Source organism: Perca fluviatilis, chromosome 6 (genome assembly GCF_010015445.1).
Source record: "Perca fluviatilis chromosome 6, GENO_Pfluv_1.0, whole genome shotgun sequence".
Lineage (NCBI taxonomy): Eukaryota > Metazoa > Chordata > Actinopteri > Perciformes > Percidae > Perca > Perca fluviatilis.
In genome coordinates, this window is record NC_053117.1 from 24,117,875 (window position 1) to 24,262,053 (window position 144,179).

General features: G+C 40.7%; 6 protein-coding genes across 12 annotated transcripts; 5 read left to right on the plus strand and 1 right to left on the minus strand.

Annotated features, from left to right (window-relative positions):
- Nucleotides 1-8,988: 8,988 nt before the first annotated feature.
- Nucleotides 8,989-44,596, plus strand: ghra (growth hormone receptor a). The gene is made up of 10 exons (XM_039803518.1): nucleotides 8,989-9,501; nucleotides 18,791-18,912; nucleotides 30,241-30,370; nucleotides 30,526-30,692; nucleotides 34,277-34,455; nucleotides 35,183-35,336; nucleotides 35,528-35,615; nucleotides 35,848-35,917; nucleotides 38,979-39,187; nucleotides 39,301-44,596. Exons 2-10 carry the CDS (start codon nucleotides 18,795-18,797, stop codon nucleotides 40,064-40,066), a joined length of 1,881 nt encoding a protein of 626 aa, XP_039659452.1. The 5' UTR covers nucleotides 8,989-9,501; nucleotides 18,791-18,794; the 3' UTR covers nucleotides 40,067-44,596.
- A 3,621-nt stretch (nucleotides 44,597-48,217) lies between these two features.
- Nucleotides 48,218-51,821, minus strand: LOC120560666 (selenoprotein P). 4 transcript variants are annotated; one of them, XM_039803386.1, is made up of 5 exons: nucleotides 51,712-51,821; nucleotides 50,848-51,078; nucleotides 50,454-50,666; nucleotides 50,207-50,324; nucleotides 49,419-50,042 (listed from the first exon to the last, which is right to left on the minus strand). In XM_039803386.1, the coding sequence occupies exons 2-5, from the start codon at nucleotides 51,048-51,050 to the stop codon at nucleotides 49,419-49,421; spliced, it is 1,158 nt and encodes a 385-aa protein (XP_039659320.1). In that variant the 5' UTR covers nucleotides 51,051-51,078; nucleotides 51,712-51,821. The 4 variants fall into 4 exon arrangements, with proteins under 4 accessions (XP_039659323.1, XP_039659320.1, XP_039659322.1 ...); XM_039803388.1 differs by having other exon boundaries at nucleotides 50,848-51,081; nucleotides 51,712-51,794; XM_039803389.1 differs by lacking the exon at nucleotides 51,712-51,821 and having other exon boundaries at nucleotides 48,218-50,042; nucleotides 50,848-51,050.
- A 4,745-nt stretch (nucleotides 51,822-56,566) lies between these two features.
- On the plus strand, nucleotides 56,567-63,937 carry znf131 (zinc finger protein 131). 3 transcript variants are annotated; one of them, XM_039802875.1, is made up of 9 exons: nucleotides 56,567-56,697; nucleotides 57,720-57,867; nucleotides 57,961-58,062; nucleotides 58,364-58,508; nucleotides 59,867-59,975; nucleotides 60,129-60,320; nucleotides 60,462-60,837; nucleotides 60,959-61,089; nucleotides 62,861-63,937. In XM_039802875.1, exons 2-9 carry the CDS (start codon nucleotides 57,738-57,740, stop codon nucleotides 63,377-63,379), a joined length of 1,704 nt encoding a protein of 567 aa, XP_039658809.1. In that variant the 5' UTR covers nucleotides 56,567-56,697; nucleotides 57,720-57,737; the 3' UTR covers nucleotides 63,380-63,937. The 3 variants fall into 3 exon arrangements, with proteins under 3 accessions (XP_039658809.1, XP_039658807.1, XP_039658808.1); XM_039802873.1 differs by lacking the exon at nucleotides 56,567-56,697 and adding an exon at nucleotides 56,807-56,936; XM_039802874.1 differs by lacking the exon at nucleotides 56,567-56,697 and adding an exon at nucleotides 56,807-56,936 and having other exon boundaries at nucleotides 60,129-60,293.
- A 105-nt stretch (nucleotides 63,938-64,042) lies between these two features.
- nim1ka (NIM1 serine/threonine protein kinase a) lies at nucleotides 64,043-85,110 on the plus strand. Of its 2 annotated transcripts, none has more exons than XM_039802877.1 (7): nucleotides 64,043-64,984; nucleotides 76,172-76,706; nucleotides 76,991-77,461; nucleotides 77,657-77,769; nucleotides 79,380-79,501; nucleotides 79,655-79,801; nucleotides 83,221-85,110. In XM_039802877.1, exons 3-7 carry the CDS (start codon nucleotides 77,151-77,153, stop codon nucleotides 83,977-83,979), a joined length of 1,452 nt encoding a protein of 483 aa, XP_039658811.1. In that variant the 5' UTR covers nucleotides 64,043-64,984; nucleotides 76,172-76,706; nucleotides 76,991-77,150; the 3' UTR covers nucleotides 83,980-85,110. The 2 variants fall into 2 exon arrangements, with proteins under 2 accessions (XP_039658811.1, XP_039658810.1); XM_039802876.1 differs by having other exon boundaries at nucleotides 77,093-77,461.
- A 537-nt stretch (nucleotides 85,111-85,647) lies between these two features.
- Nucleotides 85,648-92,568, plus strand: creb3l3l (cAMP responsive element binding protein 3-like 3 like). Its single transcript, XM_039802878.1, has 10 exons — nucleotides 85,648-85,781; nucleotides 87,871-88,011; nucleotides 88,167-88,560; nucleotides 88,801-88,922; nucleotides 89,109-89,201; nucleotides 89,642-89,748; nucleotides 90,243-90,311; nucleotides 90,425-90,509; nucleotides 90,627-90,720; nucleotides 90,876-92,568. The coding sequence occupies exons 2-10, from the start codon at nucleotides 87,871-87,873 to the stop codon at nucleotides 91,265-91,267; spliced, it is 1,497 nt and encodes a 498-aa protein (XP_039658812.1). The 5' UTR covers nucleotides 85,648-85,781; the 3' UTR covers nucleotides 91,268-92,568.
- A 2,798-nt stretch (nucleotides 92,569-95,366) lies between these two features.
- Nucleotides 95,367-97,215, plus strand: gadd45ga (growth arrest and DNA-damage-inducible, gamma a). The gene is made up of 4 exons (XM_039804577.1): nucleotides 95,367-95,688; nucleotides 95,800-95,901; nucleotides 96,016-96,226; nucleotides 96,406-97,215. The coding sequence occupies exons 1-4, from the start codon at nucleotides 95,465-95,467 to the stop codon at nucleotides 96,517-96,519; spliced, it is 651 nt and encodes a 216-aa protein (XP_039660511.1). The 5' UTR covers nucleotides 95,367-95,464; the 3' UTR covers nucleotides 96,520-97,215.
- The last annotated feature ends 46,964 nt before the right edge of the window (nucleotides 97,216-144,179 follow it).

Consider the following 144,179-nt stretch of genomic DNA (forward strand, 5'->3'; position numbering starts at 1 on the left):
ACAATATATTCTGTAATATTTAAATGGAGGCACAAACCCACCTGTAGACACTTGGTTAGTCATTCTAGCTTCACATTGATTCAAAATAATTCAGTAACAATCTTTAAGTCTACTTTTGCATGTGCTACTCTTACAGATCACATCTCTCACTGAATGGTTTAAGTTGCGTTTTTCCACTGAAAATTACCACCCATTTCATATTCCGTGTCCCTGGCGGCAGTGTTCAAATGCCCTAATGGCAGCATGATAGATAATGATAATGTGCCTCACTGGTGCTCTTTTGTTCTAGTCCCCTAGGTAACCACAAATCTTTGGTAAAAGTATTTTCCCCCCAGCAGCCCTTCCATCAGAAGGGTTATTTTGTCTCAAGAATCATTTTCATAGACAGATTTAGAATAGGACCATCATTGGTGCAATTTAGATGCATTAAGCCAAGCTGAATACTGGTGAAGCAGAGATAGATTTTTTTTTCTTTTTTTTCTCACTTCTATTTGAACGCAGTCTAAAGAAGCTAGAACTAGCAATGGAGTTAATGTTCACAGCCAGGATGTGTTGGATTCACTGCTGGAACTTGCTTGGTTAGGATATTTTCAGGGTCTGTTTATTTAGACTGCAGACTGTGGACCATGAGCACACATCCCCATATAATGGAGGCTTGGGTTTGGTGGGGGAGGGTCCCAGGCCATGTTTTGGAAGGCTGAATGAGTACCAGACCTCCAGCTGCCTCTTGTCTTCCACAATCAAAAGGGGCCTCTGGGATATGATGTCACAAAGAAGAAACCCTTATTTACTGACCCAAGGCAGTTTACAGCAGTCTTCAACAGTATGTGGACAGTTAAAGCATACCATGCATGTAAGAGGTGTATATAGATACCAGGATGCAGCTAAAAATTAAAATACTATTAAAATTACTGTGTATATAAAAGGGAAAATAAGTCTGGGACGGGGAATGAAAAGGCTCTTCTTATGTGCTTAAGCACAGCTGAAGCTTGGTGTAATTCCAAGGGTTTGAGAGGTGTACTTGTCTGTGTGAAACAGAGTTTAATGCAGTTCAGTTTATAGTGTTCTTTATAAAGCCTGATGCAAATAATCAGCAGTATTGCACAGCCAGTATGTTTACTTATGTATTATATGAAGAATGTTTCCTCCAGGAATATTCCTACATATTCCTGGAGGTTTCCCGTGCTCAATAAAGCTTACAATTCCTTGCTGTTGGATATGTATAGTATTTCATTTTATTTCAGCAATGGCCTTAATTAAGTTGGTTTACAACCAGCTTACTGTATGTAATAATTTCTACCGTTGCCTTGCTTATAATATTACGCTTTTGTAGGAGTATCTGTGCTTTCTGAGGCTGTAGTTTTTGGTGGTGTAGAATTGTGTATTGATCAAGCATCATTAATGCTTTGTTAGTGCAAAGATATTGCAGAAGTAGAACAGATACAATAATGTGAGGAAACATACACAGATACAAAGTGAAGTACAAAGTAACTGCTATAAATCTAATGACGATTCATTGCTGTGTCAATAATTGTTTGACTTGAAAGAATGAACTTGGCTCTAAACACTCCACACAGGGTTCAATACAGTAATCTCAGCAACCAACTCTGCCTCACTGTCTTTCTCGGACTACTTCTGCTTTTTACATCATCCTCTCCATCTTCCCCTATCCCTCTTCTTCACCTTAGTCTCATGCCACTCTTGTCACTCTCTCCTCCTTTCATTAGAGTTAAGTCCCTGATTTGTATTCTACGATAACAGCCAAGATTAAAGTAGGCATTGAAAAATAAAACATTATTTGCATGGTGCATTCACTGATTAGGCTAAGTGTCCCTCTTAATTGTGTTGTTTTGCACATGGTGGGGCTCTCATGCTGATACTCTGTGGATTTTACTCATCCCATGCAATGTTACCAATTCACTTCAATTTCCTCCCCACTTCACTGAGTGCGTCCTACCTACCTCCTGCTGCCATATATATATATATATATATATATATATATATATATATATATATATATATATATATATATATATATATATACTGCCATAACAGTCATAAATGCCATAGATAGTATATATATATATATATATATATATATATATATATATATATATATATATATATATATATATATATATATATATGGCAGGTTATGGACTCGTAATACTGGATTAGGGTTCAGAAGTGTTAATAGCGATTGTGTGTGTGTGTGTGTGTGTGTGTGTGTGTGTGTGTGTGTGTGTGTGTGTGTTTTCCCCCTGTAGCCATATCCTCTCTTTTATCCTAATCCAATAGGCAGAAGGGTGCTGATGACAAAGTTGTGAATGGCCACACTTGCAATGGGAAACTGCACTAAATGCATTACAAGTGACTTGAAGGGGATGACACAAAGGGCACACTTTCATTATGTGGAAAATAAAAACAGACAGCCAAACACGAACAGATCCTACATGGCTATTAAAAGGCATTCTATTGCAAAAAGAAAAACAATTACGTGAATATGGCTGTGACTTATGTTGCCTGAAGCAACGATGCTCAGTTAGGCAGATCAGAGTCTGAAAACCAAACAATCAATCAATCAATCAAACTTGATTCAGTTAGTCACGTGAAACAACCATTACAATTTTTATTTTTAATTTAATGTTCAAATTTGATTTAAAAATAACTGTTTGACTAATGTTTGCTTAAAGCTACAGTACCAAGCTGTTTTTTTAGGGCCCGAGCGCCGACAGCGGCGAAGGCCCTATTGAAACTGAAGGAATTATTGTTTCTTTCTTTCTATTCTTTTCCCGTCAAATGAATTGGCTTTTTGAGGGGCTTAACATATTCAAAACTCACCAAAATTTACGTATTTTACCCCCTAGAAAGTTACAAAAATTGAGCCCCTGCAGTGCGTTTAACGTAGACTCACGAAAATTGGTAGACATATGTAACATGTAAAGATGTACAAAAAACTTCATTAGAGCCATACCCTAAACCCAACAGGAAGTCCGCCATTTTGATTTCAAAGTTCGAAATTAGTGCGATTTTGGCCATTTCCACATGTCGTACTTTAACGAACTCCTCCTAGAGATTTCATCCGATCAACTTCAAACTCGGTCTGTGCCATCTTAAGAAGTTAAAGATGAAAAGTTGTTAAAAGAAAAACTTTTCGTGCGTTGTCCAACTGGCTCGAAACTTTTCAGGATTCATAAGAGTCCAACCCTGAGGACAAATAAAGGCCGATATTTACTTAAAGTCATAGCGCCCCTAGTGGCAACAGGAAGTAGGCCTAAAAGTCAAGGTGCTATACTTTAACGAACTCCTCCTAGAGATTTCATTCGATGGACTTCAAACTTGGTCTGTACCATCCCAACACCTTAAAGATGAAAAGTTATTAAAAGAAAAACTTTTCGTCAGACGGTGTGGGCGTGGCATGGCGGCCATTTTGAGTGTTTAGCGATAAACAAAGAAGTTGTTGTAACTTGAATGTACGTTGTCGTATCTGCCCGAAATTTCTCACGATTGACAAGGGTCCAGGCCTGAGGACACCTACAGGCCAAAATTGACTTTTGGTCATAGCGCCCCCCCTGGCCACAGGAAATGCACCTTATATGACAAACATCATCCAATTTACATGAAACTTAGAATGTGTGGTTTACATGTGATACTGAGCCGCCCCCTATAATATGACCACGCCCACATACTCAGGCCACGCCCCCTTTCATAACATTTGAACCGTTTAGGGTAGAGTCTTGTGTGAGGTGTCATTGAACTCAGCAGAGACTTCGTTTTTAATTGGTCATGGTTTGACCCGCCCCCTATGCTTAAGCCCCGTCCACTTTCATAAAATTTGAACTTTTTAAGGTATACCCTTGTGTGAGGTATCATTGAACTCAGCATAAACTTCTTTCTTCATTGGTGATGGTTTGACCCGCCCCCTATGCTTAAGCCCCGCCCCTTTCTTAAAATTTGAATGAACCGTATGACGTAGAGTCTTGTGTGAGGTATCGTTGAACTCGGCGGGGAGTTCCCTTTTCATTGGTGACAATTTGCGGCGTCTGAGTGCTGCGCAAATGTACGGTCGCAAGGAGCGGAGTCCGCCGGTAACCCCGGCGCACGCCGAGGCGCGAGGGCCCGTCCATCGCTGCTCGCAGCTTTAATTTAAAAATGAAACTACATATTACCTGTTTTTTAAGATTTATATCTACAGTAGGAACCCATGGGCTTAGGGCTGAGAGCCACAGACAGGCTGGGGAAGTTGGAAAGTATTTAGGGAAAGAAGAAAACGCATTGTTGGTTCTGGTCTTTTTATATTAGAAAAATATAGAATATCACCAGCCTTATCCTTTAACATGGGACATGGATGAATATGGATTACAGCAGACTGACAAGGCTCTGTGTCACTTAAAATGAAAGCACTGAATGTGTCATAAACAGATGCGGTGAAGGTCATTTTCTAACGGTTCTTTGCAAGACAGAGATTGTGATCTGATTATTGAAATAGTCAGTGGTCGTAAGCCCTAATGACAACACCTGTGACAGATAACAGATGACATTAAAAAGCACTTTGATAGCTGCTGCAACAGACAACACCAGTGTTCACTACACATCCCACAGAGGGCTAGGGTAACTTGGGGGATGGGAGGGTGAGGCCATGGAGGGCAAATCCAGCCCTACAGTGCAGTGTCTGTTTGCCAAATGCATTTGTTCTGTTGTCACATTCAATACAGCAGAAGTCCACATGATCACTCAGAGCAGACAATCACAGGAATGAGTATTTCAAAGGAACTAATTGAATGGACTCCCCCACTGTCTTCCAATCAGGGCTCTCTGTCCCACGTCTGACCAATGCATGGACATGTTCAGAGGTCATTTAATACATACAAATAGTTTGCCAGTGTTGTTTTCATAAAGTCATAGAGTGCCCCAAGCCTGGTGAAAGGTTATCTAATTACAGTAATCCTAATATTGCTTGGATTTACCTTTGTTTAAACATTGACTAAAGTCTTTGTGCATAGGTGGAGAGGAACATACAGCCCCTCCAAGCCTCATCTGTCTCTCTGTCAGTATGTCCTCTCTTTGTTTCTATTTATAGCTGACCATGTTGATTCCAGTTTATCTTGCTTTCTTTCTACCCTACTATCCACTTAGGTCATGAACTGGGGTGTATTGGACACTACAGGCTACTTGTTTATTAGTTTAGAGGGTTAACTCCATTTTATTGGCTGAAACATGATATAACTTCCTAATGTGTAAGTGTATACTGTAGAGTTACATGTAAAGTGAGGTAAGTTATAGCAGGATGCTGTCATGCAAATTATTATTTTTTATTACTTCAATTGATGTTGTTTACACTGATAGTAATATATATATATGCCTTGATGGATGTTTACTTTGTGATGATCATCGATTAGAAGTCAAAACCTGTAAAGAAAAACTATGATAAGGTCCACGCAGTGAAATACATGCATACAATTTAGCAGCAGCAACAGCTGGGTGCATGGGTGGGTTTTTCTCTCACGTGTCGGGGCGGGCCATCCATACTATGGCTCTTGGGTCCGGGGTGGGGGTGTATATTCATAGACAGCTGAAATTGTGGGCGAGCCTCTCATGGAGTCACTTCTTGTGGAGCCTTCACATGAGCACAAACAGGCTATAGTTTACTTTCTCCTGCGCTGGCACAGCGCTAAAACAAAATGTGGAGATAGAGCTTCCTATGCGAGAATAGTAGTTTACAGACAGACAGATGCAGCCATTCCTAACAAGCTGCTTGTTGTTCTCAGCATCAGCGCGGGGATTAATATATTGGTCTCTTTATTAAGTGAAGTTGCACCCTATAGGCCTAAGCTAAAACCACGTATTTATTTGTGTTTTGTTCATCTTTCCACTTTCATTGTACAATCCTAAACCAGCTGATATGTGATCACACGCTCACACATTTTATTTTGATTATGGTATTAATGCCAGTCAGACAGAATAATTACTGCATAATTACTCCGGTGATTATATTTACAGCCATCTAAAGGCAGCAGGTGCCTATTCCATCTGCTGTCTCTAATTGGAGTGATGTTGCACACTCAACCCACAGCTACACACGGCAGATCCGTGGGTTAAAGGTCCAACATGTATGTGGCCGGGTTGGCTCAGTGGGTAGAGCAGGCGCACATATACTTGAAGATTTATGCCTCAGGGTTCGAATCCGACCTGTGACGATTTCCTGCATGTCTTCCATCTCTCTCTCTCCCCTTTCTCACCTAGCTGTCCTATCAAAATAAAGGCGGAAAAGCCCAAAAAATAATAATAAAAAAAAGGTCCAACATGTAATACTGATAGCTAGCATTCAAAATGTTTACCACAGTCCAAATTCAAAATACTGGAGAGAGCCTTCTCCCCCGGCCCCTCATCCCCAGCGTCGAAGTTTACGGGGGTTGCTAGGTTGTGAACGCTAAACCCAACATCCTACAATGTCAATGTAAGCTAGATGCTAGTCTCGCACTGCCAGACTCCACAGCGCAGCGGAGTTGCTAGATGATGTTTACGGTTATAAAAGCCTCTCGAGGAACTCTGTACCCGGATGACAGTCATCTTTTATCGGTTAAAGGTCCCATGGCATGAAAATTTCACTTTATGAGGTTTTTTAACATTAATATGAGTTCCCCCAGCCTGTCTATGGTCCCCCAGTGGCTAGAAATGGTGATAGGTGTAAACCGAGCCCTGGGTATCCTGCTCTGCCTTTGAGAAAATGATAGCTCAGATGAGCCGTTTTGGAATCTGCTTGTTATGAGGTCATAACAAGCAAGGTTACCTCCCCTTTCTCTGCTTTGCCCACCCAGAGAATTTGGCCAACCCATGAGAGAGAGACATCATGGCTTTCAAACGAGAAAAGTGGGAGTTGGTCAAGGCCACACCCCCACCATCCACCTTGCCACTCCCACTCTCCTCCTCAATAGCTTCAGACACAGAAATGGCACATACTAAGGAAAGCTCATTGTAGGACTGGCTCTAGTGGCTGTAGTTCTGCACCAAAGCTGAATTTCGGGAAAGAGACTTCAGATACAGTATTAGGGGACCACTAAGGTCTATATAAAAGCATCCAAAGAGCACCATGTCATGGGACCGGACATGGCGAGTGGAATGAGGTGACTGGAGGCCCTCAAAATCTGACGAAATTCTTTTAAACTGACCTTTGTTGAGCTGAAATGAAGACAGATTCAGCAACTGCATGGCCTATTTCTCGCTTAAAATGTTTTCAGAAAGATGTTTCAGTTAACTATTTTAGTACAATATGAGATCATATTCTGAACGAGCCGCCATAACAGTGCTTTGAATTTCCGGAGAAAACAAACCCATGTGACGCGTTCGTCCAATCAGCTGCCGGTTTTCATTTTTTGGGCAACAATACAGATTAGCTAGGTAGGTAATACATCTGATTTCATATACTGCTTTAGTAAAAATTATATTTTTTAGAGGCTCTGGCTCTCACCTGAGACCATTGTCGACGCATATGCAGGACGCAAAAAACGATAATTACTGTTGCACTAGTCTGGACATCTTACCGTGGCCATGTTGCAATAAAGGTTACCTAAATGTCATGTATATAAATTTGCTGTCAGCTTACTAATTGATTGCGCGTTTTGTGTAGATTTGGACTTTCATGTTTTATTCCACTTTGTTTAAAGGGTGAAGTTCACCTTGTTCACGTGTTTGAAGCTGACTGGTGAATGTGACGCGTGTAGTATAGGCCTTGCTGGATACACCGTGACTCTGTTTGTGGATCTACTGATCGCTGTGGATTACTTTTTTTCATGTCTACTTTTGTTTCATGGATTACGGCAAAATACTGATCTTTTTTCTTAACGTGTCTTAACGTTTTATGGTGTGATTGCGCTTGGTTTCTGCGTTTGGAGAGGCATCTCAAAACACTTTAGGTCCGTGCTGCGATTGGATTTCATGAGGGCGAAATGTTAAATTGTTACATTGTAATTTCAAATCTGCTTTAAAAAATAAACATTTGTTTATTTAGCATGTTTGTTTTGTCCATATGTGCTCGTGCTGTGTTCCCAGGTCTCAGCTTTTTTTTGTTGCCCCCTCTGACTCGAATGTCAAACTCCGCCTACGCGAGGGTCGGCCGTCTGGTTGGTGTGTAACGGCTATTACTGTCACTAACCCCCACCCCCTCCCCCAACCATCTTGTCGGTGATTGGCTGGAACGTGGTTTGTTGTATTTTGGTGCACAGCCTGTGCCTCTAGTGTTTGTTTGACGTTTACGACCCCGGTGTTGTCTCCCGAGGCTGGGCAGTTGACAACAACATACAGGACAAAATAAAAACTTTAAAAGGAGAAAATATAGCATGTTTCCTTAGTATCTGATGACATATTGTGGTCATTTTTTGATTAAATACAGTAAATGCATTACATATTGCACCTTTAAATGTTGTGCAACCAGCACCAGACTGAAAACTGGTCAGTATAGGTTAATTAGCTCTTCTCCAAAGTTTCTATTATAAACCATGCAATAGAAAAAAGGCGTAGGCTATGTGGAGACTTTTCATCTTCACACAGTTCCATAAAAAGTTGTGCAGCCTACCGTAGCATAGGCCTACCATGTCGCAATATGAAGATTAAACAGGCAAATAAATCATGCCCTCAGTGTCCTAGCGCATAGAAAAGCAACCCACTATCTACTTAGTAGGTAAGATGTTAAAATCAAATGCTCTGCTCAGAGAAACTAGACCTACTGACTAGGTGCTGAGATGACAGACCGGACAGACATCTAGTATCTCCTGAAACATGACACCAATAATAACATGTTGAAATAGCCTACTACAAAACATGTTGTTTTCTTTTTGTACTTTGACCCAATAAATAATGGAACATTTGTTGGGTTCCAAACGATTGGATCTGTAAAAACCTAGCCTAATCTTAATTAGGTAGCCTACTCAAAACACTCCCAAGTTAATAGGCGCTAATTATAAGAATAGCTTCTCCAAGTCAAGTCCAGGCAGAGATACCTAATGATTTTTTTATGCGTTTTTGTCCTCAAAAAAGGAAATAAATAAATGATAAATAAACTGGGATTTGCTTCTTCGTTTAAACGTTGGCTCTTACCAGAATACGTACAGTTAGGTAAGCTCCTTTGCCTACTAGAGGGTTTTATTTTGGAAGTTTGATTCCGGCAGTCTTTCCCTCAGGCTCTCCTCTCTGTGGTCATAATGGAGTAGATTGGATTGTTGGCGGATGAGGGCGCTTCACCGCCATTTGAAACACTGAGCTACGTCGCGTGTGTATCTGTAACGGAGCAGCAGATAAGACAAAAATCCTTAGTACGAAGGCTACACAGACATTGGGTAATGGTAAAATCCGTGATCGGAGAGATCTAACTGGGCCGAGCAGGCTGAAGTGAAGAAGCAGGACTTTTCGTGGCTGTTGGTGCTCACGCTGGCCATCCGATGACCAAGTTCTGAAAAGTCGATCTGCGCTGTCTTTGCAGTTTTTCAGCTCTAGACTACGAAATAAGTAAGTGAGTTAAAAAAAAAAAGCATGCACTAGGCTACGTCTTTTTTGCGTTCATACATATCTCCAGAACTCCGTATGTTAGGCAGCTTACTCGGGAAACTTGATGAAAATGCATGACTTTTTTTTATTTATTTATTTTATACATTTTACGCTGCTCATTGCAAAATCTTTTTGACCAATTATAGACATCTATAATGCTGAGTCTACTGGTTGATGTAATGCGCAGTTCTAATAAAAGATTATATCAGAAACTTGAGGTTGTCTAAAATTCCGCTGCAACTACTCATGAAGTGACAGCCATGGCTCGTCTTGACAGATGTAGCCTAAACAGCATAGGCTACTTGTAAACATCAAATCCAGAGGGAGAAATGGAAACTTCTGATTGATTGATTTAGAAAATGAGATAGAAATGCTGGCTCATTGTAAAAGGGATTCAACTTTAAAATGATAGTGTACAGCTGAACCCTGAAATATGTTGATCTATGCAAAGATGGAAATCAGTTAGGCCCATAATCTCTTCAATGACCATGATATGCCTCTTTATATTAGATGTTTGACACAAGGAGTAAAACTATAATGGTTTTCTGTAGAGATGAGCAATTTTTATTTTGAACTATTTCAATCTGTTAATCAACAAATGAAAAGTGTGTAATGATAAGTTGACAGAGTCCATTATGCCTTTTAAACGGCTTATATAGCATATCTTCTTATCTCATCAACTGTCCAAAACCTAAATGAATTCAATTTACATTAATAAGAAACAGAGTGAAACATTTACCAAAAGTGTGGATTCATTCATGACATTCATTCAGTGAAAATGATTGCCATCCAACAACAGTTTTGTTGTTGTTTTTATCTATGTGTTGCATTTTGTTCTTACAGCATAACTATTACATTTTTAAAGCTTCTCATGTTAGCAGTATGCCTGCTCTTCATCAGTGATTGGCTGACTGTTACTGACCACAGGAGAACACCTTTGCTCCTCTGCTGGTTTAATTAGAAAGCACACCACACTGTGAGGAGGTGCAATGTGCAAACTTAGCCACTATTTAAAAAAAAAAAGCCTACACACACTCTGCCTCTCAGATAATAAAAAATACTTTTTAATCTTCATCCGTCACATTGTCTGGCTATCTGCATTTTGAGCGATTCAGGATTTGTTTAAAATGTTGGTTTGTTTTGCCCTGCCAAATTCAAAAAATGTATCTACAACCTCTGACACTGTAATATTATGCACATCACAAACTCCTTTTTTAATACTGCATAGTTTAATAATGTTCACTTAAATATACAGTAGCTGAGACATATTTAAAATAATTTATTGTTGCAGTCTCATGGACATGCATAATGACAGCCATTATAGCATCTACCAGGTAGCTGATGTACGAGATGTTTTAATAAACGAGGCGAGGAGTCTTAAGAGACGTTAGTTCCATCAGTTTCTATCTCAGTGTTGGCTACACTCCCACATACAACATTAAGTACTGCTATTATGTTGTATACCCTTTGACAGCTCAACAGCACTCAGGAAACCATTAGATTTTACACACATCCATGTGCACTTTGTCTGGTGTGTGTGTGTGTGTGTGTGTGTGTGTGTGTGTGTGTGTGTGTGTGTGTGTGTGTGTGTGTGTGTGTGTGTGTGTGTGTGTGTGTGTGTGTGTGTGTGTGTGTGTGTGTGTGTGTGTGTGTGTGTGTGTGTGAGTGAGAGACACAGAGGGGGAAACAGAAGAATTTAGTGCAAATTAGAAAGGTACATGCTGCCCAGTTATACTTCGTCCTCCAAAACAAGTGGGTTGATAGAGACTTTTCTTTATTCTTTTATGTGGAATTGAACTCTACAACTGTAAGAACTGAATGGGTATTTCATTAAAATCAAAAATGAAAGTGCAGATTACTTCACTCGTGTCAATTCTGATTAGTTTGAATTTATTCTCTGAAATGAAAATTGTGGCAACCATTTATTTTACAAATGTCAAGCAGCAGCAACATATGACGAAGTTAGATTTAGCGAGCAACAAATTGTAAGGTTAAAGGTGCATTTATTGTCATTTCTAAGCATACACAGATAAACAAAACTTTGCATTTAACCCATCCTATAGGCATACATAGGAGCAGTGGGCACCAACTCCAGTTCTTTTTGCCAGTTCCTTTTTAACTTGACAGCTCTTAGATTTAATATCTAAGAGCAAGACAAACTGTTGCATGCCCATGCGTGCACACCCACAGCGTGGAATGCTGCAAAGCAGACATTTTCCACACAGATCAATGTCAGATCAGTTGCAGCACACATTTTCTGTTTCTGCTGGACTCAGTCTCTTGCTTGCACTCTTTACCTTTCTTGTTCTCGCTCCGATACACACACTTGATTTTATACGCATACGCATGCATGCCGCTCTCACACACACACACACACACACACACACACACACACACACACACACACACACACACACACACACACACACACACACACACACACACACACACACACACACAGTAGTAGGGTTTGCAGATGTGTGTTCTGATCTGCTTCCAGTACAGGCTCTCTTCTTGCCAGTGTGCTGACTCTGAGTTTTCCACTCTCTCTTATGAAATAAGAGTAGGAGACATTAGAGCCATCTAGTAGCCAAATCTAAATGCCTGAGAGCACACACAGACACACATGCACACAGGCTAAAATGCATCCTGTGTCTGCACATATATACCTTCTCTCCACAAACACACATATACACACACTCTCGCCACAGGTTGATGAATTTATGTAAATACATCCAACAGTTAAAGTCCTATTAGAAGCAGCTGGATGAGCTGCATTTTTCGGGGCCCCGCCTCTCGTCAGTGTGGACTCCTCACCAGTGTCTGGTCTAACATGCAGGCTCATTTTGAAGTCTGTGGTATGTTTACTTTAATTTTGTTTATTTTAAGGAAAGAGATTAGTGGTGAAGGGGAAAGTCGAGGGCAGAAAATCTATTTGCATGATTCTTGTGTAATTATTGAGAGACCCAACAGTGGACCTTGGACAACTTTGTGTACGTGTACTCACAAGCATGATTATTTTGAAATTAATGAATTGAAGTATTATTATTTTTGCCACAATATTTATGGAATATAAAGTGGTTGTCATACAGCCCTGAAGTTAAACCTTACTTGTTGAGATGGAATGATTAAAGGTGCTCCAAGAGATTAATTTAGGTGCCAGTTGCTTGGAAGTCTATGGATATACAGTAAATGGAAGACCTTTCTTCATACTGTTAAGTTAAAAAGACATTTTATCCTATAGTTTTTATTAACGTTTTTATTTTTTTGACAGGTTGTCTGGTTTCCAAAGCTTAAATCAGCCAATGGTTGGTTGATGTATCCCTTGGTGCAACGTAGTACTATCCTTCTAAATTGATGACCATACATTTCACATTTCTCTCGCGATTGTGTACTTTTATCTTAGACAGCCCAAAGCGCACAGTGTATAAGAGCCTTTACTCAAGGTCAATGCAATGGCTTTTTTAGAATCCTTTTTGAGTGTCTGACTCCCTCTGAGGAGGTTTGTCCATGTTGTTTTTACCTACAGTGACATGTTACTACTCACCTCTGCCAGCACTCTCTGACTGCCCTACAATTAATTTCCTGTGGACTGAAGCACTTGACTCTACTCAGTCAATCACCACGACTGTCTGATATTACTGGAATGTTGACATAGAAATAGAAAGAGTAAAGGCTGATGTTATTTATCCTAACCCTATTCCACACGCAAACTCCCCTGTGCGCACCTGTTTCATGCGTGTATCTCTCACAGATTGAGGTTGACAACTTGACAACCAACTTGAAAACCATTTAACAACATGGCATCATGACTTTGCGTAAATATATACGCCACTTTCATAAAGCCAAATGGCGTGTTATTTTACGCCATTTTCAGCTATCCACGTGTATGATACACGCTGGAAACAGCTGATGTAAACAGACCCACCACGTGGCCTCGCCACGTTGCGCGTTATCGCGAGAACGCAACGTACTATCGCGAGAACAACGTCACACGCCTGGCCAGAAAAAAAAAAATGGTTGAGTTTAGGAAAAGAACACAGGGAAAGGCTTTAGTAACAAAACAGTGACAAAAACACGGAAAATAACGACTAAAACATGATTAAGACAACAACAAATGGTTGGGTTTAGGAAAGAAACATTGGGTAGGGCTTATTAAAAACAAAAAATTAAAAACAAAAGATGGCAAAAAACGGCCGAAAAATCACCCCAGCGAGGCGCGAACCCAGCTCTCCCAGGTGAAAGTCCTGTGTTTTACCCATCCGCCCCCATTCCTTTATACCACTCACTACGGCGGAAATGGACTCGCAATATAGGCCAATGGTGGCCGATTTGCGTTGATATACACGCAAAAATGCGATTATGCGTCTTCATAACACGCAAAAACGGAATACAAATTGGCGTGTCATACATACGCCAATTCATGAGATCAGTCTGCATTTAAGGGCAACCTAATTGTTTTATGTGTACATTTATGTTTGTGCATGGATGTATGTTTTGTATAATCATGTTAATGAATGTATAATGTCAGTGTTTCCATGCCTACTTCACACCTAAAAGTAAATCCACACACTCCAGATGATAAATCAAGGATGTTAAGTCAATAGCCATGGTGGTAAATGACTATATGTGTTAATCTCAACTATTTCAATTTACCTAGAAGCTCAGTAGGAATAAGGAAAGAAAACACTGATTTACAAATGGTAAATAGCCATGATTGTTTAAAAATAAAATAAAAAAATTGTTCCTTTTTGTACATCCATGTTTACGTGCTAGCACTCTTCGTCACTGCCATGTGTTTGCGCATTGCTACGCTTCCTGGAAGATGGCAGGACTGTGGCCTGTGTGCGTGCTTGAATGTTTGTTTTTAGAGCCATACTTATCATTAGATAATTATTTCTGAAATATTGGGCTGAAGATACAGCTAGCTGGCTAACCTTAGCTTACAGTTAGCTTGTTGGTTGCCTCTACCTTGCATTGCCTTTGGCTAGTAGAAAGCTATCCTTAGTTATACACCTTTGCTTTGTAGCCTACTGTTACATCATGTATTTATAACATAGATTGTCATAAGTTACATAAGTTAATATAATGGATCACATTAGCTGGTGAATTAATTTGGCAAGCTAGCCAACAAACATATCCACTAAGATAGCATTTCGCCAGCAATAACGTTAGCAAGCAAGTAAGGTAAAGTTAGCCAGCTAGCTGTAACTTAGCTATGTGGCATGGACTTGGTGTTGTTCGCTTTGTAATGTTAGCAGATAAAGTAATTTGCAAAAGGCATTCTAGCTAATTTACTAGCCAGGTCATCCCTGGGAGTCTGGATGAATTAGCCGACCTTATCCACTCTGACAGTATTTTACTACGCTAGCTAGCAATTCGCAAGCAACCTAACGTTAGCTAACACAAGCCAGCTAAAACCATATATTTCCACTGCTTTGCATGGTTTTTGGCTTACCTGTCCATTAGGAAGAAAACAAGCTCGGGATTGGTTTTGATCCCCAAAACCAAACAAAGGCCCCTCAATTAATCAAATGGCCTACCGATGTTGACCTAATTAGCTTTCCCCTGATGTTGGTCACATTCCTGTTTGGCCTGACAGGACTAACTAGATGCATAATCACGTCACTGTTTTGGCCACTGCCCAGGATGCTCGCTCGTGCCTATGGAGTGCGCAAGCAACAGGATGCTGACTGCAGTTCACTTAAATGCCACTGGTGTCATTAATAACAAAGATTTTCTGAAAATTCCTCATAGTACCTACCTTTTAAGCTGTTAATGATTTTTAGCCTTAAAAAATACATCGGAAAGCATCAGAGCACACTTTTGATTATTGCTTCTTCATAAGTCAGATTTTTTTCGTTAAACTAAACTTGCAACTTGCAAACTTGCAACATCGCTGTGTGTGTGTGTGTGTGTGTGTGTGTGTGTGTGTGTGTGTGTGTGTGTGTGTGTGTGTGTGTGTGTGTGTGTGTGTGTGTGTGTGTGTGTGTGTGTGTGTGTGTGTGTGTGTGTGTGTGTGTGTGTGTGTGTGTGTGTGTGTGTGTGTGTGCTTTTCTTCTTCAGCTATAGAAGGGACTAACACAGAGATGATGTGACCTCTCACCCCCTAACCTTTCATTTTCTTTGGCTACACCATCACCCCATCTACTCCTAACCTCCTCCTCCCTCTCTTGACAGCTCTTTTTTTAACAAACACAGATGATCAATAGAGATGTGAGGAAAGATGGGAGAGGCATGGTGCTGGCAGTGGGGTGCCAAGTCAAGATGTGCTTGTGTGTGTGTGTTAGTATGTGTGGTGTGTTCATGTTGCATGCATGTGAATGTGTGTGTGTTTTAGGGCAGAGGTAGTGGGAGGAAGGTTGACCACAGAGGCCTTAAATGTTTACCAAGGGACCCCAGGAGGCCTGTGCTGAGCCTCCCTCTTTTCTGATTGGCCTAGGTGGCCTTCCTGTGAGTCTAAGAGCCTGTAATTGGCTGAAAGAAGGAGAGGAAGAGGGGAGAAACGTGCATGAGATGGACATGAAGCACCAGCCTTGCCAATGCTTTGAGAGATGCGTTCACATGAGAGGGTGGGGGGGAGACCAATGGCAGGATTAACATGAGTGTAGGGGCTGTTTGGCCCTCTTTATAGTACTTTGCTTACTTGACTGATTAAAGAAAAGAAAAGACAATGTGGAAAAAAAACTCATAAAGTAATAAATAAAGCTGGTTTGAAAGTTCACTGTGACAACAATGCTTTAGCTTTTGATGAGGGGAGAAAAATTTATGTTTTTTATCATGATTTTAGAATGACGTATCATCAAAACTGAAGGGAGAGGGAGGGTCTGAAAGGATCTGAAGAAAAACTTGGCCAAGAAAGAAAATTAGCAATATTTGATTGTAAATGGAGCATTTTAGTCAGGCCAGATGAGCCCGCTCTGCCATGAATTCTTGCATTGTATAACTTGGCCCCTGCCACTTGGAATGCTCACACACACACACACACACACACACACACACACACACACACACTTATTGTTACATTGTGAGTATACTCACAAGTGCAAACTACAAGTAACAAAATAGAATTTTGCTAAGATGTTGAGATTCCTGTCTGTTACTTAGTTTTTGCTGTAGTTGCATGTTATAGAGACTTTTTACTCTAAATATATTTTGGAGTAAATTAATGGATGGTGTCCTTACTCTTAATAGGTGCCAGTATATGTGCTGTTATACACTCGTATGACTTGATATAACACTCATCTGAACTTTGCTCATGCATTTCTTTTGCCACTAGGTCTTGCAGTCCTCTATCTAAACTTGTTAGTTATAGAAAATGTGCCTGAGGTTGCCATATTGTTGCTCAGTTGTATATAAGAAGTAAAAATGTTAAAGAATGTGAAAGAATCTTTTGGCTTGCTATTTGGCATAGCAAACTGTGTTTGATATGCTGTATAGCTCACTGTTCTATGGCTTTAAGATCCACTGTCATCAGACTACAACAGAACTGAGGAAAATACTTGCAGTGTTGCCCTGAGAAACATAGCCTCCACGTTTGGGGTTGCTGGCTGCCCAGCAAAGTTGTGGAGACACAGCTGTAAATAGCCAAGGGTGCGGACAGAAAGTTTGGCCTATATTTAGAGGTTGGACTTGACTGGTAGAACTTGTCTACCAACACCAACTTATTGGCCAGGAAGAGTTTGTCACTGTTTTTCTACATCACATGCTATATACGGTTAAAAAAAAATATATACAGTATATCATTTTAGTTGTGGCCTGAATGAGAGAGGCAGTCACCACATTTCTGTGTTAAAGGTTTTGTTGGGAAATTCAAGTCTAGTTTTTAGAGGGGGAGTCAAGCTCAGTGGAAATGTTAGTGTTGGTGTGGTTCAAATTTTTGTCAAGAAGTCTTTCTAGATTTGTATGTATTTTGCCACAAGATGCGATGATTGGAAAAAAAACCAAAAGTCACGGCTACTACTGCTTGTTAACATGGTATTGATTTGGTTTGGGTTTTAAAACTCTTAAAGCTGCTATAATCAATGTTTTTGTATTAACATTGGATGCAATGACTGTGTGTAATGTGAAAAGTGTCCAGTGTTGAATTTACTGGGAGTTTTATGTAGACAAGACAGTGTCTTTTAAGTTTTAATGTCACACTTGCAAGCAGGAAACAGTCAACCTTCGATCATGTCTCAGGGTGAGTGTGCAAAGAAATGTATTGTACAGGTAGTTTATATTCAATGTTTCAAAACGCCTTCCTTTAGGGGAAACTGTAGCTCATTGTTTCTCAATCAAGACAACCTGCAGCTACTATTTTTGCTATGATACATTGAGACACACAAGCTCCGTCCTTGGTAGTTAAGGGTCTATGCTTGCCAACACACTAACAATCCGTTCATAGAAGGATAGTTATGTATTGTATGTTATGAAAATAGTGCTTTTCCGTTACAGACGGCAAACATTTTATTTTCCCACAACAATGGACAAAAAGATCTTTGAATGGGGTTCGGCGGCCAGTTCAGGGTGATTGCGACGTTCACGTAATATAGTAAACAAGCCAAGTTAGCCCTCGGAGCTAATGCGTGCCTAACTATGCTTATGGCACATCAGAAATGTGCAACAAATGTTTTTGCCGACACTAGATAGCAAACGAAAGCCAGAGACTATATTGTATTAAGTTTCTGTGAGTTGTACATTTTCAACTTCTAAGAATAAGCAGAAGATAACAGTATCTCAGATCCTCGCTTCCTCCCCTGATATTTCATGAACTATTAGTTGGCATTGAAGGGGTTACATAAGTGTGACTTTTTGCTTATGTTTCAAATTAGTCTTCCTGCCGTCATTTCTAAACCTACAGTAGATGTATGTCTGTCTGAAATAATGGCTTATGACAAATAATATGAAATGAGTATAACTTGTTTTATTAGAAATGTCAAATAAACAGTAAAGTAAAGTTTTTAGACAAACAGATGAACAACACAGAAAACATCCTTTACACGTTTAACTTAGAAATGCTGCAGTAGCAACCTGGCATGATAACTAATTATGCTCTGTGTTAGGTTTCACATACACCAGCTGAAAATAAATGGCATCCAGAATTTGTCCTCACAGGGCAGAGAGAAAGAAAGGGAGAAAAAGAACGAGCGAGACAGAGAGTAGTGAGGGAAGGAGGGTTTTTCACATGGGCATGTCATCATGGAGTTCAACTGATAATTATAATCAGTGTCTCTGTTCTTCTCTCATTCTCCCCTCTGTCTCTCCCCAGCATCATGGCTGTCTTGTCCTCTTCCTCCAATATCCTGCTCCTTCTCCTAATTTCTTTCCTGGATTGGCTGTGGACTCCAGCATCTGCATTTCTCATGGGTCGAGACCACATGACGTCATCAGGTAGGTTAATGGTGTTTCTGCTGCTAGGTGTCAAGACTAATAAGCAGAAAAAATAAATCAATCTTCAGTTTATTAAGCTCTTTACGTGCAGCTCATCAAACATGAACAAATGTGATTTAGGTTTTGCAGGCAGGATGCTGTTGACACTTGTTATCATGTGTTATGTCAGACATCAGTTGCAGAATGCTGTGTTTGCTCAGACACATGTGGAAAGGTTCACCATTGAGCAAACGCTGCTCTTTCCTGGTTTGGTTTGTCAAACAGGCTAGTGATCAATAGAGCGAGGGTAAATATAAGGTCAGAGCTTTTCTATCAAAGTCCAGGGACAGGACGACGCAGGATGTTCAGCCAGCTAATCCAGCTGTCACTGAACCATTTGAAATAATTGGTTGAAGGAATGCTGCGGCTGAGAAAACCCGGCCAAACTTAAATTTTGATTTACCACTTGAAATCCCTAAAGCAATAAGTGGCCAGAATAGCTGTCTTTTGTCGCATAATTTCCAAAATTGATGCTCAGAATCCCAATCACAAAATTGACTGAGAGTAATAACCTTGGGATATTTTGGCATCTTCCTCTAATGGTTGAAGCCACTGCGGCTGGAATTAGGTGAAAGTGTGCAGTCCTGCAACCTTAGTCAAATAAATCTTGTTTATCTACCTATGCTAGAACAGCACATGATTTAGAGAAATGATCACAGCCAAAATACAACTCCCAAGAGTGGATCAATTCTGATGTTGACTTTGTCAAAATGTGTCTGTCTGGCTGGCTGGTTGGTTCGGCTGTGTCTGCATTTCTGTTTTTTTTTAATAAGGGATCAAATATTACTTTTTATGGAAACCTTTATTATTCATGGGCCTGGTTTGCATAAACGTATATGTGAATCAACTTTTATTAAAAAAACTGAATACTGAACTTGTGTGAACCCTGGCTATGTGTATATCTTACAAATCGAAAGGGTGGAAAATAAGGATATACTTTATATGAACGACATTCAGAGCCAGGATTGCCTGCATTGGCTCTCACTAGAGTTTGATTGATATTCAAAGTCTGGGTCGGGATTGCCCAATATGGTCAGCACACAGCTCTCATCTCTGATATCACAAGCAAACATGGAGGTGGTTGAGCAGAAATGGCGACGGCTAGCAGTGCGATCCACGCTAATGGTCCTAACAGTGCTAACAATGGCAAAAGTGCTGAGCTAACTAGTGTTTAAGGGGGTTAGCTCACACGACCTCGGGAGATTTCCTTACTATTCTTTTTTTACATTTTTTTTATTGTCTTGGAACTTGGCTAAGCTTTGTTCAGATCCAGTTAAAGGAACATTCAGTTTGCTTGCAGTTCATGGTACCGCAAACATTTAGCAACACAAAAAAGTCATCCTTGAATATAAATTTTGGCATGCTGTCTTTCCAGTATATTCTTAGGTGCGTCGGCTCATTGCCATTAAGAAGCGAGCCAGACAGCATTAGACAGAGACCTGAGAAATCTCCACCCTTCTTCTCTCTTTTTTAGGGGGCTTTCTCGGTGAGAAAATTCTGCCATTATTAATGCTATGTGTTGACTGATGAATGTTGTAGTCTCACACTCAGATTTAAAGGGGATTTTTTGCGTGGGCTGTTGTGGGATGATCAGGCAATATAGAAATCAAAGCTTCACCAGCTATTAGTTGCTTAAGTCGAGTTTTCAGGGAAAATAAACGACTCAGTGGACCGATGTGTCACTGAAGTTTTAGAACATTGGTTAATTTATCATGTGCTGTGTGAACATATTGTTCTTTCTGCTCCTTGCAGTTGCTAGTGCTGTTCCAAGCAAACATAATGCGGGTGCCAGTGCTGGTACTAAAGCAGCCAACATGTTTCACAGATTTTCGTTGTAAATCAACTCCTCTTCTTTTCTATTAGAGAGCTTGTGAAAGTCATATCTGCGTGAACACAATGTAAACATTCCCATTTAGATTAAGCGATCATGGTTTAAGGCCATGTTGGCATTCTGACTAGAAATGAATGACTATAATTGGTTTTTGGATGTGTATCATAAATTCTTGGGTATTGCTATGCCTTTCAGCCATTGGGTTGGAAAAACCGCTTGTGTTAGGGAGAGGAAGCAGTCTGGATGCGGTAAGTGGTTTTGTTGAGTGAGAATACCACCTCAGAATCACAGACAGTCCCACAGACGTGATGATGTGAAAACTACAGTGTATCTATATATCTATATAATTTTATCAACTGAGGGCAGCCAGTTATATCGTAGTTATGTTAAAGAAATATTTGGATAATAATCACATATAGAAGGTAGATTTCAACGCTGGTTACATCTTAAGATGCCATGTTATATTACAGTAAAAGCATTAAAAGATGGGTCTGTCTGCACTGTGCTGTGAATTAATTAGTGATATCACAGAGTTTTGAGCTCAACATCTTTGCCCTTGGGCCTTTTGGCTTTGTACAGTATTTGTTCACAGATGTCTTTTTATCTGTGGGTTTACATTACCTTTCCGATAAACTCTTAGACACACCGCTGATAGCCAGGTGGGGTTTTGACTGGTCCACCTCCTTCAATTGTTAAAACGGTCTCCAGTGCCTTTTCCTCAACAACCGTTAAATCATCTGTAAACACAAAGCAGCCACTGATAGTGTGAGCAAACACACACAGCACACATGTGACTTTCTCAAGCTTACCATTGCATAAACTCCAATCCTGACACCTGCTTTCTACACATAAAACCATCTATATTTGACCTTTTACCACTCTTTCTCTCAGACACATACAAGGTTATAGAAATCATTCAATCTTGTAGGTGAGTAACCCTAAACATTGTGCTTTTGGGGTGGTTTAAAACCATTTAGTTGTTTCACTTGGGGACCTACAGTAATACAGCCTTTCTGAAATTCTGAGGGTTATACTGTTTCTGCAGCATTTTTATGTGTTGTAGAGCCAGCCACATTACAAGCCAAGAGTAGACGTTTGGAGATGCTCCCTATGTATTTAAAGGCTTACCAAAGTAATTATAGCTAGTGCACGTCGTTTGTCTCGATCTGTACTTACACACACTTTCTTTTTCTTCCCCTCAACCTTTCCTGAGCGTGTGTCTGTCTGTGACTTGGGAGGATTTGCTCCTCAGGACCATAGATTGATCGGCTTTGTTTCTGGCCACAGAGGTGGTAACCAGTGGTAAAAGTTCAGAGGTTTGGTCTGCCTGTAAACACAATCTACAGTTACATCTGCTTCAAAGACAAGCAATGGGTATGTTTGCTCAGAGCAGCAAAGTTGGGGCCTCATTTGGGATATGGTGTCTGAAGTTACACACAAAGAGAATACATAAGGGGTGAAATGCTACAAAATTGAAGGATAGCTGCAAAGAAGCAGATCCAACAGCAATATTCTGCATGTAGGAGACATATTCTGAGTTTAACAAAAGTGAGTTTTAAGGCAAAGGTTTATTAGCAGCAGGGCAGACTGAGGAGTACCATATCAAAGGTTATAGAGAGCCAAAGTGAAAATGTGTGATACTGTTATTCATTTAATTTCTATTTCGATGGATAACGTATTATTATAAATTAAATATTAAAACTTAAAGGTGCCCTGCCACACAAAACCGTTTTTAGTTGCATTTTTTGAAATATGTTAGGTCCACATGTGTTTGTGTTATGTCGTGAATGTGAAAATGAACTGCTACCTCCTATGTCAGCTCTAGCCACTGATAAGAAATAAGCCGAGAAATCAGGCCAATTACAAAAGCTGGTCAGTCTGACATCATCTTGCCTGAGCTGATTACTATTCATGAGCTCGCCCAGTTGCGCTGGGTAAAGGATGCTGATAGCCAGGCTCTCATTGGCTAGCTGTTAACGAATCAGAGTCAAGCAGCTTAGCTCGTTGAATATTAATGAGAACTGGCAGAAATTGTCTTCTTGCAGGCTTTCTATACCATGCTAGAATGGCTTGAAACAAGGTAACCAAGGCATTTTTTCCACAAGAAATGTTACAGAGTCCATGGTAGAACATTACCACAAAGTAATGAAATACGTGTGGCAGGGCACCTTTAACTTAAAATCACAAACTCTTTAAATTCTAATAGCAAGTACTACTGTCACACTTTTTTAGAATATGAAAACTAAACCTTGGGAACAAATTTAACTCTTTCAGAAAGACCAAAGAAATGAAAGAAACCCTTGATGGGTGATTAAAATGAGTGATATAAGCGAGCAGCGGCTGAAACCCTAGCAGCAGCTGAAACCCTAGCAGAATTGAATAAGCTAGAAAGAAAAGACATGGAGAGAAAGGTGAGAAGAGAAAATGTGTGCACTTATTATATGCAGGTGTCCATGCTGCAAGCCAGACACCCCTGCTCATCTATATTTACTCTCACTTGGATGCGATTTTATGTCATGACATTGCTACGCCTATTCTCTGGGCTATAATGGTAATAAAGGAGATTAACATCATTAGTTCAAGCTAATAAATTGCTGGGACAAGAAATAGCTGACTGGGTCACTGCATGGTTAAACACATCAGATTGTTTCTGTTAGACTTAAATGCTATGAACACTGATGGGAATCATGATCCGTAGAACCGAGTCCCAAACTTTTAAGAGGGAAGAAGGTCCTTGAAGAAAGTCATTGGTCCTGTTGTGCAACTGGGAGGAAAGGCAGAACGTGTTCAAGGAATCAGACAATGGCACTTTGATATTCTTTGTCTGTTTTTGTTTTGAAGGTGTAAGTTCAGTGTGTGTGTGTGTGTGTGTGTGTGTGTGTGTGTGTGTGTGTGTGTGTGTGTGTGTGTGTGTGTGTGTGTGTGTGTGTGTGTGTGTGTGTGTGTGTGTGTGTGTGTGTGTGTGTGTGTGTGTGTGTGTGTGTGTGTGTGTGTGTGTGTGTGTGTGTGTGTGTGTAACTGTGTGTGCATGTTGGCAGTTATTTATATCACCTGTTTACATTCTCTTGTTGTATCTTGTTGCAGCCTCTCACCTTTCTCCCCCTCTCTTCTTGCCTACTTCTCACCCTTTCTGGCTCTTTTGAATGCCACATGGCCTCCTGACTTAACATTTAACCTTGTCATTTTACTTTCCTCCAGAAAATGAAATGCATAATGTATAAATATGGAGTCAGTATGAGTGCATTTGTGAAATAAAGGAAATTCCGGATTTGATCCCTCTCCTCTTTCAATCTTTTCTTCTCGTCTGCTCATTCATTCTTTTTGTCATCATCCAAAACACATTCCCTGTGGAAGACAAACAAAGCCATCTGCTGCACACAAATTAACACATCTACTGGTGTGTTTTGCAGAAAGTGCATGCATATATGTGTATGGGCTATGGTTCAAGAATATAATGTAGGACTCGGCATGTGCAGACTGACAGGCACTTTTAGCCTCAGAACAGTGTCAGTGTGTGCTGCCAATTTTCCCATCTGGTTAACAGAAACACACACACACACACTCACAGACGGATTGATGGTGCTACAGGAAGCCTTGTGGATCATCTGGCATGGGTGTTGTGATGGCAGGCAGAAGTCGCTGCTGATCAGTACCAAATCAATACCAAATCAATTTACTTAACTGTTCAAAAGCTGTGCCTGCCTATTCTGGAGACATACAGTAAAGCAAGTGAATATTGACTGTTAAAAAAATAGCATCTCTAAATCAGAATCCAGTTTATTGCCAAGTAGGTTTTCACATACAAGGACTTTGCTTTGGTGTATTGGTGCATATACAAGAAATATAAATATAGTCTGGGAAAAAATAAGAACTTGTGTCAATGGGGGTCCCGGGACTTGTTGATGGGGGCAGCTACAGATGTGAAGTTTTGGTTCTGATGGACCACAGCCTCCTGCGAGAAGGGAATGTGTTTCAAATAGGTTGTGTACGGTGGCCGGGTTAGCTCAGGCACACATATATATTTATATTTATTCCTCGACGCAGAAGGTCCAGGGTTCAAGTCCAACCTGTGACAATTTCCTGCATGTCTTCCCCCTCTCTCTCCCCTTTCATATCTAGCTATCCTATCCATTAAAGGTGGAAATGCCCAAAAAAAAATCTTAAAAAGAAAAAACATTGTTTGTGTATGGAATGAGAGGGGTTGGTCACAATCTTTCCTGCCCGCCTCAGGGTCCTGGAGGAGTACAGGGACTGCCCTTGTCCTTGGCTGTGGCAGCAGCGTAACATGGTGATGGAGGAGGAGAGGATGGACTCAATGATGGCGGTGTAGAAGTGTACCATCATTATCTTTGGCAGGTGACCTTCTTCAGCTGCCGCAGAAAGTGCATCCTCTGCTGTGCTTTTTTAATGTTCTACTCTGGCAGAGCTGGGATGATGGCATTAAGCACAGAGCTGAAGTCCAAAAACAGGATCCTGGTGTAGGTTCCTGAGGATTCCAGGTGCTATAAATATACAATGCACAATGTTTGTGCTGAAATAACATACAATTTGCACTTTATGTAATAGCTTTACCCTAAACATTTTTTACATGTTACTCTTCCTGTTAGGGTTGAGACTTGCAGCAGCAATTCAGGGCTGAGTGTCTTGTAATTGTGTTTATGCTGTCAGTCGAGGGTAGAGTAGTTGTGAGTGCACGGACCAGGGACAACAGGTTCTACTGTTCAGCAGCCATGTGTGTGTTCTCTTCAAGCATAGGGCAATTCAAATCAATTATGTGCTAATACCACAATGAAGAGTCACTCAGTGTCCATGTATTTAGTGTTTATGTGTCTTGTCTATTTGTGTTTTCTGTGCTATTTTTGAGAGTATAGTAGCAGATAAACAACACTCCCTATAACCCACTCACAAACAGTACAATGCAGTCCCAAAGTAATAGATGACTAAGTAAATTTATTTAGTGTTTTAACTCTCTAAAAACCATACCATTTGTGAGCGTTTTTTGCTCCTGTCACATTATTTGCTCATCAGCTGTGATGGCTGTTGAAGATGGAGGTTTTATTTTCATGAAGATTCAGAAAATTGTGTGTCATCCAACATTTGGTGTCCTGAAGTATGTCTGTCAATGTGCAACAGCTTGGTTGCTAAATATTAGTGAGGCATGCATTTAAATTTAATTTGCATAGCACTTTAAACTGATTTTGGATATGTCAGTAGCATATATAAAGAGAACAAATTTGAGCCCTGAGGGACACCAGACAGAATGATAGCTGGGATAGATAATTAATCACCTCCAGAGACATTTCTTGAGCATAACCAGTATTAGAAAAACTGCAACGTATCAACAGTATCCTACAATAAAAACTAGATTTTCACGTCTCATGTCCAAAGCTGTTTAAAATGAATGGGACTTTTTTCTCAGATTTTAATTTCGAAACATGTTTTTATCAAAGGAAATATTTAATCTACTACTTTGTTTATATATTATATAATCTACAGCTATATATAGTTTAAAATGCCAAATTTTATTCTCAATGACATTTCTGTTTTGCAGCCAAAGATCTCATGGTGTTACGACATAATCTACACATTCACTCTCTGACATCTATTTGCCTCTCTCTCTTCCTCCACCTCCTTACCTCGTGTCTTCTCTCTCCTTTTAACAGCTTTTTTGAAGCGTTATTAACCTCAACACTAGCTTAAATCTGCAAATGAGCTGTTGAATGTGGTAATTCATAGCGTCATAGCCTCATTTCCGCCCTGCTCCTCATGACCGTCGAGCATTTCACAGTGCGTTAACTGATGAAGCCTGGTTGCACCTTTCTCACCGCCATTTTTATTGCGGTTTGCCAGCTGGCACAAGGGGCGGCAGAAGAGTGCTTTATTTAGGCTTTTTAATGGATTTTAAACCTTAATGGCCAAAGCTGACATTGAGGTAGATATGTGGTTTCCTAGCTCCTCTGTATGGACTGACGAAGACAGGACGTAAAGCTAAAAGCGGTTTATCAGTCTTGGCTGCGCACACAGCCCACAAGGGCTGACAAATACATATGGACAGCCAAAATAAGCGCACACACAGATACAAACGCTAGGAATGTAACAATACACTCAACTCACGATTCGATACAATTCATGATTTTAAGTTCACAATACGATTTTCTCACGATTTGAATGAGCACCAGACAAATGACTGAAAAATATTCCTTTTATATAAACTGTGCAAAACAACAGATGTTTCTTCTTATCATGAGTGCAACTGAAATTGTAGTTTATATTTAATAAATCTAATTAAATAAAAGAAGTATAATTAGATTTTTAAAACAAATCCCACATCAAAATAACTACAGTAAATAAATAGAAAAAGAATGTATTCAAATAAATAAACTAAGAACACGTAGTGACATCTAAAGTCAAACAAGTAAAATCAAAAACAGATTACGCCCTAAGCCATTTAAAAAAAAAAAACAGATTTAAATAATTAGGTTTCTTTTTCCAGCCGAAGGCTTTCAACTGATCATTTAATGGCACCTGGCAGGTCAGCCCGGTCTCATGGAAGTTCGTGTAAATGTGACGTTATTTGAATCTATTGATACGTTTTCACGGAGACGTTTTTGTCGTTTTTTACGTGGTGGACAACACGAAAATGTGAAGTAATGTATTTCAATGGGAAGCATATTTCATGGCCACAGCACGAAATTGTAGGGAGTAATATAAAAAGCCGAAACAACACAGGACTTTCACCCGGGCGAGCGGGGATCGCGTCCCATTTGCGGCGCTTTGTTTCCTGGGGATGGCGTCCCTGCGTGTGGCGTTTTGTCCTGCGTGTTACTGTGGCGCGTCTCCCGGCGTTTAAGGCGCCCTTTCCCCGGCGTTTAAGGCGCCCTTTCTCCGGCGTTTAAGGCGCCCTTTCCCCGGCGTTTAAGGCGCCCTTTCTCCGGCGTTTAAGGCGCCCTTTCTCCGGCGTTTAAGGCGCCCTTTCCCCGGCGTTTAAGGCGCCCTTTCTCCGGCGTTTAAGGCGCCCTTTCCCCGGCGTTTAAGGCGCCCTTTCCCCGGCGTTTAAGGCGCCCTTTCTCCGGCGTTTAAGGCGCCCTTTCCCCGTAAGTTTTTTCCTAAACCCAACCTCTGCCATCCCATTATTGTGGGGTGTCCCCAGCGGGCCGCCTCGCGGGCCGTCCCGAGAAAATAATGTGACATTTACACATAAAAAATAACGTGACAGTTACACGTAAAAAATAACGTGACAGTTACACGTAAAAAATAACGTGACAGTTACACGTAAAAAACGAGAAAAACGTCTCCGTGAACACGTATCAATAGATTAAGAATAACGTGTACATTTACACGAACTGCCGTGAGACCGGGTTGGGTAGGTACAGGTATTTACAGGGTTTAGCTTCCCATCACTGAACTGGTTATATTTGTATGTGTAGAAATGGGGAGTAAGGCCCTGCAACATAATTACCAGCCTATGCTTGGCAGGTAATCAGCATGTACTGTAGCTGTCAAGACATTGCCCTGTGGCTTGTGGGCTGTTACAACTAGTTCCAGTTTCTACAGTTTTTTTTACAGCAATGTACAGGTTTAAGCCCTATTATATCAGAGTAGAAGAGGAAGAGAGGAAGTATGACAGTCAGCAAATGAGTGAGAAAGAGAGACACTTAATACTTAGAATAAGGTGAGACTTGAGTCTCTCTAGGTGTTGCTGCACAAGCTTTCACCTCAGACATACTTCAGATTTGACTACCATCCACAGCCATGTTAAAAAAATGCAAACATAGCTCTACCTTTTGACCTTTGCCAGCAGAGCCCCAATTTTTATGGAGAGGTTAACTTGTTGTAGTTTGAAGCCCTTCTTTGCATCAAGTGTTGGCAGAAAGCTCTTTGATGGTGGCAGCTGGAATTTGTTGGGTGGGGGAGGGAGGCCGTCAGGCCTAGTTGAAATAGCAAAGCTCTGGGAACAACGACAGTGTGTAGAAGATGAAGGGAGGGAAGGTGGGAAAGGAGAAGGGAGGGTAAAGAGCAAGAGGCACAACGGTGCAGGAATGCAATGAATTATGAAGTTATACTGGCATCAAATATAAAGTAATCAAAGTAATCGTGCATATTCTGTATGAATAAATGATGAGTATTTGCAGTCTGGCCTGCCTGTGAATGGGCTTGTTTGTTAGGGTGTTCTGTTGTGGTGTCTGTGATTAATGTTAACTAGGGATGCATGCTGGCAGGTTGTGGGTCTGTGTGCAAATGTTGTATGCATGCACTTGCAGATAGCATAGTATTTCATATTTTTATGTAAGATTGAGCAGCATTTATTGAGTCTATGTGGAGATGATTTTTGCTGTTTTTTATAAACTCAAAAAACTATCCGATGATAGTGCCCTGCTGCATTTGCACAGCTATTGCTTCAGTATGTGTTTATTTCCGTGCCTAGTGTTGTGAAGTGAAGCATGTTTATGTTCTGGGTCTGGTGTGTGATTTATGCTGCAGCCAGCGCCAGAGGCGAGCGGGTAGAGCCGAAATCAATGATACCTTCAGTTGCTTATTTATGATTGCACCAAACCCTGTGACTCTCAGCTGGATGAGAAAGTGGCCTCCAACCAGAGAGGGAGGCTGCGGGGGATTGGTGATGAGGAGTGACAGGGTGCCGACGGAGAGGTGGAAAGGGCTAAGACAGGGTCTCAGGGTGGGGCAGAGGAGGGATGGTATGAATATGGATAAAGGTTATAAAGGCACAGGGACTGAAATTCCATGCAATGTAACTCTGTCTTTCAACAAGTTGTTTTCCTACTCACAGATTTACAGAGAGCAGAAATCAATTTAAAAACAAGATAATATGCAGACTGCAAGTTAGCCTTATCTCCCACCAGCCTAAATGTTGTCCCCACTGGACATTGCATTACACATTACATGGCTTTCATCAGGTTTGTGTATTTTTTCTCATGGCAGCTGACTGCTACAGATCTCATAACCTCCATCACTGAAAAAATGTGATGCTAATGCAGGAAGTGCTAAGCATTGTCCCTGTCAAATAAATAAATACATACATACATAAATGTAAGTGTATGTTAAGGAATAAGGTATGAAATAGGTATTTGCCTGTGTGTGTTTGTAAAATACTTCAAATATCATGTTGTCACAGACGCACACTCGAGACATTGCACAATGTCCGAAGATCATTTTATTGACAATAAAAAAATCTGTCAGTCCTTGAAGCATGGGTGGTAAAGTTGAGGTGTGTTATTATATTACAGTGTTATCATTTAGATTAAATTGTATACTGTGAAAAAAGTGACTGCTGTCATGGTTTTAAGCAGGTGTTGGGTTTTTTCAGTATTGTTACATTGATAACTTTAAAACCCCATGAGGTTGACAGACGTCAATAAAGGTGATTGATTAGCCAATCTGAGTTCTTCTGTTTGTTCTGATCCTTAATTGTCTATGTCTTTTAACTCACTGTCTTTCAGCTCCCGTTGAACCTCACATCACAGAGTGCATATCGAGGAACCAGGAGACATTCCGATGTTGGTGGAGTCCAGGGAGCTTCCACAACCTGTCCTCCCCTGGAGCACTCAGAGTTTTCTACCTTAAGAAAGTGTGAGTGCGATAGACACAGTTCCTTCTTTGCCAGGAGAAGTTCAAGTACTTTTTTTTTTCACATGGAGCACTTTATCTATCTTTGTGTGCATATGCGAGCAACATTTTAAATAGCTTTTTATTGTCTTTCTTTTCTCATTGTTTCCTTCATTCAGCTTGCCCACCAGTGAATGGATGGAGTGTCCAGAGTACATTTATTCAAATAGGGAGTGCTTCTTTGATGTAAACCACACATCCGTTTGGGTCCCCTACTGCCTGCAGCTCCGCAGCCAAAACCGCACCTTTTTCAATGAGGATGACTGTTTCACTGTGGAGAATATCGGTTAGTAACAAACATTTGTGCATATATCCAGATTGTTGCAATATGTCCAATGAATTAGGGGAGTTTTACATTGCATTTCCAGCATCGTGAAACATGTTCTAGCACAATTTCTTTCCTTCACATGTAGAAGTAGCTGTACTGATAATTAAAGTAAATTAGTGAAACAGAGACAATCATATACAGTACTGTGGGACAGCAGAAAATGGCGGCTGCTAGTATGATAGATCACCTGCACAGACAGCTTCTAAGAAATGGTACTTGCTTCTGCATATCGATTAAACCAGCAAATGTCACATTCCTGTCAATATCAAAGCGTGTCAGATACAATGGGCTAGATTTACTAACACTAGCGCAGTTTGCGCTGCGTCCGTTTATGCGAGTTTGGTAATAGCGCACGCTATGCTTCCACATTTTGTGTAGTATTTATCAACCCTGACACCCATCAGGCAATCAGCGTCTTTCTCCGCCCACTAGACCGTAAATTGCGCTGTAGCAAAGCGGTACATGTGCTATGATACGGCTGAGTGCAGACTGCGATATTCCCACTGCTGATGCTATGACTGTTTGAAATGATCCTGATGCCAATATTTGTAATGTAGCGAGGAGTTTAACAACTGCTGGAATGGGATGTGAACGCTGAGTGGGAGATTCAATTTCATCTTTGATTTCTTCCAGTAACTCTAATATTGCATGGCTGCTTGATCTGTAACGCTAAATGATGTTGTGTTCACTGACAAAGTGTGATTCTTGTGTTAAAAATATTTTCAGCCTCGCCTATGTCTTCGTCTTGCTCAAATTACTGTTGCCATTTCACCAGCGGCATAAAGGTCTACGAGGAAACTCGATTGCGGCTGGTTTAGACCTGCTTTTAAGAGGCGGAGAATTTCCCCCGCAGAATAGAGGCGCGCTCTTACTGACAGTCTTTATAAATACCACGGAATATATAATTAGGTGCACTTTGCGCTTATCCTCCCACCTTTTGGGTGGAACTCCCACTTTCCCCACGACCCTCCCACGAACGCATGTTGAAAGCGCAACTTGTCTCTTCTCGCTCATGTGGCAGACAATCTGCGATTTTACCCAAGTGCGCCCTGTTTGTAAATAGCCCGCATCGGTTACGTCCGTCTTTGCGACCAATTAGCGCCTGGAAACAGGCGCAAACGGCTTGATAAATCTAGCCCAATGTGTTTACACAGAATTTTTTTTTATGTCTGGTGGTCTTTATCTAACCAGTGCTGTACAAGATGCTGATATATGACAATATCATGTGATAATACAGTATATGTTTGCTGATATAGAAACCTTATTATCTCTACTCATGTGTGTAAAATGATTATTGTCATATTTTTATAGATAACATTTGGATATTGTCTTCCACTGAACCCACAGTAGGGTGTAGAGTACAGAAGCTGGTGATGGTTGGTCTGTCCATGCACACAGCTACCAGTTGGATTTCCAGGAGATTTGCTAAAAATATTCATAGTCCCCAGATGATCATTATTAATGTTTTTGGTGACCACCCCTGACCAGTGCCACCATCAGCCTGAATATTCTACTTGTAGGAGCCATATGAGTGGTTTTCCTCCAAGCCACAGGGGGCATGATATTGCCTTGTGTTGCCAAGGCCTAGACTGGCTTGGGTATTTAAGTTCCTGTATTGATACAAACACGTGTTGTTAATTGTAGAAGAAGAGCAAACAGTTTTTTAACTGTGCTCAGCTTACGTTGTTTATGGACCTTTTATATGACTTCTTGTTTATTGTAAATGAACGCTGTGGACGCAGAAAATAAACGCCACAAAAGCAAACTATTGGAAAGGACTGGATATCGTTTGTCTGAGTACACGTTAGGAACAAAAATCGCAATTAGCAACCAGTAGCGGCAAGTATAGGACTTAGTCACTACACTACTTGTACCCAAGAAATATCAATTTGCAATGGGCAACTTTCCATTGAAAATACTAAGTTGATCATGGTCCTGGAAGGAGTAACCTTTTCCATTGTTAACACTGACTTTTCCTCCTTCCTTCCTTCCTTCCTTCCTTCCTTCCTTCCTTGCGCAACCCTCAGGCTAAAATGTGAACCATTTACACAAAATGGGCCCTATTTTAACGATCTGAAACGCAAGTATCAAACGTGAAACGCAAGTAGCTTTGTGGGCGGATCTCGGGCGCTGTTGCTATTATACCGGCGGGATAAATGACTCTTGCGCCCGACGCAAATCTAAAATGGGTTGGTCTGAAGTAGCTAGGTGTGGTTTGGGCGTAACGTGCAATGAACCAATCAGAGCGTCATCTCACATTCCCTTTTTAGAGCAGGCGCGCTTGTTCCGTGGCGGATTTGCCTGGCGCACGCCAGTGGAAGCTGTCCGAGATGCGGCAAAGTAATAAATGCCCGTGTTGACCGGGTGGCGATGTTGCTGCGGCCTCTCGGGCGCATCTCTGTCAAGTCTGGAGGGGATTGCTGCAGCCATGGAGCGTGGGCCTCCAAATGCACCACCTGCACCTGTTGTGCCCCTTCCTCCTCCCCCCACTCCATCTCCATCCACCTGCTCCACCAGGAGCGCATTGCGCATTGCCACTCCCGGACCAGATTCCGCCGGAGTGTCCAATCCCATCGTAGTTCAACATCACGTCTCATTAAGTCCTCTAATATTTCCTCATTTATGTCATCAACACATCCATGATTCATGGAAATGTTGTGTAAAACACAACAAGCCACAAAGAATGCTGTGACTTTTTGAGGACTGTACTGTAAAGTGCCTCCTGATCTATCAAAACACCTGAAGCGCATTTTCAGTAATATTTTTCTTTGTAATTATGTATGGTTTGCAAAAAATTGCTGCCTCCGTGTAGATAAGAGAAGCAAAGTGTATGCGCGTTGTGCACACGCTACATTATGGCCAAGCATGCGCCCCTAAAATAGCATCTGAATAACGCGCTACTGACTTTAGACTAGCGCCACTGACTTTAGACTAGGTTTTTCCTGGTCAGTGGCGGAATTGTTTTCTGAAACTGCAAAATAGCACCAGGGAACGTTTGCGCCGGAACACGCCTCCTCTTTTTGCTGAACCGCCCCTGGGGGCGCAAATACATTCCCTAATTTACCGACGTGTGTCTGTGGAGGGAAAAGTCCGCTGTGAGTCAGGTGCAAAATAGGAATGAGACATGCGTCGGTGTACAAAGGCAATTGCGCTGAGTGCAAGATAGGGCCAAAAATCTTGTAATCTAACAGGCTAATTGCCATGAAATTTGGGGACACAATCTTTGGTGACCTTGTTTCACCCTCAAGCCAATCTTTACATGTTTAGCCCCACAACTGGTAAAGCTAACATGAGCATATTCGTAAACATGTTCATTTAATTGAACACTGTATTGTAGTACTATGGAGTATATTGAACGTATTTGATTTAATGTTAGTTTTTGTTTTATCAATTTTAAACCACTGATTTTTTTTGCAGTACCTCCGCAAGTTCATATACACATTCGAAACCATCCATTAATTTGCCATGTTCACAAACATGATATGAATTATTCTAAATGTTTTCATTCTGCTCAAACTGAACCTTGGCCTTTTTCCTGGCAGTACGTCCTGACCCACCAGTGTCTTCAAACTGGACCCTGCTGGAAATAAGTCCCTCTGGGCTAAGTTATGATGTCATGGTCAACTGGGAGCCCCCACCCTCTGCAGACGTTGAGACGGGCTGGATGCGCATTGAGTATGAGATCCAGTACAGAGCGAGAAATACCACAAACTGGGAAGCAGTAAGTCTACACTTTACTTGCTCATAAATTCTCTCTCTTCCTCTTTTGCTTTTATGCACACACACAGTTGCATGCCAAGACACATGTAAACACACACCTTAAAACTTTACAAAAGACCTCTGTGCACATGCACAAGCTGACACAAATGCAAACACTAATGCACCCTCTTTAAAGTAAATTGTAGGTAGGTCATACAGGCACAGTGTCTTGTTTCTTCTCCCCCTCACCCCGCCTCCTGCACTCCTTTGGCTAAAATGCAGTGTAGCTTTGTTGGCAAGGCAGTGGAAGCAAAAGCAAGGCCCTCTGGGAAAACACAGCCTCTCTGAAGGAAGTGAAGGGAGGGATCTGTAGGTCAGAGGCCATGGGACCTTGCACAGGCTCATATTCATTACAGCTGGGCCAGCCCGTCTGACAAATGCAGCCTTGGAAACAGTTTTAAAGTCCTCCATCATAACAGTATGTCCTCTGTCTAATGTATGTATCAGTAATGCCTCAACAATTGGACCTTTGGAGAGGTCCCTGTTATATTGACCAGAAATAAACATAGACCTCTTGATACCATGATTAGCTTCTGCCAGCTTCAGTTGTAGCAGTGTCTGTCAGGATTAACATAAGCTGAATCCTTTTCTGATTAACTGAAACACAGCAAAATCACTTACTTTAGTTTATTTTAAATTCCTTCTGTTTTTTTAATCTCTCTCTCTTTCTACGTATTTCTGTATTTTAGTTGGAGATTCAGCCGCACACACAGCAGACAATCTACGGTTTGCACATAGGAGAAGAGTACGAAGTGCACATCCGCTGCAGGATGCAGGCCTTCACTAAGTTTGGAGATTTCAGCGACTCCATCTTCATTCAAGTGACTGATATTTCCAGCAAAGGTAAGATCAGCAATCAATCATTCGGTTAAATGCAATAAATACATAAATATGGCCCACTGCATTGTTCATGTCAGAGAGACAAGGTGCAAATCCTTGAACCACCAGGAATAATGTAGTTATGATGATGATGATGACGACGATAACGACGATGATGATGATGATGATGATGGGTTCTGTTTCGTGTCTTGTAGAGTCTACTTTCCCACTCACACTGGTTCTTTTCGGGATTGTGGGCATCCTCATACTTATCATGCTTATTGTTGTCTTTCAGCAGCACAGGTAGGAACAGACTCTCTCACTCTTTCATGCATGTGCATAAATAGTGTCCAAAACACATTCAACCTCTACTGCATTAACGGCAGCCGTAACAATGGGGGAAATGCTGAAAAAACAGCAGAAGATTGTGAAGCGCAGCTCTCAGTCTGGCATGCTCACACACACAATACAAATACTGAAAAGGTGTGAACAGATGATCTTCATTGTGTCCACCTTCTTCTCCCTGCCATTGCAGATTGATGTTGATTCTTTTGCCACCGGTTCCTGCACCCAAAATTAAAGGCATTGATCCAGAGCTGTTAAAGGTACATTTATGTCTGTGTTGTTATTATGCCTTGTCTGTGATTTTTCTCATGTGAACATACATACTAGAATACCTTTATGTTAGCATACCTGGTCTTAGCTTGTCACAGATGTGTTGTTATCGGTGTCTATGTCGGCCATGCAAAACATTGCAGTACTAAAGATACTTGGCCCTATTTTAAAGATCTGAAACGCAAAACACAAGTAGCTTTGTGGGCGGATCTCGGGCGCTGTTGCTATTATACCGGCGGGATAAATGAGTCTTGCGCCCGATGCAAATCTAAAATGGGTTGGTCTGAAGTAGCTAGGTGTGGTTTGAGCGTAACGTGAAAATAACCAATCAGAGCGTCATCTCACATTCCCTTTAAGAGCAGGCGCGCTTGTTCCATGGTGGATTGCTATTATGATGGCGGATTTGCCTGGCGGATTTGCCTGGCGCACGCCAGCGGGAGCTGTCCAGGATGCGGCAAAGTAATAAATGCCCGTCTTGTCCGGGTGGCGATGTTGCTGCGGCATCTCGGGCGCATCTCCTCAAGTCTGGAGAGGATTGCTGCAGCCATGGAGCGTGGGCCTCCAAACGCACCACCTGCTCCTGTTGTGCCCCTTCCTCCTCCCACCCACTCCATCTCCGTCCACCCGCTCCATCAGGAGCACATCGCGCATTGCCACTCCCGTACCCTCAGGTGTCCAATCCCACCGTAGTTCAGCATCGCGTCTCCTTAAGTCCTCTAATATTTCCTCATTTATGTCATTAACACATCCATGATTCATGGAAATGTTGTGTAAAACCCAACAAGCCACAAAGAATGCTGCAACTTTTTGAGGACTATACTGTAAAGTGCCTCCTGACCTATCCAAACACCTGAAGCGCATTTTCAGTAATATTTTTCCTTGTAATTATGTATGGTTTGCAAAATGGGAACTGCTGCGTCCGTGTAGATGACGGAAGCAAGGTGTATGCGCGTTGTGCGCACGCTACATTATGGCCAAGCATGCGCCCCTAAAATAGCATCTGAATAACGCGCCACTGACTTTAGACCAGGTTTTTCCTGGTCAGTGGCGGAATTGTTTTCTGAAACTGCAAAATAGAATCAGGGAACATTTGCGCCTGAACACGCTTCCTATTTTCGCTGAACTGCCCCCGGGAGCGCAAATTCATTCCCTAATTTACCGACGTGCGTCTGTGGAGGGAAAAGTCTGCTGTGCGTCAGGTGCAAAATAGGAATGATACATGCGTCGGTGTACAAAGTCAACAGCGCTAGGTGCAAGATAGGGCCCACTGTGTGTTTGTGGTAATTTAAAACATTGCCTCCATTACATAGTTTATCCTCCAGAGAGCACTGACAAATGTATATTTCAACTGTAAAATATTCCACTTTGGACACAATGTTATGTATTTATTTAACAAAACAAATATTGGCTTATATATAGTAAAAAAAAATTAAACTATCATAAATCCAATACCTGCCTTACTCCAATACATATATAATGCATTCTAGGCGCAAAGAGTAAAATATTCTGCAAATGCAGCAGTGCAAAATTGTTTTAAACATCAATAATATACAGCAGCCAACAAATGGAATTGTGTGTTAATTCAGTAAATTCATTATATAAAGTGTTGTGTAACCACTGTTGTATAAATATTAGTGCTGTCAAACGATTAAAATATTTAATCGTGATTAATCGCATTAATGTCATAGTTAACTCGCAATTAATCGCAATTAATCGCACATTTTTATCTATTCTAAATGTCCCTTGATTTCTTTTTGTCCTTTCTCATTTTAATGCTCTTATCAACATGGAAAAGTGGATCAGCTTGCTTTGTGCAAATGTTTTTTTCATTGAAAACATTTTAGTGTTCAATTTCACACTAACATTCTCACTTGGACCCATTTAGCTATGGCTGCAGTAAGTTTGTTATTAGTTGTGGTATCCATGTGCTTCTGTCTGAAGTCATCCATTGTCGCCTGGCTTTGACGAGGGGGCGGAGAATTCGCATCAGCTGTGTGCTTGGCCATCAAGTGGTATTTCAGACTGGACGTGCTGCAATGATAGCTCAGTTCAAAACAACAGAACACACAGATCACTTTGGTCTTGTCAATGGAACCATTTGGCAACTTTTTAAAAGTTGACTTTCCATTCAGAATCTTATTGGCATCCATTTCGGCGTCTCATGCTTGCCATCCACTCAAAACGTAACGTTAGCCTACTACTCTTTGGCCGGCTCGCAAGCCCAAACAAGTGTGGCCTGTTGTTTTGTTTCCGGTCTAGCTAGATCCGGTGTGGTGTTGTAGTTTTTCTAACGTTACTAGTTGTTGCAACAGCTTGTGAAAAAAAACTACAAAGTTTGCTAGGCCAAAAGAACGTTAATCTTGCGATAAAAAAATGTACGCCGTTAAAATGGGTTTGCGTTAACGCCGTTAATAACGCGTTTAACTGACAGCACTAATATATATATATATATATATATATATATATATATATATATATATATATTTCCATTGTATTTTTGATTTAAAAACAGACACTGTTGGGCATCCATTTGGCTCAGTTAGCTGAGGCCCATTAGGCCACGGAATCATCACATCACCCACGTCTATCTGCCAATTTACGGCATGTTTATCATCTTTTTCAATGATCAAATAAAAGCAATAATGTCCATAAATAATTTGAAAGCAAACAGGCACTCTTGTTTTGTGTAAGTAAACAAGGACAGGAGCACCACTAAGGGATAATGTGATATGACAAGAGTCTTGGTTCAGCATTGTCTGTGGATGTATTATTGCCAGATGATGTGGGATGCATTTAACAGGCAGCCTGTTTACTCTTTACAAAACAACCTTACCCCTTGACCTGAGGGGAAAAAAAGTACTGATAGGGATGAATACAATAATAATGCTGGTATTTCATGCTCAGACAAATGTGAAACACAAAGTATGTTGGGTTTGCAGCTGCCACTTTATGTACACGCTTACATGTCACAATTCTTTGCAGAGAATAGAAAAAGTAGGACTTTTATCATGATTGCCACATACACTTACATGCAAATTTGTGCACATGCAGAAGGGGAAGCTGGACGAGCTGAATTTCATCCTGAGTGGTGGAGGTATGGGTGGCCTACCCACTTATGCACAAGAATACTACGAAAGCGAACCATGGGTGGAATTCATAGAGGTGGTTGCTGAGGATGCAGATACTGGAGAGAAGGACAACCAGGGCTCAGACACCCAGAGGCTCCTATCTCAACGCATCAGCCACCACATGGACATAAGGTAATCCAATGTCGTACCGCACAGATTCTCATATAAATGCTGTTTTCATTCTGCCAGATGGCTCCACAAATATGAATGTTATCTCTGTTTCTACCTTTTTCGCTCTGTCCCAGCTTTCCTGATGATGACTCAGGCCGGGCCAGCTGTTATAACCCAGATCTGCCTGACCAAGACACCCTAATGCTGATGGCCACCCTGCTGCCAGGCCAACCGGAGGACAGAGAAGCCTCCTTCAGTGTTGTAGAAAGAGCCCCAGCCCCAGAAAGAGGCGAGAGGCCCCTGATCCAAACTCAAACTGGAGGGCCCCAGACTTGGGTCAACACAGACTTCTATGCGCAAGTCAGCAATGTGATGCCCTCCGGTGGCGTGGTACTGTCTCCTGGCCAGCAACTCAGAATCCAGGAGAGCACCTTAGCCACAGAGGAGAAAACACAGAAGGAAAAAAAGCATAAATGGAGTGAAGACACTGAGGACAATAAGCAGAAGGAGCTGCAGTTTCAGCTGCTGGTAGTGGATCCAGAAGGAAGCGGCTACACCACAGAGAGCAACGCCCGGCAGATCAGTACTCCCCCTAGCTCCCCCATGCCTGGCGAGGGTTATCAAACCATACACCCTCAGCCAGTGGATACCAAACCTGCAGCCACAGCAGAGGATAATCAATCACCTTACATTCTTCCTGACTCTCCCCAATCCCAGTTATTTGCCCCTGTTGCAGACTACACAGTGGTACAGGAAGTGGACAGTCAACACAGTCTGCTTCTCAACCCGCCCCCCCGCCAGTCTCCCCCTCCCTGCCTGCCACAGCACCCACTCAAGGCCATACCTGCTATGCCTGTGGGGTACATCACCCCAGACCTGCTGGGGAACCTCTCACCCTAAAATGACAATGCCATCAGGCCTTTTAAGGGCCATGAAGTCCCTAGCAGTCACAAAAGTCTGTTTCTCTGCTGGAAACCAAATAACTTGCAGCACACAGTGTGGATTAGAGTGTACAGGCATTTGTTTTCAGAGGATGCTGAAAAGGGAGAGTTGAAAAGCTACCAAGGTGTATTCTTGACTCTTTTACATCTGCTACATCACTTAATTTGATGCAAAGGCAGCCAGAAATAAACACCACAAACCTGCTCAATTTGTTGACATCCATGCATAAGACACACACAGATAGTAGGCTGTGACTGTGATTGTAGTGAGTCAGAAAGCATTAGCTTACTGCTTAACTGTGTTAGATCACATTACATATCTGGCTAATTGTGTTTAGAGCAATGGAATTGTAGAAGTCTTAATGTTAAAGAGAGATGTCAGTGTATGATTGATCGGGAGAAGCACATTCTAGTCATGTTTTTCACACCACACCAAGAAGAAGCTGTCATTAATACCTCTTGCTGGCAGAGATGTTTTGCCGCTCAATTGTGGCTTATTTTGTATTCTTATATTTGTTATCACATCGTGTCATCTTATTAGTACTTTAAGGAAAATCCACCCTAAAATGCAGTCGAAAACACTACTATGCAATTATACCTTGCATTCCTGGCTTCATTTTATGTAATGGTATGCTGTTGACATTACCATGAATATGTGGCCAAACGTATATTATATGATGTCAAGATATTTTTATCTATCTACAGCCACAATAGAGTTTAATAGAAGAAATACTTTCAACAACTGAAAAGAATATACAGTACAAATGCGCACACACATACATAAGTCACTGGGGCAAAACTATATATAGGCATTCTGGGAAATGAAGGAAATCACTAACTGAAGTAAAAGTAGAGGTGACAAATAAAAGGGAAATCAAACCATTTCATCTAATTCCTGGAATGCACTGGATATTACAGACTGATACTACAATTTGCAGCATAGAATCATTTATTCCATTTTATTCTGATGTGCATACTGACATGTTGCTTACAGTGCTGAACAGCCATTCTTGTGGTAAGAGGAATAATTTATTCAGATTCATTCAGAGCTGGGAGCCGCCCAGTACTAACAGTGCTTTAGTATACTGAGCACCACCAAGTGCCTTGCTCAAGGGCACACTGATATAGTTATTTCGCAGAAGGGAAGGGACACAGATATACACCTAGCAGTTATTGAATTTCGTCCTGCGACAGCAGCCAAGTCTCACCTTTACAACCAACACTCACTCATAATCATATAAACTAAACCTTAATGAGCAAGCTTTCTACTTAGGAGTTGTATTCTTCTCATGTTGCATCGTTATTGCAGGGACAGCAACTGGAACAAGTTGAAAGACTGTGAAAGTATTTAAAAGCTGTAATTAGCTAACATTTTATAGTTACTTAAGTACACGTTATCAACCTGTGCCTATGATAATGTTATTGGCTTGCCATTTCTGTGCTAAGGTGTGCTTACGTAATTATGATCTGTGCATTTATGTATTGCTATGTACAGGCAAGTGCTGCTATGTATAGGTGAATTGTTGTAAAGCCTCTCTTTTCACAGATCCATGACTAAAAACCTGCACATGCACGAACACAGTAACATGCATGCATAAACACACATCAAAAACATTTGCCTTAATTGATATTTAATTTTGCCTTCCTGACGTAGTCATAAATAATGAGCTGAAAATTGTCTAAGAAAATAGTTGCAAGGGTAAGAATTTCCTGACGTCACTAAACTGTAACTTGCACATTTCGGATCATGCTCATAAAGCTGACCACAATGTCCAAACCAAAAATGTTGTTCAGGGCTAGTGCTGAAAGACTTTAAATTTCAAGTGGCGTTTTGATAGAGCGACAGATACATACAAAGATGTGAGTATTTTTGGTCAGGCATACTAGGTAATATGTGGGTAATTAGTCATGGATTCCTAGTTACTTTGCCCCAATACTTTTCTTAGAATAACCACATTTAGAACAAAACCTTGGACAGAATCTGTTGCTTAATTATTTATTTAGTCAGATTAGCTTGTGGTGTAAGCTTGTCCTTGGTTCATTGACCGTATACGCTTTTTTATAATGGCTTGTGTGAGCTTGTGTGAGAGGGTAGCAGAGGAAACCTGTTGCCAGGTTGTTAGGCTCCTCATATGTTTTCATCCTATGAATTCTATCATGAAGACTTTTATAATATGCCAATAACAAACACAGCAGCATTGCATATTGTATACAATAAGCTGTCTAAGCTTAGGCTAATTAAGTTGTGCGATATATGTATGGTTTTGTGATGCAACACAATTAATTTTCATTACAGCGTGTCTATAGTTGAGTCTGAAGTATTATTATTGTGTAACATCAAGGCAGCCTCCAAATGAGCACAACACAGCAAAACATACTTCACCGTGCAAAGGAAACACATCCTGCCTTTGAATTATGTTGCTGTGGAATCCTCCTTAAGATAAGCAGGCTAAGCAGATAGAATATGTCTTTTGTATTAGACAATCCAATAAAGAAGAGAGACAAAGTAAGAGCCATAAAATTAAAATTTTTAAAACTGTGAATATGATAGATATGTGCCATTTTTCTCTTTCTGTCTCTCAGAGCTCAGTGTCCTGTTGTTGCCTAGTGCTGATGACACCAGCAATGCAATGCTGTTGCAGAAATGTCTTAATATATTTGCTAATGCTGTAAAATTACAAGTATATATATTTTTATGTCAATAATGTTGCTAATCACAATATGTTGCTGCTCGGTACATGTATATTTCCTGCATTTAGCCTTACTGTAGTGGGAATGGGTCATCCAAGAGAGTGCAACGATCTCTGTATTGTGTGTATGTTTGGTGATAAAACCTGCAAATTGGATGATACTGAAAATGTTTTGCCTGGGAGAAATGGGAAGGTTTGGTTTAGCTATCTGATCAGTCATCAAGAGCAACAATAGGACAGTTTTTCCCCAAATGTGATATACCGGTAGTCCCCTAATGATGCTCATCCAACGTTCACAGTGTTCAAACCCATCCAAAGATCCCCACAAGGCTTTCTGTGTACATGAAGGAAGATTAGATAATGGGGGGAAAAAGCACGGCTAAGGTTCTTTTTCAGTTGTACTGTGTTAATTGTGAATGTGTTCAAACTGGAATACGCAATGCAATTACGATATCAAGGAAAAGTTGTAAAAACAAATAACGTTAAATCACTGAAAGTGGTTTTTGCAAAGGTTACAGCGAGGAAGATGAATCTGAGGTGCTTTTTTTGTTCAAGCTTACTGTACAGTTGTTTACTACATTGTGTCTGCAATTTTCTTTTTGCCAGTACACAATGAGCCCATTCTTAACCTAGTGTAAAAGTTTGCAACCGTTATTTCAAGCTTATAAATGTCAGACACTTTAGAGCAAGCACTTTGTACACATAAATATATATATCTGATGTTAAAAATATTATTCATTTTTTAATATTGTGTTTTGGACTAAATTAAGTCTATGAATTACCTGTTATTATAAAACAGCATTATGTTTTTTTTATTCTGCACAATAATTAGACAATGAGGAACTTTCAATATCGATAAGCTTCAGTTTTGTCCTGCAGAGTTTATGGGACATATTTTACACTACCAGATTGATAGAATGATGTACTGTAATGGAGTATTTAATGTTTGCTATAAGATTTATGGACACATAGAGCAGATAGATATAGTCTTTTATGAAGTCATATCAAAATATAGGCAGAGTGAAATGGTTACATTGTAACTCTACACTCTTACAGTTCTCCCACTATGTGATTTCAGCATTTCATTATTGAAAAAGTGCATTTGAAGGGGCTACAGTGTTTTTATAATGATGTCTTTTGGCCTCCAGCTTCTTGGATTTGTGTCGGCTTTTGTCGCTCGATAAAGCCTGGAAGTAATCTTGAGTGCTGGAATTTGTGCTGGTTGAAACTCTTTACCAAAGAGCGTTTAGCCAGACATTTTTTTCCGGTTAAGGAAATAGTATAGGCCTAATTCTTGATTTGATTACATCGGCTGGCTTTTTATGACTATAGTCAGTAGCTCCATTCTATATTTCTATCCATGTGATATTTATTTAGAGCCCTCAGATCACCCCACCACCTCATCAGACCACAGTGGATGGGGCAGCATGAGTTATGTGTCCACTGTTATTCTCTGACGTGTTATCCAGACTCGTAAAACTGGAAATATTCTACTTGTCAGAATTGGTAACGGCTGCATTGTGCATCGCAAGTGTAAAAACCTCAAACCTAAAATGTATCAGTTTGTAACAGCATCATTAATTGATATGACTGCTCCATATATTTCAACCCCCCCCCCCCGCCTTGGCCTTGGAGCCACTGTTCTTGTCTGATGGCTGCTGTTTTACTCAAGGCCAAGAACTGTGTTGATCTTTGATGATTTGATATTGTTCTCTTATACCAGTTGAGCCTTTCTGGTTTTGTGTGTGTGATCAATAAGCTTTCAACAAGTTACACAATAAATGTATACAGCATCTTAATCATATTGTGCATGTTTTCTTTGTAATCAGTTGTCCTTAAAAATAAAAGAAAACATTGTAACTGATTTAAAATTAATTCCAAAGAATGTGTTTCTAAACACACACAACCTTAAATTGGACACAGTATTTAATTAACCCAATAATCTAATGTGAGTGTTGGAAAAGCAAAAGTAAATTAAACAAATTAGATTTTACTGGGTTATCAAGATCAAGTTACTGATTGTAATTTAGAACAGTATTCTATCATGGATTCAATTTAAAATGTAACTGGCCAAACTCTGTTCAAAAGACCTCCTTAACTCACTGCCAACTGTGTCATTACTGTAAAAAGCATCATACTGCACACAGTAAAGGTCAGCTCAGATCATATAATATTCCGGGTTTTGCCCTAATTCCGAAAAAGACGATGTTCCGACTAAGCTAACATGGCTAATGAAAGTATTCAATTTTTATTCCCGTTTACAAGTAGCCGTGCAAAACAGGATTTTTTCAAAGTTTACCAGCGGCGGTGGGCTTGTTGCACCGTGCGAACACAGCGTCCCTCTATCATTCCTTCAACCAGCTTCTCGAAAAAGGTCGGCGTAGCGATGTGTGCGCATATCCAAAAACCTGTTGATATCCAAGTATTTGATAATGTTTAAAAGTTGCTGTGTTTCTCCTTCTTATCGGGTCTGCACATAGACTGTTAATGTTAATTATTAAAGGTCCCATGACATGGTGCTCTTTGGATGCTTTTATATAGGCCTTAGTGGTCCCCTAATACTGTATCTGAAGTCTCTTTCCCGAAATTCAGCCTTGGTGCAGAATTACAGCCAATAGAGCCAATCCCACAAAGAGCTTTCCTTAGTATGTGCTATTTCTGTGTCTGTAGCTATTGAGGAGGAGAGAGGGGGCGGCAAGGTGGAGGGTGTGGGTGTGGCCTTGACCAACTGCCACTTTGCTCGTTTGAAAGCCATGATGTCTCTCTCTCATGGGTGGGCCAAATTCTCTGGGCGGGCAAAGCAGAGAAAGGGGAGGTAACCTTGCTCCTTATGACCTCATAAGGAGCAAGATTCCAGATCTCAAAGGCAGAGCAGGATACCCAGGGCTCGGTTTACACCTATCGCCATTTCTAGCCACTGGGAGACCATAGGCAAGCTGGGGGAACGCATATTAATGTTAAAAAACCTCATAAAGTGAAATTTTCATGCCATGGGACCTTTAATATACAGTCTATGGGTAGTCTATGGGTCTGCAGCCTTGCAAACAGTTGGCTGGTTGGTTTGTTTACAGCAACCATAGCAATGCACAGAGCAGACCATAAGCCGTAAACAGGCAAGAGGCCATAAACTGCGGTAAAAACCCAGATTGAGATGTATCAGAAAATGTCAGGTGTAGACATATACTGTTAATAATAATAATAATAATAATAATAATAATAATAATATACAGTCTATGGGCGTAGACGGGCTCTGGACGCATATTCCGAATGGCTACATGTCCAAATAATGCCTCTAAACCCTGAATAATACCCACCTCTTAATCGGAAAATGCAATATTCGGATAAAGGCCTTATTTGGAATATCCAACCGGATCGAATGTGTGTGTGTGTGTGTGTGTGTGTGTGTGTGTGTGTGTGTGTGTGTGTGTGTGTGTGTGTGTGTGTGTGATCGTGTGCGTGTGTGTGAGAATGAGTACACAAGTGTGTGATTGTCTCTCTCTCTCTCTCTCTCTCTTGCTGCTGGAGTAAGTGGAGAGGAACGGCTGCAGGAACAGTTGTGCATCGGGGGAAAGCATATCGGACAATTAAGACAGAGGCTGCTCTGTGTGGGGCTGATTGAATCAGAGAGACAGCTACTCACAGATCTTCGTCTCAGGACATTGCAGGTAATTACCCATAAGTCACTGTTCCCCTGTATTGGATCTTCAGCCCAATTACACCCACACAGGCAGTCCACCTCAGCCTCATTTATTACCTCCGGTTGCTTGTTGACCTTTTCAGATACACAGTCAGAAAGGCAATTCAGATACATTGTACTGAGAAAAGGTCTTGAACACAATTTCACAGGTTTCAAGCTGTAAGTTCACATCATTATATACAAAGTATTAGCATAGAAAAATGAGCACAGGGTACAAACAAAATAAACACAACCCACAAACCAAATGGACAGTTTTTTTATTTAAATAGAATTAAAGCTATTTTCTTTCATTTTCTATTTTAATTTCTATTGTTGCAGTCTATCATCAATATTATCAATACAAAAAAAAGATTTAACAAGTGTATCATTAATCTACAATATGCGTATGCATATATGTCACAAACCAGCTGTATAGTTGAGGAACCAAAATATGTAAAAATCACAACTGACCAAACAATGGATTTTTTTCATTGTTCATTTTAAATTAGTTACACTTAAAGGTCCCATGGCATCACAATTTCACTTTATGAGGTTTTTTAACCTAGCCTGCCTATGGTCCCACAGTGGCTAGAAATGACGATAGGTGTAAACCGAGCCCTGGGTATCCTGCTCTGCCTTTGAGAAAATTAAAGCTCAGATGGGCCGATCTGGAATCTTCCCTTTATGACATCATAAGGGGAAAGGTTACCTCCCCTTTCTCTGCTTTGCCCGCCCAGAGAAGTTTGGCCCGTCCATGAGACATCATGGCTTGCAAACGAGCGAAGCATGGCGGTTGGTCAAGGCCACACCCCCACCCTCCACCTTGCCTTTCTCCTCCTCAATAGCATTTAAAGCTACAGACACATAAATGGCACATCCTAAGGAAAGGTCATTGTGGGACTGGCTCGTAGTGGCTGTAATTCGACACCAAGGCTGAATTTCTGGAAAGAGACTTCAGATACAGTATTAAGGGACCACTAAAGTCTAAAAGCATCCAAAAAGCAGCATGTCATAGGACCTTTAAGTGAAAGCATTTCCTGAAATGATGAGAGCTCACTCTCATCCCCTGTAGACTACTCTTGCAAACATTTCAAGCTGGCACTCAACATGTGGCATACACGTTTTTCTCATGTGGGTGAAAAACCAGTTAGAACCACTGGAATTGAAATTGCATGTGTTGGTACATGTGTACATAGGAAACTATAGAAAGAGGGCTAATATACATGATCCTTGAACATGCAAGAGTAATTCATCAGAATGGAAAAGCCACTTAATTAATGATTTTAGGTGAAGAGGCACTCTGTTAAAAGTAGGTGGAGCTGTCAAAGAACTGGTAAGCCTATGAGGCCAGCAAGGAGGACAAGTTCATCAGTAAACACAACACCAGCTTTTGAGAGTGTTGTAGTGGTTTATAGTGTAGATCTTCATCGCCATCTACTGACAAATATCAGGCAGAACAGCTTAATAGCACCCTTTCTTTACCTAAATCTCCAAAATATATTTTAGTTAAAACAGCATAATGGGCATAAAGGCTTAAGATATGTGTATTACTGGACTTTAATGCATGCTACAGACTTTTATGAAGATCATAAATATGCTAGTATTGTGGGTAATATAACTGCTTCTTTTTTGTTGAAGTAACACGCATCCAACTTCCCAGGCACGTGCAGGATAGTTGCCGAGTCCCTCTCCCCTGCCCCCAGACTCAGCAATTCTTTTTACACAGCAAATTCGTAAGTCAGTATTCAGTAATGGTCAACTTTTATGTTCCAACTTCACCAAGAACACACACAAACTCAAAAAGAAACTCAACCATTTGTATTCAACTCTCAGTTTCCATGTTTGACAGCCTTAACATAATACAGTTCTCTGTACAAGCATCAGATTTTCAAGGTGATTGTTATCTTCCCGCAGAAACCTTCATTAAGTACTGAGTGTATTCCAACCATCATTCATTGCTCCACTTTCATTCATTTCCCCTCTGCCCTTTTCTAAATAATAGAGTCATGATTTTTTTTTTAGCAAGCCTTGTATAAATGTGTGTAATTTGCAACCTACAAGGCACATCCAGAAAATGCAAAGAAAACATACAGGAACATCTAGTATTCAACATTTGAAATGTGGTAAAATATACTCCTGCCAAATGTTTAAGCTTGCTGACTTAAGTAAAAAAAATTAGTAATTCATGGTAGTTACTGCCGTTACATGTAATCAAGAACAATGATCAATAGCATGTGCTACAGATAAACACATCACTGGGATAAACTCAATTTGCTTTAAAATGTTTTTTATGACTTATTTTTCCCAGTAGCGGGCCAGTGCTTTCAGGTAATTATTAAACTCCCTGCCTAATTTCCTATTTTTTTGCAGTATTTAAAGAATCTATCTATTTTTAATAATCAATTTTTTTTCTGTTCCCTCAAATATCCTTAGATACTGAACTTTGAGATGTTTAAAGTATTTATCATGTTCCTAAACTACCCTCTCCTCTCTCTCCTGCCTGACTTCATACAGACGCCACTAGAGCGTAGTTTCTGCGCCTGGTTTCATAAAGGATGGAGAGAGCAAAATGGAGGAGGTCATTTGTGAACATAACAACTACACTTCTGAGAAAGGATGAGAGCAACCCACTGACAGACAAGCGGAGACAGGTGAAACAAGTCATATATTCTTTAAGGCTTAGTCAAATTATTTGCATACCTGTTGCCAAATGTTCCAAGTTAACAAGCCGCCAATGCATGTTTTGCTTGATGTGTTTATCTACTTTATTTAATCTTCATCAGTGTGATCTCAGACTCACGTTCATCTATCTGATATGCATGCTGTCAGGGACTGCTCTGCCCTCTCCCAGGGCAATACTTGTTGGTAAAAAGAGTGCTTGGCCCCGATGTTTCTGGTATTAATATGAGGCTGATATCAGAGCCAGCTTACAGCTGCTCTCATCCTCAGCTCACACCTTGGGGTCAGGCTCATTGGGCTGGCTGAGGCTGCTGTCAGGCAGCAGGAGGCGAGCGTCACTGTCAGGTCTCCACAACATTAGTGGCTGTATCGCCTCTCGGCCCGTGTCAAAGTCAGGAGGCGGGCAGCGCCTCATCACAGTGTCACAGTCCGACCAGTTGCTCACCCCCTGCATCGCCAAACAGCCTGCGTCAGTGTCAGCATCAGCTGGCTTTAGGAGAGGCTGCATTGTCAGAGCCTGCTCTCCACTGTCAGCTGTACTTTGACTTTCACCTAGCTTCATTTACTCAGGGCCTCAAAGGGACTTGATGGGCCTCCTGTGACATCTGCGTCTGGCCTACATCTAAATTATGTTGCCCAACACCTTGCTGGCCAGCACCATCATGGCTTCCATGGTGATGACCATGGTTGTGATCATGGCCACGGGGGTGAACACCATGGTTAACCCCATGGTGATGACTGTGGTGGTGACCATGCCCGTGACCATGACCATGACCATGACCATGACCATGACCGTGACCATGCCCAGTGTCTTCCTTTACAGCTGGGGTAGGGTCTGCGTCAGGCTGTGCATCTGCTTTCTCTGTGCACCCTTCTGGTGTCTCAGTGCTCTGTGGAAAAAATGAGGAGAGGAGAAATGACAACAGAGCCAAAAGAGATGTCAGTGTATTAGTGTATCACTGTATCTTTGATTAAATGTGTTCCCAACATACTATGTGAGGACTTAAGCGTGTTTAATTTAATGCATATTGTTGCAGTTATGTGTGGTCTATACCTCATGAGTGCAGTCCCCACATATGCGTTTGCAGTAGGTGTCTTTGATCGCACCCTCAACATGGCCGTGTCCAATGATGGAGTATGGAAGAGAAATGTGGTGGGTGAGACGGCCACACCTGATGGCAAATTGATAAAAAAATAAATAAATAAAAAAAACATTTTGAGGATCAGAAAAAAGAAAAAAAATATTTGCTTTTGATTTCCTTTGCAAAATATGAATGAACTATCCACTACAGGTAACAAACCTGTCATAAATGAGAAAGTCATCTTTCTGTCCGCTCAGTGTCTTCCAGACATCAGGCTGTTGCTCGTCCTGTTTGTAGAGTGTGATGTTCTCTGACAGTCTCTGTGCCAGCATGGTGTGCAGGCGCCGTGCTTGCTCCGCCTGCTGGTTAACGACCATGTAGACCACATCCTTCAGACCCTGACCCTCCAGCTTCTGGCGCAGGTCATCCATTCTGCTCAGAAAAGGGAAATCCGAGTTTAATAATATCTAATACCATTACCGTAACATTTCCTGACTAACAAAGCAGTGTGAATGCCATGTTTTGCCATAGTTTTTTGGACTTCTGTGGTGATGCAATATAAAGTCATGTTTTTTCTTGAAAGACAGAAGTGCATAACAAGATCTCAAGGTACCTGGAAGCCTGCACTAAGCAGAACAATCAGCTGGCCTGGAAAAGGGCCAGCACCGTCACCTGGCCCATCGCCTGATTCATTGGCTCCACCTCCCCTATCTTCCAGGCTGGAGGTAGCTGACAGCGAGGCCCACCCCCGTCACTCTCTGCTCCGCCCCCATGGAGCAGGCAGAGAGTGATGAGTAGGCTGAGGCACGCCCACATCCCTGTGGTGCCTCCTCACTACTCCAATCTGCTGAGCAAAGAAACAGAAGGGAGTGGTGGGGGAATGGAGAAGTTGGGGAAGGGGGTGAAAGAGGAGAAAAGGGGAAGGGGAGAACATCAGAGATTGGTCAAACTCAGCAGACAAAAGTGATAGGATCAGAGAAGGGTTATCATTTTTACATTCTTCAAATAGGGATCCTCCCAAACTGACTGAATAAAGCTATAGAAGGGAGAGTGACCAAATCAGTTTATTTAAGATTCCGAAATCTGTGCTCATGTTGTTTCTATACAAATTTAAGCTTGTGGATACACAGTAATTACTAAGAAACAGCATGCAGTTGCACAATATGCATGCTTGAGTGTTGAAAGCATAAGTTTAAAATGTCTGTCTGCAATGTTTTACACATAGACTGTATACAGTCTATGGTTTTACCACATGCCAAGGTTATGTATGTGATGCCAATGCAATGACAAGGTTACTTCATATAGAAAATGGTACATTGATATGCAGCATACACAATGAAAGGTATTGTGCAATACCCTGTGTCTCAGTATTTATCTATTTACTGTAGCTGTTGAAGGAAACACCAATAAATACATTTTGCTTTCTGGGTATTTGTGGCATTTTAAGTCATTTGACGCAGTGTAATAAGTCACTTACCCTTCGGTTAAAAAGTTCTGTCCTCTGTGCTCAGCTCTGCGTTGTTGGAACTCCTTGAACAAAAACAAGTCTCTTCCTCCACTGCTCCCCCCTTTTATACTCTGCCTGTTGTTTTTCTATCTGGAGGTAGGACAAAGTTCAACCCCAGCTGTGGCTGTATGCTGATGCCTACACTTTTTTAAGTTAAAAAGTCACAGTGCATGCAATACCCTTGTTGACAGGATACAAACACTTTTAATGAAAGTTTTGTAGCAACTGGCAATTTGACAAATTCCTTCAGGAGAATAGTGTGAGAAGAAAGACTTGCCTCTTTATTATGGCCGGTTAAAATACTTACAGCTTGGAGATAGTGCATGCATTTGCTTTGTAAAACAAATGTAGGCCTTATGCTATTACATTGTGTTAAGCAGGCTTTATTATTGAGGTGTATTATGAGTCTACAATAACATGGTAGAACATTGTGCAATTCTGTTTTTCACTGTCAGCGCAAAGAGGGGAAGTGAAAAAGGACAGAGGATGGGACTCTGGTCAGTTTCCAATATGTTTCTGCAGAGTCCACACAAACACAGCAGGACAATATGGACAAGTGACACGATTTAAGCATTCCTGCTGGCACTTTGATACACATGGACAGTAAAAGTAGGACAATATTAACAGGGTATTGGAAAGTACTGAACATGGGAGATCAAGTGAGCACGTTATGTATAGTTAAGGGCAGGCCAAAAATAGTACAATTAATAAGAAAAGAGGAACTTAGAAAATGAAATGATGAAGATCATATTGCAGATATTTAGGAGGAATGAAGAACCACAAAAGACAGTAGCTTCATCATACAAAATCTATAAAAATCCATTAGCTGCTGAAGCTAATTTACAGCTTCAGGCGCTTTGCCAGATTATTCTGGAGACAGTTTAATTATTGTTTAACTTGTACCTCGAGTTAGGTCATGAAGCAATTATTGCATAACACTGCATTAAAGGGACAGTAATCTATGTGACAGCTACAGTTTATTAAAAAAGAAACAGACTTTAAGGCTTTAAACAGCCTCAAAATCCAATCTGGCAGGTTAGATTGTCTGTCTGCAGATATGGGCCATGCAGTTTGAGATAATAAGAGGACTGTTAATTGTTCAGGTCAAGGCAAGTTTAGAACAGCAAATGTTAGTGACATTGTGGTTTAACAAACAATAAAAAATACATTTAAACACAGTGTAAATAGAAGTAGGCTAACTATCTGACAGGGGATGGACAATAAAAGAAACACCTGCACAATAGACAATCTTAAAAAATCGCCCTGCAATAAATTCTATATTTGCAGCTCGTTGTTATAATCATAGAGAAGTGTTTCTTCTTCTCCATGGTGATTTTTATGGTGTATTTTGTAGTGTTGTTGGCTTTGGTTTCCAAGTATCATAGGTCTTCCTGCACCCCCTGTATAACTCTACAAGGTTTACCACTTTAAGTTTTCATAATTAAATATTTAGGTAAGTAGTAAAAACATTTGGAACTAGTAGTAAAAACATTTGGAACACACAAAGCTCCTGCTACTTTTGCTGATATCTGGAATTCTGCCAGGAACACTTGAGACACTAAGTGTAGCAAAGTTAGTTTACTTGGTGGCATGCTTTAACATTTTGGAATGCACCTTGCTGCCGGAATACACAAGTGAGAGATCAGTGTCCAAAAACACCACCTGATCCGTTGCATTGAGATGCAATGACTGTGGTGTAGTGTCAGCTGATATATCAGAGAATGAACTTTGACCTGCCAGACTAGTTTTCTATGACCCAGTGTTACTCATTTACAGTGTCTGGCACTGTGAGAAATGCTCTTTATCAGGGCACACTGGCCTGCATATAACAATGCATATCAGTAAGTTTCAAGAGATATGAATTGATAACAGTATATATTGATAACACTAAACTACACTAAAACACAAAATAAAACAGGTTGCGCAATATTTTAGAAACCTATGTCAGCATAAAACATTCTTAGAGATATTTTACACTTGGGTGTTGTCTTCTCAGTTTGGTGCAACTGACAAGAATTAGAATCATGCACCATGCTACAGTATATGCATCCCACTCAAACTACTGTTACTGTAACTCATTTTCTTATTATATCATATCCTCTACCTGTATGGTGCACCCTGTCATAATATGTCTGTGCTTGTAATTTGTAACATATGATAAAAACACGCACCATTATGTACAGTTTGTACAGTTCACTCCTACTGTCTATAATTTGGAACACTGTAAACATTCATTCATTTATTGCATCATCATTTGTACTTTGCACCTCTCCCACTAAATGTTTTTCAAGTTTTAATTTGTTTTACCTTGGTACAAACATATTGGGATTAATACAATTCTGTATTATCTGATGTCCCTGGATTTTAACCGTATATAAAGTTAGACATGCCGAGACATGTATTGAGTACCGAAAGCAAACTTAGTTATGATAGGCCCTACTTTAAGCTATGTTTAGCTTAAAATGAATGCCTCTTCCTAAGTCATATTTGAATGCAGGACCTTTTTTGTAATATCTATCTTGTATTTTAATAGTCTGGTTTGGTCACTTTGTTTAGGTAAATATCTCAATACTACCAATGCTTACCACTAACAGGGATAGGCCTACATAAACTGTGGTCTCATATAGGCCGACACTACATTATACATTATTTGAAGTGAATGTAATTGTTCTGCATTCACAGGGCACATTATGGAAATGTTTGGGGTTATTTTGATAGGAAGGATGCATTGCCATTCTTATTACTATTAAATAAATAGATAATGTAATGTATATTACAGTTATTTTTGAGTGCTAAACAAAAGTGGGCACAACTGGAGCTACATGTGCAGAACTCTACAGTCTGCACAGCAGCAGTTCATGTGAACCAAACTCTAGTTCGTTTTTCATTGTTTGAACACAGTTTTCAAAACTCTACACACTTATCCCATGACTTTAACCACAACCTGCACAACACTGTGGATTCACAGCACATTGTTCAAATGCTAACACCCTGCTGTCAAAACTGTTAACCACACATTCAAAACACAATGGATTTCAGTCTAGTTCATTTCAAACACAGCTGATTGCAATTTCAAGTAAAAGACTTGTTTGTGAACACATACTATACAGTACTGTGTATATATGGAAAGCTCAGAAAGATATATTTAAAAAAAATAAAGAAACACCAAATAAGAATGAATCAATGACACTACTGTTCGAGAGAAACAGTAAACAGGTAAAAGAGCAGCCCTTATGTTTTCTCGCCCCGCAGTTTTCCCTGGATTAGGGTGGCACCTAAATCATGGTTGCAGTTGTCGCTGTGGTCAGCAAGGTCCAGGTAAGATGTCTGAAGTTACATACACAGCTATAAAAAACGTGAAAAACACTACATTTACTATAGTAAAACTGTGGACTTACTGTTTTTCAGAAAGTAATGGAGGTGGAAGCAATGGAAACACCACATTCATTTGTATTTATGGATGATGCAGGTGCATGGCAAGATGGGAAATCCAATGTTTTTTGTTATTATGTACTTTAGTTTTTAACTTTTTTTCCAGCCAATACATAAATTACTACAGACAAAATAAAATGATATATCTATTGAAGCAAACTGCTGAATTTCATTCCCTCTTGTTTACATAAAAAAAAAAAACTGGTATGACAAAAATAAAAATGTTCACGTGAAAGAATTTCACTCTTTTCTTTAAAGAAACTATTGTGAAGTGAATTATTCAAACTGTAAAGATTAAAAGTTTGTAATTTCTGTATTGGTGTTTGATGCTATAGTGTTTTTACTCTCAGTGTGTTCTGAGTGACAGTGGCTACGTTCACACCGCAAGTCTTAATGCCTGATTCTGATTTTTTGCTCAGATCCGATTTTTTGTTTGGCTGTTCACATTACCTTTTAAAATGTGGCCTATATCAGATTCCAGTGTGAACTGTTTGCGGTTTTGAACTGACCCGCATGCGCAAAAGAACACTAACAATGACATCAGACGCAGCACGCTGTTGCACTAAAGTTAGGGAGGTTATGGAGGAAATCAGCATTTTCGCTTTTATTTATTTATTTTTATTTTATTTTTTTTGCCGACATCACCTTTTTACGTGAGTCGATCCACGCCCTGGCGATGCGACGCGTGGTTGGGGAACACTGAGGACAGTCCTCCCCGGTTAACAGCCGCACTGGAAGCAGGGGGCCCCGCCCCTCCCCGCGGGGAGAGTGGCCGCAGCGAGGGTTTTTGAGGTAAAAGTCACATAAAATCCGCCTTGGCTGTTCACACTGCGGTTGCATTGAAAAAAATCAGATCTGGGTCGGATTCAGGACCACATGTGGAAGTGGCCTGAATCTGATCTGAAAAAATCTGATCTGGGCTAGATTTGAGTGTTCACACTACTTCTGAAGAAGCCTGACCTGGTCACTTGACCCCACAAATGGAACCCCATAGATTTGGGCCACTTTGGCCTGCAGTCTGAACGTAGCCAGTGTGTGTTGTCTCGTGAGGATGTGTTTGGCTGCACTGAGCCTGTTTTGAGACGTGTGTTAAGAGGTGTCTTACTTGGAATGAGTTTTAGCAGGTGATGTGGATGTGAACTGTTTGGTTCAGGTGACTGTTGGTAAGGCAGACTGTAGTTAACGTTTTGCAAATGTGGCTTCAATTATGACCACTGTCTTTTAGCAATCGAAAAAAACTGTACATCTGAATTTACCTTTATTATCCGTTTTGGTAATTATTAGTTTGCCTGGTTCATAGTAGTTTTTGTTGTTGTTGATAAGAAGATCTAAATTGTCATCACTCACCACTGTCACTAAGCAACGCTCCTCGGCGTCCTTGACTTGGCAAGGGTTTCTGGGAATCCGAGGCCCGAGGGTTGAACGACCGCCCTTTTTGGAGCAACGAGAGTAGAACAGCGCTACATACGTCGAAGGAAATATTACCGAAAAACAACTTTCTGAAGCAGCGTAACCAAACTTGAGGTATGTAAACCGATGGTTTGTAACGTGTATTTTGACCCTCAGCGGTTATAATTAGGAAATATATCTGAGAAAAGTGTATTTTAATGCGCGGTTTGATGACGTAATGTTGATTGTCAAACGCGAAATGGCGAGCGTGCTAGGAGGCCCGTCAACGTTACATGCGACATTCTGGGGTTGTACCATGTTTATTTCCTTCGTGTTCCACTTTCGAAAAGATTGCATTGGTATATCTAGTCCTGGTAAGTTCGGCGTTGATTATATGTCTCGGGTATGTAAAAATACTTTGTTCTTCTGTTGGAGGCAGGATTGTATTTTTGCTAGTTAACGTTAAGCTAACATGGAGCTGGACTAGCAAAGCTTTTAACGTTAGCAAAATGAAAAACCATGCGTGGGGTCATTGGTTGAATAACATGCACGTCTCCCCGTGTGGCACGCCAGAGCACACTCTTAAACTTCAGCAGAATGTTTCTGTGTAACGTTACACTTTTCATTAACGTAACGTTTAATTGGGCCCGGTATTTATGTGGTTCTCATGGGCCCTCAACTTGACTTCCTCGTCCTGTTGGTTCTGTGCAATGTTGTTGCCCTGTAAAGCCATTTTCAGCTTTGAGCCTCAGATAATTTCCTTTAACTTAATACAATTGAATTACACTCTCCCCCCGTTGTTTTTATGCTGGTCTGCCAGCTGTGCACTGAAACGGCAAATTCAGTGATGCAGTGGTCAACATTTTGAGATCCAGTTGTTTAGCTAATGATGTGAACGTGGTATTCAAAAATAGGTTTTGTGTCTCTTGCTATTATGAGGCATACACCTAGAGCTGAAGTAACAACTCCTCTTTACTATTATAAAACATTTTTTCGAACTGTATCCCCCACTTATCAATATGTAATCATCATTACAATTTGGCAAATGTTTTGGCATTTGGCACGATGATTATGTACAAAAACACGGTAAACACCTATTTTTTTGTGTGTCAAATTAAATTAAGAATTGTATGTCCATCTTCCTCCATTCTGTGCAGAGAAGGATAAGGTCAATAATGGCGGCTGAGGTGGAGGTGGAGGTGGAAGGATGCAATGAGTACCCAGCGCATTACAAAGTCATGATGGACAAACTTAATGAACAACGACAGCTGGACCAGTTCACCGACATTACCTTGATTGTGGATGGTAAGTAGGCATATGTTATAGGTCATCTTTATGATGTCTTAGTAGAACTATCTAAACAATACCTCTTATTTTCATGTCTCTTGTCTCTTCCAGGACACCAATTCAGAGCCCATAAAGCAGTGTTGGCAGCATGCAGTCAGTTTTTCCACAAGTTCTTCCAGGATTTTACCCAAGAGCCACTGGTGGAGATAGAAGGTATTCTGTGTTATAATTTAATTTTTGGTAATAAAAAGTAGCCTGACAGCTCTTCAGTTGTAGGAAATAAAGTAAACCTCTTATTTGCAAGTTTATTAAAACAAAATGTAAGGTTATTACCCAAACGGTCTGTTAACCGCATCTAATAGAGAGGCAGTTCCTGGATCAATTTTGAAATTACTGTGATGTTCCAAACATCTCCAGCTGAGAATTTTGTGCAACAAATGTTTTTCTGTGTTTGTTACTATCATATGTAAAACAGCTTTTACTCACCACTGCTTCCCTCTTCTTACTCTGACAGGAGTGAGTAACGCAGCCTTTAGCCAGCTGATGGAGTTCACTTACACAGCAACACTAGTGATAGTTGGAGAAGAGGAGGCCCATGATGTCTGGAAGGCTGCGGAATACCTCCAGATGCAGGAAGCCATCAAGGCGCTCAACAATAAGTGAGTCCTAAGGCCCTGACACACCAAGCCGATGGCCAGGAGCTAGTGGTGATGAAGGCCGACTGTGGCGTCGACCCAGATTGCCTGTGTCTTGGCCAACAATTAGCACTGGAACACACCGCACAGACAGCCCACGACCAAGTACCACGTATGTTCTTCTCCTGCGTGAGAGGAAATAACTCTCCATACCAGCAGGCGGCGGCGGTGATCTATTTGTCATTCAAAAGGGGAAACCTGATACAAACGTTGCTATGATACCCACAAACAAACGGTGTTTGCTCGAATCAACAGCTGCAGAACCGAACGGAGCCTACGGTCCCTCTGCTTCACTCTAAGACAACGGGCACCGGGAGATGGCTAACCAGACTGTCCATCTCCCGGTCATCCGTTCTCTCGGCAAAGAATTCTCCCTATGATGGGAGTGGAGGGACCGAGCCGGCTGCTCGTTTGTCAGCTAACGTTAGCTAATTCCACCCACACAACATGCCCTTATCCTACACTGGTTACAGAAAATTTGCCAAACAAAGTTGTCACTCATGTGGTGATAGCAATGTGCTTTCCTACGATCTGACAAGAGCGTGTGAATTAAACATTAAGTTTTTATATTTTACTAATTTAGAGGCCGGTCGGTAGGCTGGTAAGCTAGCTTGCTAGGGGGCTAATTGTTTAGCGGTGCAGAGAGAGGGAGGTGTATTATGGTCTTTATAATATTAAATTTCACTGTGTAGGATATTAGTTTATTACATTTGTTTATTTTGTAATGTGTATGTATGTAGAGCTCATTTAATTGTTTTGATTGTTATTCTTAAAATAAATATACCAACACAAGTAGTTATTTATATCTTGTTGTACGTTTGCAATCTAATGGACATAATGTGCAAAAATAGTAATTCCAATCTTCCAAACCTATGTGGTTTTTTTTTTTTTTAGAAGGAACATTCAAACGTCATTTTTGGCAAATTTTGACAGCTTCTGTGTATTGGATTGATCAGATGAGATGAAAAATGAAAGGAGCTTTGTGTGCACTCTCACAGTCGTTTCTTTGCTTTCTTCACGCTACCCTTTTCAAGCCTTGCGCTCCGGTGAGCGATAGCGGCCCAAAAAATGCAGACGAAGGCCGTCTTATGGCAACGGTGCGGGACACACCGCACAAACTAGGGCCTAACTTGGGCTGACGGTAGCCTTGGTCTGTCACCTATCACGGCCGATGAAGCTTAAATTGTGTCACTATCCATATTTAAATTATGTCATGTACAAATTTAGTGGCAAAATGTTTTAGAAGCTAGAAAGGAATTTGTCTCAGGACTCCTTCATCTAAACATTGTTACCTCTTAACAAGAGCTTGTCTTCTCCGGTAGGATGAATGAGAATCCCTCGCTGACAGCAAAGGGCAGAGGCAAAAAGAGGAAGATTGCGGAGACCTCTAATGTGATTACAGAAACCCTACCTTCAGTGGATGGGGATCAGGTCAGTATGTTCATAATGGTCACACTCCTAGAGATATTAGTTCCTTGAAAAGCAGTGGACATTAAGATTCATTCTACTTATTGTATGAGGTGCACACAGATGACTTTGTCCACGCAGTAATTGTTAGGACTGAATGTTTTTAATGTTCTCTAGGTGGAGATTGAGGTGATAGGGGAAGGGCCCATCAAGGTGGAGGAGTCTGGACTGGAGGAGGTGGTGGATGCAGCAAAGAATGCTCAGGCGGCATCAGATGACTCTGCTTTGGCTCTTCTTGCTGACATAACCAGCAAGTATCAGCAAGGGGAACCCACGCTACAGGTCATTAGAAAGGGAGAAATAGAAGAGGTTTATTGAATTGTATTTGTACAGACCTTCCTTTGTAAGCCTTTATTTTTTTGGTTTATTAATTGGTAAACTGTATATTTACAGTAAGAGTTATGGATGTAAAAGGATCAACCCTGCCTTGCCTGTGTTTGTGCGTGGCAGGAGGTGGTGTATCAGGAGGAAACGGTGACTGCCTCCAAGGTGCTGGAAAATGTCGAGGTCGTAGAGGTCCAGATTTCCCAAGTGGACAACATGTTCCGCTGCAACAAGTGTGACCGTAGCTTCAAGTTGTACTACCACCTCAAACAACACTTGAAAACCCACCTGGGCATGCTTGACAAACCCCACGTGTGCAACCACTGCGGGAAAGCCTACACACGGGAGGGCGCCTTGAAGCAGCACATTAGCACGTTTCATTTTGATGCAGAAGAGCTGTCTCGAAACCAGAAACCCCAGAAGAAAGTGCATGTTTGTGAATACTGTAAAAAGCACTTTGACCACTTCGGCCACTTTAAGGAGCACTTGCGGAAGCACACTGGTGAGTATGAAAAATGAAGCTGGTTTTGTGTTTGCAAATTACTTAATTTAGTACAGTCATAGTAATGTATCATTGACTTAGACATCTAGCGTTGAAAATACATGCTTGCCTTTATCTGTAGGTGAAAAACCGTATGAGTGTCCAGATTGCCATGAGCATTTCGCAAGGAACAGCACACTGAAGTGCCATATGGCAGCCTGTCAGAATGGGGCCGGAGCCAAGAAAGGACGCAAGAAACTCTATGAATGCCAGGTACAGTTTGTCCAGAATCAAGGCCATCAAAGCTCCTGCAAGTGCAGTGTATACAAAAAAAATTTTTGACATTCTGTGTGGACAGATGCATTGAGTATGTATTCAGTTATATTGGAATTACATATAGCGTTAGATTGTGGTCAGAATGGATCTATACGCATGTGAAATTAAATATCTGCAATACTGAGTATTGGTAAACTTGATCCCCAATAGGCAAGATATGCTTGACAGGTGAATAATTGATTTCTGTATTTTAAAAGTCTAGTTTGCATCACAGCTTTCAATTAATGTTTACAAGTAGGGCTGAACGATTTTTGAAAATAATCTAATTGCGTTTATTTAAAAAAATATTGCCGATTGCGATTCGATATGCAGATTTTTAATAAGCTTTTTGTCTTCTGTATTCGTCAAAAAAACTAGCAATAAATCATTGTATAGTATGAACTTCACAAGATTAGATAGATTAAACAAGCTGTTTTCTTTCCTGGAATGGGCCAGGCCTGTATGTGATGGTGAAATTTGGAGTGTCGTGATGCTGAATTGTATATGAATACTCTTTTATTTAACTACTTCAATCCCAGTAGTATATTGAGCACTGACCAAGCCTGGTGGAAACATTCATATGAAAGTCAGAAATAAATCACACTAAAGTGCAGATTGCAGAAATATATAAAACAAATGTGGCTTTACAACACTTAGTAGTATTTAGATTATTTAATTATTATTTACATAGACATATGTAAACCTGTGGATTGCATTTTTAAAACACTGTCTTTGAACTTTACTAGACAGTTAAATAAGTAAAATATATACATCGGTGTATTTTCTTTAACAAGCGCCCAGAGAGGAGCTGCCTCCAGCCCCTCCCCCCTCAGAAGTTGGGTGCGCGTGTGCATGACAGCGTCAACGACGCTGCACTAACTCAGAGAGGCTATCGTTACGTTAGTAGTAGCATGCTGGTGTTGCCGTGGGATTAGCTAACTGTACTAATAAAACCCGTTGAAAACGCCGTCGACGCTGCTGTGACAGCTCCCCGAACGTCATTTATCAGAGTCTGGTTGTTACCCCTCTCCGCGGCAGTCTCCTCCGCTCCATATCTTTATAATGGAGCTAACCGGAGCTAACCGCTAATCAGAGCTAATCGTTGCTAACCGAGCATTCAGTTCTGCGTGCCTGTATTCATTAACTGCATGTGTGGACTGGAGCCCGAATAAAACCCTTACAAGTTTTAAACTACAACTCAGAGTTGTTTGAATGACAGAAATCTGCTCAAGGTACGGCGTACCGTTAGCGTGCTTTCTCTGCGGACTACGGAGTGCGGACTGATTTGCTCTCGTGAGTCACGTGACCAAATCGCAGCCTTTGCGATTAGGAAATCGCGTTTTAACATATCGCGATATTATCGCAAATGCAATTAATCGTTCAGCCCTATTTACAAGTAAACAAAGGAATGGGGTGGAGCTGCGAGGATTTGATTATTTGATAGATTGAAAATTAATGGGCAACTACTTAATAATTGATTATTTGTTGTAGACATTTTTAAAGTAAAACTTGATTGGTTGGTTTCAAATTCTCCAAATAATATTTTGCTTTTATTTGGTCTTACAATAGTAAATAGAATATTTTGGGTTTTAGGCTGCTGGTATCAAAATGAGATAATTGATGACCTCACCTCGGGGTCCAGGATATTGAGATGGGCATTTGTCACTGTTTACTGAGGTTTTATAGACTCCATGCTTCCCATGTGACCTATTATTTTCTCCTCCATCAGGTCTGCAGCAGTGTATTCAACAGCTGGGACCAGTTCAAAGACCATCTTGTGAGCCACACAGGCGTCAAGCCCAACCACTGCACCATGTGTGACATGTGGTTCACCCACCCAAAAGAACTAAAGGCCCACCTAAAAGACGTCCATTCCATTGAGGACAACAAGTCATCGGAAGAACTGGTCATCACCGACTCTGCCGCACTCGCCATCGCAACGCAGAGCATAGAAGGAGGCGAAACTGTCCTGCTGGATGATGGAATCCAGGTGGAACACGTCACAGTGGAGCCTGTGGATGTGATGGAGATGGAGGAGACTGCAACAGTTGTGGTGGAGGATGGAGGGGTGGCGGAGATGTGTGAGGAGGACGTGGAGAGATTAAAGCGGGCCGGGGTGCAGATCCAGGTGGTGCACGTGACCACGACTGAAGTTGATGGGCAGCAGGTGGTGAACTCTCAGGTGGAAGTAGAGATGGAGGGTGAAATGGTGAGTGTTGAGGAGGCAGTACAAGCAGTGGTTGTATGAGAATGTCAAATGGACCGGTCTTAAAGGACCTGCAGGACACTCGTTCAGTCCTGAACAGCTGCAGTATCCTGTAGCTGACTTCTTTTCCATAAAGAACACTGCATGTGGGATACAGCATGTCCCCTCAAAATATGCCCTGCTGTCTGCCATCACATTGAATGACTTGATTTCCACCACCTCTTACTCTTTGAACTCTGCATTATGGACAGAGTTACAGAGAGAGATCATTTCCTGCTAATGATCCTGTATTTATTTTAATGCCGTTTGCCATCATATCATGTATTGTCGATGACTCCTCAGTGCTTCATCAATCTATTTTCATAAGTGTTTTTCCTGTGTCCTTATTTTACCTCAAACGTATATGTTCTTTTAGTTTGGGTCACTTGCCAAGACAATTTGACAAAGAATGAAATGTTCTTGTGGCCGCTCAAACAGCGTATGTATGGTGCTGATGTTCTTCAGTGCTAATGCTACAGTTTTGTTCAAGCTTATTTTCATATTGACTTTTGGTGTTTTTGTAGAAACTCGTATGGAATAAAAATTGGTTTCCAGAATGGACTACAAGTCTTGCATGCGTCTACTCAGATCTTGATTATCTTCTTCCTTAAACTTGCTCCATATCTGTTGATGTGTAAATGGACAACTGTTTTTCTTAGCCCTTGCTTTTGCCCTCATCACTTCAGAAAGTGGCTGATTATGTTTTGTTTACAGCAGCTTGTTTCCACTGCCCCCAAGTGGATAAAAAGAAAATCAATGTAGTTTTGAGGAAGTTGGTGTAATGCAGATCCATGCTCATAAACCAAACTTTTTGAATTATAAGTAGCCTACACACCAAAGCAGTCAAACTACAATTCTCTACATTATAGGCCTGTCAGCTGGCTAGATAGTCCTTTGAAATGCTTGTGATTGTCAAGAATCTGCATTTCAGAAATGTACATTATGATCCAGATTTCATCACTTCAAAGTGAACTTTCATTCTTGATCTTGAAATACTATTCTGACAAAAAAAAAGCTACAGGCTGTAAGTTATATGCATAGCAGCTGAGCAAGCTCCATCCACAGAGGACCCAGACTCGAAAGTAGACCTCGACTCCACGTTTTAGTCAATTTGATGAAATTGAGGTGCAGGGCAACCCATGTGTATACATTAAAAGACACACACACACACACACACACACACACACAAGAATAGTGAGCTTGAGACATTGACGCCTCTTTCTGTTAAGGCCTTCTCCTGGTCCCCTGACCCCTCCTTGAACCTGAACCGCTGCTGTGCTAATAGCCTGGCAGGTGACCACGCAGGTTAGGTTACCTATGTTAGTCCCGCCGCCTCCTGCTCTGGACAGCTCCTGTGGTATTGAACTGAAGTGATCTTGCGGCTCGAGTTGTAATTCTTGCTTCTGATTGGATAAGAGATGCACTAGGACACCCCAGCCCGCACCGATTGGTCGTTTCACCTGCCAGGCAAGCGGATTTCCTTCACAACAGACTGAACCGGGTAGCAGAGCTCTGCTGCAGAGCCACTGTCACAGGGCACCGGAGAAAGATGATTTTGCAGTGAGTTCTGTAAAGCTTGTCGCCACGGGCCCCATGACGATATACGTGGTAAGACTGATTTACAAATGTAACATCTCTGGTGTTTTTGTTCTCGTAGGATCATTGAGAGAAATGCGCCGGCTCATAGCCTGCGGCGACGAGGTGTTAACTGTTGACTGTCATTGAACACCGATAGACAAACACTTAATCAATGCACTGCAATGTTTATTTACTCGAAAGCATGTTTGTGTTTTGAAAGGTTTTCGCAAAAGAATTATTTAACTAACACATCACCGACACATTCAACATATATGGCGACTGAGCAGTATCGTGAAGAATAATCTCTGAAGGTCTAGAGCTCTATGAACCGATAATTATTTATTTTTCATAATCTCGTGATCTGTTTTTCAATTATATTTTTTTGTCACGTTTTGCAATATTTGTTGTCGTTAAATTCAATGCATCACTTGTGAAAAGGATCACAGTGCATCACCTGGCAGTTACGCACAGGCGCAATCAACTTTGGGGAACCACCATGACTCACAGCGTTTAGCTCTTTTAGCACCTTAATGTGTTTTTTTTCTTTATGCTGTAGGCTATCATCATAACTCAGTTTGAAGTTTGTGTCCCATTAAGGGTAGTTTGACTGATGGGATAGCATGCTTGTCTTTTAGGAGTACTGGAGTTTGTTCAGCACAAACTCAGCAAAGATTTGCACAATCAGATTTACAAAATGAAAACAATACTTTGTCAAATGATAATTGTCTGTGGCTATAATGAAAGGAAACTACAACTGTTTAGTTATACACATTGACTGATTTATTTGCATGATATGCTTTCTGTGTTTGCTGATTGCAAAGAGAGAGGAGACATTCGAATGACTCAGCAGCTAGATTTGGATGTCACAATAACATTACATGTCTTATCAAACTGAGCCTTTAGAATGCTCCATAATGCATTTTTTTTTAACTAGGCTACGTGACATGTGTCTTTTGGCCTACTTCAAAATTACGCAAGCATTGAATGTATTGTATTATGAAAGTAATGTTTTTCACTCATTCTTCTCAGTGTACCTGGATTAGAAACTGAATATCTGGGTCTGTTTCCTGTCGCCTGAATGAAATTGTTTTTTGATTGTTATTCGTTTGATGGTCAATCAGTCAGAGCACATGAAACGTTGTGCTTTGTGTGTTCTTTCTCTGATGCAAACCTCTTTGAAGTGCTGACAGTGAATAAAAACGGAACTCAGAAGGCTCTTTATGGCAGGAAGAAGTAGTTGACCAAATTGAATTTGAACCACCAGAATTGACAGTGTCTACACCATTACTGTATGTTGTTGTGCTCCCTGCATACAGTGTCATGGTAACTTTGTTAAGGCCTCAGAGACATCTCTAGCTCTCTCACTCTCTCTCCAAGATGTACTAAGAGTTGTATAGTATGGTGCAGATTATAACAGTGTGCACTGTACTGTACATGTTTTCACTACTACAGTACTGAGTCTTGCTACATAAAAAGATAAAAAGTAAAACAATATATGAATAAAAACAATAGTGAAACGAGTTGCATAGTGTCCTACTCATTGAGTTCAGTTGACCATTTGCAAAGCCAGGTATAAGCAAAGTGCTGTAGTTTTAGTGCATCCATCAAAGCCTGAGACTTCACTTTGAACAAGTGTGTGTGTGGTGTGTCAGCGCAAGGAATTTAGAGATCAATCTGTTTTTTGGAAATGTGGAAATATTTGCCCCATAGATTCCAGAGAGACCTGCCTCCCTGTTCCTAGGGCCTGTGGTCTTCATTGTCACAGCTCTTTCACTGGGGATCTCTTTATTCTTCTCAGCCGTGCGTCTCAATTAACACACTGGGAGCTTTGTGTGGAGAGGGCTCGCTGTCTGTGTGAGCGCACTTGTGTGTATGCATTTACATGCTTGTGCAAAGGGTGTTTGAATGTGTGTGCGTCGCTGTGCCTGAAAGCATAACAGCAGTAAAAACAGAGAGAATGTGATACAAGCACAGGCGGAATGAGGGAATGGATTTAAGGGGAATGGAAGGCAAAGTAAGGTTGTTGTTTTTTTTAGAGACAAAGCAGAGAGGACGAACTGTACAGATGGATGTTTCATAGATTGTGATGTGAGAAACAGCTCCTCTGTTCTTTTACCTTGTCTAACTATAGCCACAGACAGGCATGAAAGAGATGTCTACTTCTTGATGCACAGCTGCTGTGGATGGGCTCTTGTGTTTTCCGTTGTTGGAGTGTCAGTGTGGGAAGAGGCTGCTGATGGTACAGTTTAGTCAGCAGTAGAGTACACTAGGCAAACCATACTCCTTCTCTTTAGGGCTTCTTCTTTTTTTTTTTATTATTTTTGACAGACAGTACAACCTATGTCACCATCACAACTAACACGACATCTATATCATCCACTGTCCTGTTTTACGAATACAGAAAGAAGAAAAGAAAACAAAAAAAAACATCATGTGCCTTACATTACAATACATTATTCTACTAGTCAAACGCTATATTGGATTGGATCAGAACCGGTGCCTTATATTCAGACAGACAACCCCTCTATTGCCATCAGGAAGGAGCCCCAGACTTGATTAAAGATATCCTCTCTCCCCATTACTCTGTAAGTGACTCGCTCATACGTAGCCATTCTTGTCATTTGTTCAGTCCATTCCCTAAAACAGCACAGAGCAGAGGACTTCCAGTGCCGCAGAATTATTCTACATCCTGTTGTAGTAGCCAGACATATCCATAGTCTTTGTCTACCGGTCAGAGTGTTTTGTCTGGCAGCAGACCCAGAATACACAGAGCTGGGGTCTTGGTGAGTTGTAATCCGAATAGATCATTCAAGAGGGTAACAACCCTATCCCACAAATGTGCATTTTTTTCACAAGAATACAACATGTGTACCAGAGTACCCACTTCCTTCTCACACCTCCAGCATGCGTTACTGTCCTTGAGTTTTAGTTTGGCCATTTTACTGGGGGTCTATGGTTTCTAAAGTAATTTGTACAGAATAAGCTGAGATTGCGCTTCACGAGAACATTTATGCCAAGACGCAACCAACTTCATCCATCTATCAGCTGAGATCTGATCGCCCACATCTTTCTCCCAGCACAATCTCAAGCCCTCCATGTGGGGTGGACGAGCCTCCCTGAAAATCTCATAAAATTTAGAGGCTCCACATTTTTTACATTTAGTTACCTGGACTAACTCCTGAATCCTGGTCACAGGGTCAGGGTTCTTCCCCCGAGTAGCTTTAATGCAGTGCCCAATTTGTAGAAATTTCCAAAAGTCCTCTTGTGTAAGGTTATATTCTTGCTTAATTTCATCAAATGACCTCAATCCATTTTCGCTAAGCAAGTCACCAAGCAATTTTATTCCTGCTTTTGCCCATTTCTCCCACATAATAGATTTTTTGACAATTAATATATTTTTGTTATACCAAATAGAAGATTTAGGGGTAAGATGCGGGCTACATTTTATATGTTGATGAGCACTCATCCAGGTTTCCTGTACAAAGGTCAAAACAGGGTCCTTAAAGGGTACCGGTCTTCCCACCTGAGTAAGAAACGCCTCAAGGGAGGTCGGAGCCACCAGTTCCTCTTCTATTTTAACCCAGGAAGGCACCTGCTCCCGCAAATTATTTATCTTGGCTAACTGGGAGAGTGAAAAGGCATAATGATACCACTCTATTTTAGACAATGATAAGCCTCCACTTTCTTTGGCCGCATATAATTTTGATCGGTTAAAGCTTGGCTTTTTGCCTGCCCATATATAACTCTCCACGACAGAATTGTATAGTTTCAAGAGGCTAGGGGGAAAACCTAGTGGAAGCATGTACAGAATATATTGGATTTTAGGGGAGATGATCATCTTGACCAAGTTAATCCTACCTAACAAAGATATATTCAATTTAGCCCAGTTTTGTAAGAGAGGCTGAATAGCCTGAATAACCGGAGAAATGTTAGATTGCATTATTTTGTCCAATCCTGGTGTCAATTTGATCCCTAAATAGGTCAGGCCTGCTGGCATCCACTTGTACTGCCATGATTCCCTAATGTCCGGAGGACATATTTTAGAGATAGGCATGGCCTCTGACTTAGCCCAGTTAATTGTGTACCCAGAGATTTCTGAAAATGCGTCAATAATAGAAGAGATCCTGGATACTGCTGTGTTTGGGTTACTTGTAATCAAAAGAATGTCATCAGCATACAAAAAAAGCTTATGTACTTCACGGCCCATTTGAACCCCTTTAATGTCTTCACTTTCCCGCAATGCAATTGCCAGTGGTTCCAGAAATAAGGCAAATATCAGCGGCGACAGGGGCGAGCCCTGTCTGGTGCCTCGACTAAGTTTGGTAGGTGACATCACACCATTAGTAACAACTGTAGCCATCGGCTCTGTATATACTAGCTGTAACCACTGCCTAAAGGATGGACCGAACCCAAATTTCTCCAACGTATGAAAGAGGAAAGCAAATTCAACTTTATCGAAAGCCTTCTCTGCATCTAGGGAGAAGGCAACTATGGTGTCTATATCATTCCTGGTTTTCCACATTATGTGTAATATTCTGCGGAGATTGTCAGCTGAGCACCTATTTTTAACAAACCCAACCTGATCAGCATGTACCAGACTCGGAAGCACCCTTTCCAGCCGGGCAGCAAGCACCTTGGAGATAATTTTTTTCATCAACGTTAATTAACGAGATTGGACGATAGTTTCCGCAATATTGTGGGTCTTTCCCTTTTTTATTGAGTAAAGTTATAACAGCTGATCTCATACTTGCTGGGAGTCTACCCTTACGCAAAGCATCCTGGTAAACATCTAACAATCTTGGGGCAAGATCTTCCACAAATTTCTTATAAAAATCAGACGGAAATCCATCATTGCCAGGAGCCTTGCCTAACCGAAGACTGTGAATTGCCTGTCTAATTTCTGCTAATGTAATTTTCCCTTCCAATAAGTTTCTTTGTTCCTCCGTTAGAGTTGGAATTTTAATGGATGAAAAAAAGTCCATCAATTTCCGTTCTTCAAAGTTTCCTTGCGATGTATATAATTTTTGGTAAAACATTTTGAAAAACTTCATTAATCGCTTTTTTATCGGATATCAGCTTGTTATTGTGATCAAATATGGAAGGCATTAAGTTAGAGGCCTGCCTCTGTTTAACCCTATGCGCTAGAATCTTACCAGCTCTTTCACCTTGTTCAAAATATTTTTGATTAGAACAGAATAGTGCATATTCAACCTTTTTCTGTAGATTATTGTTTAGCTCATATTTTAACTTAATTAACTTGTTCCATATTTCCCTCTTAGGGTACTGCATATGTTGTTTCTCAAGTTCCTTGATATCTTGCTCTAGCTTCTGTAATTTATCCCTCTCCGCTTTTTTAAATCGAGAACTATATTGAATGAGACGCCCCCTTACAAAGGCTTTGAAAGCATCCCAAGTTATGCCAATATCATCAATTGAACCTTCATTAAACTCCCAAAATTCGTTTTATTACAGTTTTTATGTACTCACAATATTCCTCACTATTTAGTAATAGATTATTGAAGCGCCACCTAATCGTAGATTTTGTGTTTTCTGTAATAGATATGGCTATATCCACTGGAGCATGGTCAGTTAAAACTATGTTGCCAATCATGGCACTAAGAGTCTGACTCACCAGCGAGCGGGAGATCAGGAAATAATCAATTCTGGAATAGGTCGAATGTGGGTGAGAGTAAAATGTATAATCTATTTCTTGGGGATAGAGTAGTCTCCACACATCCACCAGTCCCAACTCTTCCATCATCACATCTACATCAGCGCATGCTGGGTCATGAACTGGCCTAGGCTGGGAGGATTTATCCAAAAACACATCCCTAACCTGGTTAAAGTCTCCTCCAATTATGATGTTATCATTCCCTATACTCCTTACTATATTGCAGACTTCATGAAAAAACTCTGGTTGTGATGTGTTAGGCGCATAGACATTTAAAAAGGTTATTTTCTGACCCTCTAACACAGCATCCACAATTACCCATCTACCTTCCCGATGAGAGTAATGTTTCAATACTCGATGTTCTTCCTAACCAAAATGATCACCCCTCTTTTCCTATTGGAATAGGCGCTAAAATAAACTTGACCCACCCAATCCCTTTTGAATTTTACGGATTCATCCTCATTTAAATGAGTCTCCTGAATAAAAGCGAGGTCAGTTTTCTTCTGTTTCAAATAGGTGAGGATCTTTTTCCTTTTCACACCATTGTGGCAACCTGCTATATTCCATGAAACTATTTTAAACAAAGTCATCTGGCAGTGCTTTATTATATCTGTCTAAATAGGCAGCAACGCCTACAGAGCTCTGTCTGTCCAATCCACGTGGAGATATATCTAATTTCCTGATTAAAAAAATCATTGGTCAAAATTGTACAACATTGTAGGCACAATAAAACAAACGGAAAAGAAAAGAACAGCTGGAACCGTTGGGATAAACTATAACCCAATAAACAAGGTTTCTGCAGGTCAGCAGTACTCAAGGATCCCATTCGTGGCTCCCCTCCTAACTCTCCTTTTCCAATCCCCCACTCATTCGCATCATACAGATTATTAAATTCGTTGAGTTTACTTAGATCACCCTGAAACTGCAGGAGGACTATAGCTAGGTCTTAGACCGAAAACACTCCACCCTTAAAACATACGTTGACACCTTCACACCTACAATATATTATTGTTGGAGTTACATGGATGTATTAAGTAAATTAAACCATATCTTACCCGTTCAGTGAAGAACGAACAAAAAGAAGAGAAAGAAATAAAATAAAAAAAGAGGGGAAACCCCTCATACAAAATCGAGCGCATTGCCCACAATTAACTTCAGTCTCAACTGATCATTGACACATCAGCGGGCCGTGAGTATATCCCAACAGAAAAAAAAAAAGAAAAGAAAAAGCGCTCATCCAAAAACCAAAATCAGACCATCTGAGACCAGTTGTCCTCCACATTGTAGGCGGTGATCATAAATTAGATTATATATTTAGATTAATCCACACCAGACAGATTCAGCCTTTTTCGCCCATGTTGAGTGGCACCCGTCCCCCGCCGTACTCTGCTGGACTCTTTAGGGCTCCTTAGACAAATGATTGACTGTCTGGTGAGTAGGGACCCGCACTTTGCAAAGCTGATAGTGTTTGCTTATGAAGGGCTGGCTGTTTGCACTGCAGACTCATACACCTGTCTGTACTAAGAAGTACACTGTATTAATTGAGTGAAGTTAAAAAAAAAAAAAAAAAGATTATTTTTTTGGGCCTTTTCAGGCCTTTATTTGACAGGACAGCTGAAGACATGAAAGGGGAGAGAGAGGGGGGGAAGACATGCAGCAAAGGGCCGCAGGTCGGAGTACTGGGCCCTCTGCGTCGAGGAGTAAACCTCTTTATATGGGCGCCCACTCTACCAACTGATCCATGCGCCCAATTGAGTGAGTTTTTGAATGGTACGTCTGTCTGTAATTCAGACTTGAAACAGCAGAGGTGGGAAGACTAGATACATCCATAAATTTTTTTCGCCGCCATGACATGGCATATAAGCAAGGTCCCTCTCCCCAGCAACGTTTTCCAGCTCCTCCTTGGGGATCTCAAAGCGTTCCCAAGCCAAATGAGATATATAATCTTTTCAGCGTGTATTGGGTATACCCCAGACCCAGAGTATCCCATCTTATGAAGCTGTAACCAGTTCATCTTTGGTAATTTTTCTTGACATGCCATATGATGAAGTTTCTACTTCTTCCACTGGTGCTCTGTCTTTGTGTGTGTGTTCTTGGTGTAAGCCCTATGTATGAATCCATCAGCCTGCTCGCGCACATAATTAACATGGGTACTCATGAGACTCTAGTCTACATGTACATGGGTATTTTTAATTTTAATTTTATCTTTTTCTATGCGTTTTGGCCTTTCGTCCACACACACAGCGTTGTAGGTCACTGTGAACGGAGCTTTTGGAAAACTCCGGCCAGGGTGAAGACTTTTAGAAACTGTCGTGTAGACAAGGAAAACAGAGTTTTTGGCTTTTTACGTCAGGGTATGCCCCGTTATCTCCTTTTTGTGAGGCGTCACATATGAGACAACATTTCTTGCAATGGCAGACATGGCCATAATAGCACTGGTAACAGGCATGCTAGCATAACATTTTACATACGTTACATACATTGCGTTTACACATAATGTACAGTTACTATTCCATTCTATTGTGTAACAGAAGCGTCAGACGACATTACTAAGTCTCCTACATAATCCAACACTGCGCCAGTCTTAGACAAGAACGTTGGACTTCTAGTTGGTGAGTATTCTTCAGGTAACAGCTTTATTTCAGGCTTCTGATTGGCCAACATCTTCTTTTTCTTGCTCAGGTTATATCGCCACCTGTTGGCATGGCGTGCTCTTGACAGCGCTTCAATTGTGTTTTTTGCGTTTTTATGTGGACGGAGATTTTTCTAAACAGTGCATGTGTGGATGGGATTTTTTGGGAAAACAAACACTTTTTTAAAATAACCCTGACTTGTGAACTAGGCCTGAGGCTAAATGCAGCACTATATAATTGTTAACATGGCACTGCATCTTCTCCTTCTTGGCACCCAGTGCCAGTTAAACGCCTAATCCTCAGCATGAATAAAAGACAAATAAACACGCTCGGTCAGTGTCCATCACCAAGCAACCAGGTAGTTCTGTTATCCAGTGAAAACAAAACACAAAGCAATCTGGGTTACTATTAAGTCGTCTATCGTCTTAAAGTAATTATCAGTAGATCTAGTTAGTTATTTAAAATGGCTGTACTCTATATGGCAGAGTGTGTCTCACTCTCTGTTAGAGATTTAAGGAATATACAGTATATATTAAGATAAATAGATACTTGTAGATATTTTGGATGGGAAAAAAAGGATGTGAAACAGTTTGAGATACTAGCTTTATATATCCAAGACATATTAATCAATACTTATTCAGTAAATAAACTAATAAGTAAATATGAATCAACAATTGAAAAATATAATTCCCTGATGATGATTTTGTCCCAAAACTCCTATCGCTCTGCTCTCATTATTGATGTTTATTTCATGCATGGTTATCCTTTTAGTCTTTTTATTTACATATATAAAAGGCTGGTATTCAGGGCTTGCTGCTTTGTGCTGTAAAGTGAAGGCCTATCCTCTCTTAGCAAGTCCTTTTTAGTCTGCCTGAGATCAATGCTTAGATATTCATGGCGCGATGGCAGGAAGGTGTTTGAAGACTGGGAGACTGTAGGCCTCACAAAGGAGAACTGCTTTGATTTCCTAGTGAGGCTTTTATATAGATTCATTCATCTTAATATAAAGACGGATGAGAGAACACTTTCCAAAGCACCATGTTACACTAAGTAACCTTTTCTATTCCTGCCTCATACACACCATGTTATGTCATGAAAATGTCTTCTTCTGAAAACAACTCAATTTATTTAAAACTGGACGCCCTGTTAGACTTATTTTATATTTTCCTTATCAACAAATGTGATCAAAGCGTGTTAGTCTGTGTCTGACTTTTCCAACTTCCCTACCCTGACAGGGAGTAATTAGTGCATTTGTTGGAGACTATTTTCAGCCACTGATAATAATAACATATTTGGTGAGCATGTTTTCATGTGGGATGGAATCAAAATGAACTACAGCAGCCATGTTCATCATAATGGAAAATATTTACAGCCAGTGCTACAGGGTTTTTAATAGTTTTTGGACAACATGGGTGGGGGGGCGGCTACGGCAACAAAGGCAGTTCTTGTTGGATCATTTGATTCTTTGGTTTTGAGCTTTGAATGGTTTTTGTTGATAAAAACAAAAAAGATTGAAGATTGCCATTATTATCCTTTAATGCAACATTAGACAGCTCAATTGCGACATGAGTTCAAACTGTTACTGTGGCAACACTCGGCAGATTAAATACTGGGAAAGCTGTAGATCGTAGTTCAGGTGAAGTATACTGTTTGTATACATGCCATTCACTGTGGTATTTTCTATTCAGGTGTCAGGTTCAACAATTGACTTGTTTAGCTGGTTGGAAGTACACCATCAGTTTTTATTTATTTTTGGATTTTTTGAGTTGTCACTTGGTATTATAGAACATATATATGTCTGCAAAATCAGGGTTCATCTTAACATTTTCCTCTCATAGGACATTGTTAGAGTTTTCTTTTCTGAGCAGCATGCAATCATCACCTATTTACAAACTAATACACATAGGCTACGTATTGTACCACACACACGAGGGAGTGACAGTCATCATGTCTGCTCTCCATTAGAAATGGAATAAGTTATTCGGGTTGTAAGTATCTTCTTGATGGTAGAAAGCGATGAGGATCTCTGATTTATTTATTGTGACTCTCATGACAGCCTAAGCCTGCATCGCTCTTGGAGCAGGACTCAAGCACTAAATTAAGTAAGCATTACTATTAGAACGGGGTACCGAACTTCAATACTTTAAGGCAGCGACCAAATTACCTCCATAGTATTGAGGATCAAAAAATGCATTGTCATTCAACACCAAATTTCAATACCTAAGGAGTAAATCTCATCCGTGTCAGTGAGCCAATAAGCATGCAGCATGCATGTACCAAGATCTAATAAGGCTTGCGATTGGCTGTCTAACGTTACAGGTAGTAGACGCATGCAGGAGAAACACAATACGTTACGCACATTGATTTCGCACAAAGACAGGGCTCACGTGTGTGTGTTGTTGTATTTCGAGAGGCTTGACTACAGTGTGCGTCACATACGTGTAAAGGAGCTGAAAAAAAGACATTTGTACCGTAATGTTGTAATTTCTTTTTGTTAAAATTGATTATTATAAAATTGGTATCGAAAAAGTAGGTCAGGAACCAGTATTGAATTCATGTTATCGGTATTGAAAATTTTTTAGCGGTTTACCCAGCCCTAATTACAATACACATTAACAGACACTCAAGCAGATACTGCACAGGCACGCTTGTGTTGACATGTGCACACAAACTCTTGCACATGTAGGGTTAAAAAAACATTTATTTTCCATGGTTTTGCACAGATTCTTGACTCATAAAATCTACACAATTGCCAAATGATAAATATTGTGACAAAGGTACTAGTAGGTAATAAACTATAAAAAGACAATGGATTACAACACAATAACTAGACATTAAAAAGGAAATGGAGGATTACCAAAGTTAACGTAAATAAGATTCATTTTTTTGTATCTCTCTTGTGCTTCATTCCAGGTTGCACGCCCCATGGCTGCACCCTGACAATATCATCTGTTCGACCTCTTTCCTCCAACCCCCCCATCCAGCTCCTCTCTCCTCCTCCTCAACCTGTGGCCTATTTATACCCTGGAGACTCAAAAGAGCCCATTAAAGCTCCGCAGACCTATTCAGCAAGAGACAACAGTGAGAGGGAATGCAGCCTCATCACCTTTTCTCTGACAGCTTCACATAAGGAAAACTAAGGTTTCATCTACTGGGCATTCTTATAATGCAACAAGACTACAGCTTCATCAAGCTTCAGATGATAAACTGATCCATTGTTTGCAGCTGCAGCAGATTTGAGAAATTCTGGATGCAGCATGTGCTTGGGTCCACAGACTGGAGGTTCTGTACCATAGAAATAATTATTTCTATGTTCTTTACCATTTTGTTGAAATACAGGATAACACATTCAAGACATTTGGTTATTGACTCAGTTGTCTAAATAGCTATGCGATTTCAGCATGGACACTGAAAGAATTTATCTTCTAAATGCCTCAGATGTCTGAAGGTAAGTCATGGTTTTTGTCCCATTTGAATTTGCTCTAAATCAACTTTTACATCAGATCTATGATATTGGATCTATGATAGTATAACAATTATTATTTTTGTATTGGTGTAGCTATTTAACTTTTGAAATCCATTGCATTGTTAATCTGATATGATTAGACAAGAAAAATAGAACATATATTGCTGTGGTCTTAAAATAAATGTATGATACCTTGGAATGCAGATAAATAGAAGCAGCACCAAATATGTTCCTAAAGTAGTTTTATTTCTTGTAATCATTTAAAGGGGTCGGTTTGAAAAGGCACTTGCATAATGTAGGAGCATCAATCATTGTGCAATGAGCCACAACAATAATATATTATATATTATTTCTAATTGGGCATCCAGTCCTCCACCACCTCAAGTCATGAGCTAAGCCCACACAACCCTGGGCGTCCCTTGCAGGATGACTGCTGTCTGCCCCTTTGAGAGCAGCCCAGAAGGGGCTGAAGCTGGGGCTGGGACAGCAGGCTCTAGGGGGCCGGGGGTAGCAGGCACCGGTGGGAGCATCTCAGTTTCTGGGGCAGAGACCGGGGAGTCTAATGTAGACTCTGTCGGAGGTTCAGTTAGAGGCACCGCTGTGGTCACTGGTGGCCAAAGGTACACCCGCTGGAGCCGCCAGGACAGCTCAGACATCAACACAGACGATGAGGGAGCCACCATCCGCCGCCTCACTCCACTGGAAAGACTGAACCTGGATATGTGCCAGGATGAAAGGTAGGGGTCAAGAGATGAAGCAGTAACCCCCTCTTTTTATAGGTCCTTTGTGTTATTTTAGAATCACAATGTGCTGTATTTGTATTTGCTTTTTTTGACTCACCAGATGGTGAATTCTTTATTATGGTGGCTACGCTATAGTATATCATAGAGAATATTTAGTGTTACATCTTCTGTTATATAATCTGGTGACAGGGTGGTCCGTGAGCTAACATTGGGCAGAAGAATCGGCTTCTACAAAATTCGAGGAGAGATTGGCTGCGGAAATTTCTCCCATGTCAAGCTAGGAATTCATGCCCTCACCAAAGGTAAGAAATTATGAGACATCAGTGAAACGCAACTGTTAAAACACCTGCACTCAAGTACAGGAAAACATCTATCAGAGAGTGGCAATTATACTAACTATAAAGATATTATACAGTGGTTGAAGGTAGACTTTGACTAAAGCCATCGCTAAAGGTCGAAACACATCCATCTTTAAAGATCAGGTTCAGGTTATTTTATTTGTACCTGTAGGTAAATTTGTTGCACAGTTCAAAAGTGCACATCCATCTTTAAAGATAGACATCATCACATTCACTCTGGCTTTTAATTAGATTTAAGTGATAATTTGGCTGAAGAGCTGTTTCTATCAATGGGCTGCAACAAGTGTGTCCTTATGTAGAAATTCTAACAAGGTGATGTATGCCTTGCCAGGGGGCTGATTCAGCCACGAAGAGACAGACTGTCTGCTGCCCTTGAACAGATGGATTGATTAGAGATCTCCAGTTTCCTTAGCGACGGCTAAAATTGCTGCATGCCTCATCAAAGTCTGAAGAGAAGGAGGAGAATGCATGCATCTCTCTCTCTCTCTCTCTCTCTCTCTCTCTCTCTCTCTCTCTCTCTCTCTCTCTCTCTCTCTCTCTCTCTCTCTCTCTCTCTCTCTCTCTCTCTCTCTCTCTCTCTCTCTCTCTCTCTGTGTGTGTGTGTAAGTGGTATCATTTAGTCCGCTAAAAACAATATGGGCTGTGATGCATTTTGAATGCTCCTATTGAAAGCTATGTCACAGCTGAAAGGGAGCCTAATACCAGCCTGAATAATGCATACGGATGCACAATTAGATATCTCAACACCATTTTGCCACTTAAGAACTTTTCTGTATTCAGTTACCTGAGGTCTATTTAACTTCTCTTTATGAATCATTTAACAGAATACAGTAAAGATACCAGTTGTTTGAATTTGATATACGTAAAGTATTTTGATCTTTATTGGCTCTAAAATTGTGTACGTCTTCTCAACACATTTTTAAATGTGGTAAATTAAATTTGATTCCAAGACAATGTAGCTAATTCAGCACTTTGTGTCCCTATCATATTTGATCGTCACCCTGACTTAACACTCCATATCTGCTCGACATGAAGTCACCCCAGTATGACAGAAAAAGAGCTATATTCCTTTATTTATGAAAGAAAATTTTACTTTAAAAATAGGGCTTAAAGTAATGATTGACCCCCTGGGAGAACATAATCAAGAAAATTGGTTTCTGAGGGCAGCTAATCCTCCATCAAGTTATCTAGAGGAGAGCATCAGGCTCGGTCACTTCAGGGGCAATTCTGTGATTGCTGGGTGGAACCAGCCGCACATTTTCTATCCTTTATTTACTTAAGATTTATGTAACACATACATGTAATGTAATGCATACTTTCTCAGAAAAGTGGAATATTTTAATTATGACAGACACAATTGGAGCACTTGTATCCTGATTTTTTTTTTTTCAAGTCAATGTTGAATTTAAAAAAAAAAAATTTCCCTATCAAGTTTCAACTGAAATGCTATTTTTCAGCATGCTTTTAAATAATCTGTACAGCTGACACTTTTGTAGAAATTAGTTGTTTTTCCAATGATCATTGACCATAATGTTCTCCCTCGGACTCACCAGACAAAGTGGCTATAAAGATCCTAGACAAAACCAAGCTGGATCAGAAGACCCAGAGGCTGCTGTCTAGAGAGATCTCTAGCATGGAGAAACTACACCATCCCAACATTATACGCCTCTATGAGGTTTGACTCATACGCACTCATATTGATTTATAAATGAACTTTTTATCTGGTCCCAAGGGGCTTTTCTCCGTGATCACTTCATCCAGCCCGACATATATACTTTTTTTTTTATAAATGCACTCTGACATTCTGGTCATTCTTTTTCTCCTTTAGGTGGTGGAGACGTTGTCACGATTACACCTGGTGATGGAGTACGCAGGGGGAGGGGAGCTCTACACAAAGATTACTACAGAGGGGAAACTTTCTGACACTGATAGCAAGATCGTCTTCGCTCAGATCCTCTCTGCTGTTAAACACATGGTTAGTACATATAAGTTTATATTAAAGTGGTATGTTCAAGTAAAATAATAGAAAACTAAATCTTAATCTGAATGTAACCTATATAAGATTTTATTACACTGTTCATTGACAAATAACTACAAAATTGACCATTAAAGGCTAACTACCGTTTTTTTCAACCCCCTATTTTCCTATGTTTTTGTGTCTAAGTGACTGATGGGAACAACAATCTTTGACATTGGTCCAGTATTAAGCAAGAATGCTGCAGTTGGCAGCGGCGAAACAAGCTACAATGTAAGTTAATAGGGCAATTGTCTAGCTTGTATTCACAAAAGTGCTCGTTTTGCCACTGACAGGCTCAGATTAATATTCTAAGTGTCTGACAACATTATGGAAAGGATCCCTTCAGAGATAGAGCTTTAAACCTCTTTGAGACCATTCTGTTTAACCAGAAACAGCTCTGAAGCCGCTAGCGCTAAACCCCAGACTCCATTACTTTTAGCGTGTATAGAGCCAACATATTTTCACATAACTCTGTGTTTATTTCAACTAAAACTAGAGTTGTGATGGTTGGAAAAGTGGAAGTGGTTTTATTTTGTTTCTGTCAACTTTGATTGAATTGTATTTTACGATGCTCAAATTACTGATTGTTTACATGGTGTCTGGTGGGTTTAGCGAACACGATTTCACGGATGTTTTTATGTTTAAAAAAATCTTATTCTTATACAGAAAGGTCGACCTCCTTAGAAATCCTTACCATAATGTCGTCAGACACTTAGAATCAGTGTTGTAGTCGAGTCACCAACTGTCGAGTCCAAGTCAAGTCTCGAGTCCCCAGTGTTCAAGTCCAAGGCCGAGTCACCAAAGAAGAGTCCGAGTCGAGTCACCATTACCTGAGTTCGAGTCCGAGTCGAGTCTTGAGTCCCCAGTGTTTGAGTCATCAAGGTTGAGTCTATGTTGAATTCCAAGACACATTTCTCCACTCTGGCACCTTTTTAAAGAGCTGATTTACTAATAAAAGAGGGTCTACATTAAACAAAAATGACACCACTGTCACGATTGCAAAGGGAGTTTATTTACTGACTTTTTTTCTAAACAACATTTAGCTGTGCTCTTCCCACCATTGGATGTAAAATCTGTGTAGGTGAACTTCACGATCTGGGGCGCATCTCTCTGCATTTTCCAAATGTGAACATGTAGTGGGGAGCCCGCGAAACATGCACTACAGTTGCATATATCAATATCAATTCCTTTTGTTATGAAAGTAGTGAAAGTAAGAGCGAGAATGCAGTGTTAAGTGAGTGACGTCAGTGAGTGTGTTGTCAAGCAAGGAGAGCGAGCGGTAGCGCTGTACGACTGAGAAGCGAATGTGTGGCTGTGAAGAAAAGGCGCAAGAAAAAAGAGATCCCAAAGACGATGTAAAGTGAGTTAACGATAAACAAGAAGCTTCTCAAGACATGGTGGCTTCATCTTTTGTTAATACTGTCGGTGAAGTAAAGGGTGTTACCCCCAAAAGAACATCAGCCCTGGATAGACGTACGTCTCCCCAGCTGATCGTCTCCCCGGCTGCTTCCTGGCCGGTCTTGGAGCCCGAAACAGGAAAAGTGTAACATCTTATATCAAATTTGTATAACCTTTTAAGTCAGAAACTTCATCCAACGTCCGATTTTATATATCCTTGAGTCTCGAGTCCTCAGTCTGCGAGTCCAAGTCACGAGTCCAGAGAATAGATTCTCGAGTTGGACTCGAGTCCAGAGAATAGAGATTTGAGTCGGACTCAAGTCCGAGTCCAGGACTCGGACTTGAGTCAATGCTTAGAATATTAATCTGAGCCTGTCAGTGGCAAAACGAGCACTTTTGTGAAGGTAAATACAAGCTGGACAATTGCCCTATTAACTTACACTGTAGCTTATTTCGCCATGGCCAACTGCAGCAATCTTGCTTAAAGGAGAAATCCGGCGCAAAATGAACCTAGGTGTTAATAACACGTGTACCGAGTCGACTGTTCCCTGGGATATGTTTTCATGCTAATCGAATGTGACCAGTTTTAGCGCGAACCGCTAATTAGCTTATAAAGCTAGTCGTCAGGGCACTGGTAAAGTAACAAGAAATCGCTATTTTATACCACTAACAAGGCTCAAAATAGCACCACACTTCCACAGTAGCATAATGAGGGTCCCTACATGTAAACCGAAGCATTGAGAATTTTGTAAGTGTACAGTTTGTTAAAAAGAGTTTATAAAGACAGTACCGTTCATGTATACATGCGGGCGTCATCTTGGGAAAACCGTTATGACCAGTTGAATGACGAACGCCGTGCTTGAGCTATGTTACTGGTTACACAGCGTTTTCCCAAGATGGCGCCTGCATGTATACATGAACGGTATATGTACTTTACCAGTGCCCCGACGACTAGCTTTATAAGCTAATTAGCGGTTTGCAATAAAACTGGTCACATTCGATTAGCATGAAAACATACAGAACGGTAACCCCTAGGTTCATTTTGCACCGGATTTCTCCTTTAATTCTGGACCAATTTCAAAGATTGTTGTTCGCATCAGTCACTTAGACATAAAAACACAGGAAAAACAGGTTGAAAAAAAACCCAGTAGTTACCCTTTAAGATGACCAAACTGTCTGCTACATGTTGGTTATGAAATGTTTAGTAGCCTATTCTCTGCTGCTTCAATGACCTGGTTTTAACCATGGGGTCATTCAAATTTCATCTAATCTTCTAACCTAATTAATCTCATGTGACAATTTCTGTTAGTACATACCGGTACTGCTTACCAAATGCTGGTCTTGATGCATCACAAGGCCAACTTACAATAAGTACAACAGAAGAGTAAACCGAGATTTCAAACTCAACATTATAACAAACCAATTGTGAATCAAAGCGTGATGGTAGATTCAACTAAATATTCTTTTGATCCCTAGAATATTTCTGTATGACGGACAGTATGATTATAGTATAAAAGGGCTCTGGTGGATTTGGCAAATTATCTTTATACATTTGTCCTCGATGCAACTTTACTGGATCAGTAGAATTTCAGTTGCAACTGAAGAAACTACATGTTCATTGATTTCTGTTTGGTTTCGGATGTGTTTTTAATCCAGATCCCCGCTACACATGTTTTAAGACACAAAAAAATACTCTCCTTGTATTAATGATTTGGGTCTGATATGTTTTTCCACAAAAAAAAAAAGATTACCAGTTTAAGAATGCTCTCTTTCTTCTCCCTTATGTAAAAATCCAGAATCTATGAAAATGCAAATATTGTTCCTTTCAAATGTTTAACTGCTGGACACAAGATGCCTGCTTCCTCACTGAAAAGTCAATTCTCAGTGTATGGGCGTTGGAAGCTTTAAATTTCCACATCACACTTGACGTGAAAGTAGATGGCACTTACATAATGAAGTTTCTTCTTGTTCTGCCACAGCATGAAAACAACATCATCCACCGTGACCTGAAGGCAGAAAATGTCTTCTACACCAGCAGCTCTTGTGTCAAGGTGGGGGACTTTGGCTTTAGCACACTGAGCCGCCGCAGTGAGACACTCAACACATTCTGTGGCTCTCCGCCTTACGCAGCGCCTGAGCTCTTTCGAGATGAGCACTATGTTGGCGTCTTTGTAGACATCTGGGCCCTGGGGGTGATGCTGTTTTTTATGGTGACGTGCACCATGCCGTTCAGGGCAGACACTGTGGCCAAACTAAAGCGATGCATCCTGGAGGGGGCCTACATCCTGCCCTCGTGGGTGCCAGAGGCATGTCAGAGGCTGATCAGAGGAATCCTGCAACCCATACCATCTGAGCGTTGTACAGTGGAGCAGATGATGGGCTGTGAGTGGCTGCTCCCTGTGGACTTTCCGCATGCCATGGAGCCCTTTAAACTAGACCCATCGTACCTAGCAGAGACTGATCCATCTGAACTTGGGGAGGAAGAGATGGAGGTAAACGCGGCACTGGAGACACTAGGAATCACTTTAGAACACATCCTCAACAACCAGGGGAAAGACTGCAGGAGCTCCATCACCGGGGTCTATAGGATCCTGCTACATCGTGCTCACAAGAAACGGGCTGTTGAGAGCATGCCGGTGGTCAAAAAGGTGGTCAGACCAACTACAAAGAGTAAAAAGGAACGGCTAAAAGTGTACCGTAGTTTAAGGCACACATCTAAACTCTGTGTGATTCTGTGACATAATGCTCTGCTACGCTCTGGAAATTAATTGACTTTATAGTCTGGGATGAGATTGCATGGATTTCATTACAAGTAAATGCTTTTCAGGCCAGCAGTTTAAATTGAAACCATGGTATATAACCCCACTCAGCTCCTGAAATCTGGGATTTCTTACTTTAGTATCTTTCTTCTAGTAACTAATATTAGTCTCTGTGAGAAGATTGCTGGCAGCGAATCATTGTTTTCTCCCTTTTTTGACAGGGCCAGGGACCTGTAATACTCATGAGATTTGAAAATGTTATGAAATACAATTTATTTAAGTAAACATAATGATGATTAGATGGCATACACAACTTTTTCTTTTGGCCAGATATTTATAGCCTAGTCTATGCTCAATTGTTCTGGAACACCAATAAACCCTATGAGAAACCAATGTAGCATAAATCTTAAATAAAAGAGTTAGAAACCTAAACATTAAACTGAGGTGATAAATTGGTGAATCATGTTATGAAATCAGCCAGACTGGTTTATAATCCTTTGTGATGACATGATGATCTTATGTGATATATCTCTATGAGATGTTGCTGCTGTTAGACTGATTGACCTGGATTACCTTAAAGGTGCTGTAGGTAGGATTGTGAAAAATTTGAACATCGACAACTTCTCAGTCATTCCCCCCTTTCTGCTAAAGCCCAAAACAGTCTCCTAAGCCCCTCCCCCCACAAGGGAGAATGAATGCGTGTGTATGAGCAGTAATTGACACGCAGTTAGACACCCCCCCCCCTGGTCCTGAATGGTGCATCTCAACAGGGAGCGGTGAATTTTTGCAAATCGTACTACAGGCTGTAGGTGGTGCCAGATGAGCCGGATTTTTGTTGTTGTTTTTAAATTACCTGCTTCATGTAGTTCTACTGGAACATAGGGTCAGTTTCAGCAAAAATGACAGTTTTTATAAGTCTTACCTACTGCACCTTTTAATTAAACTACAAATACCAACCATCAAGTTATTAGTTGTTGTGTGGCAAAATATTTTTTTTTCAGTTTTAGTTTAGACACTTTCGGTACGAGTTTGTTATTCATTTTTTTTTTTATAATCTGATGCCATACTCATGCATCATGCTCGTGTTGATTAAAATAAATTTCTAATTTAAATGCGTTCTTTTTTTTTATTAAACATTTTTTAAAGCTTATTATGCTTTTGTGTTTTATCATTTCAACACTAAAGGTACATTCACTGGTATCTTTGCACAGTATCTGGCTTTTTTGTTGTGTTCTACAGCAACAAAACATAATACAATACTGACTCTTGCATGAGAGAGTGAGGCAAGCTACATAACAGCACCCAAGACACATTAGTGGGGTATTGTTTTTTTTAAATTAAATATATATATATATTCCTATATATATTTTTTAGGTTTCATTTTAAATTATCTAAGGGTGCATTCAATGGCTTCACAAGCAAAGCATTGTTTATAATTTTTTTTGCTATTTTACATCATACACGTATCACATAATAATGATAATGTAATTAAGAATAATGCTCATATATTTATTGTATTTTCCTGCTGCACCCAATTGTGTATGCAGAAGCAGGGCAATCGTTCATGAGTACAGTACATGGTAGGTACTACACTTCCCAGAATCACCCAAGAAGTCCACGTACTCATATCCGCTTTGACGTGATGACGCAATTTTTGCCTTGTTGGAAGGGAGTTTCAGGAGATAGCGCTGTGACTGTAGACTAGCGAAGAAACGCGGAAGAAACCAAAAGACGTCTGGACGCACTCACTCGAATGGTATTTTGTCTCTTGTCATCAAACGGTAAGAAAATAAAAGTCGACATTAATCGTGTTTAATGTTTTTTTTCAGCGTGTTTAATGTAACGAGGTAGCTACAACGCCCTCTTGGTTAAGATCGTTACAAGGATTATTAAGCTAGCTAACACTAACGTTAGCTGGCACTTCGATGTTAGCAGACATTTCCTTGCAATGCAGTTTGTTTTTTTCTGCTCGTTAAAATCAAAAGCTCATGAATCATATCGCTCGTATATGTTCTGCTACCGTACGTTAAGTGAGTAATTTCGTTTGTTATTGTGTTGCAATTAGCTACTGCAAGACAATGCTTCTATTTGGCAAGACAAAGACACCCTGCATCCAGACAGCATTCATGGGTTTTCTTTTTCTCTTCTTTTTTTTCTTTTTTTTACCTCGGCAGGCAATGCAGCATAGTCATTTCCTGGAAGTAACTAAAGGCTATACATCCTATTTGTTTTGACACTTTATATTGTATCTCGTGACAAAGGCATGTGGGGGCGGGGCTCAATATAAGATGAGGTCATGATGGGAGCGTGGCAATGATGCAATATGAAGCTGTCAATATAGCACTTTAGTATACGTGTTATTGACTCATTGACGTGAAAGCATAATGCATCATACTTTAGATATCACCCTAACTATTTTGGCTGCTGAGTTAATTTAAACTCCTCACACTCAAAACAGTATCCACATGCACCTGACGTTACAGCCTCCGCATGTAAATCAGCAGTCAGACACTTTTAAGTAGGATGGAAGCTTAGTGGACCATCACTCCATTTACCATACCTTTCTTTTATCCTGTGACACCATTAGGCTGTCACTGTTATACTATCAACAATTCTATAGATATATACTTTTTGGGGCATGACTTTTTATCAGTGGGGAACCGTCAGGGCCTAAGATATTCTAAAAAATAATATTTAAAAAGTCATCAGTTGTAATATTATTTTGTCAATTCATAATTTGACAATCAACCTTAGACCGGAAAAATAAACCCCTCAGAACTGCCTGTTCAGTGTGTGAATATGAAGGGTTAAATGAAGCGACCTATCAGCATTTAGGCACAGGTGAGGTGTGTGGAAGGATCTCTGATAAGCAATCATGATACTCAAGAATTTAGAGGCAGTCAACGTTCATTTCAGTCAGCTAGAACTGTCAAATGAATGAGTTCAGAAAAATGCATCACTTAACTGTAATGCTGCAACTAACAATTATTTTCATTATCGACCAGTCAAATTTTCTTATTTTCATCGCAACTTCCCAGAGCCTAAAAGGACATCTTTAAATTGCTTGTTTTGTCTGATCAAAAGTTAAAAAATCCAAAGATATAAGCATCTTCTAACAGGTATTTGTCCTAGATAAATGTCTTTAAAAGAAAAAAAATATTTTTAAAATTGATAAATCAACAAATAATTTCAGCACTACTTAAAGGGGCGCTATGCAGTTTCGCTTTTTACTCGCAGGTTTCTCTATAGAGCTCCCACTACAGCTTCGGAATAGATATTTGGCAGCACTGTAAAAACATTGCTCGGTCAGTCTGCCGTTTCCTCTTCCTCTGTTTCTCCGACAGTGCTTTCCTAGCTTTCTGCTTCTTTTTAGCCAGCTCAGCCATGACAATAGTGTGAAAAACTCCATCGCTACCTTGTTCTTGCTAGCCGGTTCCTGGATGGGGGCCTGTATGTGTGCAGTGCCTAAAGCAATTTGTTACATTGTGAGACCTGATATCACGTGATACTTCATCGCTGGCCAAAAGTTGCAAGGGTGGATTTTCCGCTTGCGGGCGCTAGGGGAAGCGAGACGACCACCATTCAACCCAAAAAAAGTCATATAACCATTCCAATGACTCCAAAGTGGTTCAGTTAAGGTAAATTAAGCTAAAATAAAACTGCATAGTTCCCCTTTAATGTTATGCAACCTTTGAGTATAATAAATTACTTTTAAGCTAGGCCTATCTCACAAATTTGCAAAACCCTACATCCCAGACAATGTCTAGTCTGACATTATACTTGTATTGTCTTACTAATATAGAGGTCGTTGTTAACAAATAATTCATTTAATTCAAATGCTGTGGTCTATATGCTGCTGTGTTGCTACAGATGTCAGCCACTGAGGACCTTCCAGACATGGACGGAACAGACCTGTTAGGGCTGCTGTTCCAAAATGGAGAGGATGGATCTACTGAGCCGCTCTTTCCTGATGGGAATGAGCTCATTGAATCCTGGCTGTCTGAGCAAGATGTAAGACTTCATTCACAGAAAAGAAGTGAAAACTTAGGATGAAGTATATCATATTTACCCATTTGTTTCTCTTTCGTTTTGGATGACTCAAAAATGCTACCACTGTGTATTTCTATGTGCAGTAGTCTTGGTGCTAACAGTTTTTCTTCTCCCAGATGCTGACAGGAATGGACACTGAAGACTTTCTGTCCAGCTTGTTAGAGGGAGAGTACAACATGGGTGCTATCTGTCCCTCTCATTCTCCCTTGGGCAGTGACAGCGGCATTTCTGACGACAGCAGCACTGGGGCTGGAAGCAGCAACCTTCTGGGATGCCCGAGTCCTCAGGGCAGTGATAGTGATGTTGTTCCTAGTCCCAGCTACACCGAGCCCAGCCCGATGCACTCCGACCCTGCCCTGGCCCCTGGAGAGCTGCAGACAGAGAGCCTGGAGGTCCTAACAGTCCAGACGGATCACAGCTACTCTCTGCTGCAGAGCGGAGGCAGGAACATGGATGTCCTGCAGAGTGTGAGGGCAGAGAAACCAGATACAGATGTCTTCATTGATCTGGGTATGTGTAGTCCAAGAACTCTCTGATTCTGAAGTCATTTATAAGTTCTACAGGCTTAGATATATTAATATTTTGTAACTTATCCACTTAACCCCTTGATAAATACCTACAAAACACATGGGTTTAGTTCAATTTCTGAGGGATGCTGCATACATAATCAACACATGGGGGCACTTAACTTGCCTGGGAGATCAGTATGGCAGATTAAGTTTATTTTAAATAAAACTTCTCTCGTGTCAGACGACTTGGTGAGTGAGGCAATAGAGGAGGACATAGAGGAGGACATCACAGACGAGCTGCCCTGCACTTTGGCCATAGAGGTCTCAACACAAGATTCAGCTCAAGCCAACAGTACAAACCAGGTCAGTTTTTCCTAATTTGTTTTGGTCAAACCGAAGAGTTTGTTGGAAGAAGACTGAAAGTTTCAGTTTGGTATGCTTCACTTGTTTGTGACATGATTGGCAAGCTGATTCTTTGCATGTTGCATGCTGCAACTGTGGTACCATCTTGTATATGTGATAAAAAATGTTGGTCTTTTCACCATTTAGTTCCAGTTTAAAGAGATTGTGCTCACTGAGGAGGAGAAGCGGCTTTTGGGGAAAGAGGGAGCAACTATTCCCACACACATGCCTCTTACAAAGGTAATACATGCCGACAGTTTTTTTTCCTTCTTTTTTTACTTGAGTTAATTGGCAGCATTGTAAACTGGCCTGGATAAGAACATCTGCCCAATGTTGTAAATGTTTGTATAATAATGACCATACTCAGACAAAATGCTAATACATCAGAATTATTGTTCATTTTTGTAGCAATGGTTATACAATAAAACCGAACATGTTCTGTGTTTCTATTGGCCATATGTAAATGTTTTTGTCTTTATAGCTCGGTATTATAGCTTTTTAGATTTTTACTTTTTGAATTTATATATATATATATATATATATATATATATATATATATATATATATATATACACACACACACACACACACACACACACACACACACACACACACACACACACACACACACACTGTATGTGTTTCAACATTGTGCTGAAATTCTCATCTCTGTGTAACAGGCAGAGGAGAGGACCTTGAAGAAGGTCAGGAGGAAGATCCGCAACAAGCAGTCTGCTCAGGAGAGCCGCAAGAAGAAGAAGGTCTATGTTGATGGACTGGAAAACAGGTGAGATGAAGAGGTGAAAATGACAACAAGTGAGAAATGAATTCTCTCTATTCAATTATTAAACATAGATACAGACATGTTTACATCTGTTCTTAGGATAAGAACTTGGAACTAGGTCATGTTCTGCATTTCTGCCTTAGAAGATGACTAAAACAATTTGATTATCAAAATAGTTTCCAATTCTTTTTTCTTTTCTTTTTTTTTTGTCGATCAGCAAATTGATGAATCAACAAATTTTTGCGGCCCTACAGTCAAGAGATTTTTTGTCTTTAAACACAGTTATTAATATATGAGGTGTTGTAGCTATTCTGTCAAGCTCAAGAACACAGGCTGCAGGGAGAACTTAAAGAAGAACTGAGCAACAATTCTGTCTGCCTAGTTCCCCGTGGCTAGTTATGCTAGCAGTGATTTATTATACGTCTTTCTTTATATGGTTGGTCCAGTACTCTATGTACGTTTGGATAAATATACTAATTACTCAATGTCTACCACAGGGTTGCCATCTGTACTGCACACAACCTGGAACTACAGAAGAAAGTCCAAATGCTTCAGAAACAGAACATGTAAGAACTCTGAGATATTGCTTTTGTATGAGCACGTAATAACACGTGTCTAGAAAGTGTTTTTGAATCTGTTGATGGCTGTTAAAGTAAATGTGTCATCTTGGTTCTAACAGCTCCTTGATAGAGCAACTGAGGAAGCTACAGGCCATGGTGAAGATGTCGACAATGAAGGCCAGCACAACCAGCACTTGTGTCATGGTAAATTTGTTGACTTGTTTTTCTCTCCTGATTATTGTTCCCGTATGTGTCAAGTTCTTTGTCATGCTGCAGTATTTTTTTATTTTTTTTCACTCTCTCCTTGGCTTTGCCCTCCAGGTCTTCCTACTCTCTTTCTGTCTCATCATCTTCCCGTCAGTCAATCCATTTGGCGGAAACAGACAACAGAAGGAACTCTACACACCCTCCTCCAGTGAGTTACCTCACAATTAGTCATTTTCCAAGCTTTATTGCCATGTCTTTTTGGTACCCATAATTTGTTGAATTCTTCGTCAAGATAGAATGTCTATTCAGTGTGCAGACTGTATATTGCAATTTTATCTATCCATCCATCCATCATTATTGCAGTCATCTCCCGGACCTTGCGCTCACTGCCAGAAAGCACAGATGCCATATCCTACATTGAGCCTGAAGATGAGGAGCTCCTCTTAGTGCCCCAAGCAGATGTAGAAAACGTTAAAGCCATGTTCGCAGGCGGTCAGAAGAATCACACCCCCGACTACCAGAGGGTGGAGCAGCCTGACTCTGAAACAGGAGTCAACAGCAACTCGTCGGCAGACTTCCCCAGCCCCTCTCAGGCTGCAGAGATGAAGGCCGGGCCGGCTGGCGGAGTAGGGGCCTTACAGGAAGGATCCATTGATGTCGCAGTGGCGTACGAGGTCACAGCGTCCAGCGATAAATGGATAGACCGGAACCCCCCGTCTGTCATACTGCAGCAGCACCGCTCAGATGAGATGTAGTGGGGAGAGGTTGATCAATATAACCAGCAGAGGGAGCCATATTCCTAATGTTTTAGGTACCATAGGGAAGCTTAAACTTACAAAAGGATGAAGGGAACATACCAGTAATGATCAAGATATATTTTCCCCCTCCAACAGCTGATGTACTACTGTTACTTTATTTGCACTTTGTTCTGATTTCCTTATTCCAGTTGGCAAAAAGAACTGGAGAGAGATTTCCATATTTCAGAGTAAACGACCTAAAGAATAGAACATTGCAGCGATATAGCGACTACATGCTTGCGTTGCTGGAGGCCACATGCAACTTAAGTAGCACTGAGGGCTCTAATTGCATTGCACAAAACGGTGCTGATGACCAAAACCTGTTGGCACCACTACAGGAATCTTAATAAAGAACTGGCAGAAGATTACTTTAAGAAAAGTATTAATTGATGGCATTGTTATTTATCACCAAATTCTAGGGGGAGCTTTGCTTGACGCTAGTCCGTCTGATCACCTCTAGCAGATCTAAATGTTAACCTATGGTGCTCATGAATCACTCTCCCATAGTAAATTATTGTGAAAATAAGTAGTCCCAACAGTTTGCGCTGCAAACTAGCCGGCAGCATCCATCGCGTAGTAGAATATAGGCTGCTTGATTATCATAAAGCTTGATCAAAGTGGTTGTTGGACCACCGTAATGCTTAAGCCATTGCAGGACATTTGGCCATTTAGAAGACTTGTAAAGTTTGTTAGAATTTCCCTTGTAACAAGGGTATCCATGCTCCTTTTAATTTCGGAATGCTTTGTTTTTATGTTGTACAGTAAAGCAAGAAATAATGTCTGCAAAATATAGAGCACTGAACCCTTGAAGTTGTCATTGTTAGCCAAACCCAATCCACCCCTACGATCTCCTCTTTTCACCTTCATGGGACTGTTTTTACCTTTCTAAACATGTCTGAAATACCTTAGCACCTGTGTGCACAGAATAAGGGATTTAAAATGTTTGCTCAGTAAACCTTGGTGCAGTATACTCAGAAATGTAATGACCTGTTTTGTCAGTGAGGCATTTTTGTCATTTTTTGGAGGGGTATTTTTATGTTACTCTAAGTAATACATGGAATCTAAATGGTATTGGAAATGTTTTGTTATAATCGACAGTCAATGAGATTTTAAATGTTGATCATGTTGAACAAATGCACTGACATTTGACATAGTTCAATAATTAAATGTAAATACACTTAAATGATTGTAGCTCTTCTGTACATTTCAACTCTTTATGTAAAACATGTCTGGACATCTATGATAATAAACTTTTTTTTTATATATCAAAATGACACTGAATTTTTCTTGATCAGTTTTATTGACGAAGGCATAGAAGAATATCTGTCTACGATGAATTGTACAACTTGTTCAACTTGAGGAGGCTGTCAACCATACGTGACATGAAATCAAATATTACAAAGGAGAAACGGTCGGCTTAGTCTCGCTTTGCCAGACCTTCCTCAACACTACGCTGTAGTGTTTAACATTTTGTTTTTAGGATTTACCTAAGAAGTTATCTCTACACACCTATGTAAGTGTGTTTAAAATGTTCATCTCAGTTTCCATAATATTTCTTTATCTACTTTAACAGACCTACAGTGCAATTTTAGTGACATTTTCACAGACAAATTACTGCTCCGGTGCTACCAGTACAACCACAGTCTGGAACCGTTTGCCACAGCTTTTGACCATTCTAGTTTTTGGGAGTTAGTTGCCTTGCTCAAGGTTTAATTTATCTTCCATTTGGATTTTCACAGCCAGCCTGGGATTTTCCCCATTCTCTTAGCCCTTACTGCATTCAAAACTGTAAAAGTCAAAAAATTCCAACAGGATTTATGAAAAATCGTTTATCGGACTTCCATATCACAGAGTGCATTGGATTTCTTTTTATATGTACTACAATTTCACTGTGTATTGGCTTTGTTTTTTAAATAACATGTACCTGTATGGATAATAAAGGGGCCTTTTGAAGGCAGGCATTTTAAATTAATGTAGACTGTAAATTCAAACTGTTCATTCAAAGATTTGCACTCTTTTCTATTTTTGTACATATCCCTGTTCCATGCTCCATGGCTGGTAAACAATATTTGTCTGACTTTAGAAGTAACCTCAGCTGTCGGGGAATGACGGCATATAGGGGACTGGTTTGTGACTCACAAGTGTGAGGTTGGAATCATGAGTCACCATGAGCTTCTTCAACACATTGAGACCTGTGGTTGAGACTAGTTGTGTAGTGAGGGGAAAGGTCACTGTTTGAATGACCAGCAGGTGGCGGTGTCAGTCCAGATGTCTGACACTGAGCGCTTGGCTCTATGCAGGGCGAGTTGTTCAGCAGCCATACCCCATCGGTGGTGTCGATTCGGCGCTTTGGACCTTTAGGTTAAAGGTATCTTTATATATCAGTCAAAGACGTGTCAGAGTGGTTTATTATTTGACTTTTCAATTAACAAGAAACTTGCAAAGAAAGCAACCTTCAACAGAGTGAAATATTCCTGTAACTATTCTCCCGTAGCTGGGTCACACACCGCCTTCGGTGGTCGAAAGATGCCGTGGGCAGTGATAGTCTCAGTGTCCGCCAGAGATGCTCACAAGTCTCTGAGGTGTAGCCTAGGCTAGGCTACTTTGTAGTAGGCCTACTTATAACCCTGTTTTGTTGCATCAATGTCTCCGAATTACTCATTAGTCTCAATTAGTGCTTATAGGCTTCTATAGTAGCCTAGGTAAACATCATTTTCAAGTTAATACAAGACCAGCCACCCGGTGTGTAAACATGCACAGCCTTCGGCATCTGTCTCAAAAGATATGACGTTGAATGTAAACATATGCAGGCAGGCACTGATAAGATAAACTGGTCACGACTGGCCGTGGCACGCGCTTTTCGGGAGTGGCCCACGCGCATCTGTCGGGCATCTGCCGCAGGGCACTGAATGAATGGAGTGGGGTAATAACTCTCACACACACACACACACACACACACACACACACACACACACACACACACACACACACACACACACACACACACACACACACACACACACACACACACACACACACACACACACACACACACACACACACATCCCCCAGCCTCATGAAAGGGCCGGGAGCAGGTGGAGGACGTGAGTATTGTTGTGACACAAAAGTCGCCTTTTCTCTCCGAAACGACACGCGTCAAGTCAGACTGGCAATTAAAAGCTTCATTTTCAATGGGGGAACAAAAAGTGGCGTGTGCCGTCTCAAGCTGTTTTGGTCACTCCTCTAAACACATGTCGCCATCAAGACATCTCGCCCTATTTGGGTCAGGACAGATTTGCCGGGACACCGGTCTCGCTCGCGAGACAGTTCTGTAACTCCCGTACAGACTGTAAACACATGCGTTGAGTAACCAGCTCACCTTTAACAAGCTGTTTATTGAGAGCAAGGCAAGACTAGACATCAGGGAAAGTTTGGATGGGCTATATATAACACAGCAGTGATTCCCCACGCTGGGGAAGTCCAGTCCTTAAAAGATTTTTCCAGAGTTTATCATGGGATAGATTCATTTCACCACCGATTCCACTGCTGTTTTTTTTCTTTCTTCTTTCCTTTGACTAATTTGATATTCGATTTAATTATCACCTGTAGGACGATGGTCTGACAAGGGAAAACATCACATGGTGCCACATCACATGGTGCCAATCATATAACCACCACCACTAGTGATGATCAACGCGGTGAATAAACGACCTCCACCTGTGATCATCATAATGCAAACAATAATAACAAAAATAATAATAATAATAATAGGGATGCTAAAAAATATTTTATTTTTAGTTTATTCTTCAAAAGCAAATGTTTAATACCACATGATTTATATGTATGCATTATAAATGTAAGTCATATATGCCACACTGTTATTTACTGTGTGATATTCAGGTGGTCAATTGAAGCCACGGTGTGTTGTATTGTGTTAGTAGCCTACTATCTGCAGAGATAGACACCGTAAACAGGACTTTACTTTAAGTTTGAGTTAATATGGTGATGTTGGATGTTGACAAGGCTAGAGGGAATCGGTGGTGGGTGGGGGGCATTTCAAGAAAGATTGTAATCTTGCCCCACGTGGGGTTGTCAACATGCTCAGCGTAACTGCCCGGGGACTTTTGCTTTCCTCATCACGACTGCTCTGAGCCAATGGTAGGAGGCATGAGCGGAAAAGACCGCCCATGCCGAGAAACTACGCTGATCTGCTATAAATCCACCCACAGACTGTTCCGAGCTCAGAATAACGCAAGAGACTACATAGAGAACTACACAGCCTTTTCTGTTCACTGCAAAAATCTCGATCGCGCTTGGATTATAACTATGACTCTGGAAGAGATCCGCGGACAAGAGAACACAATGGAAAACGCAGATAGGTAAATATTTTACCCATGGATATAACATTATTCTATTATATTTAATGTTTTAATACCTGTTTACCTAAATGTGCGCAGTGTTCTGATGATGTGTATTTTCTTTTTGTCAAGGGTGCAAAGTGCAGGCGCAGCCCTGGAAGAGCTGCTGGTCGCTGCTAAGAAGCAGGATTACCTGACAGTTGGAGTTTATGAATCTGCTAAAGTCATGAATGTGTGAGTATTGCAATTCGTGAAACGTGTAACTGCAGTTGTCTTTTACAATTGTCTTTGTTTTAAGCGTACGCATGAAAGAATGTTTTGTGACGTCGACTCTTGTCCTTTCCACAGTGACCCAGACAGCGTGGCATTCTGCGTCCTCGCCACCGATGAGGAGTACGAATGTGACATTGCTCTCCAGATCCACTTCACCCTCATCCAGGCGTTCTGCTTCGATAACGACATCAACGTGGTGCGCGTCAATGACATCGAGCGCCTGGCCGACCTCGTGAGCGCAGACGAGACCGGCGAGCCCAAGGACGCGCACTGCATTCTTGTCACGGTACGTTCCCGGGAGCACCCACTCATCAGTCAGGAGCTGGTAGCCAGTGAATCATGCATGCATCACTCCTACGTCTGAATGCTCTGCACATGCTGCCAAGTTACTGCATGTCTACACAGCCTATATGTCTGTTTCAGGTGTTCTGATTCTAATTATCTTATTATTATTTTTTATTTCAGAGCCCCAGTGCAAACCCATGGAAAGACCCGGCTCTGGACAAGTTGAGCCTGTTCTGTGAGGAGAGCCGCAGTGTGTACGACTGGGTGCCCACCATCACGCTCCCAGAGCGCTGAAGTGACATCCCACTAACAATGCTTCACATGATGATGATGAAGATGATGAAAAGAAAGTCAAGGAGCTGAGCCTCAGTTGGGGTTGTGAAGCCTTTCTGCCTCACTTTCTGGATTAAGGGGCTGTGGCTGTAACCCCCTGCAAGAGCACAACCTACCAGTGCATTCTGGGTCAGCACGTTGGTTCTGGATTACCCTGAGGAAGGGTTCAAGTTCAGAAGTCAAGTGCAGACTGGGTCAGGTGAATGTGGAATGGACAGAAAGCCTGATGGACACAGAAGGATTTGGAATGTACTGCAAAGTGCATGAATAGACGAGAAGTGGCGTCCCTGCTGCTGCCCTAGTTAAAAGGCAATGGGGAACTGAGCGGAGCAGGTCACAGAGACCTTGCAAGAAATGGACTTGTGAAAGTGCAGAGGCTGGACTGAATCTCATCAGAGGGTAACAAGGAAGATGCTGGTTCAGAAGAAGGTGTCTGAAATGTCTAAATGGACTTAACTTTTCTTTTTACAGTGCAGCTATCAGGAAGTTCTTGGAATAAGCAGAGACTTTGCTTGTAAATCCTGATTTGAGCTGTGTCTGAACCTGTGACACTTTCTCATGGACTATTATTATTACTTTGAAATATGCAGACAAATATGCAATATTGTTTGAATTGTACACATTTTTAATGTTTTGTGAATAAACATTTGAAATCAATGTCATGGTCTCTTGTCAGAAATGTTATTTATTCTTTGCATTAAGCTTTAGCAGACCATTGGCACTCACCAAACCTTAGGTTAGCGAAGATGCAGCAGGGTGTGGGAAGTTACAGCATGCTTGCACATATAGGCCTATAGACATATAAGGAAGTGCTGCATGATATCAATTACCCAGTAAAAGAGAAAAAAGTAAAATGGGGGTGGCTGACAGAAAGTCAGGTGGTTGTGTGAGAGAGATTAAATGGAGAGATAGAGTAGAGAAGTTTCAACATAGTGATGTTTCGTGACGTGCAATTTCCAGGCACTGACCTTCTACTGCTCATAGACTAGCTGCGTTTTGCGACAGCTTGCACAATCGCTGCAGCCAGAATCAAGGCAGAGGCTGGGGGGCCTGCAGGAGAGAGCTTTCTTTTGTTTTCTGTGCACAGGCAGCTGAGGCTAGAGAGGTCTGTGTTTCAGTGGGTAGTGTGCTTAGTTGTAGTTTTGTGCAGCCAAGTGGAAATTGGAGACTGGTGTTAATAACCCAACTTTTCTTTGCTGTAAAGCATTGCAACCTTACTCAAACTTTACATGTCACAGATTCACTGTTGGGAAATACAGCATTGCATATTCTTAGTTGTCATGCATGAAAGGTCAGTTTAATGAATCGTGCAATGGCTTACAAAATTCATGCAAACCATTAGGCAACACGCATGGGGAAAATAGTGCTTTTGTATTCCTGTAGAGACACAAACGTGCACACACAGCCGAAAATGGACTGGAAATGGAGCTGAGCTGTAGCAGAACGAGGGTCAGCGAGATAACTATTGGCAGGTAAGGGGAAGTGTGTGAGTGTTGCGGTCGGCTCTGAGCTGAGACTGACAGTAAAGGGCGGCCCACATCAAAGAGATAGCAGACTTCAGAGGAACTCATCTGGCTTTTTCTTGGCAGCCCCTCGCTGGCCACAGCCAACCGCTGGTCATATCCTGCATGTGTGCACGCATGAACACATAGGTGCTCACAAGCATGATCAGACATCTGTGTGTGCACACTCACACACACACATACATGCTCTCACACACACACACACACACACACACACACACACACACACACACACACACACACACACACACACACACACACACACACACACACACACACAAGCTAAGACTGATCTCAGGTAATTGCTCAGAGTTCTAAGAACAGAGGAAGCTTTACTCAGACAGAATTACAAAAAAAAGTTGTAGAGAAGCAATAAAGGGACTTTCCATGTGCATAAGGGAGACCCAAGTAAATTACTATAAAACAAAACTAGTAATTTTCTTACATGCGCTGTCAAAACTAGATTGGGAAGAACTTGTGAGACACTGATATGAAGACCAATGTGGCTTGTGCTGACTATTTGTCTGTAGTTGCTGCACTCTAGACTCTGCTATGATCAAACATGAAGCTTGTGTCTGAGTGAAAGTTGAAATACAATATCTTGTGAAAATGACCTATAAAGGTCCCAGGCAACTCACGGGGAAGATTGTGATACATGTAAAATGTTCCTATACTGTGAACAGCAAATGACTGAAAATAGATTTGTTCTAGCACATTTCCAAAAGCACCCAAAATATTCAGGATTTTTTTGTCTCTGCCAGTCAGTGTTCTTCAGGCAGCCTTTTCTGTTTTCTGCCATGAAAGAAAAGGCTACCAGCAACAATAGCAGTGGCATTGTGTCAAAACTTGACCTGTTTTTGGAAACAAAACAATATATAATGCCCCAGATAAGACCCATTTTCTCAAGAATATAAATGTTGACTGTTTTATTATGTGCTCCGGGTAAACAAAGTATATAGTAGTTCCAATAAAGGAGTAAGTGTATTGTAGACTAAATCCTTGACCTACTTTGGATGAAAGTTACATTGATGGTCTTTGCGATGGATCAGATTATTCTTTGTGCTCTCTAAAACCTTATTTATCAAAGTCAGCATCACTCAGGCCTGCATTATCTGCTATCTCAACCCTAATTTCTGTAACAGCAACTCATGCAAGCCCCATGCAAGACTAAAGAACAACAACATCCTTTTTTATGCTATGTTCCTTCTGGCGACAGGTGTATGTGGACCAGTAGAGAACAAAAAAAACATCAGACTACTGTAAAGGGTTCCTTGCCTTTGCTGCTGCTGCTATTTATATGGAATTAACAAACACCTTCTCCCTGTGATGGCTGTGGTGCCAAAGCCTGGAGCAACAGTCCAGACTGTGGAAACAACCCGACTGTCTGCGCGAGGTCTGAGCCAGAAATCTAGAGCTACGTTAGACTGAAAGGGAGGGAGCAAGACCAGACAGATGTGTACTCTGACTCAGAAACATTAGTGTTTTCAACTCTGGCACAGAAAGATGGCAAACATCAAGCAGCAGTTTACTCCTGATAGCTATCCATTCTTTTTTTTTTCCTATATGAAGTGCTGATAATGAGTTTTCCTCTCTTACACATGGGCCATAACCCCAGACCAAATATTCACTTTATCCCTGATGGATCTACTACTACAGACACAACATTTACTTAGATGATTAAAGGGTATTCAACTCATAACTTAAGTTCTTAAAGGAAATGTTTGTCAGTTTGGGAAATACACTTATTCACTCTGTTGACGAAAGTTAAATAAAAGGATCGATACCACACTCATATCTGTCAATATGAAGCTGAAGCCTGCAGCCTTAGCATAAAGAATGGGAATAGTGGGAAACAGTTAGCCTGGCTCTCTCCACCTATACCAGCACCACTAAAGCTCACTAATTAACTCGTTGTATGTATGTTTAATCCATACAAACACTAAGTGTAAAATGGACTAATTGAGGGGATTATGTGCGGGAGTATTTATTGGGTGTGGTGACATCCTGGAGTGACAACAAGATTTCAGGTGCTGGCTCTAGCTTCATATTGAACAGACAAACGGTCATCTAAATCTCAGGAAGAAAGGGAATAAGCTTATTTCCCAAAGTGTTGAACTATTTCTTTAAACTTAGTAAGGTGTAGTTAAGAGCAGGATTAGTCATAGACATTACCAGAGGATGTCTTTGTCATGACAACTTGACATAATGTCATCCTGTTGACAAAGACATCTTCTGGTAATGTCATCCTGGTTAATGTAAAGATGTCATTACAAAGACATCCCAAACTAATTTAATGTCAACTTGTCATGACCAAGACAACTTCGGTTATTGTCACTTTTATTAATGTCAAGTTGTCATAATCAAGACAGTTGGGTAGTGTTACCCAAATTGAAATTCTAAGTTTCTGCAGGCCTTTTACACTACGCCGACTGAATCTGAAAAGTAGTTTTCGTTTCTTCCACACTAACGTTTTTGAGTTTGTTTTAATAAAGTTCACTAAAATTCCCACAATTTTTTTAATTATAATTTTTTGGGGGCTTTTCCCTTTATTATATAGTGACAGTGGATAGACAGGAAAGGTGGAGAGATATGGGGGATAATAATAATAGTAAATTGAATTTATATAGCGCTTTTCATAGACTCAAAGTTGCTTGATGAGGATGGGATGACATGCAGCAAAGTGCAGCAGGTCAGATTTGAACCTGCGCCGCTGCAAAGGACTCAGCCTACAGGGGGCAAACATTCTTTCTGGGTGAGCTAGAGGCCTCCCCAAATTTCCACAATCTTAAACCCCCTTCTATTGGACATACATTCAGAACACGACAAGCCTGTCAAAAGTCAAAGAAAATAAGTGAGAAAAATGCTTGTGTACAGTTGAACTTCAGGATCTCTGAGGTATATGGCATTGATAATGCTTATGTTATACGCCTTGCTTTCACCATATTGAGAAAGGAAATCAAATGCACAATGTTAATATTTAAGATATTGGTACAAACCTTGTCCTGTGGTCTTATAATACCACACAATGTTGCTGTCTGACTATTTTAACCCAGGTGAAATGTTACAGTATGTTTCCATTTTGGGATATGATTCCCAGACTTGTGGTTCAACTGTAAATGCTAAACGCTTCAGAGGGACTTTGGTAGAGTGATACTCCGCCCTTCCCAGAGCCATTACTTTCATAGGGAACTGTGGTTCCTTCTTCCTATTCCCTTCTCCATCTCACTTACAGTAACCACAGCAAAATGAGATTACACGATGAGCTGGCAAGCATCATCCCCTCTCACCCCACCCAGCTCTGAGCCTCTCTCTCTCTTTCTCTCTCTCGTATGGTCAGATTGGTACCATGAGCTCATGGCCCAGTGGGCTCTGGCAGGCAGAGGAGAGAGAACGATAGATGGATGGCTGGTGTTGGGTGTCTCTAATCTAAGCATGTGTCACTCAAAGGAGAAACGAGCTGCCTGCTAGCTGCTTCTACTCCTGCTGTTGCTCAATTTACAGTGAGCTCATGCCTCAGAGGCCGTGTGGTGAGCCAACACAATATGCAACTTTCAGGAGCTCTTAGATTAACAGTGCAGGGAATTTCTCATCGCTGCACTGGCCAAGGTGATTCCAGTTCAACAACATATACACACACCAAGGCGGCTGTTTGTGAGAAATCAGTATCAATCTCTCAGTATGACCTGACACGGGTGGTTTTTGAGTTTCGTGGTTGCGGTTAGGCTGAGGTATCTGTACATTTTGAAGCATACACGTGTACACACTCACACACACACACACACACACACACACACACACACACACACACACACACACACACACACACACACACACACAGATACACACACACACCTGGGCACCTGGGATGTACGCACCACACTCAGAAGGATGAGATCACATGATCCAAACCTCTTAGTTCAGAAGAAATGATCGCAGCAGTCGTTCTACAGAGCCTATAATCAGAGTAAAACAGCTGTGTGTGTGAGCCAGGGAGGGTGACCAGGTTACATACACGCATGCACGCACGCACGCACACACACACACACACACACACACACGCACATGCATGCGCGCACACACACACACACACACACACACACACACACACACACACACACACACACACACACACACACACACACACACACACACACACACACACACACACCTGACCTACAGTTAGATCCACTCTGTCCCCTTGGGGGGGTAGAGTGACATACACACAGCGGGTCATTGCAGATTAGATCATAAACTAACTTTACTGCTGTTAATGTGAAATACACTACTCTTGGTTCTCTGGTTAAAACCAATGAGACTATTGTTTTAGGCAAATACATCATCTGGGCATCACTATAAATTTGGAAAATACTGTAATCCCTCCAGTATTTGTGCAGGATATAATCATTTGGATGTTTGTTTTCAAATTGGTACGTCTGCAAAAATTGCCCTGGGATTGCATCAGGGTGTTTGTTCAGTAGCAACTGAATGGATTGACGGGATAAAATGTGTGATTTTTGAGTGCAAAGCTATTTTATTAGCATAAACAAGATTATGTGTGTGCCCTTTTTGCCATAAAGCTAAACTCAGATCATGGTCCAAGTGCCAGATTTCTTATTTGATCCCACCTCATGGTATTTCACATGAACTGAACACTATCACAACAATCATGCAAAATACTGAAAAACAAGAAACACTCTTAGATGAGTAAACAAGTAACCCTCTTAAATGAATCAAGAATGTGACCCAAGTCAATTGAGGCTTTGGGTTTGCTTCTTTAAATAAGCTGCAATTAGATAAGTGTAAAAGGCAAAGGCTATTTCAGGACCTTTGAAACAGCTCAGAGAGTCTCAGAGTCGTATAGTCTACACCTGGTTTTTTTCTAACACACTAAAGAACAGAGGAGGGAAGAGGAGCGTAGAAAATAAAAATAGAAAATTTGCAAAATATAGTGTCAATTGACTTAAAATAAAACCTCCATGTTTGTTGTCAGTCACTAAAGACTATGGTATTTAATGAATGTTAGCATGTATTTCTCACTTGTGCCTTTTTCCTTATCCCCTGTCTGCCTCTGCATTCTATTCATATTTTCTGGTTTACTGTGGCTGCCAGTCTGGCTAAGGTGGGGCAAAGTTAAGTGATTTGCCAAATATGGGGAGCAGCCTGTTACATCCGCGGGGTTGACACATTACTAACATAGCTGAGCTTATCCTTCCAGAAGCACATGTACTCAGAGCCATGCCAGGAATCCACTCTCACAGCCCACAATCCTCAAGTACAGAGCAGTAGGCCGGCGGAAGGCAAGGCCATAGTGCAGCGTGGAGAAGGGGAGGTGACTACTGCTGACAAACAGACATACAAATAAAATGTGGGGAAGTTGCAAGCTTTTTCCTCATCTGATTTTACAGTCTCTGCTCTGTCCTTACATGCAGACAGAGAGGGCAGACTGGATGGCTGCGTTGATTCAAGGATAGATAGAAAGAGCGTAAAAAGAAAGAGATAGAGACATGCATGCATGGCGTATTCCAAATTCCAAATTCCATTACGCTGATGTGTAAGACTATGTCAGCCTAAACAAAGTGGTGTCTGAAGAGGCAACACCCGATCTTACTCTTCAGGATTGTTTAATTGATGAGCAATGTTGGAGCATAAACACACATGGGCCACATACACACAGAAATGAAGAAGAGAAACAGGAAGACTCTGTCCACTGAGTATTTATTGTTTAGTCACATCAGGATTCTGTGCAAGCAAGAAACAAAGAAAGAAAAAGAAAAAGGAAAAGAAACTGGAAATACAATTAACACGCTGTATGTTCCTATTTTAAGGACGTTCAATGTGCTTGGGTACAGCCAGTGGAAAGGTGTCAAGGCAGAATTACATTCTTTTTACGGAGAGAGCAAGAGAGAGAAAGAGAGAGCAAGAGCACAGAGTAAACAGTGTGACTGCCAGACTGCCTCTCTGTTTTCAGTGCACATGCTAATTAGAAACCTGTAGAGAGGCCGAGCAGCCAGGGACATGGCCTGCCTTGACACAGGGAGAAAAGTAGAGAAAGAGTGGAAGACAAAGAGAGAGAGGGGAGGAAAGATGTCAGGATATGAAGAAAACAGAAGAGATAAAGCAGATTGAGAACGGTAGAGGAGGATCTTGGCCTTGTTTGCTTGTGCCTTGTCGTCACTCCATTACAGGTCAGGGCTTTTAGGGGAATGATGATGCAGCATAACAGCCTCCTGCTAATGCACAAACAAGTTGACTTTCTTTAAAACAGTGTGTGTACCTATGTGTGTGTGTGTGTGTGTGTGTGTGCATTTGCGTGTGTGTGTGTGTGTGTGTGTGCGTGTGTAATGGTAGGTCATGAACACTGTGCACACACAAACACATCCACACACACAAACACTTATACGTGGCACGACAACAAAGGTGATGTGATAACCTTGGTGATAAGGTTGAACATAGAATTGACCACAACATGTTTTCAGTTTTCCTATACACATGTGGGGCTTACATGTTTTCTGAGGAGTTAAAAACATGTTCCTTGAACCACTAAGGTATTGCATAATAATGTCAGACCTGGACTGACCATGTTCTTGGCAACATATCTTATCTAATGTTGCCTTAACTCTAACAACAGCCTCACTGACAGCTCAAAACAAACAGCAGCTGGCTGCATGTTCTCACTCTTTGTCTTAACTGCCAGCAGCAGCAAAGAGGAACAAGCTGATAAACAGAGATCATGCATCAAAACAATGAGATAGAGTCATGAGCAAAATACTGAGAAGATGTTGAGTCTCTTTCATGCATGAGAGAACAGATCTAAGTTTGCACATCGTAGCATGTGCAGCATTTCAATTTGAAATTCCTCCCAGAGGATGATTTAAAAGTGCAATTAGAATTTTGCACAGGGTACAAAAAGAGAGAGACATGTTTTCAAGGACTTTTCAAGGGAGTGATGCAATTGCCCCTCTTCCTTGCATTTTTTTTTTCATAGCAACATACCATACTATACTACCTAGTAACACACTGAGGGTGCATGGCAACAGTGGTTTAATTTATCCCGCCTCCTCTCCCACTCTCCTATCTCTGTTCCTCTACATTTCTCTGTGCTATCATAAAGCAAATACCTTTGCATCTAAACAGAAGCCCTGTGTTTGTGTGGGTGCGCTGTCATTGATGGAAAACAAAAATAAGCTCTTTTTGTTTTGCCGGTGTTACTTAATCTGTAGGGATGGAGGGACAGGCAGAGAGAGAGAGAGGGGGAGAGGGGGGAAGGGGCTGTGCTCGGGTACCAGCCAATCAGAGGGCAGGATTAGCTACAGGCAGGAATAAACAGGAGTTGTTGCTGTTGGTAACAGAAATCTGATTGGTTGTTGGGAGTTCTTGCTCAATGGGATAGGTGTCTCAGCGCGTGGCTATTTTGATCACTGTTATGAATGTGTTTATCTGCTGTTATGTTCTTGATAAACCTTGTTATTTTGGTCCCCTTCTGTTTCCACTTACAGAGGAGGACTTTATAGTCCAGACACTGAGGCCATACCATAGTAAATTGTCTTAGCTGTTATGTACCACTGAGTGCTAAATCTCCCTGAACTTTGTTTACCTTTAGCTGCTGGCCTGCAGAGTAAAGGCCATATTGCGCTATCTAGGCTGTAGAAGTAAACACACAAAAAAGGCTGGACATCCCGTAAAATGACAAGCGTAGGGGAAAGATGTGACGCTAGAGGACAGGTCACTGACACTGCTGTTATGTGTGATGCACCTGCTTCACACTGATGTAGGACTGTTGTTGACTTGCTGCACACCTTTTGGTTACCTAACATACATGTACAGTTTAACACACATTTCCTGTTTTCCTGTGGGTTTTCTCTATCTGCAAAATCTAGCTCAGGTTTGATGATTCCATGTCATAAAGTCACACAAACAACATGTCCTACAAATATGCAAAGTTCTTAAAGGCAGCAGAATAACATGTAATCCTAGAGGTCAGCCTCAGTCTGCCTGTACCTAGAGTCACGCTTTGTTTACTACAGAGTCAGACGGAGCACTCAGTGCTGCACATGCCGGGTTTGTTTACATGCAGTTCCTTCCTGAAAGGGGCGGCGCCACACACCCGGCATTCCAATGTTGCTTTGGAAACAGTGCTCACACGGTAGCCAATGGGTGGGCAGGGATTATGACATATGTGTTTGTGTGTGTAAATGAATCAAATAGTGGTATCTATCTGGCAGCGTGTTGACAGGGGGAGATTTTTTAATCAGCTCACTCAAGGAAGAAAACACACTGGGCAATAATACCAGGATCAAACAAACACACGCCACTAAGCCAATTAAAAATCAACAGTCTTATCTCCCAATGAAGGGTTATGAGGAGTGTAATTGTGTGCATCTGGCTGTGTATTTTGTGTGTGCCTGGATTGTTTTTTACTGTATAAATGCTGAACATACTTCTTAAGATCTTATTTTTGTTGTCGTGACATTCTTTCATCATTTTCATTTCTTGACCTCAAGGCTCGAGGCTGTGTGTCTGCGCTTGAGCAACTGAACCACTAAAAGTAGTATCCTGAGTGTGTTTTTTTGTGTTTCTGTTTGCACATGCACGTGTGTACACGTGGTCATATGTGTGTTTTCCTTATACAGCTGTTATTGTTATGACAGAGGTTGATTGCTGGTTCTGTCACCTGTTTTAGGTTCCTTTACCGCCAGGAACTTGTTGTCTTCCAGTTAACACTCACTTTATCATTGTGGACACACACAGAAAACAGAAGCTCTGCTTTCCATCCAATAATAAAATGTGGTAAACTCACACAAGCTAGAAAAGATTCAAGATTCAATATCCTTTATTAATCCCACAATGGGGGAATTCACACTGTTGCAGCAGCAAGGGATGGGGGGGGGGAGTACAAGACACAGATAAACAAACAATAAATAAATATAAGTAAAGAGAATAAATAGTAAAATGTATTTACAGTCAGGCAGTAGTCACATTTTTATTGCACGGTTTATCAGTCCTGGTGTGTGTGTGTGTGTGTGTGTGTGTGTTTTGCCCATGTGGTCTACTACTACTACCTTTTCTGATTGTCACCAATAACCAGTGATTTGCAAACATTTTCATATATTTGCAGATGTGTAAAGATTGAAAGGAGTGTAAACGTGCTCTGTGTTTTTTTTGTGTTTTCTTGTTGTGTGTGTGTGCATGTGTGTGTGAGTGACAGCCGATATATACAGTAGGAGCCACGTGTTACCTGCCACACAGGATGCAGCTGCATCAAGTATAACAGTAGCTTTATACTAGTGTGTGTGTGTGTTTTACTGTTTATTTCCTTAAAACAGGGATGTCTTTGTTATCTGTCTATCCTTTGTTGCTTCTGTCTTAAATCCACAAGCAGTTCTTCAGCTAAACGTGCCCTAAGGACAGGAGAGAAGAAATCTAATCAGTAATCCCCTTTTATGTTTTTTGTCCACACACAATCCACAAAGCATGTGAGTGCAATCATGTTTGCTTAATCACTGGAAAACGGGGAAGTAGTAATTGAGTGACAGTTCACCTTTAGCATTAATATGGACAGGGAAATGTGATCTCTAGACTTCCCACCGGGAAGTCAAATGAGATTGAGAACAGCCCTCTGTGGAGCTGAGGATTCAGTGTCTTGCTTAAGGCCACTTTAGAAATGTGAGTGGTGGCTGACAGAGACATTGAACCCAGGTCCAGTTGGTTGTACTGCATTTGATGGTTGGAAAGGCAAATAAAGTGGAAAAAAAACATAATAAAATAAGTACCTTGAAATAGTTAGAAAAACCTTTTCTTTCTTGAGTCCAATATGATTTCCATTTGTCCCAGTCTAACAGCACAGTGTCAGACAGACAGTTTAAGAAACAAAGACAGGAGCAGCCAACCACAACATCCTCTGCAGACTCCTCAACTCTACCCAGCAACTACTGTACACTGACTCTAAACCAATCTGTTTCTTTTGCAAACAAACACCGGCATGCATGTGCTCACAGACATGGACCCAGACCACAGACAAAAGATCTCACTTGGTTTGTGAGTCAATGAGCATCTGTATGTTTCTCAGTTTGCATACATGTGTGTGGCTGTTTGTGTAGATCTTTTGTATCAAAGCGTGCGGCTGCTTTCTGCATGCACGCACGCCTGCATGTGTTGTACTGTACTGTACTGTACTGTATGTATGCAAGAAGGAGGAATTAGGAAGTTATGCATCTGCTGTTTGTCTTTATTAAATAATAATTTATTTTACAGTATCTTGTACTGTGTGCAGCATGTGTGTGGGTGGCCACTAATATGCAGATATACATGGGGGCTCTGTGTGGGCAAGCTGTATTCACAGCCCCGGAGCAAGGCAAACTCTCACTGACGTTTGACTTGGAAAGTGACAAAGACGGACTCTGTTGCCTTTGTGGGCGAGATCGAAAGAACCCAGCCTTTGAGCGTCCCGCTTTGATTGCGTATGTGTGCATTTGTGTGTAGGTTGGTAGGTGGGTGTGTATATGAGCGTAAGGGAACTTTATGTCATTCCTACAGCAAATGAAGGGGTGTCTCCAGCCTTATTGATGAATGGGTTAGGGTTATGAGAGTCTGATTTAAGATGGTTGTATATAAGATATTTCTTCTTTCTTTGTTTCTTTGTTTCTTTCCACACTTTCTCCAACACACTTTAAATGAACAATGTCCCCATGCAACTTATAGTGGAGTTTGCAATTTCCCTCCCCCCATGCTGCCATCCTCTTCCTCCTATCAAGGTAAGTGTACTATAGGTCTATATCTAGTGTGTGTGTGTGTGTGTGTGTGTGTGTCTTCAGCACAGAGCATTCATGCCATACTGTGTCCTTTCAGCTCTCCCAGCTCTCTATTTTAGCAAAGCCAGACATGAGTCGTCTCTTATTCAAATACAAATCCTCTTTGTTGGCGTGGATTCAGAAGCAGTGAATGTCTCTTCAAACACACGCAAAAATGCACAAATGCACGCACACACAAGTCCCCGAGGGCTTGCTTCCTTTGATCTGGATCTTACTCAGCCATAGACAGTGCAGCAGGTGTGAGGCAGCCGTCAGGTGAACGTGTAAGAGAACAAAAGTGTGTATATGTGTCATCAGCCATATGACCTTTTAGATGCTAACTACACACCTAACCCACCTCATGCATCCACTCAAGAAATCAGACTCCATACAAACACTTGCTTTCACCCTGTCTCCAAAGCAGCTGCAGTATTGAGAAAACACCCTGACTGGTGCAGAGCACAACCAAGGGCAAATCACAGCAATTTCTAGGCAGATATTCCACCAATCATGGGGCTGAGGCTGAATGCAATCACCAGCCGAGCCAATCAGGGATAAACAGAGGGATAACCAATAGCAGCAGGAGCCAGAAACTGAAGCAGTTAGAGATAGAGATAAACCAATCAGAACCTGAAGATTGAATTCTTTGATGTATTGTTTATGAAGCTCTGCTGAGGACGTTTCCTTTAAAGTCAAACATGTAAGATCTTAATGCCCTTACTTTATAGCTATTAATACACAGGGAAATCCAAATTTACAAGATTGGTGTGTTACAGAACAAATCCTTCCATGTTTTTTCAAGGATACTCAAAAGTTGAAAACAGACAAAGGTCTGTTGCAGATGTTGCAAGATGATGAAATCACAGAAATTGGCAGAGCAAACAGTATGTTTTTTTGTAAAAGGTTGTGTTTTCAAAAAGTTACTGTACTTCATAACTGTCTATCTACACTCATCATTTGTTTGTGTGTATGCATCTCTTTATGGCGCTGTAATTGTGCCAGTGTGTTTGTCCCAGGTCACCCTAAACTCTCCGACTTCATGGACAATAAAGAAGAGAGGCGTGTCATTGACACACGTGCTGCCAACTGTTGCTGAGACACAAAGCGGACATAAAAACCACTTTACTGACTGCAAGGCCCCCCCTCCCCATTACCACGGCACACTCCAAAATCATGAGCCACACACCCCCCCTATCCTGACTGCATTGTCCCAAATGAATGACTGGAGGGGTGTGTGTGTGTGTGTGTGTGTGTGTGTGTGTGTGTGTACTGTATGAGGACAGCTGGCTCTCTGGCTCCATCAGTAGCAGCTGCCCCAGCCTCAGGCCCTCAGGGTGGAACAGTGCAGATTAGAGGGTGGCTGGGGTGAAGTGTGTGTGTGTGTGTGTGTGTGTGTGTGTGTGTGTGTGTGTGTGTGTGTGTGTGTGTGTGTGTGTGTGTGTGTGTGGCAAGGGGACGTGTGGCCCAGTCTGGGGCCCTACGCTCAATGAATGGAGGAGAGGACCTCTCCCCTTCTTTGTCCCACCCACTCTGTCATTTTCTTTTTCATAGCCTCTTCCTTTCTTTTTTTGTTTCTTGTAACCCCCCAAAACAAAAGAAAGAAAATTTTCCTAAATGAAAAAATAGGATGCAACGTAATTAGAGGGATAGAAGGGGAGACAGAGAGATAAAGAGGGAGACTAAGACAGACAGTGAAAGTAGCCAGCGACAGACAGTCCAAAGGCTAGACAGTAGGATGGAGACAGCGACAGACATGGAGAGTTTTTGGTCCCCACTGGGTGCTGAGTGGGGGCCAGTTATGGTGGCTTAGCGACAGCTGTTACTTCTGCCTATAGGATATCTGAGCCAGGCCCTTTCAAAGGCTGTGAAGAAGAATAGAGGGGCCACTTTTCTGCAGAGTGTGTGCAGAAGGAAAAAAAGAAAGAAAGAGCTTTTGTAATAGATGGGTGTGGATTCTTGCCAAGATATAAAGAGTGGCACACTTCACCCAAATGTCTCCGCAAATAAAAAGAGCATTCTGGCTGGACTGATAGAAGAGAGGGAGGCAGACAGACTTTCCCAACCTAAAGAGCCATTTATAGCTCTGTTTTCATCCATGTTGATTTATTAAGACACAATGGCATGCCCAGGACAGAGCCACAGTTTGTTGACACAGAGGAGTCATTCAGAGCTTCACAACAACATGATATTTACATAGCAGCGAGGGCTTGTGAGACTGTTCAATCAAATGCCCCATTCTGGTGGGATCCAGCCATGACCTTAAAAACATAATGTAAAGTACACAGAACTAAAGGTTAAAAGACTTGAAGACCATTGAGTCATATGTTTGCAAAATCCAGGTCATGGAGATAAATGATGGAAAAGGGATACATAGGAGTCTAACCTGAGAGACAGTATATGACACATATAATGTAAATAGCATTATGAGACATCCTCAAAGAGAATGGTGCAATGTCTGCCTCCATGCTTTGTTTAACTGCTTTCATCAGATGCTAATGCAAGACTGACTCCCAGCTGATTATTGGATCTAGATTCTCTTTACACCCTCCACACTTCTGTCCTCCTCCTCCTGCTCCTCCTATTTTACATCCTCCACACACACTGCAAACCCACTGACCCTTGTTGCCAAGGTAACAAGTCAGTCTGATCCAGAGTGACAGCTCTATTGAGGTTATCATTGTCTTCAATGACAACCCAGGAGCAATACTTAATTGGGGTGAGGGATGCCCCAGAAATTACAATGACGGTTGATTCAATTACGGAGCCTTTGTCTGCTCTTTATTACACACATTGTTATTAGCCGTGACGAAAAAGTCGTTTGTCTCAAAACACAACATCGCCAGGAAAAGCAAACAAAGAACAATGCTTTTTTAAATTTTTTTTTTAAATGTGTTACATGAGGGTATTTGATCCCACATGGGCATTGAGATCAGGATAATGACCGCCTGTGAATGGCCCATTCAGGGGATGCCAGAAAATGTGTTCAAAGTTATATTAACAGCAGCAACTGTCTGGGGTGTCTGAGCAGATCTGGAGTCTGTCTGCGAGCAGTGAGCCAATCAGCTGGAAGGAAAAATCCAACAGAGGAGAAACAAGATGACTGGGATCTGATGCACGCCTGTATTTACAGGGAGTGAATCTTAAAATCCAAATCTAATTTTAGCTATTAATAAAGATAAAAATCTTGTGAATATTATAGGTATTATTCTTATGTGTCATATTGTACGCTGCATAACAAAATACACAGTGATCACATTTTCTCAAATGCATGGTTGAAATCCAGGTCACAAGTCTGGTGCTGAGTCTACATAACAGTTTATCATGCACTTAAGTTTTAAAAAGTTTGGATTTTGGATAGCGAAAGATTTGGAACAGCCTGCCATTGCGGTTAATCTCAGAAAACACATTAGTAAGTGGAGGTTAATTCCACCCTCAGCTATCAGGAAAACATTTGCCTATTTGGCAGTTATACTCGGAAACCATTCAGCAGGTATTTACAAAGTAAACAGGACACAGGGTGTATCAATGTGTTTATTTGTAGTTTTATGCACTTAGCTGAATTTAAAAGCAAGGAAATACACTATTTGAAACAACTAGAGAAAAAAAAAAGATGTTTGGAGATGGCAGCTTCAGTCACCTGGACCTGGATCAAAAGTTTCAGTATGTATAAGTGACTGTTTGCCAGGACTGCATGATTAATCATATTAAAATAGAAACTTGGATTCATACCTCTATGCAATCTCACTGTGACATTACAATTCTGCTGTATTTACATTAGCAGGTTCATGAGATCCAATAAAAGGCAAAAGGGGCAGAAATGAAAACAAGTCTAATGTATCCCAAGTAAAGAAATGTGAATATTTTTAGTAGATTAAGTGCTTTTAGAAATGTACATGTTCCCCACATAGGCCTACTTGTAATGCAACAATGCAAAAAGTTTGGAACTTGTTATGTACGCTCATGTATTACGTTAAATTAATCAACGGTATATTTTGTGCGATGCAAATGTATTACTATGACTTTTTCACCCTCATTCAGTGTATAATAATCTCATGAAACAATCTAAAAATATAAATCATTGTGCTGTTTACCACACTGTATATGCACACCTCAGTTGGCAGCTGCAAGTATGGACAACTTTATTGTTCCTTAATTTTGCCCCTTATTTACCTTCATAGACAAATGACAATGAATTGCTCTCTTGATACAGATACAGACCCTTGCTATCTTATGTGGTCAGTAAATTGCAGCCACCATTGATGCCCCTATTTACCACAGAATGAGTATAAGCAAGCAGAGAGAAACAGCTGATTGTGATGGCCTTTGACACAGGAACTTGGGCACCTGGTCTGCTTTTCCTGACACACTCCACTGTTTCTACTAAATTTGTCAGATTGGTATCTGACTCAGATGACAGATTGGGTGGGAAAAACACACACACACGCACTCACACATGCACGCACGCACGCACACACACACACACACACACACACACACGCACACGCACACCTGTTCACAACAAATAAAAGTCATGCTTTTGCTGTTGTGTATGCAAACACACATATGGATGCAGAGTCTTGCGCGTGTGTATACAAAAACGGAACATACTGTCACGAGTATAATTGTCATTTTGCCTCTGGACTGTTTGCACTTACAACAACACAGGTTGCAGCATGGCTAATAAAAATGTCTACCTCGCTATCTAGCGTCGTACCTGCATTGACCTGTCGGAACCCCTGGTTTGCTTTCGACCCAGCATCAGCCTACCTGTCTGCAACCGCTAAAGCCCTGATTTAAGTAGACAGGTTTATTACAGTAAGACCCCATCCTTATATTTACAGCAACACACGTTAGTTAATCCCATTTGGAGGCCACTGTAGACCATTCTGTCTGCGTGGCCATCAATCCACCATCAACAGTGTACATGGTTCTATACTGACTGGCTGGTTTGTAATTAGCATGATCCACTGTCTAACATATATGGACGTAATTTAGGACCTCATGGGTGGAAATGTACTTTCCAAATACTGTAACACACACACACACACACAATAGGCATTTTTTTCTCCATCATACATGAACATTTTGCACTTACTATGGAACATTGTGTACACTTAAAGACTATTGTTATGGCACTTTGACTGAATAAAAACTAATAATTTCATTTCAGATATGAAGGGGGAATGACATGCAGCAAAGGGCCGCATGCCGCTGTGGCAAGGATTGAGCCTCTGTACATGGGGTGCACGCTCAACCAGGTGAGCTACCCAGGCACCCTATTGGATGTCTTTTTAAAGTGATGGTTCGGAGTAATTTCACCCTAGGGTCCTTTGCACCATGACCTCGAGCCAAGCACGCCCCCAGAAGCTTTTTTCACCTGGTCAAACATTGGACGAGTTAGCGTTATCAGCTGAATAGCTTAGCGCAGGGGCTAATGGTTCCGAAGTGTCTCTTAACATTACCCCACTAATAATGCCCGAAATGATACCAAATGTCTACAGTAGTACAAATAGGTTATGTACTCATAAAACGATGGATTGTAAAGTTTGTAAGTACACCAGAAGTGTATGTAAATAACACTTGCTCTGCTGCTGCTGCTGCTGTTACTACCGGGCAGTAAGAGTGCTTAGGGCCGTCTACAAATTACAACACCGAAAAGAGATGCAACAAAAATATTTATTAATTTAATGATTAAATAAGGTAATGTCTCCAAACTTACCTCAATTATAACTTGTCTCCTGCTAGTTATACTACAGCACTTACTTTAAAAAATAAGTTAAATTAATAAATATTTTTGTTGCATTTCTTTTCGGTGTTGTAATTTGTAGACGTCCCTAAGCACTTGCCTTACAGCAGCAACAACAACAGCAAAGAGCAGAAGCCAGCAGGCAAGTGTTATTTACATAAACGTCTGGAGTGCATAACCTATTTGTACTACTGTAGACGTTTGGTATTATTTTGGGCATTATTAGTTGGGTAATGTTAGAGACACTTCGGATCCATTAGCCCCTGCGCTAAGCTATTCAGCTGATAACGCTAACTCGTCCAATGTTCGATCCAGGTGAAAAAAGCTTCTGGGGGGGTGTTTGGCTCGAGGTCATGGTGCAAAGGGCCCTAGGGTGAAATTACTCCGAACCATCACTTTAATGTTTTGTGTTTGTGATAAAATCCCACTAATTTTGGAAAATCTGCAACAAACTTTACACTTTTCCCTCTTTATTTCATCGTTTTTTTCCGATTGCTTAAGCATTATTATGAAAGCATGGACCTGTTTTTCAGAACACTACACACAATTAGCACAACCTCACACCCAATCAGCAGAACACCTCAGACCCTTTGCAAAATTAAACATTCTTGCAAAAACTATACACTAATTTATAAAAAACATATTTTGTTACCATATGAAACACGTTTCATATGACTTAATCCTGTTTGAACCAGATACACACTGCTGTTGCTAACCTAAAACACTTTTAGCAATTATACTTCTCAGTGATTAGAGCACTGTAAATGAAGTACACAGAGAAAGTGCAAATTTACAATACTGCTGCTTACACACAAAATCTTTTCATGTCACATGTTTTTGAAACCTCTCACTGAAAGTGAAAAACTACACACCAAATCTCCAAAACCATAAGCTATTTCTCAGCCTTTCACTCTTTTTCAGTTTTTAATTGCATAAAACACTTTTTTCAAAACACTACACACAATTCTCTACCTAAGACACAAAGAGCTAACAGGACGTGACTTGCTTTCCTTTTCCAAACACAACTAATCAAAATGCTACACTTATTTACCAGGGCGAACACATTATGCTTAACTGAACACTAACCAATCACTGCTTTAGTATAGGCCTATACATAGGTCAAAGGTCAGATTACCTGTTTTGAACAATGGATGCCAACAATAGACAGAGAGCAAGGGGAGGAGGAGGGAGAGACAGGGGATGACAACAAGGAGGAGGAGGATGAGGAGGAGGAAAGAAGGAGAGCCATCTCTGATGAGATCAGGGCCACACTTATTCATCATGTGATCAACCACGTATTGACCATGAGAGAAGCCCATCTTGAGTAGCTTTACAGTGGCGTCCATACTTCAAACCTTCACAAATGAGGACAGGCATGCAACTATCTAATGAGTATTTCAGCATTAGAAATCAATCAGTCTTTGTTTTGCATACAATACCCCCTAAAGTAATCTGTAATCTGAGCTGTAGATTTAGAACAACAGTGTGTACATGGTATATCCAAAAATGTACTATTATGAAAAAAGTGTTTAAGATGTGTTTATGTCATTTTGAATGCAGCGTTTACAGTTTTTTTCCAATTGCTAACACACTAAAATGACATGCATAGCACAATTATTTAAACTGACACACAGAGAGCAAAAGCTCTTCTCAAGTATCCAAAAGTCTAAACACATGTTCAGCTTTACACACATTTTGCAATTCAAAGTGGCACTTTTTAAATGCTCTGAACACAGTTCTCTGCATAAGACACAACAATCTGACATAAAGTCACACACCATTTAAAAACACTGCCATTCAAAATGACACTACATGAGCTTTATTGGCCAACATATGCGCCACCAGGCCAAACACCTCAATGCTTAATTGTTACCACTTCAATCAGGAAGTAAGCACTATAAAAAGACCACATGTGAGCACCTCTTTTTTTTCTATATATTTTGTCTGCAATTTTCTTTTTCAGTTTACTGTTTGTTGTGAGCATATTTCTGTTCAGTCCTATGTAAATATATCTGCTGTGCATATCTTGCACTGACTTGTTTGGTAAAAAATACAGTTTTTTCCAACTGCTTACACACGTTTTCAAAACTATGTCTCCTTTTTTCAAAACTCTACACACAATTCCCAAAACTGCACACACAAAATGCAAAATGCCTCACATCTCCTTCAAAATGAAACACTGCATTCAAAATACCATAAACACATCTCAAAATGAAGCATTTGCATCAAATGGCAAACACTTTTTTCATAATAGTAAATTTTTGGATATACCATGTACACACTGTTGTTCTAAATCTAAAGCTCTTTTGTCTTTCATAGGCTATATCTACAATGTTCTAGAGAGAAAGTAGTCTGCTGAAAGTGGTTGAAAAGTGCACTGTAAAAAACAATGTAATGTTACAGTAAAACAGAAAATATTGATTGGGCAAAACATTATGTCTGTAAGAGTAGCCCAGTGTTGTATACAGTAGCATGAAACAAGAAAAAAAAAGTATAAACATATGTAAACCAAAGGTATCATTTTTAGAATAAAGTGTGTGTGTGTGTGTGTGTGTGTGTGTGTGTGTGTGTGTGTGTGTGTGTGTGTGTGTGTGTGTTGTGAGTGTTTGTGCGTGCTTGTGTGTGGGCGAGGGGAGGCAAAGTGTATGCCTTTGTGCACAACAAAGTCTGATTGATTTGTAATGCTGAAATAGTCATTAGATAGTTGCATGCAGTATGGACGCCACTGTAAAGCTACTCAAGATGGGCTTCTCTCCCTGATCTCATCAGAAATGGCTCTCCTTCCTCTTCTTCCCTCCTCCTCCTCCTCCTCGTTGTTATCCCCTGTCTCTTCCTCCTACTCCCCTTACTCTCTGTCTATTGTTGGCATCCATTGTTCCAAACAGGTAATCTGACCTTTGGCCTCTGTATAGGGATGACTAAAGCAATGATTGGTTAGTGTTCAGTTATGACATAATGTGTTTGCACATGTGAGGAGTGTGTGTGTGTGCCCTGGTAAATAAGTATAGCATTTTGATTGGTTGTGTTTAGAAATGGATAGCAAGTCACTTCTTGTTAGATTTTTGTGTCTTAGGTAGAGAATTGTGTTTAATGTTTTGAAAAAAGTGTTTTATGCAATTGAAAACTGAGTGAAAGGCTGAGAAATAGCTTATGGTTTTGGAGATTTGCTGTGTAGTTTTGCACTTTGAGTGAGAGGTTTCAAAAATCGTGTGACATGAAAAGATTTTGTGTGTAAGCAGTTGGAAAAAACTGTAAAAACATGAATGTTTCAACAGCATGTGTGTATATCTGCAAATATTTAGATAGATAGAAAGATAGATAGATAGATAGATAGATAGATAGATAGATAGATAGATAGATACTTTATTCATCCCGAAGGAAATTTTAGGATCCAGTAGCTTACACAACCTTACAGCAACACAAAAAACACATATACACACATATATCACACATACATAAGAATAAAAATAAAAATCATGCACAGAAATGCAATGACCATGATAAGATCTGTGCATGTGAACAATCTGACGAATTTTCTACAATTTGAACTATTTTAGTATTGTGACATTACATATGCTTTTCATTAACAGTGTGTAGTTGGTTAGACAAAAATCTGGTAACATGAATGAAGTGTGCACCATGTGGACTTTGATAATGCTATATGTAATTTGGTTGCAGTGCTTCATTTTGCAGGATATATGAGGTATTTTGCAGTTTGGGTGTGTGGTGTTGTGAATTGTGTTAAGTATTTTGATAAAACCAGCCTAGTTTGGAAAATTGTGTTTTAGCAATTGGAAAAAACTGTAATTTTGAAGGAGATGTGAGGCATTTTGCATTTTGTTTGTGCAGTTTTGGAAATTGTGTGTAGAGTTTTGAAAAAAGGAAACATAGTTTTGAAAACGTGTGTAAGCAGTTGGAAAAAACTGTAAGTTCACCAAACACTACATAAGACCAATGCTGCAGACTGAGGAAAATATCATTTATTTCTCTCCATATACCCAAATCAGTCAACATGGAGAATCACAACAACATGTCCCAGTTTTCATGCTACTACAGTAGTGTGTCTAACACTGTTAGCTCAGCAAACAACAGACAAATATAAAATACTGTATCCAGTACAGGTTACAATTACAGTAAAAAAAACAACAAACAAAATAAAAGATCTGAAAAAAACCTGTAAATACAGTACAGAAAATACTAGACTTACCTGCAGCATTTTTATAGTGCTTAAACCTGATTGGTGTGTCTACAATTAAACAATCATGTGTTTACGCACCTGATGGCTGTGTTTCACAGATTGGCTCATAGGTGTGGTCATTTGACAGTCAGTGCTTTGGAATTACAAGGAAGTGACATCATGACATACTTCTGTGTCTAATGTATACAAGTGTTTAGTGTTTTGCAAATCACTGTGTGTATCGTTTTGCAAAAAGTGTGAAGCTGACATTGTGCTCATAGTGGTACACATCTGGGCCAATGTTTTGCTCCTTGAGTGTAAGGTTTTGATAATTGTGTAATACTTTTGATTTCAGTGTGTAACAGATATGTCAAGTAACGAAGTACAAATACTTTGTTACCTTACTTAAGTAGAAATTTGGGGTATCTATACTTTACTGGAGTAATTATTTTACAGCAGACTTTTTACTTCTACTCCTTACATTTTCACGCAATTATCTGTACTTTCTACTCCTTACATTTTAAAAATAGCCTCGTTACTCCTATTTCAGTTGGGCTTGTTTTCATTCCGGCTTGTCATTGCTAAAAAAAAAAACACACACACACACAAAATAAATCTATCCAGATAAATCGAGACTGAATTTGATTGTGGTTGGGTGAGAAGTATAAACATTGAACACTACACTCGACAGCAGGTAACATTAGCCTACCGTTAGCTAGCAGCTGGAGTAAACACGGTTAAAATGCTGACAGCTAAACGGTGTAAAAGTGTGTCTGTATTTCACTGGAGAGGATTGTAACACCAGACTGTAGCTGCCGTTGTCTGAAAAACACAGAAGAGATGTGTCACCTTTTTCAGCCCTTCTGAGTTTGCACGTATGATTTTAATATAACATTATAGTCATTATGGCCTTTAGAAAAAAATTATTTGTGGAGGTGGGGTAGTGCAGTATAGGCCCCTGTGGGGCAGGTTAAGCTTTTGTCCTTAATGGCATTTTTTTCCCTTATATTACTTTTACTTTTATACTTTAAGTAGTTTTGAAACCAGTACTTTTACACTTTTACTTGAGTAAAAAGCTTGAGTTGATACTTCAACTTCTACAGAAGTCTTTTCAAACCCTAGTATCTATACTTCTACTTGAGTAATGAACGTGAATACTTTTGACACCTCTGGTGTGTAAGCAATCAGCAAAAACTGTAAATAGCATCATAGTAGTTGGTACCTTTAGATAATAAAAAAAATATTTGTGTTCAACTGCACTTGTTTCTAGCACATATGCAACACAGTACACATGCACATGTAACAGGTAAGTTTCTGAAATCAGAGGATTCAACCCCATCTCCTTAACCTCAACAGCTTGCTGCTGCTCAGTTACGGAGTGTTTTGTTTACTCTGCCATATCTAAGAAACACTCAGTATTTCTCATATAGGGTTCAGGTTAGGGTGTGAAACTGGACTCCGTATTGGCACACTCTCACACGCAAGTAACAATATACTCAACCGGGCCACGCTAGACCCTGAGCACCATGGCGGAAACTGAGACAAAGGTGAAAGATCAGCCTTGCACTCCTCTGTGACATGTGGCTGTCTGGGCAGACGCCCTAATCCTTAACTCAGGGGGGATTTCAATGGGTTAGCAGACCCTGCTTCAGGGAAGAAGTCAAGTATTGAAGAGATGAGAGAAGGCAAGGTGGTAAATACCTGTGTGAAATTTGGTCTTTCACAGAAAAGAGAGAAAGAGTTGAATGTTGAAGAGTGTGTTTGTGTGTGTTTGTGTGTGTGTATGTGTGTGTGTGTGTGTGTGTGAGTCTGTCTGTGTATGTCTGTGTGCAGCAGGAAAAGGCATTGTGAGGTGAGTTCCAGAGAGATCAGAGGAGAGGCTGGAAAGTCCAAGCTGACTCACCACACTGTCACCTTCACAAAATGGAGATAACCAGCAGGAGAGAGAGAGAGAGAGAGAGAGAGAGAGAGAGAGAGAGAGAGAGAGAGAGAGAGAGAGAGGGAGAGAAAGGGAAAGAGAAAGAAAGACAGACATGAAGACAGACTGAAAAAAGCAGACAGGCTGCAAGCATGCAGTCTGACAATCCAGCTGAGGTATTATTACTTGTGTTTATGTTTGCTGCCAGCTTTCACCACCCTGTCTGCTCCTTGGAGCAGCCACACAGCAAACGCTTTCCCCCCCTTTTTTTGTTAAGCAGAAGAGTGTAAGATGTTTGAGGGCTTTGAAGTCTGAAAAACAGAGAGAAAAAATGATCTTAAGATGAACAAGGCCTTTGATCATATGTCAGGGAGTTTTGGTCTTTGTTAAAGAGATGAGTGAGTTAAAATAACTTTTGTGATCTAGTGTCATGTAAGTCCACACCGGAAGCATACAGTACTTTTGTCTGAACTCGGCTCTGTCATTGAATCACTTTTATATATAGATTAGTTGATGCAATTGAGCTTTGGAAGATCTTCTCTGATTGAAAAGAAAACAAAGAGGTAGAGAGTAATCCTTTATCAAATGATACATTTACTGGAGGATTAATCACACTAGAAGGGCAGATAAGCTTAACCTCCCTAAATACCCTTTCACAGCACAAAGCACAAATAATCTTGAGGCACTGCTGCTGGAACATCATCACACAGTAAGGGTCTCTTTTGAGTGGCAGAGAGTTTAAGACATAGATATATTATTATTTCATGATATTTTTTCAATGTTGCTTCAGCTTTGACTTAAAACACTCAATGTCCTATAAACACATTAAAACCAGACAACTTACTGAAGTGGGATTTTTAATGTTCTGGCAAATGCAAGTCACTTTGATGTAATCGTCAGCAATGTTGAACTTAACCACCATCTAATGTGAGCCAGACGTCCCCTTTCTCAGCAGAGCAGAACTTACCTACATCCTGTTTTCCTCCACTGGCCAGTGTGAAGTGTGTCTGTGAAGAGAGGGGGAATGGGTTGCTGTAGCCAAGCACAAAAAGACAGATTTACAGCACCGAATGTGTTGTATGGCTCTCTAAAACGATGAGGCAAGGCTAAAAATGAGCCATGAATGTGTACCTGTTGGGTTTATGTTAGTTGGGACTAAACTTTAAGGTGCTGACATAATAGGCAGACGGCAAAGAACTAGTCGCGACGAAGGCTGACTATACCATTGCCTTAAGGCCGTTTTATGGTCCTGGGCAGGCTCCACGCAGAGCCTTCGCCGTAGCCTACGTAAGTGGCCAGATGTTTATACTTGTGCGCTGGTGTGTGCGTCGAGCCGGCATGAGTGTGTGGAGTGTGTGGTAGAGCGAGGGAGAAGTGAGAGAGTGACGGTGATTAGCTTTGGAGCGAGTACCGACTCTAGAGTCATAGTGAGAGAAACAAAGTGTCTCCCATTTGTTTTCTGACCAAGGTGGGAAATCTGTAGCAGGAAAAGTTAACCGTCTCCTTGATTTCACGTTGTTTATGGAGAAGGAGAACCAGGAAATGAGTCAGGTGAAATGCAACGCTACCAATCCACGGCCGGGCGACGTGCGTCGCTGCGATGTGTACTTATATTTTTCGAGAGGTACATGTCAGGCTATGGCGTAGGTTCCGGTGTAGACGCAGAGGGGTCTGCGGGGGTACGCTGTCGCTGTCGTATGCTGTTGACGCACAACCATTAAAAGGCCTTTACGTTTCCTCACGTCTGTTATGTCTTGGCCAAAAAGTTGCACTAAATTACACTACAAAGACTACAGTCAACAGCCAACTACTGTAGCATGTCCGTTCTGCGCCTGCGTGAGAGGAAATAAATCTCCATGCCAGCAGGTGTCTCTCGTTTGGCCTATTATGGACACAATGTGCAACAATACATATTTGAATAGTTGGAACCTCTGTGTTTTTTATAAGAACATTTGAACGTAATTTTTGGCCATTTTTGTCAGCCCTATGTGTATTGGATTGATCAGATGCGATGAAATCATTTGCTTGCTTTCTTCACTTTTGCTTTTCTTCTCATGCAATTCGCTTAAGCCAATCAGAGTAATTCCTCTCACCAACGGGCTTCTCTGCTGGAAAAAAAGCAAGGGTCGTCTAGCGACACACTGCAAAAACTGAGGTGCCAACTTGAACCGACAGTCACCGTGGTGTCTCAGGGCCATTGGTCACACGAACATTTTGTTGCTGTCCTGTGAACCATGTATCTAAAAAAATTCAACTTCTAGTGAGCTAAGAAAAAACTGCCTGTTTTCACCTTTGTGGCAGTGTAATGTTCAGAAAACACAATGGTTAGTTCCATACTTACTTGGGCTGCACAATTAACTGCAATTTTATCCAAATCTCGATAAATATTGACAAGTGCAACATCCAAAATCCCAGGGGGGTGCAATATTTCTTGATAGCAAAATATGTGTCAAACCATTCTGAATTTAGTATTGTGGTGTTGCAGAGACATCTTGGCCTACAAATTCTATCCTACAGACTAAAGAAAAAATCTTCGTCAAACTATAATCATTTTGACTTCTTTAAATTTTAAAGCTTTTCGATGAAAATGCGAATATTGATACAAAATTGATCATTCCCTCCAATATCGTGAATCAAATCGCAATATCATTCAAAATAATTGCAATTAGATATTTTCCTCATATCGCGCAGCCCTAATACTTACATTACATCATGACATCTGAGCTGTCTCCTGTCTCATGACAACTGATCAAACTAGTGATGAAGATGAGACATAGAACAAAATTGTAAAAGGCTAGTAAGTGGTACTTGAGTTAAGATTTTTATGTCAAATTAATTTCTGTTGAGAAAAAAACTTTTTCTAAATTGTTTGTCGTGAATAGGTTTATTTTTTTTATTTCACCTTTATTTTTACAGCCAAGTCATTAAGAACAGGTTCTTATTTACACTGGCGGACTGACAAGTGACAAAGCCACTTAGGGGAAGGGAAGGAGGGCTAGGAAATAAAAACATGCCATAAAATACCATTTAAAGTCAATCACAGGCAGCAGTCCACACGTGTAACGAGAGAAGTGCACAGGTACATGGGTGAATAAGTAAGGGATAAACCATACACATGTTTAGCTGGGAAATTATTATGTGATGTGGCTTTGTAATCATACAAGGTATGTCCCTAACCTTGGTTTGACATTGGGATCTCATTTGGGGGAAAATATTTCAATATTACAAAAATCCGGTAGCCTATATAAAAGGAGGAAATGTCAGAGGTGAAGAGAAAATCCGGCCAGGCAAGATAAATTAAATATGGGTAGCTTTTTCTTACTTTCTTTCTTTGAAATTTATGTTGAACATGTAAAAGAAATCAGAAAATCAGGTCATTCAGAAAATAATAATATAGATAACATACATACACCATAACAAAACACTTGATTTTTTTCGATTGACATGTCCGAAAAGGAGTGGGAAGAAGTATACACTTATTTAATCCCACCCTTTCTCCATAAAACATTTTTAATTATTCAACAAACTTTCTCCGTCATAATTAATCGTTGAAGGTGAAAGGAGGTCAGAAAGTGCAGGGCCTCTTGGGCAGCGTCTCCTGAACAAAGGTTACACAGTGTAACCAGAGTTCTGTGACCACAGGCAGGCAGAGAACTGCATCAAACATCCCACGTCGCCACACACTCTTGTTTCTTCTCCAGCATTTACCTCCTGGCACGTGGGCAGGCATGTGTGTTTGAAGTGGCTGCCAGACCTGGCTGTAAACTGGGCTGAGGAAACGGAGGAGAGGGGAAGTTATGTCCAGCTGAGCACATACAGTGAAGCCTACAACCAGCTGCAGAGTGAGTAATCTGCTGAGAAAAAGAGGACGGAAGTTAGAACTGCACAGTAGTTCCATTAATTCTCTCTGCATCTAAACCTCCTCATATAAATGTTATATGTTCCAGGTTGAGGAGCCTGTAGTCTATAATCCACGACGTTCCACTTCCGAGATTGCTGCATTGCCGACGGAAATTCGGACGGGTTTCACTCTTTTCGGCTGGATGTCCAGTACCTTCCGCTTTCTTTGTGTTGTAATTTTAAACTCCGGTGGATTTATGAAGACTATGGTTAACTGCTCCTCAGATCTCTGCAGCGTGAATCCAGACAGCGAGCTACACCATCTGGCCAATCTGAGTTTTCTGTTGCACGACTAAGACAACTTTTGAACATAGACTTTCCACCAAAACAAATTCCTTCCCGAGGCTATTTTGCAGCGGCACCGTGGCTCTGCCCGCTTTTGTGCCACCCATGATGATTGTGATTGGTTTAAAGAAATGGCAATAAACCAGAGCACGTTTTTCTCCCATTCAGGAATGCGGTGTGGACTAGCCAGACCCTCCTTCACGGCGCTGTGGAGGAGGGTCTGGCAAAGCGAGACTAAGTAGCCTGTTGTTCATACCCTTACACACAGGATAATTCAATTGAGGAAGAAGAGGTGGCAAGAGTTAAGTGAAGGTGAATTTAATGGTAATGTTCGTGAGAAAAGAAAATCTCAATTGCAGCAGTGTGTTCTCATTCCTGTAAACAGCAAACTCATGGCCCAGCACTGCCCCAAAGCAGATAAGGTTACTTTCTTAGTAGCACTCAGTGTCTCTTGCTTTCCCAGTAGTACTAAATGTCTCCCAAACAAACAAAACAATATATTCCTGTCAAATAGAAACCTTGCAAGTCCAGTTGTTGTTCAGTTATTTATTTAAAAATTGCTGTTTTGCTGACAAAGGTCCAACCAATCCACTCTGCAGTGTGAAAATGCATTGTAACTTTCCTCACTCTCTGCACAGTTATGAAGAAAACTAATATTTTTTGAGAGATTGCATGTAATGGTAGCAAAATACAATCAACTTAGATAAAGTAGAGAATCCAAAGCATTCAGAACAGAGTCTTCTGACTTCACAAGAAAATCAGTTCTTTCCAGGAACAGGAATACACCTCTGAATCATAACTGCAAGAACATCCCTGCAGTGAGTTTGGCTCCTCAGAGAGGTCTCAGTGAGCCAAGTCTAATCTTTCTTTCACCCATTTGTGTATCATTCACAGGCAGGCTGCACATACAGTATATTTCCAAAGAACTGAACAATATATTCTCTTACCAGTATCAGTTGATTAGTTCTCTCCTCCCTGTCCTCCCCCACATCCATCAGCTCACTAAGCTCTCTGTGCAGTGTCTCTAGAGGACCTACTGTGTGGCAGCAGTCAGTGGTAAAGTTTCATAAACACAGACACACTTGGGGAGACAGATTTCCACTTAACTCATTCTCTCTTTCCCTTACATGTCCAGACACATGGTAGCTTTTCACCAGGAATGGATATAGGGATAACGGAATGGTTGAATAGCTACAGTATACAAATGGAGATATGAGTTTAGCATTTAAGAGGGGCACTTTTACTTTCCCCACTTTCCCCACCCTTTCTTATTAAGTCTTAAGAGTCACAGCAGCTGCCCCACGCGCATAAAATCTTCAAATCCACACTGGACAGGTAGTGCCACATGTGTGGAATTAAAAGCCTCTTGGTGAGCCCAGTCTCGGGTTACCAGCTGCACGCGACAGCTGCCTGAAAAAGGATCTGGTTTCTGGTGGTTTTTGTACAGTTGCTGATAGATGTGCAGCAAAAAGCAGGGATTGTTAACCCCCTCCACAGCCCTCCTAGTGAGTAAAGGACAGTTTGACAGTCAGGGACAGGAGGAGCATTATCTAACCTCTATGAACTGCAGTAACATGCTCCTTAGAGATAAAAAATAATAATAATATGGCACTCAAAAACGATAGTAACGATGGTAATGTTTGCATTTTCTGGTATCATGCTTAGTTGAAAAAGTACAAAAAGAGTGTAACATATTTGCAATGTTTTATGCATTTATTATTATATTTTGCACTTTATGTATCTTTTTCTCTGCCTTTCACATTAGACTCAGGCATGGTTTATAAACATTCTAGGGAAGGTGAGTTGTCCTGATGATGCCGATAACATACCAAGCATATGAGCTCTTCAATGTGTTGTAGTCATTGTTATCTGATATGTGAACACAATACACACACACACACACACACACACACACACACACACACACACACACACACGGCTTAATCTCCTATCCTCCACAGGACAGACAGTGTCTGTATAGGCTGTGAGTGCCTGTCCCTGTCTTTAACAACAAGCACGTTCTAAGATGCATGAAGAACAGGCTCTTGTTTAGGAATATGGTGCAGGTTATGAGATAATGGCTGATTCATTTGTGGAGATGACGTGCTGTGAGCGTTTATGTAAGGAGAACTCGGATGTTTGATGCTGTCTCTGACTGCTGTACTGTACTACTTATCTCTGAAGAAAGACTGATCTGTGTGCTCCACATCTCCTGTTTACTTTACAGGGAGATTACTGATACTGCCAAAAGAAGATGATGTCATGCTTCCACTTGGATTTTATATATTTTTCTCTGAGTTTTATCAGAGGGTTGAATACTGTCGAGAAGAACAGTGCTTGAATCTGGAACATAAAACTGGAACATCTGCATACAAAACTGTTGGTATTATGAATCTTTAAACCATTATAGTGTAATATTGGTCATTCCCAGAGCCTGGGAAAGCTATGTGCATGACATCATCTCAATATAAAATCTATAAAGAGACTCATGTGTTGCCCACACAACACAATGTCTGTTTTCTGGCAGAGAATTTTTTGTTGAAATAGCACAAGTTAAAGCCAATCATAAAGATGGCTAAATGACTCAGTAATGTCATTTACACAGCAACATATACCTATGGTTTGCTAACATTACCCACTACAGGCCACATGTCATTCCAGACCAATTCAGGCTGTAGCAGCAAATCCCTAAAGTAGGCACATTGAGTTAATCAAGAGTGTGTTTTATGTAAAATTAAACCTTTTAATATGGAAGTTTCTTTTGTTTGTCCTTTTAAAAGTTACATATTCTCACTTTAAAGTTAAAGTATGACATTCAAGAAAGCTGCAAACCCAAGATTTTTTCATAGTGATGATGGAAAGGTTGCACATTTGACGACAACTTGAAGCATTAGAATCACAAGACAGTCAGATGATACCATTGACTGTACAGGGATTGACTCCCTTTTGGAGCCACCTTCAAGTGGCCACTCGATGAACTGAAGTTTTTGGCACTTCACATTGGCATCATTTTTTAGCACCGGAGGTTGCCACTTAGATGATACAATCTGAATCCAGTGTGGCACACTGGTTTGTTCTTGCTTTTTATGTGGGGTTGTATCTTAAGAGCAGTAGACCAAATGCTTCCATAACATATAAGAGAATGTTAACCCTAACATACTATTACGAGTGGCAGTTTGTCACATTTAAACACTGTTTCATGCTTGTCTGTGCATTACAGCTGGGTTATCTTGTATTTCGGCAGTCTAATGATGTACTAATTTACAGTGTGGCAGGTGAATGCAATTAACTAACTGCTAGAATAAGAAGGCACCAGTCATGGTAACCTTCTAGTGTGATGACGCCAAGGTTAATGTGGAGCATATTTCTTGTTGTTAGCTGTTCACAGTTTACCATTTGACTGTGTGATCCAGGGTTGTGTAACTTTATGGGAGCAAGGGGACACATCATGCTGTGTGTTTGGCAGGGTGCTGCAGCCTCTGTCTGTGCATGCTTTCCCAAATGGAGGCACAAAGAGGAAATCTGAACTGTCACCTGGCATCTGCACTGGGCAACATGGTTCCATGATGCACATAACAACTTCCCCGATGTGCAGATTCTCACATCAGCTAAAGGAAAGAACCCGAGAAATACAGTTTGTATAAGTAGAGTTTACATGCACCACCCATAGGCTCAACATGAATTTAATTTGTCTACTACATCAGAAACATTATAGAAACCTGTCCTCTGACTTAAACTGTGTAAATTATGAGCAAAAGTCCCTGTGCTGCTGCTGACTTTACTGAATACATGTGCAGAAAAATCCCCTGCTGATACATATCTGCATCAGGTGTTCACAGGATGAGCTGTTTTTATAATCTAAGGATGGCCAAAACTCGACCCTGCAATACTATACATATATTTAATTAATGATTAGAGGCTTTTCGTGTGTGTGTGTGTGTGTGCCTAAAGTGTTACATGTCAATCATTTGCACTGATCACAGGCTTTTAGGTACAGTGACAAAACTGACTGTCTTTGATGTGGACAATATCTATATGTAACAAGATGCTTTTCTACCTGAATAAATCCTGCCTTTAGATTAGAATAATTTACTGAATGGGCAGTTCACATTTTGTGTTACCATATGGATGTGTTTGTAGGATGTAAGCAATTGCAGATCTCCCTCCTAAATAATCAGAAATTACATACTTTTTGTTTCCATTATCACAGGGAAAGCAAAAATTGTGCCTTTGTACAGTCTTTGTAAAAGATGCATGTTTTCCATATTAGTTTTGCTTCACTTCTTTAGACACTTTATGTGTTTGTTGGCTGGTTTGTTGGTTTATTTGTTTGCTTGATAGTGTGTAATGTTTTTTTGAAGTAGGCCTGGAAACAGAATGTGGGGCAAAATGATCCGTCTCCAAGCAAATAATTCTGCAGATCCAGGCCAACAATTGTCCCCGTTCTGTCATAAGCAGAATAATGAGCAGTACCCACATGACCTGAACACATTCAGCCTGTACTTGTGTTGTGTTCACAGTTGTCCAAAGTTTTTTTCTTTTTTGACGTAACTACAACAGTGGGTTGAACAAAATAAACAGATCAAAGAAAATCATTTAAATTTGAGTTCACTATTATTACACAAATTGTTGTTGTTCTCTTGTGTTTCTCCAGTCATAGGAAGAAATTGGTTGACTAAAAGGTGTGGAAAGATTGGAGTAAATATAATTAAAAGGCTGGCAAAAGCAAGGATTTGTGAAGGAAATGGGCTTTATTAATATAGGACTCAGGGAACAAACCAGAATGTGTAACAGGTACATGTGAAATTCCAGTGACAGTGAATCAGTGCCCAAAATACTGTGTCTATTTTTGAACGCTTTGGCTATGAATAAAGATACTGTGTTGCTTCTTGATATTCCCTTTGTTTCTGCCTCAGGCAGAAACACATGTGTATATTACAAGAATAGCTTGCTTTAGGGGAGTTTTGTTGTTTTTCCTACTGGTGACATGGGGCCATGGATGCATTTATGCCTCTTTGTGGAGTTTGAAGATACATAGCATGGTGATCTTAGCTTAGCTTAGCTTAATTATTGACTTCAAGTCAGCTCAGATACATATAGATACATATACCTTCTGTATCACTGAGGGGTTTAATGGGGTTTTATAAACTGTATGCATCAAAGCCACTATATGTAGTAGTACATTTCTGACTTTAGCTCCCCCAGTGGCTGACCCCCCCACCCAACCGGTCGAGGCAGAAGGTCACCCACCAAGAGCCAGGGTCTGCCTGAGGTGTGGTAGTGGTGATCTAGACCTACTTACCAATCTGTAAAGTCTCCTGAGATAACTTAAGTTATTTTTTGACAAAAAATAGATTGAATTAAAATGAGCAACAGAATGTTAAAATGTAAACCATATCATCTGTTATGTATTTAAACACCATAGAACACAGATATCTTGAGATAACTTTTTCTACCTGTGCTACCACTCCTACTTCTTCCCCCCATAAACCTCCCACTGCCCTCCTCTTAGCCTTTGTTGAGAAGACTGCCCACTTCATGCTGCCTCATCTTGCTGTCATACCACTGAACCACACAGTCAATACCACAGGACAACTCAGCCTCTCAGCACTGTGACTATCAATATCCAGAACCACCTGAGCAACATGACTCCCTTTGCTGTTATTAGTCTTGTAGTCACACATGACAGCAATGCTGGGGTGACTATGAAGACGCTGCAAATACTGCTGGCCCACTGAGAACTATACTGCTTATATGGTGTTAATGGGATATGCTATTCTTATGAAATCCTCTTCAACAGGCCTTTTGTTTAGTATAAAGAAGTATAAAGGAGGTGGGGGAGTAAAAAGAAGAAGAGGAGGAGGAGGAGGAAGATGAGGAGGAGGAGGAGGAGGAGGAGGAGAGAGTTGTCAGGGTTGTGAGAACCTTAAAAGCAAACAAACTCTGTATGTGTGGTTGGTATTATTTCTCATTCTTGGGGAGTCACTCTTACCCCCTACAAACAATAAACTGTGAACAAGGCCCACTCCTTGCTCTGGACTCCCTCCAGACAGCCTTGTAATGGGACCAGTTCTGGGTCCAGAGTATCTGCTCTCTGACGTAGAAAGGGCCATAATCGGGCAGCTGAAGCTGGTCAAAGTTTATGCTGTTCCACTGCTAATCAAGACCTTCACCAGCTGATTATCCAGAGGACACAGCCAACCCCTCTGTGGGGCCCACACAGGGACACTGCACCCAGCACTGCGGGGACAATGTGCACGATAAAGTCACACACAAACATATGCATCATTAGCAGACATGAAAAAAAATACATACACAAGCACACACGCACACAAAAGGGGATTTGCCTCCGGCCTCCAGTGGGGGTGTTCCTTCTACAGATGTGTTTCATGTTCTCTATTGCCTTTTGTTGCATCAGCACAAGGCCGTCTTTGTGTGCCCGATGCACAATGCTGCATGGCAGCAGCAAAAGCCTGGACTGTAGGACCAGCAGTGTCTCTGACCACTGGCCTATGTAAGGCGAAGTAATCTGGGTCACACGAGGAGATTACTGTAGGTGACTTCAGGACGCAACCACTGATTCTGTCACTGATCGTGTACAGGCTGTCTGTGCTCACACACCTGCTAATGAGCATGTGGGTGTTTACTTCAAAATCTGCACAGTAACATGCGTGTATGCTTAAGCATGTTGTCATGTAGTGTTGAGAAATGCATCTCTTAGAGATTTATAATCTGTGATCTTTTATTTTGTGACAGTATTACCACGTGGTGAGAAAAAAAGGTTTTAGGAAATAAATTTGTGATATTTTGAGAAAAACATCAGATTCTATGAAAATACCACTTTTTTCCTCTAAATATTGTAGTTTTATTCTAGTAATCCTAGATGTGGCCCCAGTACTCTGTTGTACTGACCTGACGCTATTCGCCTTATCTAAACTCACATTGTAGTTGTCCTAACGCCAAGCAATTATTTCTAGAGGTTTACAAAACTGTCAAAAATTCTAATTAACATAAAATGGTGTTTCCAATTAGGGCCACTCATCAAATAACCCTTTCATGAAGTTGAACATTTAAACTTTATTTTTCTACATTAAGAATAATATGAAAGTTTGGGAAATACACTTATTGACATATGCCAGGCAACCAGCGGAAATTTCACAGTGTGTAGCCAAAAAATATTCTTACACATATCAACACGTGAAACCATGAATTATTATGCTTCGGTTTTTGTATGGTTCAACAAAATATTATGTGTTAATTAATGAGCTTTAGAGGGGATGCTATGCTGATTTTTTTAATACATTTTGGACAGAGAGAGACTAGCTGTTTTACCCCCGCTTCTAATCTGGATGATAAGCTAAGCTAAACAACTGCTTACCGGTCAGACATCAGTGGTGTAGATGTTATTGTGTAACTGTCGATAAGAAATGTAATTCTTAACTTTAAGCAGTTTAGATTCACTTAACTGTTTGAAAATAAGTATTGTTTAAATGAATCGCAGTTAATGAGATGCAGAGTTTTATTGTATTACAGTTTTTATTTGGTGGCACATGGTAACTAACAAGATAATGGTTTTTTTCAGTATTGTCATTATCATTTATTAATGGGTACACAAAATACAAAAACAATAACTAAAGTATATTTTAAGAGCTTGGTGCCAAGTACATTTGGCACATGCAAGAAAACGTGTTAAAATCCCACATGGTTAATATTGTAATTTTTTTTAAACACATGGACTTAGTCATAATCCTCCTGCACTGCTCTGCATATTCAAACAAACCTTTAATAAATTCAGCCTACAAAAGGGCACAGTGTAACCATGTGGCTGTCAACAACACGACCGCCCCATCAAAGGCCACATGTTAGAATACAGTACATCCCTGAAAACAAAAACAGAGCAATGCATCCAGATACACATGTTTACATATTGACATATATGCAATCTCAGAGGATCAGTGCTCTCTAAAATCCCCCTGGGATGTTTTTCACAGAAAGACCCAGCAGCTGAGTGGCCCCCTGAGGATTTATATATGTGTGCGCCAGTGTGTGTGTGTGTGTGTGTGTGTGTGTATGAGAGAGTTTGGAAAAGACAGAGAAGAGTGTGTTTAGAGGGGTTAGTTGCTAGTTGCAAATTATGTGAGCCTGTTTTTGACTTTTCTGTCAGTCCTGTAGAAGGGAGTTTTTGTCTTTCTTCTATATATTACATGCCCTTAAATTCAGCATGCACTTCTTTTACAGTACATCTGCTACCCACTCATAGTCATGCATCATTCAAGTTTCAATACAGCTTTGGCCGATTGCTTACACACTGAAATCAAAAGTATTACACAATTATCAAAACCTTGCACTCAAGGAGCAAAACATTGGCCCAGATGTGCACCACTAGGAGCACAATGTCAGCCTCACACTTTTTGCAAAACGATACACACAGTGATTTGCAAAGCACTAAACACTCATACATATACACACATACACATACATTAGACATAGAAGTATGTCATGATGTCACTTCCAAAGCACTGATTGTCAAATGACCACACCTATGAGCCAATCTGTGAAACACAGCCATCAGGTGCGTAAACACATGATTGCTTAATTGTAGACACACCAATCAGATTTAAGCACTATAAAAATGCTGCAGGTAAGTCTAGTATTTTCTGTACTGTATTTTCAGTTCTTTTCAGATCTTTTTTTTTTTACTGTAATTGTAACCTGTACTGGATACAGTATTTTATATTTGTCTGTTGTTTGCTGAGCTAACAGTGTTACACACACTACTGTAGTAGCATGAAAACTGGGACATGTTGTTGTTGTGATTCTCCATGTTGACTGATTTGGGTAATGGAGAGAAAAAAAATTATATTTTCCTCGGTCTGCAGCATTGGTCTTATGTAGTGTTTGGTGAATTTATTGTGTAATTGCACTTTCTCTGTGTAGTTCATTTACAGTACTCTGATCACTGAGAAGTAGAATGGCTAAAAGTGTTTTAGGTTAGCAACAGCAGTGTAACTGTTAAACAGAACTAAGTCATATGAAACGTGTGTGTTTCATATGGTAACAAAATATGGTTTTTATGAATTAGTGTATAGTTTTTGCAATAGTGTTTCATTTTGCAAAGGGTCTGAGGTGTTCTGCTGATTGGGTGTGTGGTTGTGCTAACTGTGTGTAGTGTTCTGAAAAACAGGTCTCTGCTTTCAAAATAATGCTTAAGCAATCGGCTCCTCAAACACATTTCAATTCCTTTCTCTGTTTCTTCACTCCAACTGTGTTCCTGCTTTTCTCTTTTATCTCCCCAATTTATTCAGTTTCTGTGGCACAACTCCTTTTTCTCATCTTTTCTTACTCATTGCTCTAATTTTGCTTCCTCATCCACTCCATTTTATCTATCTCAATCTCTGCATCCTTTAACCAGGAATATGGTAGTAACATATAGCAGAAGGAATTTAGGCATTTACTAATCTGACACTGAGGGATTACAACCCCTGCTTTTTGAGTGGGAGCCATCATTTATAGATAACCATATGGAAGCAACAGATCATGTCATGGTAAACATCCACAGACAGAACAATAGGATTGCTTTTGTTCTTTGTCTTTGCAGACTGTTTTTTTTTTCTCTAACACAACTATAACATCAGGAAAATCAGTTTAAGTGAGGACTCGCATCATAGTGAAACCAATGCCTTTGCATTAGAAAGATATTGTTTTATTCCCCAGATTTTCTTTTGTCTTCCTAAATCGCCAGGGTTGGAAACAAGGTTGGGTTGTAATACCGGCTGATCTACATCATTGTTTTTTAAGTTGTAATCTCTTGCTGAACCAAAGACGAAGAGATAATGAATGTATAGAGATTAGCACATGTAGTAGCTTAAAGTGAACGATGCCTACCAACCGCAAACCTGCAGGCAAGTGTGTCTGAGGTTGTAATATGTAGATTATCTACTTAAGTAAGAGTAGCAATACCACAAAACACAAAACTCCTGTATTTCTAATTTTACTATTAAAGTACTGTTTAACTCCTGTTTTACTGTAGTTTATTATTATCTTATTTGATAAGATAATTACATGTTTTGTGTTTACATTTTCAATCTTAAAAGTAACTATTAACTATAGCTGTCAAATAAATTAAGTGGAGTAAAAAGTACTGAAACGTCGTGGATTAGAAGTATACGTAAAGTAAAATGGGAATACTCAAGTCAAGTATAAGTACCTGGGAATACCTGGCACTATTTAACTACAGTATCTGATGCAGGTTTGATCATGGCCTTCAAAAACCTTTTGAATTTAAATCTTCAAACATAAAAAACGACAAAAAGCCAACACAGTTTCTATTGAAGTACAGAGGGAGTTCACTCCACTTTGGTGAAATGCAGATCTAATGGGCTTTTTGGGTGGTTTGATGTTCAGCAGCAGGTTTTCCCAACATCACACACTTGTGCCTGCAGCTGTTGCTGTAAGCATTTAGTGTGCACCAAAAGAGAAGGCCCCATGGGGATTCCCTCAGTGCCCTCTCTCTCTCTCTCTCTCTCTCTCTCTCTCTCTTTCTCTCTCTCTCTCTCTCTCTCTCTCTCTGAGCATGTGTGCTGTGTAAAATGAATGGAATCAGTGGTATGCATCCTCAACCCAAAAGCCTGACGTCTGCAGTGCGGAGTTTAGCATAACATTCCTGTGGAGACTACTTCATAATCAAAGAGCTTGTGGAGGGAGTGAGAGAAGCAACTTGTACACAGAACAGAGCATAATGAACACTCAAGGGCTTTGAAGCATATCAGATTAATGTGGTCAGATTTTCATATTCACATTTACATTTTCTTAAAAAAAGATAATTTTGCCTACAGTGACATGTAATCTGTTACACAGTGTAATCTGTTACACTGTCACTGTAGGCAAAATGGTCTTTTTCAGGACAGAAAGTGTTGTGAGTCAATCTGTGTGTGTGTGTGTTTGTAGTTATTAATAATGCAGAAGGGAAGAGGCTTGGACTGCAATTTTCAGCACTTACCTCTAACACAAGGTCACAGTTTACAGTAATTCCAGCTACCCTTCTGTCGTTCCAATAAGTTTTTGGTCATAGCAGCAAAATCCCTTTTACAGTAAATCTCCTTAACTATGAGGACTGAAACATTTCTGTGTATTACGGGCTCAGTGTGTAGTCTGTCACACTGTGTGTGGGTGTGTGTGTGTGTGTGTGTGTGTGTGTGTGTGTGTGTGTGTGTGTGTGTGATCCATCCCTGTGCTCCCACTCACAGTAATGAGCTTCACAACAGCTTGCTCTGCATTACAGATGAGTTAGTTGTGTAGCCAGCCCTCAGGGTGTCTTCAGGGTGTCGTGTTTGAATAACACTGACCAGGCAATTAATCCCAGAAATAACCATCTGATAAGTAGCTCATTATCTATGTTAACACACAGCCTGGAGGATTAACGTGAGCAATTGTGATCACATGGGCATACTTTTGTGAGTTTAAGTAAGAAAAGGTCATCTGAGCGTCCTTATGGGCCGTCCACATGGAAACGCTTTTTGGTGTAAATGCACGTTTTCATCGTTTTGGCCGATCGTCCAAACGAATCCTGTAAACGCACTGCCTGAAGACGCGCTTTTTTGAAACCTGGTCCCAGGGTGAACAAATTCGAAAACGGCACCCTTGTGTCTTCGTTTGGACGGCGAAGCCGCATACTTGCGTATCGATGTTGTCATCGCCACACCCCTCGACATCTAGCCTTCAACCTCTTATCCCGCGACGACGTCTCATAACAACAACAATGGCGGACTACATGCTTGTGTTCCTGCTGGAGAAGATATTGAGCCTATTAGGGTTACTAGGGCTGTTTGGTTTCTTCTTCTACTGTCTGTTTGTATACAGCGCGCAAGCTTTATGCGCATGCTCCGCCTCGTCTTCTCAGTTTTTGGTGAATTTCTGTAGCAGAAACAGCGCCACCTATAGGCCTGGAATATGAAGTAGCGTGTTGAGTCATTTACAAATGGATCTGTTTGGACGCTAATATTCTTGAAACGATGCCAGGGAAGACGGGGAAAAAAAAAGATTGTTTAGGTACGTGTGGACATGGCCTTAGTTTATATCAGTTGTACAAACACTGTATTTGTAATTGACATTTAGGATTTTTGCTGTCTCCTACAAAGGTAAAAAGAACAATAAAATATCATTACAAGGATTTTGTAAAAGCATGCAGTTCTTGCAGGTAGACTTTTTAATAATTTATGCCAATGAACTGATCTCTTTAAAGAGTAAATATACCCAAAGGAAGTATGTGTTTCAATGTCCACTGTCACAGCAGACTCAGAGTGGGCAGTTGACTCAAACTGACCTTTAGTATTGTTAACCCTCCTACTGAGAGCACATATCATTGCTAATGGCCAGTCGCCTGGTCACATGGTTGATTCAAACTTTCAAATCGTGTAATATGAAGTTACAGATAACAATCTTCTCAAATTTGTCAAAACAAAACAAATAAATCACCAAAAACAGCAGCAAGTAGTGTTTCATTTAATGTTGTTGTGGCCTATTATTAAAGAGTTAAAGAGGTAAGTTGCCTTTTTTCTACTATATCACTAACAAAAGTTCATAACATATTTTGAACTTCTAATTAAAACACTGTCACCACCTTCTAATCACTATGAAATGACCTGCTCTCCTCACGCTATTATACAGTAGATGACTTACGGCCTGTACTTAATGTGTCTGCACAGAGCAGAGGTGCAACACTTTGAAAGACTTTAATGCTATTTATTTACTCCTCCAGAAAGACACAAGAGGGTAGCTGAGAAAGTCCTGGGTGTGTTTTATCCTGTGTTAGACTTGACAATTTAATTATTTGAAGCGGATTGACAATTAGGCTATTTGTTCAAATTTAAACAGGGGGGCCTGCATTTGGTTATTTGTACTAACAAAGTGGAAGCTATGCGCCTCTTTGTTAGCTCACCCCAGGAGTTCCTAGGAAATGTCCTTGTATTCTCTAACCTTCTTGTTTACACCCACTTCCTGTGTTTACCTGGGCGGGTGTTCCATGATCTTTGTTAGAAAGGTGACACTTATGCTGTAATAATGACTGAATGGGTGGGGTTGACGAAAAAAGGTAAAGGTAGTTAAAAACACAGATGTAGTGTGCCTATGACCCCTAATGAAAGCATCCAACAGGCTTCTGTAAAAAAAAATAATCCAAACACCAATCCTGGATAACACAATGGCTGCTAATTACTCTGCAAACTTGTTGAAGGAGTGGCTGATTTTGTGTACGCTATCTTGATTATCCACAGTGGAATAACGCACTTGTTGACACTGTTGTAACACAACTTGCTCATGTCATGTTTCAAAGCTAGCCTTTGTTCTCATGATGTTTATAACCAGTTACTAATCATCATGCTAAACTGAAACATCTGTTTGCTCATTTTCCACCACTAGAACAAAGACAACATTCACAGAATTTCCTGACGACTAACACACACACACACACACACACACACACACACACACACACACACACACACACACACACACACACACACACACACACACACACACACGTCAGCGTGCTCTCTCGGCCACACTCACACCACACAGAGCATGTAATATATGCAGGGGCATCAAACTGCTCCAGCAGCTGGTTATCTCTCTTTGGTTTGACCCATGACCTGCATGCTCAGCTGTGGTTGGTCACAGGGCCTGATAGTGAACCATTAATCAAGGTGAAGGAGGAAGTGGTACTATGAGGCCTCACTTATCAGCCCAGACCGTCTTGGTTGGGTGTAAGGTGAGTGCAAACCACGGGGGACTTTGTGCATTTATGTTTGTGTGTTTACACATCCATATGTTTGTGTGTGTGTGTATGTGTGTGTGTGTGTGTGTGTGAGTGTGTGTGCAACTGTGTGCTTTTTAACACCAAGAAAGACATAATGACAATGAGCCAAGTTAAGGCCTCTTTAGAGTCACTGTTCCCGACCTGTTGCGCCAATGTGACGTCAAAATGACGTAGATCTCGCTGGCGTGCCAGGATTTTAAGTGCACGACCAGAGGTCAAAGGACAAAGTGGAAACAGGAAGCATGGACGAGTTCGAGTGACTGTAAGTCTCTCTTGTAAACTGGGTTAAGATTTGTTCTTTTATGGTGAATGAAAGGCTTGATCCAACGAAGTAGGTCATCAAATTGTTGTGCTTCTCATCTTCTCTTCGCCATTGTTTACCTTTTTCTTCTTCTTCTAGTCCGTAGAAATAGCAAAGTCGATAGCGCCACATCTGTTCAGGAGAAGACTGCAACTAGTGTCGCGTCACACTGGCGCGACAGGTAGGGAACGGCGAGTATACTAGACGTCTTAGCAATAAGTGGGGGAAACTTTAATACCTTTGAACAAATGTTTTGATGCTAATAAATTGAGCATATATGTGATAGATATGTTGAAATAAATAAATGCAGATAAAGCAATTGATTAATAAAAAAATATCCAGTGCTGTTATTAAATAGGACTTTTTAAATTGAAACAGTAAGGAATGATTTTTATTTTTATTTTTTATTTCATTAAACCATGAGAAAAAAAAGCATAGAAAGTGCTCTACTTTCCCAGGAAAACATCCTCGTGTTGTGAAAAACAACAACTCACACATAAATGGCTGTTCATTTACAACTATTCAACCTGAGTCTACACCTTTGAGCTAAGCTGTGGACATAAACATGGATGTACAGTTTGTTGTGGTGTTTTTCCCATATGACACTGTTTGTTCAACATTCATCGATCCACCGTGCGTGTGTATCTGCAGTATGTGTTTATGAGGACAGCTGTGTCACTTATGACTCCCTCCCTCTCTGCCTCTCTGCTGTGACAGATGCATGCAGATTCTTGCAGCTGTGCTCTCACCTGTTCGGTGAGAGTTAATGAGACGTGAGATGTCATCAGCCAACCGGCTAAAAAAAAGGGGGCCTTTTAGAGTGCAGCCCCAATATGCTGGGTGGCTCTGACACACAAAGGAGGCAATACATGGCCGGTATTCTGCTTGACACACTGACCTGGTTTAATGCCTGTATACAATATATTACTTTGAGGAACGTGTAATCTACAACACTTTATGATTAGAGGATAGACTCAAAAGATTCTCGTATGTACACAATCCTTTGACTTTATATATTGTATAGTGACTTCTGCAAGTAATGTTAAGACAGCAAATATGTTGATTTATGCAGAAAGCAGAATATGACTCATCCGGTTTTACTACATGTTTTTATCACTGTTGTATGCCTGGATGAGATTTACTCTGATTCAGCTTTTCTGCAAATAGTCATCGCCACACAGCTGCTGAGTTTCTCTGCATGTTACAAAGCAGCTAATGACAACCTTTGTTCTTCAAAACAACTCACCCGGTCTAGCCTCACTCTTTTTTTTTCTCTTTCTTTCTTTCCTGTGTTTGGAGTGCACACAGGTTCACACCCCTAGGCTACATGACTATAACAAATGGGAGGCACAAGTAGGAAAACTGTAAAGGGGAGATGGAAAGAATGGGATGAAAAGAAGCGAACAAGGTGCTGGTATGGTGGACGGTATGAACAGAGAGAAGAGGGGGAAGAAAAAAGAAGAAACACATGAGATAGCAAGGGATGAAAAGAAAGAAGCAAGGAAGAGTGTTTGATGTGGTTTAGATGCCTTAGTACTGATGGCGCTGCACCCAGTGAACTCCACCTGCTGCAATAATTCACTTAAAGTCTATGTTTGTTTATAAAATATAATGAATATTGAATATTGGCCATACTTTACACTGTGTGTCAAATCATGTCAAACACAATAGCTAATTGGTACTTAGAGTGCTAATTACTCTGAGTAAGTGCAGCACTGCAAACTACAAGTCAAAAAATTTAAAGATGCAATACTTAGAGGGTTAGAATGACTTAAGATCAATGCATTGTGGCAGCAGGACTGTTACAGGCACTTAAAATTAGCCTCCACAAGAGACCTCCCCTCATTTCCTCTTTCTTCTTCCAGATCTCTCCTTGCCCTGCCTACTCCTTCATCGCCTACCTGTCTGAAAACATTAAAGAAAACCGTTCTTTAGATCTTTTCTCTGTCTTTACAGTTCACCTCCAATGTCAAAGAGTTCCACCTATCCTACAGTATGCGCAGCTCAGAACACATTAACCTATTTCTCAAGACACAAGTAGGCTGGTTAAAAGACAATTCCGGCGCAAAATGAACCTAGGGGTTAATAACACATTGGTACCGAGTCGACTGTTCTCTGGGATATGTTTTCATGCTAATCGAACGTGACCATGGTTCGACTGGTCATGACTGTTTTCCCAAGATGGCGCCTGCCTGTATATGCGAACGGTATTGTCTTTGTATTATCTTTTTTAATAAACTGTCTGTACACTTACAAAGTTCTCAATGCTTCGGTTTACATGTAGGGACCCTCATTATGCTTGAATTGTGGTGCTATTTTGAGCCTTGTTAGTGGTGTAAAATAGCGATTTCTTTTTACTTTACCAGTGCCCCGACAGTGTTACAAGCAAATTAGCGGTTCACGCTAAAACTGGTCACATTCTATTAGCATGAAAACATATCCCAGAGAACAGTCGACTCGGTACCCATGTGTTATTAACCCCTAGATTCATTTTGTGCCGGAATTGTCCTTTAAGTGTGATTGTTTATGTCAAGAACACTTTTTTGGGCACACACACACACACACACACACACACACACACACACACACACACACACACACACACACACACACACACACACACACACTCTGGCGCTCACTTTACAGTGTCCAAGGTCTGTCCTTTTACCCACCCACAGACACTCTGTATAAAAAGGCCATACGGTTGTTTAGTTAGTGGTCAGAAAGACAATGTTAGGAACATCTGGATGTCGCTAATCACTCTGTGGGCGTCACCCCCTGAAATCCCCCTGGACACACACCAACCCTGGAATCCCTTCAGAAATATGCTTTAATGAGCAATAATGCCACCACAATGGCAGTCCCACCTTCTGTATTTTAATCCTGGCTTGTGTGTTTGTCAGCTTGTGTGTGTATGTGTGTGTGTGTGTGTGTGTGTGTGTGTGTGTGTGTGTGTGTGTGTGTGTGTGTGTGTGTGTGTGTGTGTGTGTCTGTGTGTGTGTAGTACACCCTGATCTGAGTACCCATATGCTGGCTCCTTTGAACTCATTAATCAAGGATTGGAATGGGGGGGGGGTTCATACAGGATTGAACAGGATTATTCCAGACTGGTTGTTAAAAAGTATTAATTTAGTGCCTCTTCAAAAGATCATATTTGGAAAGATCACAAGCAGTATAGCCCTAAGCTGGAAAAAAAGAGGTGGGGTTTGGGAGCTGAGTGTGCATATCACCGTTGAGAGGGATAAAGAGATGGTATCAGGGAATAAAAGAAAGGCCAATAGGAAGGGGAGTTTGGTTGTAAGGCAGAATGCGGAAAGGTGTCATAGAGCATAACTCTCTGGTACCAGATACACAGTGACAAGAGAAAATAACACACACTGGGCCTTTAATAACACAACACCCTAACAGGTAGAGTTTCACCATTTGAATTCCCCTGAGTCTATAAATAGTAAAGTCATGGGAATTACATTTTTACCCAGATCAGGTTATAAATGCACAAGTGTGGGATTGCCTATTGAATCCCTTCCAAAAGCAAATTTAAACCTCAGCTCTAGCTGGATTTCCTGCTGCACTAAAGGTCAGGTGTAGATTGTTTCCAAGTCTTTTTTCCTGCACAGTCATTATGACAGCAAGCACCACCACGTCAGCAACAATAATGCCTCTCAGTCTCCCCGTGCTCCTGACCCCTGTAATCTTACCAATGCTGAGGGAGACTGAGCTCTGTAATAACAGCAGTCTTACCCCTATTGTTTACGGTTTACGCTCTATTTTTAGAGCAGCAGTTTTTTTAGCCACAGTGACACAAATAGATTCAGTAAATAACAAAGTGTGTATTGTGTTTTTAGCAAAAGGCTAGTGATGTCATGGATGAGATAGAGTGGCTGTGAGTAAGTAAACAGACATGCTCATGGAGGTTATTTTTGAAATCAGGGAATCCAGTGAACTGATGTTTTCACACTATACCACTTAAGATCTTAATAACGGGTTGAACAGAAAGACACAACACACCTTTGTTATACCATGAACTCAGCAATAAATTGTTTTCTGTCATGCATTTCTTTCACCAATTGTATTATTTGAGTTGAGTACTGTAAAACAACACAAAACACCACAGGCTTTAATTGCTTTAAAGTAAGTGACAATATACATACATACATACAGTACATACATAGGCTACATAGCTGACAGGAACATCGCAACTGTTGTGTTGAATAAGGTTGGGAAAAAAGGTGCATTGTAACACTGGCTTTTCCGTGTCTATTATTGCCAACACTAAATATCAAACAAAAGCCAGCCACTGTATCGTAGTTAAGTTGCTGTGAGCTGTACATTCATCACTTCTAAACAGAGGCAGAACATAACCTAATCATGGAGCTTATTCCTCCACAACGCTGTGCAATGCAAAACAATCTCGGAGCTGACCGGGCGAAGACAGCAGTTTTCATCACCCTGGGTCCGGTTAATTAAAGCAACACCAAAGCCCGTCTATGGAAAGCCTTTTCACTCCCTATTCAGCCCCATTGTACCGAATTTGGTTGCAGTTCACAGGCGAGTGCAAAATGAATGGGACTCTATGGAGCTGGACGGCTAAATTTGTCTCTTTTGCTTGATTGTCGTTGAGAAATCTCAGCTTTGATTGTAGATTTTGCAAGTTCCACATGGATTATAGGTTGAAAGTTGAATGAACGACTACTTATGTCCTTTTGATTTCTTACAGGTTGAGTCGTTGTTGCCCATAACACGCTAGCATTCTGCTAATGAATGCTGATTGGTCAGTGAAGGACTGATTACAATCAGAGATCCTGCTTGACGGCATCCGAAGCGTAACCAGAATGTCAGAGTGAATATTTTGGCATGGTCTTTAAAACATTAGCAAACCTCTTTTTTGCACGTGTATTGACAGGGAGAGCCTAACCTGTCAGCTGTGTTGTCGATGCACAGCTGACATATATATACATATATATATATATATATATATATATATATATATATATATATATATATATATATATATATGTGTATATATATATATATATACTCACATATACGTATACATAAATACATGATAATACATTGTGTAGGTATGTACATTAAATGTTTTACACTTAAATGTACTTATGTAGGTGAGATTGTGGATATTCTGTTGGTAGGTTGTGTAATGTAAGCTGATT

Coding starts and splice junctions, on each gene's coding strand:
- gadd45ga (XM_039804577.1), top strand. CDS start 95,465: ATGGTAGGAGGCATGAGCGGAAAAGACCGCCCATGCCGAGAAACTACG. Junction 95,689..95,799: donor ACAATGGAAAACGCAGATAG/GTAAATATTTTA, acceptor CTTTTTGTCAAG/GGTGCAAAGTGCAGGCGCAG. Junction 95,902..96,015: donor TCTGCTAAAGTCATGAATGT/GTGAGTATTGCA, acceptor TCCTTTCCACAG/TGACCCAGACAGCGTGGCAT.
- nim1ka (XM_039802877.1), top strand. CDS start 77,151: ATGACTGCTGTCTGCCCCTTTGAGAGCAGCCCAGAAGGGGCTGAAGCT. Junction 77,462..77,656: donor GATATGTGCCAGGATGAAAG/GTAGGGGTCAAG, acceptor ATCTGGTGACAG/GGTGGTCCGTGAGCTAACAT. Junction 79,502..79,654: donor ACATTATACGCCTCTATGAG/GTTTGACTCATA, acceptor TTTCTCCTTTAG/GTGGTGGAGACGTTGTCACG.
- znf131 (XM_039802873.1), top strand. CDS start 56,856: ATGCGACATTCTGGGGTTGTACCATGTTTATTTCCTTCGTGTTCCACT. Junction 58,509..59,866: donor ATCAAGGCGCTCAACAATAA/GTGAGTCCTAAG, acceptor CTTCTCCGGTAG/GATGAATGAGAATCCCTCGC. Junction 59,976..60,128: donor CTTCAGTGGATGGGGATCAG/GTCAGTATGTTC, acceptor AATGTTCTCTAG/GTGGAGATTGAGGTGATAGG.
- ghra (XM_039803518.1), top strand. CDS start 18,795: ATGGCTGTCTTGTCCTCTTCCTCCAATATCCTGCTCCTTCTCCTAATT. Junction 34,456..35,182: donor ATACCACAAACTGGGAAGCA/GTAAGTCTACAC, acceptor TCTGTATTTTAG/TTGGAGATTCAGCCGCACAC. Junction 39,188..39,300: donor AGCCACCACATGGACATAAG/GTAATCCAATGT, acceptor GCTCTGTCCCAG/CTTTCCTGATGATGACTCAG.
- creb3l3l (XM_039802878.1), top strand. CDS start 87,871: ATGTCAGCCACTGAGGACCTTCCAGACATGGACGGAACAGACCTGTTA. Junction 90,510..90,626: donor CAACCAGCACTTGTGTCATG/GTAAATTTGTTG, acceptor TTTGCCCTCCAG/GTCTTCCTACTCTCTTTCTG. Junction 90,721..90,875: donor ACTCTACACACCCTCCTCCA/GTGAGTTACCTC, acceptor TCATTATTGCAG/TCATCTCCCGGACCTTGCGC.